Raw genomic sequence first — 136441 nt, 5'->3', positions numbered from 1 at the left:
TATATCTTGCAGGGAATGTTGTGTTTGAGAGTGGTCAGTGCAGTTCAATAATTAAGGCGTTGCCTTCAGTGATATCACTGCAAGATAATACAAATAGGAAGTGATTATTGTGAGGCTCAAGCACTTTTTAAATCCTGTGGTCTGCGTTGTATCTGCCCTGAGAAACACCCGTCATATCAGATGGCCTGGTCTGAATATGATGCTGTGCAGAAGGTTTTTGTGTCCCAGAACCCAAATTATCCCTTAACTGGTTTCAAAGTGGGATAGAACTGCTGTGTGAACATAAACATACCTGATTTGTAAATGTATTTAATTGTCCATACAGTTCTAAACCAGTATGCTCTTTATCAGCCCATAACGATGCCTCCTTTTTTAAATCAATGCTGACAATAATTTTGCAGTGAAGGACACACCGCCTCCAGAATCACTGCTGAAAATGGATTGAATCCCAGCAGAATTAATAACAGCAAACACACATGGTGAAATCACTAGGTGGCATAAAAAGCGAACGAGCAAAATACAAAAACAAACAAACAGAAAAACAAGATGTTAGACCCAAAAAACCCCAGCAACAAATATCCACCAAATTAGTTTAAGCCTCTAAAGACTACTTTGTTGACTGAGTTTAAATGTTTATAACAATTACAGAACAGATTTTCCTGTGCTGCCACACAAACTGTTGTTTTTAGGATGGAACAACAAAAACCTGGTCTGAAGTATTTCAATATTACCTTATTGGTCCATTGTCAACATGGTGATATAATATAATAAAGTGCTTTACAGTAAATAACTAAAAACATACAAAGTGTAGTAAAATACACACAAGAATACAATAACAATAAAATAACACACACAACATTACAGACGCACTAAAATAATATGCGCTCACACACAGGGAGGTGTACAGCATGTAATGTGAACTCTGTTTGTTTTACACGCCTTTTCTTATAGCAGTGCACCAGGTGCAAGAAGACCCGTTCTGCCCTGTTGACCCATGAGCCAGGTAGCAGTGACCCGGTCTCCTGCTGCTACACTTACAAAAGGTGATTTGGACACGTGGTAAGTGCACTTGTGCCACATGTTTGAGACCCAGAAATATACAGTACATATGTAAAGTACACTGTAGTGAGCTGCTGATTATTGTGGATGCAGGACCCCATTGAGAAGTGTGTACCCTATTAATTAACTGTACTGTATGCATTTGCTTCTTGGCTGATTTAAGGCTGTTCATTACGAGACTAAATGGAACTGTAGGTGTGTGTCACTGTGTGTGGGGTCTGTTTGACTAAAGGACAAAACAAACAAAGAGGAATACAGTCAGTGTATAGGAAGGCAGGAAGAAGGAGAAAAGGAAGTATATCACCTACGCTGCACCTCTTAAGCAAAGTGGAAAAAATGAATTTTGGAGCTCAAGTGTTCGGTATAACAATAATACTGAGTGATATCGTTAGTGTGACCTCACTCATGTTCAGGGCTTTTGCACATTTGCATATTGTTAAACACACAGGCTCCTGCTCAATAAACAATCACTGAGAAGTAAAAATATTGTTTAATCATCTGCATCTGTTCAGTGGGTTTGCAATTTATATGTGACACTTCATAAAGGTTGGTGTAAAGAGAAAAAAAACAACAACAAACTTCTGTTTGTAAAGAGCCACCAAGAATCAATCACAGGAATATTTGCATGACTGAGTGCTGACTAGAAATGACTAAATTCAACACACTGTGTGTGTGCGTGTGTGTGTGTGTGTGTGTGTGCGCGTGCGTTCGTGCACGTGTGTTTGCATATGTGAATCATGCACAAATGTGTGTATTCACTTGCACACTAATTGGGATTCACCAAGTGCTCCTTCCCCTGACAAATACCCCAGGTTGTCACTTTTATAACACACACAGACACACACACAGACACACAGACACACACACACACACACATACACACACACACACACACACACACACAGCTTGGCTAAAGTTGACTCACTGATCTTCCCTGCTCCTTTGTTCTTGATACACCTGCTCAATTTAACACCTCCCACACATACATTGCATTTGTGCTTGCGTACACACACAAACACACGCACACACACACACACACACACGCACACGCACACACACACCGAACATCTCAAACAAGTCAGAACTTACTTCTCATGAGAGCAGCAGAGGGCTGGGGGGGGGGGGGGGGGAATAGAAAGAGTGATTGAATGAAAACGAGGATAAAACTTTTTTGTGATCTGCTTCGCTTTGCTTCCATTTTGTCATCTTTAGTCTTGAACATCCTATTTTCAGCTCTTCTCAATATCTGTTGTCCTCGGCCTGTTCTCTTCTCATCCTCCATCCATTGCTACTTATCCTCAGGTAATATTAGCGCATTCTTCCATGACAGAGATTTCCTCCACTTCTGGATCTAGTGAATTCATGCTGAATGTGTCCATTCCTCCCCCTGTTTCTTACAATATTAGGGCACACATGAATACAAAGAGAGACCCTTGCTCTGGCCAGATGTCATCCATTTTACATCTGCCACTGTGGCCTGCTACTTGATAAAATGCATGTGTGTGTGTGTGTGTGTGCGCGTGTGCGAGCGTGTGTGTATCCGCGCACATGCTGCCCGCTTGCTTCGCTGGCTGCCAAACAGTTAGATTTGCTCTCTGAGCACAGACATTTTCCCCTGCCAGAACAGTTTGTCCCAGTTTCCCACTGAGAAACTCTTGGAGTTTGCTCTGAAATGGGTTTGTGTGTGGGCATGCAAAGGGCATTTGAATGAATGCATGGATGTGCACTGTGGTGTCATTGTGTTTCTCCCTGTGCAAATGGTGTCAGGTCCTGTGTTCCCAGAGGATCAGGCAGAGCAGGCACAAGGCAAGCACGTGTCTATTAAAACTCTCAGGACCAGCACAGAAAAACTGCTGCATGTTTGCGGTTTTCGTGGGTTGCCTGCAGTGGCTTCAGTCCGTACAAATCCCATCCATTGACATCCAAGAATAGATGGTTGGCTGACATCTGAGTCTCGCCGCCCTCGATTCAACTCATTGATAACCATGAGCAGGAGGAGATAGAATCTTCACAGGAGTACTCTGACACTCTATCGCTCAATCCCCCCCCTCTGTGCACATGTGCTTTCACAGTCACACTTTTCAACATATACCAGCCGGAGTTTACACTAACTGAAGTCACTATTGATGACACCTGTCACGAATGTTTCACATTGACAACAATACACTATTGTATCTGTTCGCGGTTTTATTTCCAGTAACAGTAGTGTGTGTTTTTTTTTTCCATTAAATTAAAACCAGTTTTATCTATCAAAACATAACATTAACATAACATAACATTTGCTGAATACAAGAGTTGAAGATGATGATCAAGCAACTTCCGTTGTTCAGAATCCATGTCCCTCTCCTCAAATGTTGTTACCTCTTGACTGTCACTCGCTGTCACAACAAAGACTGGTCCCCTTATCGATAACAGTGTGAAATCCTCCACCCTTGGCAAACAGGCTGACATCAGTTTTTGACAAGTCGAGCAGCAGTAACTCAAAGAGAGATTGTTCTTCTATCAGGTTTTCAGTGGAGGAAATTCTGCCCCGTGTCAAATTCTGCACAGACGGCACAGAGAAGGTATGAAACACAGAACATTGTAAATCAATTATTTATTATAATCTATCAATTATTTACTGTTGTTCCTCAACTGCTAACTCAATTTTTTTTATTGCAGTTTTAAGAGTCATAACTTTGCTTCATAATCTTACCTTCAGGAACCCTTCATCAAACACTGAAAGTGTCCTGGAATATCCAGCAGCTCGAACCCCTCTACTCCCCTCTATCTCTAAGTGACTGGTTATCGGCAGCCCACCCACAGAATGGCAGCAATGTGCTGACTGTCTCTGGTTTGCAGGATGTGCTCGGTGCAGTTTTCTTTTCATCTATTTTGATCGGGGGGAGAAATGAAGGAGATGAGAGCAACAGAGACAGAGCATGTGGAAGGATGTTTAATGTATCATTGATTTTACTTTTACACCTCATAATACTGAATATGGTGTTTCCCTGTCTGTTGTGTTTGAACGATTTCCACATTGGGAATTCATTTGGATGGATCTTCAGTGAGTGTGATTCTCAGTGGTCTGGTGTCTGTTGCACATCTGCACACAGATCTGGACACAGACCAGAGCATCTGGAGAAAACCTGTGCAAACACGAGGAGGACGTTTAATCTCCGCGTTGAAATGAACCAGATTCAAACCTACAGGAGAGCGGCAGTGGTGACCACTGTGCCAAGTGTTTGAAATCACTTGTATAACGTTTTGAAATTTAAACACAAGACAAAGTAGAATTGAAATATATCATGATAAAACCATTGTTGCTGTTTCAATCAGATCAGTTTGTGTGGAGAGTAATGGAGAATGTGGGGAGTTAATCAGTGCTGTCTGTTGCTAAATGCGTCATTAAGTACGATTCTCAGAAAAGGACCAAAGTGGTTTCATCGAACTAAAGTTCAAGGATTTTATTTTTCTGAACATTGTGATGTTTTGCTGCATGTGGAAGACGAGCCTTAAAAAAACAAGCAACACAGTGCAGTACAAATATTTGATCCGAGTTGGGTTGGTTTTTTGGAAATGCAATTATTGCTGTAATGTTCTCTTTGTGCTGCCAATTGACTGGTTTTACTTGTAAATAGCTCTTTTGACAGTCAGCAATATTCTTAACACAATAACATTTCTCATTCAGAATGGTTTCTACCAATTGGTCATGAAGCAGCAGAAATATATATTACAGCTGCAAATGTCACGACAGGATATGCTTCATTTGAACAATCCGAAACAGGATTGTTGTAAAATGGACTCTCTCAGAAAAGATGTACAACTGTTGCATAGATTATAACCCACTTAGTATGTGTATTTACTCGCTATTTAAAACTAGGGTTGAAAAAACTGGAAGACAGAGAATAAAAATGTTCCTAGAGACACATTCAGAGAGACATTATAAAGAGGGGGGTAAAAGATCCTTAAGGCTGACTGTGTGCCTCAGCAATATTGTTTTTCTATATCAAACCCACATTAACACAACAGAACCATCTTGTGGGTGTCTGATTGTAACCATGGCGATGAACTTGAAGCACCCTATCACAGGGATCCTTAACCTTAGTCAGCCAAGCCCAGCTGGCCAAGAATAACAATATCAGAGGCGCAATTGCCCTTCTCCAAAACACACCCAAACTCACGAGCCCCATACACACAAACAATCGTGCCCTCAGGAACACGCACTGAAAAATTGCATATGCAGGAAGGGAGAAAGGGAACATGCTATGTGTGTTTACTCATCCCTCACACTGGTGGAGCATATGGAGAATCACTCCCCAACATCTTCACCTGACCTTCAGTGTTATTAAGGAGGCTTCTTTATTCCTGGCACTCTCGCAGCTCTTCCCCAAAGAAAGCAATTCATCCATTTTCCAATAACTTACCACCGCAGGCAATTATGTCTGTTTTTCTGCCACCTCTCTGCCTCTCAATAAAGTGCTCATAAATGGGGAGGGCAAAGATGTGAATCAAGGAAGTGATTTTGAAAAGATTGGTGTGTGAGGAAATGAGGCAGTGAGAGAAAGAGAGAGAGAGAGATGGTGGCGCTACGAGACGCACAAAGAAAGCAAAGGTGAAAGTCATTAAAAAACAGGAGTTTCAAAAAAAAAAAAAAATAGTCAGAGAGTGAGTGGCGTTTAGGCGGCAGAAGTTGTGAAAATGCCTGTCTGGAGTCCAATGACACAACTAGATGACCACGCCTGAAGCGGGATGACCATGCCCCAGTACCAACCTGTCCTCCAACTGCTTAACTTAGTCACTGAGACAATGATTGTGATCATAAATAATGACAAGTTAGCTGTCTTTAGCATGAGGGCAATAGATACAAAATTCAAGCGTATTGAGATGGTCGCCTACACTCACCATTGTTAAAGGCACGCAGCATCTTCTCAGAATAAAAATACAAAGTGTAAAGAGGGACACAATTTTCATCTCATTACGATTCATCTTCATATAACCATGCTGTTTGTCACGCAGCAGTTGGTCACATTGTTGGATCTCAGTGATGGTGCAAAAATGAACACAAGTGGTCCTGTTCTACAGAAGACTGTGGGTTAGTTATATGCTGCATTAGTTAGTAAAATATGTAATGAACACACACAGGCAGGCTGTATGCTTGTTAGGTCTGTGCATTAACAACCCTTTTACCCTCCCACATTTTACATCTTACCTCTAACCTTAACCTGAGGAGGCTTTGAAAATGAGGTTCTGCCGCCGCATGATGACTATTGGACAGTGTTTTTACCACACAGACAACACCACCCCAAACAGCCAAGTTCAATTCCATTAAGAACAACTCAATATATCGTTTATGTCCCTTGGGGGCAATTTGTGTTGAGGCTTAAATGTGCCACTGAAATAATTATAGAGTTTGTCGGTGCTTAGTTGTAATTGATTAATTCATTGATACAATGAAACAAGTTAGTGTGTGATTAATTAAATTTGCATTTAGATTGTACAATTAAGAATCAATTTGTAAAATTTAGTAAAGTTTTAAACTATCATCATTAGGTATGCCAATAAATAATTCCACCTCATTATTATGTCTTAAATCTTTGATTGATGTTAAGAAGGTTCATGAGCATTGATATATACATATGTATGTATATATATGTATACATACATTCCATTCCAACGCTTACATAGATAATGAATATATGTGCATAAAGTGAATATCTGTGCATTTTTTGAGAGGAGTTTTAATTGTTTTACATGAATAAGGTCGTAACACAAAGGTATAGTATACTCAAGAATTACCATAAGAAATTCATCTTTGGAGTAAAGATGGAAAGAGGATTATTGTTATATCTTATAGACCACTACACTCACACAAATGATGATATAGACTTATGAATCATCTGAAGTTCCAGAAGATAATGTTTAAACTTAAAGATTCAGTGTTTGACATGAAGGTTTTGTCAAACATTTTGACATGAAATGATGTCATTTCCTCTGTGTATGTGTTTTAAACTATGATGAAACATTTCCATCCCCACCTTTTTCTCTGTGCGATGATAACGAAATGACACTGACGTCACTTCATCATCAACAACTGAACAACTTTACATTTCTGTGTACATGTCCAGGGGTTAAAGTGCTCTGGTAGAAAGAAAAAAAAAAATCGGTGCGTTAACATGCATGTTGAAAGTCCAATTTTAGTCGGACTAAGACAATAATACAGTAAATAAAAATCGAGCTAGTCTTAGTCGAACTAACATACCTGGATAATGCGATTCATAGTCTGATTACTCCTGCATACACAGTACAGTATGCGCATACTCGGACTGGAAGGTAGAAGGAGAGTTAAACATTAGTACTGTTGCCAGAAATCATACAGTGGTGGTCTCTTTCTGCAGAAAACACAGCAAACACAAGAGCCATGCTCCATCTAATTTGTATCACAATTAACATGAACAGCAGGTACTAAAGATACACAATCACGGCACGATCCATCTCGCCGTTCACTGTTTGTTTTTCTGTGACATAAAGGTCAACAGGAAACTGATTCAATATGCACTAGCTTATAGAGAGATACAGCACCACCTACAGAGGCACAGTCAAACGTACACAGCCAGTAAATTGATTTTCTCCCCTGCATTTATACTCGGACTCTGCAAGTTGTCTGGTTGCCTGTCTTAGTCGGACTACGGCCTTAGCTCGATTAAACTGTGCATGTGAACGTACTGACTTTCAGCAGTTGTAATCAACGTGAATAATGCCACTTCCTAAATTATTTTTAACTCGGAGATAAAGTGTCATTTTACAATTGAGGTGGTTTTTTTTCTTTCATACAATAACAAAGTGTGAATAACATCGGGCCTTGAAGAGTGTTTGGAAACCGCTGTAAATGCACGTCTGAAGATGAATTTGCCTGTCATTCAATCTCGAGGCACATGCATTGATTACAACCTTTGGCTATGCAGTCAGAGATACATATTTGATTGTCCAAAATAAATAAATAAATGAATAAATAATGAGCACAGCGTGGGTTAAACTTAAAAGTGCAATGTGCGCATTAAAAATGCATTGTACTGCTGTACGCCTGCTAAGAGCACCGTTAAACTGCCTGTGGATATTGTATTTGTAAAATGAGTGTGCAAGAAAATCCTGTTTTCATCTGTAACCGATTAAAGTGAAATTTCCTAAATGAGAGGCATTATTCAACATTGAACACATAGAGAGAGTGGGAGCTGCCTCGCTTTAAAACTTCAGTTTGTACCTGCAGTTTTAGTATAAATCATCAGAGCTGTGTCCAGGTTGGTTCAGCCCCTAAAACAGGAAACCCTTTTTGAACAATTCATGGTGTAGTTTCATTTAAACGTAATGTTTTGTGATTGAAAAATGGCCAATGGCCCACTAATGGGAGCTTCTTGTCTTCTTGGCAGAGAGTTGCACACTTGGTGATCCTGCATAATAGAAGGAAAAAACATGAACACAGTGGATGTGTGCGCGGTGTGTGACAGCTGCTATGTTTTATATGGGATTTGCATTAGACACATATTCACCATTAACTAGGTGCTTACTAACATGCATATAAGTAGCGTACCAGACCTTTATTAGTAATTATTAAGCACATATTAACACCTTAATCAGGAATAATATAATAATTCATATCGTAATAGAGGTAGAATAAGGTTATGTAGAATAAGTTAATAGTGAATATGTGTTTCCTAATCTAAAGTGTAAAGTAAAATTATTATAAAACTATACTTTTAAACACTCTTTACTCTTCACTTGCTCTTCAAGCAGTGCCATGTGCAACACAGACACATTACTCACGCATCCACTGTGGGTATCCAGCTGTAAGAGATCTTGAAGAGAATACAGTGAAGAGAAAAAGGTTGACATTTGCACCTACTTCAAATAATTGATACCTAAAAAAAAATGTGAGTGTGTCATTTTGTGGAGGAAAATGACAAAAATTACAAACCTATCATTACATTAAAATAACATCCCTTTACCTTTAAACTACAAGCAAACTTTTCAAAGGCAGTGGCAATACAATCAACAATACTTTTTTTTGTTGATGTTTGTCTGCTGTTGTGTATTATGTTGTTATTTCACAGCTAAAAGTTTGTTTCCGTCAATCAAAGTTGGAGTAGCCTACAATGTTTGTTTTCCTGTGAGTTTCGGCTTTTAGTTTGACTTTCTTATTATAGGGGTAATCAATTAAAAAAAAATCCTGGAAAATGGTTTCCCCTAAATATGTATCTTGTGTCTCCTCTGTTCTATTTTCTCATTAGTGTGCTGTTCCCACTGCATCCCCTGCTGTGCATGTCTCACAGTTGGCTTCACCTTCTCCTCTGACAGTGGTGTGACTTGTTTACAGGTGGAGCTCTCCAGAGAGACTAGTAATACCCACAACTGAGATATCAGTGCTGCCAACCCCACACATCCAGACTCAGCCATGAAGAGTGAGATGGTGAACCATACCTCTATTCTGCTGCAATAAACATCCAGTATATGAAATCTAGCTCGGTGGTGGTAGTAACCAAGTACATGAAGAAACACATGATATTTTTCAGCTTTCTTGTCTGTCTGTGTCATGAGTACGTGTCTGTGTGTTAATCCCCCTTTTTACACTGTGTGTCTGTTGGATGTTGGTGGACGTGCATGAACACATGCAAACAGCTGCGAATAAGTGTTATTGTGGTCTTCTGAAATATGTACAGCTGCATATACTCAGTACAAGACTCAATAAAGAGAATTGAAGCTGAGCGTGGGAGGAGGGAGGAATGCCGGACACAGGCAATAACAGGCTGGGACTGCGAATGAAAATGAGCTTTAATGGCTTAATCTGGTGCCTTTACATGCCTTATGAAATGAGCTTAATGTTAATTAATGTACGCTATTCCTTTTAAAGAAATGAAATCTCCTCATACTGACCATTAAGTCTCACCCAAAATGGAAGAACACTTGATCCCCCACATTCGCCCTCTCAGGCCAGACCACTAACTTTCAATGGTTGTGTTCATTAAGCAACAGCATGCTCAAGGCTCCTATTACCATTCTCTTGGTGATCTAAATATTTTGGGTGTTAGTCATCACTCTGCCCATGTTGCAATTAATATCATAACTGCATATTAATAATAATGTCTTTATGCTGTAGCCGTTGGGATATTTTAAGCAATGCTTGTGGCATGGCTCGAGTGGTAGGTTTGGTTAGTGAGTCACTGCAATGTAAACTGAAATATCTACTTTGATGGATGTCGTGAGACTTTATTCAGACAGTGGTCTGCAGATGATGAGGCCTAATGACTTTAGTGATTAGCAAATGTAAGCAGCATGTCATCACGTAAAAAGATGGAGGATGGAAGACATGATGCACCTTAACATTGCCCCTATTATTAAACTCATTTCTGACAGCAATAATTAGAGACAGACATCAGAATCAGGTCCAAGGGCAGGGGTACCCAACCCCCATTGCTCCCCAGGCTGCTCAGTGGCTGCCCACAGCTCCTAATTCTAAGAGGGTTCCTAGTAGAGGATCGGTTCAATGCAGAGAAAGAGATTTAATTTAAAGAAAAGTGGGCAAAAACACAACACGTCTTCAAATAAAAGCCATTTTAGATATGTTTATAGGGGGTTATGTCAAATGTTGTGTTTGCAAACAGCAAAATCAATCAATCAATCAATGCAACTTTAAAGCTAATCAATACTACACTATTGTATTTTTCAGTTCATCTGGTATACTGAGGTTAAATGCTCCTCAGGAAAGAATTTCATTTTTCAAGTGTGCTGCATTTAGCAGATTATGTTATGGCTTAATCAACTGTAATTTGAAAAAAAAAAGAAAAAAAAAAGGTAATCTGTTCATATAAAAACAATGATCCACCACAACGAGCACTTGGCCATTAAATTGTCCATTGTGCGCCATGTAACAGCCTAGCAAGCTACCCTGTTTGCTTCATTAGTGGAGGGAAAGCAAGTGGAGCATTGTATCACTGTGTATCCTTCATTACTCAGTTAGCTTTCCATTTTTGTCTGGGAAACACTTATGAAAAGGGAAGAGGATTATGAGAGAGGCTGGGAAAGTAATGTGTGCCAGCTGATATCAGGGGAATTCCTGAATAAATTAAGCACAGGAACACACACAAATATGCTTGTGTAACACACACACACACACACACACACACACACACACACGGCCTTTGCAGTTCCCATGACATCTGCTGCCACAGGGTCCAGTCGAGTTGGAAAGCCATAATGATTCTTCCTGGAACATAAGAATAAGAATACATGACAGCGCATCAGTCCAGAACGGATACAGTTGAGTGGCTTCACAGAAACTAAGATTTCAGTCGTTATATTAACGAGTGATTAGCGATTATCCTTATTTAATGATATGTCATGTCATGTATCAACTACCTTATTCTCTTGAGTCATTCAAAGCAGTATGGACTCCCTCTCTCTCTCTCTCTCTCTCTCTCTCTCTGTATTTATATATGATGCAAATGTATAGCATAGCATCATTAAAATTTAGCAGCTCAGTAATTTTATAAAACAGCTCAGCACTGTAGGCAAGATGTTTTCTTTTAAACATCGTTTTAAACCATTTGTGCCGCATCAGTCTCTTTAATGATGTAACAACATGACTGTAAATGCATTTTCTTCCCTTGTTAAACCTAAACATTGCCTCTGATAGTGATGTGGCACTGTGGTGGGAGTTTTGCTGCTCTACTAATGACAATCTTTTTTGCCGTTTGTAAGAATTCAAAACAAGGTCATTATAGGTTCTGTCCGTGAGTGAAAATGGCCACGGAAACGGTTATATAAACTGTTCTTCTTTGTACGTGAGAATATATATGCAACCTCCTGCCATTAGGAGCCACATCACTCTGCCCCCTGCAGAGTTTGACTTTAAACGTTGTACATTTGCACCATTGTGTCAGGAATAAAGCATTAAATGGACTTTAGTTGTTTTTTGGTCAAGCTTAAGCTTATAAGAAGAACAGCAGGTGCTCCTAAATCTGACGTATGTAGTTTGCTCTGCTGTGCAACAAACATTCAATTATTCTGACTAAATTCTGACTTAGTGAAAACTTTATTTGTGTTGACTAAACTGTTGAACTTGAACTGTAAGTCTGGACACCATACTGGTGTTAGCAACAAACAAAAAAAACTGTCACAACTGTCCAACCAAAAACAAAAAATATAAAAAAAAACAAAAAAAACAAAGCAATTAAAAAAGGACCAGTAAAGAAATACATCCAACATTTTTGTTTGCAGTTGTTGATTGTTTTATGCTTGTTTTATGTCTTGGACTCTCCCAGCAGGCTAAATGTGCTATGTGCCATTAAAATGCCCCCATGAAAAGCAAACATTATCACATTAAGCGCTGTTTGATAAACAGCATGTCTTCAATCTCTATTTGGTTGTATGGTGATCACAATTTTCCATGCAAGCACTGTGGTTTACTTGTGTTCACGTCCATTTTAGGTAAATGGATAAGGAATACATTGGGACTGAAAACATGAACTGTGATTTATATCATCTAATTAGCTAAAAAAAGAAAGTGCCTTCATACACATGTGAAGTAATTACTTTATAGGAGAACAACATCTGCCACAAACCGTAACCCTAACCCTATTAGAAGTGAGCCTTCCGTCTGTGTAATGGAGTGACACAACAGTGGGTTGACTTTCTTATTTTTAACTGAAAGTGAGTTGTTTATGAACATCCATCAAAAATAAACTCTAACCCATGCACCGAGAAGAAGCCATTTTAAAAGTTTGTGGTAAGTAGATGTTGTTGTATTGACGACTTTGTGAACTGCACTGTATGGTAATCATTAAAGATACGACAAGAAAATAGGGAATGGGGAGTTATGCACAAGTCACAGTAACACGCACATAGACTGTGAACACAGACATTTGGGCATGATGCTTTCTTGCTTTTATTCTTTCTTTTTTTTGAAGGGCTTAACGGTGGAGATTATCACACAGAAACACCAACACACACTCGAACACACTCATAAACATGTAGGCCCACATTATGGGCCCGCTTCTCAGGAGTTGGCCCTTTAGTGACATTTGGAAAGGGCAAGGGGTGTATCATTCATGCACACACACACACACAAATATGCCCAGCATTCGTTGTGAGGACACTCATAGACATAATGGATTCCCTAGCCCCCTTACCCATAACTAAGTGCCTAACCCTGATCTAAACCCAATTCTAACCTTAACCATAACCATAATAACTAAATTTCTAACCATAACCCTTAACCTAACCTTAAACCTAACTCTATAACCAAGTCTTAATCTTCAAAAAGCCCTATCAAGGTCAAAAATGTCCTCATATACGCACACACACATATGTACACATTCATTTCTATTTCATCAATAAATGGCAAATAACTCATATCCTGTCCACGTGAGTGCAAATGCATGTGTGTGTACTAGCACCAGAACACATATGTGTGCTCTGTGGTTGTGTGGGTGGCACCGGGACGCCATAGTGCAGCCAGGTGAAACGTGTGTGTGCTGTCCAAACCCTGCAGGAGTAAACTAATCCTGGTTTTCAAATGTTAATCTGAGTATTGAGCTTCTGTATAGGGGGGATGACGACACCTGATGGTGTGGAGGTCAGTGATGTGTGTGTGTGTGTGTGTGTGTGTGTGTGTGTGTGTGTGTGTATGCTTGTATGCGTGTACTCGTCAACCAGTAGAGCAGGGGACTTCGGGTAAATGTGTATGTGTGTGTGGGTGCGTGTGTGTGTGTTTCAGAGGAAACATTGGAAAAGGATAAGAGAGCCTTTAACCCTTGTTGCTCATCCATGAAAATCCCCCCTTTTCTAGTTACATAAAGTGTTGTTCGTCATCTCATATTCACAAGCCAGTAAGACTCAATTCTGGGACACGATTTCTGCTGCAAAGCACAGAATACTTTAAAAACTGCCTCTGCAACAAAACTCTGTCTCATCCTTGAGTATCTTTGCTGTCTTACATAACGATGCCTCACCAGCCACCTCTCAGCAAGTGAGCTTGTTCAAAATCCTTAAGAGGTATCTCTTCTTTCTCTTAAATTGCCAGCTTTAGCAAGGGATTGTCTGCTTTTGACCGATGCACTTCCCACCAGTCAGTCAAAATCAGAACATTTGTTTCTTTAATGCAACGTTTCATGAGAGGGTGTGCAAAAAAAAAAGGAGTCTGAACAAAGCTACAGCCTGCTGGCCTGCTTTAGAGCCAAAGAACATGTCAGACCTGTACAACTCCTCTATTAGAGACGCTCGGTCCCATGATCGCATCTATTTCATTTTTAACAAGAATGTCTGGATGCTTCTGCCGCTGGGATGTGCTTTTTATTCGGTAAGGTTAGCAGTATAAGCTGCAGCAAAGAGACTGGGGTCAATATGGCAGGTTTGGCTGTTTTTATCTCCTCCTGTCTGTTGGAGAGGCTGCAGCTCCTCTGGCTCGATGAGTCACTCACCAGACTGCAGCAGAATATGATGCTGTTCTCCTGCCATCTTGTGGTTACTGTCAGATTTCAAAATAGCTGCCTCTCACCGAATCTCCGGATTCAGTAGTGCAGCACTTGGCTCACACACCTTAAACAAAGGTAAAATGGTTGATAATGCAAGGTGCCACTGTGAAATTAATCAAATAAATGATTTACATCTTGATTTTACTTTCATGCCAGGACCAAACTATCTATGACTGCGTCTCCCTCTGTCTGTCGGTGTTCTTGAAAACCGCTCATTCAATTAATGTCACACTTTCCAAGGGTGTCCCTGAGGACCCAGAAAACTACAGGGTCAATTGTGTTAAGTTTTCTGGATGAGCAGTTCTTCAGAAATACAGACACGGACACATTCCTCCTTTTAATTGAATACAACTGAGAGACACATTAGAGCTCCAGCTTGACAAGCTGTTAGCTATAAATACCTCTAAATGACAGTTTTCTTGGCATTTTAATTAACTTGCAGGATGGTGACCTGAAAATTGGAATAAACAAATACTATAGCTTGGGTGTAGGGCTGCTTTTATGCTTTGAGCTTCAAGTACAATTGAGCATACAGTGATCAGTGTGCCTCCAGTGCTGAATATGAGCTACAAGTTGCAATCAGATAATCAGTTTGTATTAAATATGTCTCATGCAGTTTTTATTTAAAATTCCTTTTAAAGTCATGTTTGTCTGTGTTGTCCCTGTAAGTCCTCGGTTGCTTGTGGCTATTGTTGCCTAACAATCCCAACAAGCTATATCTATGATATTGTCTCACAACACATACTGTATGTGCATACATTCTCTCTCTCTATGTATATGTTATGTTATGGTGTTATGTATATATATATATATATATATATATATATATATATATGTTGCTGTTTGGAGTCCAGCAGCAGTTTGACCCTGATACATGTGAATACACCGAAGACAAAGAAAAAGGAAGAGACAGAGAGACTCTGTCTGCCTGTGTGTTTGTTTGTGTGTATGTGTATTTGTGTGTTCATGAGGTACTGTCAGTTCAGAAGCTCTGACATTCGATTGTCAGTGAAGCCCAGGAATTCTGACAGCTAGAACACACATGCAGGCACGCATGCATGTGAGGAGAGATTTTCTCCTCAGGGATTTGCATTGGTTGTCTGTAGCTCTAGTGCAGTACTCGCATAGATGATAGATAGATAGATAGATGGATAGATGGATGGATGGATGGATGGATGGATGGATGATAGCTAGATAGATAGATAGATAGATAGATAGATAGATAGATAGATAGATAGATAGATAGATAGAAAGATAGAGAGATAGAGAGATAGATAGATAGATAGATAGATATTGCTCAACAAATCTAATCTAATCCTGACTCAAGCCCAGTGGTTATTCCGCGATTTACAAGATATTGTGGCTTGAAAAAAATTCAACCGAAATTGGAAATTCAAGCCTTTCAAGGCAGAATATGACCGGTTTGTCACTCCATACTCCCATGTCCACATCTTTCCCCTCTCTCTTCTATTCTCTCGGTGCTATGACTAAACAGTGTATTCATTCATTATGGATTAGGTCCAAAATTAGGCTAGCCCATATTGAATCATTCATGTGGGCTCACTTCTTTGACTGGCCTGCTGAATCATTAAGCAGCAGTTTTGGAGATGCTAATTTGTTCTATGATCCACATGAACATCTGAAAGTTGGATGAGCTAATGCCTGTTTTCATGTTCTGTGCTGCTCTGTACCTGCACACAGAGTTTCCTGCACTAGTGCTTGTCAAGGACTGAGGATAACATGTGCTCAACCATGGACCTGTGTGCCCAAACACACTCGCACTAGAGATCCCACTGAGACATTGTTTAATCTCAGCATCTCTAGTTTTTCTTTTATAAAGTATACTGTGTTTGAAAAAATAAGGGATAAGACAGAACAAAGAACATGAAAACTAATAAGGGACAATGAAAACTGAATGTAGCTTTATATTTTAGATATTTTCTTATTAGTATTAAAAACAGTTCAGCATTATTCATGTGCTGTGTCTGTATTATCCATAGGTTTTCATTTTAAATTTTTAAATTTTTAAATTTTAAGTTTAAACTGTTCTTTTTATTGTTTGGGCTGACCGGGTTCTGGAGAGACTGGAATTTCGTTTGAACCTCATGTTCTAATATGTGTTGGAATGACAATAAAGAATCTTGAATCTTGAATTAACTGTGGAACCATTAGCTTTACAAATGTGGTCACAGACTTCAGGTGTTTTATGTCAGTCCCATGATGCTTTACACTGCCAACATTTTTTATTTATCTATTGTATATTTTCTGTCTACCTTGTGTTTGTTATTTTCTAAATGTTGTCCTGCTCTATTGAAATCTTTCATATTGAACTGGGAGATATATAATACTTTAGAGGAGGCAGTACCTTTAAGAGACAGTGAGTGGCGCCATTATGCCATTTAATGTGTCGCTATAAACAGCTCGTTCAGGAAATTGAACAAACACATTGTTACAGTGATTTAATACTAATCATACGGACATAATACTATTTCCAGTCAAACCACGTGCTCGTATATTGTGACTTTAGTACATTTTCTTTTCTTGTATTTCTTGTGTAAATTATCGTGACGTAAGTGACGACGTTTTCCAAGGCTGAGCTGTCGATATCCGACAAATCGAACAAGGAAACGGAAGCGCAGCGTGAGAGATGTTTTGCGTTAGAAGTTAGTTAGCAAGCGGTGACTGAATACATCTCTAGATAAAGCAGTGGTTTTCAGAAGGAATACGTTTTCCTTCTGGCCTATGTCCTCCAAGATTAGATAGTCCTGCTGCTGGACGAACCTGTCACTTTCTCTTGGAACAGGAACAAAGTGAAAGGTAAAGGCAACGGGTGAACAAATCGCTAAGCTAATGCTAGCGTGAACTAACAAGTGTCTGACTGTGTCACTACGTTTAATTAACTTCTTATCGTATCTAAATACATGGAGAAGTAAGCGCCATTTAATGAAGTGGGGTTACGTTAGTCGTAGTTATTTTGGTTGGTTTTATTAACATGACAAAGCAACAAGGCAAGGCTCCATTAAAACCACGACCCTTTCAACTCCGTCGGCTGGTAAACGAAAACACCTCACTATAATGTAAACCCCACGTTAGCTTTTATGTTTATGGGACTCGTTTCGTCTTTGTTCAGTTGTTCTTCAGTTGAGTGAACAGTGTTTACGCTAAGGACTGTTTTCGAGTGTTACAGTAGAGAGAAAATCTCAAATACCAAATGGAATTGTGTAACTATATTTCATACCCCTTTAAAAGGCCTGTGGGTTAATTGATTGTTAGTGGACCCTGTCCTATAATTATTGTTCTTCTACGACTACCTGTCTTTCAAAAGGAGTGCCTTTTAAATTGGAATGATGAATGAGTGGAGGTGGACACCACCATTGTCTGCCTTTTTTTTATTTATATGTTGATTTCGGTCATGACATTTAGATCACTCATCACACATCAGTGTAGTTCACACAATACACATAACCAAAAGGGAAAGCGGGAGAAGCAAAAGCTTATCTAGTCCCGCCCCCATTATCATCATACATTGCATAATTATTCTTTTCTTTGACAAAGAAAAACATGTTTCAGCATGATGTTTCAGCATCAGGTAGCACTCAGAGATTAAAGTTAAATATCAGGAACTACCTTCTTGCTGTGTCTTTTCCTTTGTAGAGCTCAAAAAAACAAACAAACTCACATGTGACTTGACCAATCTGATGTGGAAGCAAAGTATGACACACTTCAATTCTCTCTCTCTCTGCAGTCCACATGTAACTGGGAAAGTACTGTCTGAGATAAATATTTACGGCCAGGGAATTGGCAACAAGTCTCAATTCCTTTTATCAGCCTCTTAAATCTGTTATTTTTGGCCATGCTTAATTGCACCATGTCTTCAGCAATAAGTAGACAATAATGTAATATGTTATCTTTCATTGTGTCTTCTCCAAGAGATGGCACTGCTGCAGGTGTTTTCGTCTTGGTCTTTCTTTGGTAACACCGTCACTTGAGGTGTCGTTAGGACTTTCTATCATCATTTTATCTTTTGATTCGCTCTCACTTCTGGCTTGTTGATGACCTTAGATGCAGTTTTGTACAGCGACCTTGGGTTTTGTGAAAGGCGCTTTATAAATCTAAATTATTATTGTTATTATTATTATTATAATTACTATGTTGTGTGCGTAAACCTCGCTGTAGCTATTCCAGCCACATGATTGGTTCGAAGCACTGTTTCTCTTATTGTCATTTGCTGTTTGGGTTCTCTCATTCATGAATAACATTAGTTCTATCAAAGTTATATCAAGTGTATTTTGATTTTATATCGAGAAAAAGTTCTGTCACAATATATATCGTTATTGTTTTATAGCACAGCCCTAGTTGAAGGTGAAGGGGTCTAATGCCCCAGTCTTATTAACGAATAAAGGAAAGGAAAAAAATATGGTGTTAATAGGATACTTGGAATTCTGGTTCACTGTTTATCAAAGAGGACCACTATACTGCTTTAAATGCAAAAGGTATGGGCATGTGGCAATGTCCTGGCATGGAAATGGGTAATGTGCAAAGTATGGGGGACCATGATATCCTAACTTATGAAACATCAACTCTTATCTTAGTGCTGTAATTGTGGGTGTGGTTAGAGTGCTGCCATTTTGTCAAGGCAAAGCTAGATTAAGCTCATCGCCTTAAAGGTTGAGCGGCACAGAGTTTCAATAATGGTTTAGAATGTGGATGGTTCTCAGCTAATTTCATTTGACATGAATCAGGAAGATATTTTGATTAGTATGAAAATCCTCCTATGTTTTGTATGGGGCTTGTGCAAATAAATCTAAATCTGGTCCAGATAAGTTTGTGTTTGAAGCAGGTTTAATATATATAATATATAATTTATTTTATTTAAGGAGAAATAAATGTATTTGAGATTGTTATAAGAAACATGAAATCATATGATACATGCTTTATTTTCATGTGATCAATTCAGGGGAGAGCAGCAACAGTTGTTTGAGGAAACACTCCCCCACCTCTGACTCCGAAGAAGACAACAAAGGCTTAGTGGTTGTTGTCTTCATAGTCGTATTATGATGCAGAGTACTTAAACAACTGCTCATAAGTTTCATTCAGACCATCATCATGATGATGATTATTAATATTGCATAAAGACCAAAGCGCATCACATTAAAGGCAAATAATCCCAATACGCAGATCACTGAAAACAATTGAAAGGGAGGCAGATGATCTGCTGTGGCCACCTTATTAGGTAGAAGTGGAAAGGAGTCCATCTGGATTCAGCTAGCAATGTTGCCCCACAGCAAGAAGGTTGCTGGTTCACGTCCTGGTGGGTTCTCCAGTTTCGCCCACATGTCCCACCTCATTATTGAATTAATGGTTGTTTGTCTTTGGTGACCTGCCCAGGGTGTAACCTGTCTTTTGCAGTATGTCAGCTGGGATTGGCACCAGCAGCCCCAACCTTTCCATTTTTGGCACCCTTCCCTTGTGGTACCAGTAAAATGGTACAGTGCAAGGCACCGCAATTTTATAATAATTCATAATAACACATTTTTACATCCCCTCTTCTCCGTTAGTAGCTTGGTGCCCTCATACTCTTTTTATTTATTTATTTTTCTAGAAAAAACCCTGTGCATGATTATAGATGCCAACTGCTGTAAAACATGGTAATTTTAATGGATCTGCATGCATCTTGAAATTTTTCATGGACCCCCCAGCACCAAATCAATTAATACAGACATGTCAATAGACGTGTAGTGCAATATAAACTTAGCACAAACCACGTCAACAGTGGTTGCTTCTGTATTGATATGCAACAGTTAACTCTCCTGGTTTCCTGATAATTTTTTTGTGTGTTATACAGAAGGCAGCCATCTGTGACTGATTTATTTGAAAAGTTAATGAATTACACTAACATCTTGTCTTTTATGAAGTATTAATCAAAAATTGTATTTGTGCCCTGTCAGCCGGGATGGATCCAGCCTTACTGAGGGAGAGTGAGCTGTTCAAGAAAAAACTGTCCAGTTCTTTGGAGAAGAGACATGCACCAATAGATTCACACAAGAAGAAGAAGCCCAGAACTGAGAAGGAGGGCTCCTCAGCATCCAAACACAATGCTGGTAAGGGCTGCAAAGATTATTATTATTATTTCATCAGTTGATTATTAATACTAAATTATCTGCAACTCGTGTTGATTGTCCTCTCATTTATTTTAGCTAATATAATATATACTGTATAACACAAGTGTGTGCAGTGTCATCTTTGATATTCTTTAGATAAGAAATGCAAGGGAATGGGTACAGGCACCATTTTACCTATTTAAATGAACAGAATAGCTTTTGCTTTTTGTGAATGGAAAAATACAACTTTTTTTACTAGTAGCCTCTTGTTGCATGACATTTGGCATAGCAGACCCACCTGCTCATTTTAGAAGAAAGAAGAAACCAGGTACACAATTAAGTGATAATTTATTAGATATTTTGTGGTAAGGCAAAAAATAATACATTGTCCCTCAAATAGACACGATAAATTACAAGACTGTGCAGCAACCAAGCGCCATTTATCATCATAGTATTACAGTGTTTAACATGTTGACAGCATTGGCACACAATTTACTAAAGAACAGAGAAACAGGCTTTTTGTGGTGCTGACTGGCCCCCTGGGAAACAAACATTAAAATTTGTTGATATGGACAATAACATTTTACCATTTCTCATAGATGCTCACTTGTATCCAGTGTATGTATACATTGTACTCACAGGGCAAATGTTGAAGAAGAAGAGAACTCGGAGGGTGGGGGAGGAGACAAAGCAAAAATGTGCCACTTCAATGAAAACCTTTCTATAACCCTTTTTGCCACATTGTTTTTTTGTTTATTTGTTTCTTCTGTGGCACTCTCTATTTCTCCTCATTATTTCTGTTATAAAATATGGCGCTGAAGGTCTGCCCTCTACATTAAGTGGTAGTGAATGTAGCTATATGAACTCATAAATGAAATAGTAGGCTTACTCCCAGTCAGTGAAAAACTGCCCCCCTCTTTAACATTGTTCTGTTGACTTGTCTGTTCCTTATGCATATGTTAAACTGTGAGTAACTGGACTACTACATCATTTTGGAAGTTCATTTCTCAGGGCATCAGGGTTTGGTGCTGTTTGAATCCCCAGCTCAGTAATGACACCTGAATTCCTGCTTTGCTTTTACACCACCTCAGTATAAGATTCTGGTTCCTTGCAAATGCCCGTCATGAGCTTGCTGCAGCTTGCTGGCCCCTCCTCCTGTAGCTGGTGATGTGTCTTCCCTTTGGCACAGCACCCACAGTCAAGTAGCTCATAGAGCACGGCCAAGGCAGCCAGAGACAGAACAGTGAGGATAAAGAGCAGAAGAATGACGAAGCATGCCACATTCCAGCCATCATGGAAGGGGTAGACTTCCTGGACCTGCAAGGAGATGTGGGAAAGAGAGGCCGCCTCTTGGTGCCATGGGGGATTACTTGGATGTACAGTGGCATTGATGTTGGCCATAGTTTCTGCTTGGAAGCAACAAAACAGAGAGTTAGTTCATGTGTTTCTGCATTTAAATTCTAGGTGATAGTGGCAAATTGAAAAGTAAAGTTTATACTACTACTTTACATGATTGGGATGGACTGGGCTATGTAGTTGCTTCAAAATATATGTGGCTAATGATGATATGCGCCACTAATTGGCTGTATATAAAGGAACTGGCCTCAATGGAGACCACAAACATAACAAATTAATTTCCTTCCCTTAAAATCATAATGGCCTCTGTCAACTAGTTTGCTGCAATGTGATGATGGTAGTAGTATAATCACATAATGCATCCATTCAGTACCAGTAATAGTCTATCAAGTTGTCAAAAGATAAACTGGAGTGTCAATATGTTCACAAAATAAACCTGCGCCCACATCTGTCAGTACAGAAATGTTTTCTTAAAAGAAGAGACTTGTGTGTTATTAGACCAAAAGGTTATATTGCTAAAGAGCACAAACCCCACTGAGGCCATCTGCTCAGAGCATAAATAAATAGGATGGGTGCACAGTGAAATGTGGCATCTTGGCTGGGTTTGCAATGCTACGCTCATGGGTTAGAACAAAAAGAGTGTAATTCTTAAGACCTTAAGATTCTTAAAACCTGGGTGGGTGTCGAGAGTAGTACACTTGGTTGGTTTTATCTGTCTTTTAAATAGAACCTACTGTGTTACCATAGGTGATCACATGTCTCCTACAGCCTGGATCACCTGTTATGTACCACAAGGTTAAAATTTATGGTTCAGAGCTCGGCATCTTCACAACCAGGCTTCTTACTGGTTTTAATAGACATATAACATCACATCACCCTTGTCCTGGCTTCTTTCCACTGGCTGACTGTACATTTAGAATAGATTTTTAAGATTTTACTGATCACTTGTAACGCTTATATGGTTGTTGCCACAAGCTTCATTGAGCAAATGTTGACCCCATACGACCTTTTAGTCTTAGATCATCATGTGAGGGTCTGTTGTTGGTCCCAAGGCCCCCGAGGCCTCAGGGCCCCTCAATATTGATTGAGGAGAAAAGGCTTGCAGATTCTATTTAAATCACTTCTTTAAAACACAATTTTTACAGACTTACCTTTATGTGATGTTGTACTTTTGTAATTTTTTTTTTGGGCTTTAGTGTTTTCATTTGTTGGGAATACTTTGTCAGCATTTCCACAATATTTTATTATTATATCATGATCAGTGGTCGCTGTCTTCTACATTTTTCAGCCAATTTAAACATTTCATACATCAAAATGTATGGTTTGTTATCATTATTATTATTATTATTGATCAAGAAATTACAGTAAAGAAATGTCATGGAGTGTGCTTGTCAGACAATTTGTCTTTCTCTGTGCTACATTCACCCTTTTAACTTGCACCAACCATTTTAAATCATGAGGGAGCAGCATGCCAGTGTCAGTGCTCTCACACACGAGAACATGCTGTACATGTTTTAAAGATACACACACACACACACACGCCCACACTCAGAGACATTTTATATTATTTATGTACTGAGTCCAAGGCAGCTGACCCAGATTACCTGAGACAAATGCTTTTTTTTGTTTTTCATCGGCCCACTTTTGTGCATGTCTTACTGAGACGAATGCAAGTGGTTTTACTGTGTATAACGCATACTTTGAAGAGATGCTGTAGGTGAAGGTGGACCTTGTACAGTTTTGTTTTCCGTGAGACTTGAAACTGAAATGTGATAAGCCGGTGTTGTAGTTGACTCAAGTGATCAACAAAAGTTTCCAAATTAGAATCTTGCACTGGTGCCCATCATATCTTATGAAATGATATCCACATAATGTGGGGAATGCCATCACTGACATTTTTTGTGGTTATTTATTTATTCTTATTCCATCAGCCATGTTCAAATTAAAAATTGGTGAATTATTGAAATTATTATTATTTCACCTTTTCTGATAAAATCCCAGTACTGTGGCCGATATGAGCCCCACCCCATCCAAGCTATTAAAGGTGATGATTGGATTAGATATTGTCCTCTGGCTACACTACTACACACAAACACCACCTATTATCTTCTAATGCTTCTTCTCCTCAGTGCTGTCAGTGCCTTGGTGATTTGTCTTGAGTGTTTTAGTAAAATGCACAGGTCAATACTGACATGATGCACATAAGTACACACACAGACATAGAGGCGGCAACACAGTTCCTGATGCTTGCTATTTAAGTGAGTACAAATAGACAGAGCCTCATTCAGTTGAACCACTAGGTGTTAGCTCATTCTTTGCCTGAAATGTAACAACAGCCTTTGTAAAGATCTTACTGCAGTCATATTTTTCTTTAGATTTTTTGTTGTAGATCTGTTGCATTTCAGATGTATGCTTTACCCAGTAAATGTTGATTATTCACCAAAAACACCCACACAGTCAGACTAAAAACAGCCTGCAGCTTATATTCATGCTGTGGGTTGTTATGATCTGTTAAACAATTGCATACATTATTCTAAGGATGCTATCCTGAAAAAAAACGCAGACTCACCGATGTGTCTGGGTCAGTCTTTCAAAGACGCAAGGCTACAGATGCACTCTCCTCTTTCTGGAGCTCCACCTATGTCTCCGTCTTCCACTCTCTCCCTCCCCAGCGTTCGCTCCTTGACCCGTTTTCCTTCTCTCATGCACTTCCAGCCGTGCACTCCCTTGCTCCTCCACCACTCCTTGCGGCTTGTAATGTCTCAGCTGAACAGCACGGGCATCTCTCCATCATTGGCTCTTTTCTTGTAGCCCTGCCTCTGCACCGTTCGTTAACCAGCCTGTCACAGTTTCAGCGTCCTGCCCACAGTGCAGCTTACAGCAACAGAAGCTCCCGCCTACGCTATGAATCATTCATGATTCAGTGTCTGTTTTCAGCCGTGATTGGCGAGTGTTGACCAACTCCAGGCCTCAGACAGTATCCTGGGGGGAGCAGCATAATTAGACTCCTAACAAAGAAGGACCAGCTGACTGGATTTCAAAATCAATCTTATCAAAATTATGCTCATTAACCATGCCTGCAGTATTTTTATTAGTATTATGTTGTTCCTTTCCAGGATCAGGCAGGTGATATTCTGTATATTCTTTAGGAAATAAAGGCCAGAATTGACAATAAATAGCTTCAAGTAAGAGCGAGGTTTATCCTGTAAAAACTGAAACAGAAACGATTGTTGTCCTGTGTAACACACCAATTTATTGTTGTCATGCATATGAACACAATAGCTTTCTTCATATTTTTAAAAATTGGATTTGGCTCAAGAATGATGCAAGAACTATCATTGGCATTGTTGGCTTCAAATACCTTTTTGAAAAACATTTAAAAATTAGAATTGCAAATTCACATTTTTGACAGATTTTTTTTATAACCTAGTTGATGGTTTGATTACATGTACACAATCATGAAAGCCATGTCAGCTGGTTTTTTTTTGTTTGTTTTCAGATAAGGGAGCCTCCTGTATTTCCAAACTGTTGTATGCCTTTATGAAAAATGTTGCACTTTAGTAATTAACTTATTCTTTTTTTCTAGAGTCTAGTAATGGCAGCATAAACATCAAGTCAAGTTCTGGGTACAAATTTGGGTGCTTGGCCAAGATTGTCAATTATATGAAGGTAAGCCTCCGTACACCATTTGTCTGACACATTTAGAAATGAGTAATTTAGTTAATAGTCTCTGAATTTAAAACTTAAACTCTTGCAGTTGCTTCCCACACAAATGCTTACCATGTTGTCCTCTCCATCAAAAGCTCTTTAAAAACTTGCCTATTGTGTCAACCATGCAAGAGATTTGTGTCTGCCAAGCAACATTTGGTCCCTGGTCTTTCTTTTGGTATGAAAAACGGCTTGTCATCATGCTTTGGCTGTACAAAGAGGCAGCAAGGCTCTCTCACACTAACAGTCTGACTCATCCCTCACTGCAGGACTCGCTCTCGACTTGACAGATTTTCTTTTGAATGTGTGCCTTTTTGTGCCATCTGTTAAATTGTTTCCAACACTGTTAAATACAGTTGGATGAGAGGCACAAGATCACAAAATGTAAACAGAAAATGCTGTTCGAGGTGTTTCTTCTAAATTTAATTATCATAAGGATGATTTAATACTGTTAACTTTGTTGAAGTGTTTTCCTTCTGTTCCTTCTGTTCCTCTGTCCTCTTAGACAAGGCACCAGAATGGTGATACACACTTCTTGACCATAGATGAGATTCTGGATGAGACCAAGCTTCTTGACATCAGTTTGAAACAGAAGCAGTGGCTCATAAATGAGGTGTGTTTTTATGTTCTACAACTTCTTTATTTATTATTTACCCTGGCCTACTGTCACACAATGTCGAATGTATTGTTGAAAACACTTTATCACATAACCTGAAGGAAAAACATACTTGTATGTATTAATCTTGTAAAATGTAAGTTTATAACTCATTCTATTTATTTGAATTGTCATAATACTGTGTATATATCTCCCAGCTGGTTTGCAAATTAACTAGAGACTTATAAGTTGGAGCTCACTACTGTTTATATCCCTGCCAATACCAGGCCTTGGTCAGCAATCCGAAAATTGATGTACGGGATGCAACATATGGCTTCAAGCCCAAGTACAACCTGAAAGACAAGAAAGCTTTACTGAGGCTGCTGGACAAACATGACCAGCTGGGCCTGGGAGGAGTGCTGCTAGATGATGTAGAGGAGGGGCTACCCAACTCAGCCAAGGCTATTAAGGTAAAGCATAATATGTAAATCTATGTAAAGACATCACCTAATACTGTTAATTATATCAAATAATGTCAGGAAGTATGTGTGTGTACTTAAGTGTATTGTGTAAAATAGTTTATGTGCTAAGTTAAAGAATCGGGATCTGTTTGATAATCACTCATGTGATCATTTGCAGGCTTTGGGGGATCAGATCATCTTTGTGACGAGACCAGACAAGAAAAAGATCCTTTTCTACAATGACAAACACTGCCAGTTTGTAGTAGATGAAGGTGAGAATTAGTCCGCTTTGTCAGCCAGCTGTGATACAGCTCAATCTTTTGTATTTCTGTCTCAAAAACCGTTTCTATAAAACACAGAATTCCAGAAACTGTGGAGGAGTGTTCCAGTTGATTCCATGGATGAAGAGAAAATCGAGGAGTACTTGAAGAAGCAAGGAATCACCTCCATGCAAGAAATGGGACCAAAGAAAGTGGTCAGTGTCTGGTTGATATCCCTCTAACGTTACAAATTCAAATGAGCTCAGACAGATATGTGACTAGATACTTTGTACTTAATTCATGAAGCATTATAATTGGTGCTGATGTGTCTGTGCTCTTTACAGTTACCAGTTCAAAAGAGGAAGAAGAAGAGTGGGCAGAGGAAGAATCACTTCAAGACCCACAACAGTCATTTGGCAGGAGTCCTGGAGGATTATTCAGATGGTGTTCCTGTAAAGAATTGAAGTCCCAATTTCATTGGTGTCGGTTTTGTCAAAATAAGCCTTTCTTTTCTAGGCGCTCCTCTCAGTGGTCACTGACCTTGTATTACATTGAGCGTCAACCACCTGTGTTGTGGAATCTTTTTCAGTTTGTTTATTGGTTAGTGATGACTAAAGGACATGGGAAGAAAAGAGTATTGAGGATAGTGAGGGCTCTTGCCATCCTGGAGGAGGCACTGTAACCTTACTATTAAAATGTTAGTTATAGTGTGTAAATACTTTTTTCTTTCATTTCACATAATATATCAACAAGAGGTGTGTGAATGTGTAGAAGGTTGTACTTTAAAGTGCACCAGGTCTTGGCTGATGTCAACCGCCCATCCTTTTGTTAGGACCTACACAAGTTGTGTATCACACTCATCTCTTAACAAGCCTGAAACATCTTGGACATTTCAAATGTATTTAAAGAATTCTTTTAATTTACTGCAACCCTGGGATATTGGTTTAAAATACTACAGTTTTATTATTTTGTTTTAATAAATAACTGTTACAGGATACTGCCTGAGTGCTTGTTGTACATACAGTGTACCAGCAACAGTTCTGATAGCAGTTCATTTCTCAAACTGAAAAATCAGTGAAGATAAAATAAAGTGTATTCTTAAACATGAATCTGTATATTCTTTCAGCAGTATTAGAAATATTTTGATGAAATTTCTAACTACTGACCATAAATTAGTACATAAATAAGTCCACACTGTTTCAGCTGGTTAAATGTTATTTAATTAATCATACAAAACGGTTCATTAGCACAGGAGAAAGGGAAAAAAAATCACTCTTTGTTGCAGTTGGAATAAAAAAGATTCAACTATTAAGTGAGAAAAGTTCCTGATGAAGCTTGATTAAACGTTATGCCATTATATACATTCATGCTTCCTCTCAGCAAGCGCTAATGCTAATATTGTTTTAAAAGCCCTTTACTAGTTAACTTATAAACTATAAAGCTCAGGTTTAACTTGTAGTGTGACCTGCTTTAACAGTTTTCTTTAAATGGTGGTAGTTTGGCAAAATCCTCATCAGAAAGTCGAGCTGAAGAGTCTGGGGCTGTGGAGGCAATAAAACAAAGATGTTTAGTACACAAAGGTGTGTTCGATTATGCTTTCAATTTAAGATATTGGGGCAGATGCACACATCCGAAAATTAGAGATGGCTTAATGTCACTTTTCATTGCCTGACCCCAATCAATCATCAAAAGATACGACCATCGGTATCTACTTATGCTGACTGTATCATTCAATACCATTCTAAATTATTTTTGCAAAATCATACTTGCTACTGACAGGGTTTTTTGGATCTCACGGTTTTGATCAGTATCATAACATTACTGAATATTATGTAGGCTCATTCCTACTGAAAACACATTATGAATTATGTTATCTCAACCTGAAATAATTGAGCAGACTGGAAGAAAATGCCCAATGAAATCATATAACTGCTGTGCAGTACTGTTAATTATGGTTCAGTTTATTCAATTTATGCTAGTTTAGTTTGAACTTCTGATTGTTTTAATGGACTATGTGGGTCCCAAAATGTGGTAACTGCTGTTGTACTTTTCAGCCCTTAGGTTTCACAAATTGCTGAAAAACTTTGGACATACATTGTCTGGAATCAGTCTGACAAGTCAAAGGCTCCGTTTGCCATAAAGTTAAATAAACAACAACCTAATTTTGAGCTTGCGCTGCTAATCACAAGCCTAGAGTATTCATTATCATTTTAAAATGTCAGTCCATGTATTTAAAGTGTGTGTCCATACCTGTGGTCTCTCTGTCTGCACCCGTCTCATACATCCAGAGCCATAAATGACTGTGTTCTCAGGTATGACCTCACATGTGTTGACCTGACAAAAGGCTCCAATGATACAGCCACTGGTGAGGATTACGTTCCGACCAACATCAGCTGGAAGAAAATGTTGATGATATTTTTACAGTCAGTGAGTGCACAAGTATTACGCAATACCATCTTTACAAGAATGAACATGCACTGAAAACCACACAGTAACACAAAGATCCCACCTTTAGATTCTATCACATTGTTGTCCCCAATTTTCAGGGCTTGTGATACTGTAAGTAGTCCGTTAAGGCAGATATCGTGCTCTTGCTGGCTTGACACAATCGGGCAAATCTCATGACTCACCAGCCAGATTATTAAATCCATCGCCTCTTTATCACATAATTCAATAGAAGAGTATTTCAGATACTAACAATCTACTGGAACTTTCAAACATCCATCTCTTTTGTACATAAAGGTGGTGTGAAAAAGAGAAAATATCCAGTGAGCAGCTGTTCTATGGGCCAAAATGTCCTGATAAAAGGCAACAATATGTCAAATAACCACTCAATGCAACAAAGTTAAGTATCAAAACATCTCTGAATGTATGACACATAAGACTGAGGCAGATGGAAGGACCACAGCAGCAGAGGACCCCACTCCTGTGACTTCTTTCAGTGAACTGGGAATAAATATTGCAGGTCAAAAAAAGGATACCGCAGCCAACTTCAAAAACATTGTTGATGCCAATGGTCATCGTCTTTGGTTCCACCTCAGAATCAGGTGTGATGTTTTCTGGGTAACTGTAGGGTCAAACAGAAATGATAGTGGACTTAATGATGCAGACAATAACTCAAAACATCAGTGACACTATGTGGGTACAATTTACCTATTGATAATCAGAGCTTGCTCTTCGATCAGATTTCCTTCTCCAATCACTATAGGTCCTGCCTCTGCAATAATACGAGCTTTTGGGTGGACCACTGTTCTAGGGCCTGAGGAGACACAGGGCGTCGTTTAGGACACTCACAAACAGTAAAGATAACTTATTCATCCACTCAGATAAGCAACTTCTCTTAACTCAGCAATGTTTACTGGTCAGTGACAAACAAACCAAAACGTCTTACCGATGGTGACGTCTCCCCTGATTTCACTTTCAACACAAACAACGGCTCCAGCGGCTATTTTGACACTGCAAAAAAACAGAAAGAACGAAAACAGGGATGTTAGCTTACTTAGCTAGCCTTGTCCATAAACCATCTAAACGAGCTGCATTGCGATCTCGTAGTGTCTGTCTATTCGTATTTTAATATTGCAAGTAACGCAAAATCGTAAATTACATTTGAAAGTGTAAATTACCTCTTTTGGGCACCTTGTTTGTCTGCCATTGTGATAAACGTTATCCGATGACAGGCGGTGTCAGGGACTCGATCATTGATTAGTAAGCCTCGCAGTGAGCGTGTGCGCATGCGCTATTTCACAGTTAAAAGAATCGCAACGATTATTTAGTCAAAATGGATTGTATGAAATCTGTCTGTTATGTTACAGTGCATGTCGGTAATAATTTTTGAATTTGTTATAATAATGATTTATGATAAAGTGGCAACTGACTGTATATTTATCCACCATGTATGACTGCAACACTCCTTGTTGTAATGTTTCGGTGACATTAAAACGTTAGCTGTGATCCGATCTTTAAAATGTTGCCTAGTTTGTCTGGAAACTTATGAATCCTTATGAGCAATAATAGTAAAATGTAAGCGGTAAGGCACCACGGTGGTGAAGTTGCTCTTAGATTGGACATTAGCGCACACAGTTAGGGACCATCAATAAATTCCCGTTTGAACAAAAATGACCACATTGCTCTCAACTGCTGCTTCATTTCATGTCACCCATTTATTACAGACGCCAAAGTGTAACTGCATAGGTATATACAAATATTTTAATTATTTGTATATGTTTTCCTGGAGTCATCTTTTAATATATAATAAAGCATGTTTTTCTTCCCGAATTTTTCGAATATCCAACCTAAAACTAACTTCGCAGTCTTGAGTCACCATACCCGCTTTATTGTCCCTTCTCGCTTCCACTACAATGTCAAAACAAGGGAAGGTCGGAAGTAGATTAAATTATGGAAAAAAGGAAACCAAAAAAAAAGTCAAAATACCCATCCTCTGGTTTAGGGGTTCAACGGGGACAACTGAACGAAATGACACAATCCCAGAAATGTATGTTTTCATGTGCTGCCATTGCTCTGATTGTGGCCGTTTGCGTGGCACCACTGACAGCTGAAATAACTATATGTAAGTAAACAAGCAGCACCAGTGTTGAGTGAAAACCAACAGTAGGGGGCAATGCTACATTTGTTAGCAACAGATAACTACTTACAGAATGTCGAGATTACTATTATTTTTTTTAATTGCCTTCAATGTGTTTAAGTGTCACTACAGAAATGAAACGACCATTTTTCAGTCACTTCAAGACTGACCACGTTCGATATTTTGTGTAAATAGTTCACTAAGAAGCAATACCTGTTAGCCCAGAGCTAACTTAAAATAAGCATTGATTGGAAAAAGACAGTAGCCACTCAAAGACTGACTTGAACAAAGGCTGTTTGAACTTCCCACTTGGGGATATTTGACAGATTAAGTCAGCATGTGACCATGCGACTCTACAGCCATAACTTCAACCCTCTCACATGCTTCCCCATTCTAAGCAGCAGCAACAGCTAGTTAGCTGTTCTGTTTTCACTCTGGCTTTTTTTGTTTAGCTTTCACACACTGGTACACTTTGTCCTAGCTTTGAGGTAAGTCTGGTTGCACAGCTACAGCCCTTTTATGAATTACTCGTATATATCTGGCTTGTAAAATGTATGTGTGTGTGTGTGTGTGTGTCAACATTTACAGTTATAATAGCTGGTATTCATTTTGATCCTGACTGTATTAAACAGTTCAAATGAGTTGTAGGTCTCTAAATTACTGTAAGATTGTTCATCACATCAGTTCCTAACATTTCAGAGATGGGTGTGGTCAACTACAGGAAGCTGCAGCATATTTTGCATGTGTTCCCTTTTCTGTACAAAAAGTAAATAATAATCTAATTCTGATGTGCGTCTCCCTTGTTTGATAATTCTGTCTGTTTTTGTTCAAATGAACTTTGAATCTGACAATAAACTGAATGGAACTAGATGAAGTAGGTGCATAAACTGGATTATAAAAGCAAACACTAAAAATAAAATCCCATCCCATTTTAGGGATGTACAATATTGTTTTTTTGTCAATATATCTGATATACCTATATCTACTGTATATGTATATATAGTCTTCTTTGTAGTGAAATTAACATAATATATTGCAATATCTTGCAAGATCTTGGTATGTTTTTCAATACATAGCAAAGCCAATAACTGCCGATACCAATATTTCGCCAATAAAATCATGCATCCCTAATTTCTTTGCTACATGCACCACAATTTATTCCATGAAATCCATTTATGCTTCAAAGATGCCAATGATATACATTGACTAAAGTGAGAATCGTGTGGATCATGTGATTGGTAAAAAAAAAAAAAATATGTTAAATAAAATGTTCAGCTTACATTGATAAATCAATTAGCAAATACTCAGTGCTAGACCTTCATCAGGCAAATCTATTTTATTATTTTACAAAATATTTTAGCAGTGCAAGAGAGTTAGAGAGATTGTTTTTTTTGTGTTTGCTTTTAACCCTTGAATACCATTTCCTTACACTCCTTCTCTTCCAGCTGTATTTCATCACCAAAAACACAACATCTTAAAGATGGATGAGGCATTACTGACAGTCAGCAATGAGCTGGACACTGAGCTGGTGGTGTCCTGGAAATCAGAGCGCTGCTACCAGGTAGCATCACACACACACAAACATTTTACATTTTCCTCCAGCTTATTCTGGAGATGCATGACCTTTTTCAGATGATGAGGAGAAGGATGTTGCTCTGATCTGGACCCTTGTGTCTTTGTGTACTAGTGTTTGTACCAGCAGCTTGGGGTGGTACCAGGGGCTCCCAGTCCTGGTCAGCTTGGTTCAGTTGACTTTGTTGTGAGTACACAGCATGAAATCACCCTACAGCTCAACAGTACTACTGTCAACCCGCAGCTGTGCATGTAAGTTTAATAACACAGACATGTTACACAAAGTGAAATGTGTTTCTAATTGTGCAATACAGATCACCGAATATAGACTAAATACAGTTTATCTGCTGGGAGCGCTCACTGAAAGTTGATTTAAATATTTAAAAAAATGTAAGTGAACAATTCACAACAATCATTTTACTGGTATTAAAAAACAAATAACATTTATACTCCCACATGTACATGATAACACAGTTGGTTTGACTATAAATGAATATTAAACTGCTGTCATACATAAACTTAAAACTTACATATTTTACATTTGTACATTTTGCAGGACAGTTTAGTTATGCAGTATACATAAGGTAAACTGTATTTGATTTGCTGATATACTATGGGTTTTAATGCCTTTACTTACTAGGGTTCCATTCCACTTTGGGGAGCATGGAAACTACTCTCTGTGGGTGAAAAATCTGAACGACTCCTCAGTGGTCAACTGCTCTGTAGTGACTGATACAGAACCCACCAACAGCTACATACGTGAGTCTCAAACACATAAACCCCGTTCAAAAGCCTGTGCGACACGAACATACAGTATGTCATGTCATATAAGTGTTTTGATGCTATATTCATACCGAGTACACACTAAATTTAATTGATGTTGACCCTCTCTTCACAGCAATATTGGTAGCTTTCCTCATATTTGGTGGACTGTTTTTGGTGTCAGCCATCGGTAGAATAATATTAAGGTACCGGTAATCTAATTTTATTATTTCATTCCTTTCCTTCATTTAATGTCTTTATTTCATTAAGTTTCCAACTAGAGCTGTGAAATAATATGTTCAGTGTTAGGTAATCTCCTAAACTGGCTGATTATCTCTTGTCCAGGCTCGATGTAGTAAAGAGTATCCTCTTCCGATTGGGTGGCTCCATGGAAACAGAAAGGCTCATCAACTCTGTAAGTGTTGCATTTTTAAGGTCTGACTATTAATTATCCATTTTTAATCATATAAGTAAGTGATGTCCCGTCACCCTTTTATTTTATATTTAGAAGTGATGTAAAAGTTTATCAATCAAATATTTTGAATACATGTGTCATTTGTGCTATAGAAGTGTTAATCTTTAACTTTGCGTTTACCATCCAGGAACTGGGCTCCCCTGGCAGGACTGTACCACCACTTACTGACAACATCCTTCCTCCACCACCCAGACCCAGCAAGAGGCTGCGATCTTTGGACACATTCCGAGGGTAAATCCACACCCCCACCACTTTACCCCTGCAGCTCAGCTTGCTCAAAGATTAATGCCTCTTATTATAATAAACTTTTTATAGCCTGGGATTATACTGTATCATGAGATTTTAACTGCAGTGTGACATTATGGCAGCTGACACCAGAACTGTCGTTCAATAATGAATAACATTAACATGGATCCAGTGCGTTGAAGCTATACTTTTTGTTTCATGTGATTTTTCTGCTAAAATGAAATGTCTCTTCTCTTGCCTGCAGTGCTCAGCGCCTTTCACTAATATAACATTTTATCTGTCATGTCAGGATTTCCTTAATCATTATGGTGTTTGTGAACTATGGAGGGGGGCGATACTGGTTCTTTAGACATGAAAGCTGGAATGGTGAGCTCCAACCAACGTTTCTACTTTTTTTGGTCTATTTATTGAAGAATATCACTCACTAAGAGCAAATATTTGTAACCCGTACTGTAGCATTGTAACCCATTTTGAAGCATGTCTTTCCCATTTGTCTCCTCACAGGTCTTACTGTTGCAGATCTGGTCTTCCCTTGGTAAATCTTTAGAGAAATGTGTTTTCTATCCATGCATCTTGATCATCAGCTGTTTTTAAGCTTTGACAGCTGTTATTTCCCCATGTGTTTAATTTATTATTTTCTTGTGCAGTACTTTTAAGCAACTTCAGTATTTTTATTTTTGTTTAATCTTGTTTGGATTTAACTTGGCTTGGAAATCTTTCACCAAACTAAAACCTCACAAAAACAAAACAATACAGAAAAGCCAGAATGAATTAAACCAAAAAGTACTTTTATCTTGAATGGAGTTTCACATACATTTTTGTTTCCCATCTCTTCCAGGTTTGTGTTTATAATGGGGACGTCAGTTGCACTGTCAATCAACTCCCTGCTGTGTGTTGGCTCAAGCCGAGGCTCGCTGCTGAGGAAAGTTGTGTGGAGGAGCTTGCAGCTCTTCATCATCGGTGTCATCATTATCAACCCAAGCTACTGTCAGGGAGCATGTGAGGATAAACACCAACAATTATTTGATGTTGTCAACAATTTTCCGGACATGTATTTGAATGATTATCAGACCGTGTATTTGTGTAGTTTTCCATACTGTGGACTTATGAGGTCATGTGTTCCTTTCGTAACTTGTGTGTTTTTTCCTGTATGCCTGTTGGCTTCCGCTCCTCTCACATCCACCCCACAGTATCTTGGGACAACCTGCGGATCCCAGGTGTTTTGCAGCGCCTGGCCTGGTCTTATCTGGTTGTAGCCTGCCTGGATCTGATGGTGGCTAAAGGCCACCTCGACTTCCTCACAACGGTCAGCCATCATCTTCCATTTCCATTTGCAATGAAATCACACACCAACCTTTTGGCCGTTTGGCCTGTGGTTTCTTTCTGTGGTTTGCTTAATTAAGATCAATTTGCTTTAAATAGATATATTGAAGTTGAACAGGTGTGTTGGATTGATGGGGATGTGTTTTGCAGCTTCCAGCTACTTGGTGGTCTCCTTTCCTTGACATCTTGATGTACTGGCCTGTTTGGCTGGGCTTGGTCTTCTTAGAAATCATCTGGCTGTACCTCACTTTTCAACTCCATGTACCAGGTTGTCCAACGTGAGTCAAACCTGGCATGTTTTTTCATGTTGTCTTTTTGTAGCCATTAAATAAGGGATATCACTCAGCATTGTTATTTTATTCATGTTTTTTTGTAGACATTTTGAATATATTTTATTAGTAGTTAGCAGTCTTGCCTTTGCAGCAGGAATACCCAGGTCTGCATGGAGTTTACATGTTCTCTCAATGTGTGTGGGTTTTCTCCCGGTTCTCCAGTTTCCTCCCAAAGTCCAAAAACATGCAATATAGGGATTAGGGAAATTGGAATCTCTAAATTGACCATAGGCGTTAGTGTGAGAGTGAATGGTTGTTTGTCTCTATGTGGCTCTTTGATGAACTTGCGACCAGTCCAGGGTATACCCTGCTTTTCGCCCTATGTCACCTGCGACCATTATTATTTGTCACTGACTTGACCTCATTCTATTTAACAGAGGGTATCTGGGCCCAGGTGGGATCGGGGACATGGGCCTGTATGCCAACTGCACTGGAGGAGCGGCCGGTTACATTGACCGTTGGCTGTTGGGAGAAAACCACATCTACCAGAATCCCTCGTCACGGGTTAGTGAGCAGCAAAACAACATAAACATACCAGCAGTCTTTCCATGGTTTAATTATGAATGTTAAGCTTGAGCTCATTTATCGGTTTTCTGTCTTAGAGACAAACAGAGACTTCTAACCTGAACCATGGTGACACGGCAGGAGATGCATTGGTAAACTGCTCTCCAGCTAATATATAGTTTAAAAACTCTGCCTTGGTTTCTGTCTTAATTAAGGTGATCTATGCAACTCACATGCCATATGATCCTGAGGGTGTTCTTGGCAGCATCAACTCCATCCTCATGGCTTTCCTGGGATTACAGGTTTGTAGTGTGTACTTGTCTCTTGCTTTTCATATTCATGATGTGTAACATTGCCACGGGTAATAATTTTGTTGTTGTTTAATTTATTATATTTTTAATTTCTACAGGCAGGAAAAATAATCTTGCACTACAGAGACCTCCACAAAAGTATAATGTCGAGGTTTCTTATATGGGGTTTCTTTTTGGTAAGCATATTAATCAGTTTATTTTTCATTAGGTTGTCATGTTCTATAGACATTGCATTTTAATGTAGTAATATTTCAGTTCCCCTCTCATTTTTTTATACATTTTCAAAATAAAGTATCTTGTATCACACAGGGAGCCATTTCAGCACTTCTGACTAAGTGTTCTACAGACCAGGGCTTCATTCCTGTCAACAAGAACTTATGGTAAGTAGTGGTAAGGTTTTTACTCACTTTAATCTGGAGCAATTGTTGGTAACACTCTTATAGTGCAGCTAAATGTTTGGCAAAGTTGTATCCTTAATGTGTTGAAGTTATTGAACTTGAATGCACACACACACACAAGCTTGTATTTATATCTTATACAACTAAGTGTTAGGGTTACCTTACCATAACCCTAAACTAAACCCAAGTCTACCCCTAAATATAAGACCATGTCTTAATCCTGAAAAAGCCCTTTAAAGTTCTGAGGACCAGACAAAATGTCCCCACAAAGATAGGTTTTTACATTGTATGGACGTCACAAAGAAATAAATACAAGTACACACACACACACGTTTTTGCAAGTCCATGAGTAGGATCCTTTTGATCTCCATCTCCATGCTGCATACCCAGCTATGTCACTGGGCCATGTCAGTTGTTCATGTTTAGCATAAGCTGATGTGAATTTCTTGCTTTAAATTGCAGGTGTGAAGTCATTGTGTGTTGTATGAAAGTGTTTTGATTGATGAAGGGGAACTTATCTCCAGAGAAAGGAAGAACCCCCATACATACAGAATAAGAAATGTTCAATTATTCTGTCCATTTGATTTCTAGGTCTCTGTCCTATGTGACAACACTGGCCTGTTTAGCCTTTGTACTGCTGATGCTTCTCTACTACGTAATTGATGTGAAGAAATGGTGGTCAGGAGCTCCTTTCTATTACCCTGGTGAGTGACACAGTCAGACATAAGAAGCCAGCTCTGTGAATCCATGTGAATTTTTGAGCTTACCATCAAATGCTTAATAGAGTGGCAAGTTTGATTTCCCAAATTAATGCAGCTTTGAATCAAGTTTAATATAAATGTAGATGTTGTAGAGTTTTTTTAATTTGTCTTTTAGGGTTCTGTGAAATAAAAACCTACTTTTGTGTTTTTATAATCGTCACTCTTACTCACTCTCACCTGTATGTTTGACTCCAGGTACAAACTCCATCCTTGTGTATGTGGGCCATGAAGTGTTTGAGGAGTACTTCCCCTTTCGTTGGCGCATGGCAAACAGCCAGTCCCATGCTGAACACCTCACCCAGAACTTAGTGGCTACTTCCTGTTGGGTGATTATCTCCTATGTGCTGTACAGAAAGAAGATTTTTTGGAAAATTTAGAATTTCGAATTTCTGGTGGATTTTTCAGACAGCAGGGGACACTGTTTACATCAGAACTGCTGGAGTTCTAATATTGGAAAAATGACTATGATTGTTTGTGTCTATCTTTCTCTGAAGAAATATGAGGTCAATTTGTCAAACTTTTTTTTTTTAAATGTGTAATCACTACTTTATATGATTATAATATGTAATGGATTTTTTTTTTGAAAGATATGAAGCATCTGCCAAATGTCTTTACTGGCTCAGGAAAAACAATTTTAAGAATTTGAGAACTCTGATAATCTAGCGTGTGACTATGTGTTGTAGATGCAGGTTTCATTGCCCATTTTTGTGCCACAAACCAAGGTGTTGCACATGTGGGTTATTGACTTCTCTTTTCTTTTGCTGCCATCTTAAATACAGCTGTATTACTGTTTAAGAGCAGGACACAGTAAATTATTTATACTCTAAAGGAAAGGCTAAGAAGAGTGCTGACATTTTTTCCACTCGTTTAGTAAACAAGAGTGAAATTGTGTGTAAAGGTTTTGAAATAATCCTGCAATATGTAAGTGTTCAGTTGTCTATGTATAGATTTGCTGTAATGCTCATGTATCATTGCCGGTGAGAAGGTCTGCACAAATGCAAGTGTGTTTTTTTGTTTACTTTTTTTAATTTAGAATCCTCCTCACTTCCCTCCAACTCTGCATGTTTTCTTAACAAGGATTTTGTATTTGATGTGATATTGTGCAGAGGGGAAGTGAAAATGACTATTGAAACCACTGGGGTCTTTCTGGTTCATTAGGTTTTGCGAAAACACAAGTCACAGATTTGAATGTTTATTTTCAGTTGACAGAAATGATTTGTTTTTCTCTTTACCAAAGTTTGCCAAATAGCAACAATTTCTTTCACATTTTGTCAAAAATGTCATAAATTCTGAGGACACGAGTCTGCTATATGAGGTCCATTTACCATAGTATTATTTCACAATACATTATACAGTCACTTGTCAGATTTAATTTCAGTAGCAATACAAACTACAGACTCAAATAACCATTAAATGAAATCAACACTAACTGTTTCAAAGGGAGGATTAGTTTATTTAGGTAGGTGTACCTACCTTAAATTACCCTCAGGGTGTGTATTTGATGTCTTATCTTGCAAAACATTGTTCAGCCTCTGCCTTAGTATGTAATTAATCTGATTTGATGCTCTTACTCCCCTCCTGCTATCATTTATCAACAGACTTTGCAAAATCAAAATGCTGAGATTTCTTTTTTGTATTTTTCCTCAGTTCTCATGGACTAATGAAATTCATTATCAGACTTTTCTAATGTTTTTTTAATCACATATTTAAACACTACATTTATATTATAATAAATCATGTTCCAAATGATTGCTGCTCTTTGAAGTTGGTGGTCATTTGCACTGCATTGCTGTTGATGCGGTCACTTCTGTCTATAAAGCCTTGTGGTTGTGGAAAGTCGTGTTATTATTAGTCACGTAAAGGTCACGTGACGAATTTATATAATTTATATAACTTTGTATTCCCAGTTGTCTTGTTCTACTTAATTATCTTCGAGCTGTGCTACCTATCTGTTGAGCGCAGAGAGGTGTAGTTTGCTTTATTGCTCAATAAGGCGTGGGAATCGAATTACAGTGTGGCTGCCTGGCGGAAAAAAACTCACGTTGTGAGGGTGCCGCTTGATCTCGCGATGCAATCGCTTCACCTCCATTCATGTCAATTGTGAGAGTTTTTCTGTTCTCGCGTTACTTTGCAACTTTCCCACGCCTGTTGTTTTGGCGTCTGCCCTCTGCCCGTCGTCCCTCCCTCCCTCTCTCCCTCCTCGCTTCTCACCCCTAGTCACACTCCCCCTCTTTTCTCCCTTCTTTTCCTTCCAGTCTGCCTCTTCTCATGTGCCGTTGGCTTTGCACAGAGGACGTGGGAGGGATCTCGCGATTGTTGGACTTTTTTTTCCGGAGGGGGGTGAGTTATTCGGAAGATGGCGCCCGTTGTTACGGGGTAAGTGGTGAAAACCAAGGCTTAAATTTATTTGAAAAAAGTTGTTTTTAGTTGCGGTAACTCTTCGCCAGTTTGTGCTGTTGTGTGATGTGTCTGTGGTCAGACTTCTGCCGTAGCCTCGGTAAACTTACCCCACACTGAGCCTGATGTGGGGTCACACTTGTGCAAAACTATTCTTCGTAGTGTCGCCTGGTGTCTCTGCCGTTTGTTGAGCTGTTGTGCGATATTAGCATCATTTTCAATTCATCTCGGAAACTTTTGGACAGTGTACAGTTGTACTCACTTTGTGTCGGTGTAGTTTCTGCTTCCATAACGTAAGCAGTGAAACTTCTAAATCCACTTACCGTTCAACATGTCTATTTTACTGTCAACACTGTTGCCTTAAGTAGTTAGTATTGGTGAACGATTTTGGGGGAAAATACTGTATCTGTCAAGTGTTGTGATTAAATTTGCGATATCATTTTGCAAAGTTCAGTATTAACAACATAGTTGACACATACGTGACTCAATCCACATCATTCACTACTCGCATTAATTATAATGCAAGGTGGTGAAATATCATATGTGTGTGTATATATTTATTTATCATTGTTTTAAAAACTGCCATTTCAATCTATTTAAGATTTATTCAGCCCTAATAGTAATGGCACTATTGCCATATTTGCACACATTAAATGGTTTACATATTTTTTCTTCACAACATATCTCCCATGTTGATTTGATCGACTCTCAATGTTGTATCACTTTTGACAAATCACTCCTAAACAAGTCCTGTCACATTATTGTTGGTTGTAACAGAAACTCAATCCCAGGTGTGAAACGTTTCCGAGTGCACGTCTGTGGTTTTATGAATAGGCGTAACTCTTGAAGAACAGAATGGAATAATAAGAACACCGTTATTTCTCTTAACACTCTGACGTTTTTGTTTTGCAGGAAGTTTGGTGAGCTGCTGCAGCCTCAGCGTTTGACAAGGTAAAAGAGAGGCATTTTTTAAGTCAATGCTTCTGCAATTTGTGCAGTGCTGTGTTAAAATGTGTTTCCCCTTATTGCAGGGAGGCTATGAGGAATTACTTAAAGGAAAAAGATGATCAAACGGTGCTCATTCTACATGCGAAGGTTGCCCAAAAATCATATGGCAATGAGAAAAGGTTTGTAATTGTAGGGACCAGTAACTTTGATACAGCTTTGAGTTTCTGAGAATGTGTGATAGATAAATCAGTGAAACTCTGATGTGTCTCTTAGGTTTTTTTGCCCTCCGCCCTCTGTGTATCTGATGGGCAGTGGCTGGCAGAAGAAGTTGGAGAAAATGGAGAAGGAGGGTTGCACTGAGCCGGAGGCCCAGCCATGTGCTTTCATTGGGATTGGCAACAGTGAGCAGGAGATGCAGCAACTCAACCTGGAGGGGAAGGTATGTATGCATGTGGAATTACACAGCACTGCAGTACTATCAATGACTTATCCTTCCTATGATGTTACACTGGGTACACACTCTGCTCTTCATTCAGTCTCTAGCAATAAACACATTCGTTTTTTTAATGCAATAAGGAATTGTCTTGGTAAATGCTCGACCTCACTACTGATATACCATGCAAACTAACCGGAGCGTGAAAAGAACAGTGGCTTTGTAGTGTGCAGTTTTAGCACATCCTCTGTTTATCACTGCAGAACTTTGTTTATACTGTAACTGATATTGTTTTCTTGCTGCACTGATGTCACCCCTGAACCAGTCACACAAAAACCTCTGCCTTTTCCTTACATTAGAATTTCTGCACAGCTAAGACACTGTATATCAGCGACTCGGATAAAAGGAAACACTTCATGCTGTCTGTGAAGATGTTATATGGAAACAGTGCCAACATCGGAGTCTTCCTCAGCAAGAGGATCAAGGTCATCTCTAAGCCTTCCAAGAAGAAACAATCCTTGAAAAATGCAGATTGTGAGTTTAAGGCTGTGTGTACACACACACACGTATGCCACTTTTCCACTATGTGCTCACGGCTCGGCTCGACTCTACATGGTTTGGTTGGTTTTCAATTACAATATTGTATTTCCTCAACGTGGGCGGCGTCATCACTGCACGGCTGCATGAAACTGCCGTGACTTCTTTTACATGCGACACACAGACTAGTGATGGTCAAAGCAGTTGTTTTTCAGTGTACTGAATCATTAGAATCAGTTAATGAAAAATATTTGTTGACAGAATCGTTCAGTACTTCCTGTATGACTGGAGCACAGACTCCGCCTGACACAGTCACTGAACTGAAATACAGTGGCAGGGGTTGTGATGCGGCTCGTCGCTCGCAACCGCAAGCTTTCAGCAGTGCTGTCTCTAAATACATCAGACTCTTCTGTTAAATATTGGGATTTTAGACATTTCCATGCTAAATGTCGGAGATTGAGGCAAGATTTTTAAGTCTTTTTAGTTGATCTACAGTTCATCATTGTCCGATTTGATTCTTGAGTCTGACGACGTCACGCATAGTATCGGCCCAGCTCGATTGGAACCTTGTCAGAGCAGGTACTAAAAATGACCACATACCAGGTACTATCACAAATGGAACAGTAAAAAAAAACGTGCTGAGGCGAGCCGGGACCATGTGGTGGAAAAGCAGCAATACACTGTCTCTTCTTACCTTGTGTAAAGACTGTTGGATTGTTTCACTACTAAGGACATTTCATTTTATTGTGAAAAAGAACTTGGATTCCACTTGCCTGTAGAGACACTGTATTATCTCTCCTCCTTTATCTCTCTTCTTGTCATCCCAGTGTGTATAGCTTCAGGAACTAAGGTGGCTTTGTTTAACCGTTTACGGTCCCAGACGGTTAGTACCAGGTATCTTCATGTAGAGGGCGGAAACTTTCATGCCAGCTCCCAACAGTGGGGCGCCTTCTACATTCACCTCTGTGAGTTACCTTTTTTTTTTTTAGTTTCAGTTTTTATGGATGTGCAACAATTGACCTCTTATAGATAGATGTACCTATTTAACAAGTGTTGTTTTCTACTCTATTTACACACATCATGTATCTAAGTAGAGAAAATCGAGTTATCGACATTAATTTAAGCTATTATTGTGTTCTGTCGTTTGTTTAGTGGATGATGAGGAGTCTGAAGGGGAAGAGTTTTCTGTGAGAGATGGCTACATTCATTATGGCCAGACGGTCAAATTGGTGTGCTCTGTTACTGGCATGGCCCTGCCCAGACTGGTATGCACATGTTTTTGTTTGTGAGACAAAATGCTAATGCACGGATGTATGCACACACTACTGCTCAGAGGTTTTAGAGCACCACAACAGGGCTTTTGCAGCAAAAAAGAAATTAAAAGAAAGATCTTTTCTCCAGGAGTGTAAGTAAATGAAACCTGCAAAATACAAGCAAAGTGTCTCAACTATAGTTAAATATTTACATACCACCTGTACAGACATAATGCAGGAACAAACTATGCTACTTATACACTCCTTCATGACATTTAGGACATTACTAGTCATGTATACTGCTATCAGAGTGGTGAAGGATGAAAAGGAAACTGTTAATTTGTTCTGCAGGTTTTGATAAATGTTCCAAACTTTCATTTCAATTGTAGAAAGCACAATTTCTCATTATATTTGCTCAGTTGTCAAATGAGTGACAATCTTTATTTGTTTTAAGCTTTAATGCCAGAAGCACTGTAGCGTAACACATTTCGATTTCAGTCACTGGAAAATGGAAAAGTTCTAAAACCTTGGATTTGTGGTGTAGCTGTACATTGTTTCCCAGTGTTTTTTTTCCACACATATGCACTTTGAATGTGTGACGGGTGTGCTGTACATGTGCGTCTCCTCAGGTCATTCGCAAAGTAGACAAGCAGATGGCATTGATGGATGCAGACGACCCAGTGTCCCAGCTCCACAAGTGTGCCTTCTACCTGAAAGATACAGACAGGATGTATCTCTGCCTGTCACAGGAGAGGATCATCCAGTTCCAGGTGTGCAGTCGCTCATGCATGATTTTTTTAATTCCATTTCTGTGTGGCGCCAGTGTTGCCAAACACAACTGGTCATTTTGCTTAAGTGCACCATTGGAGTTAATGTCCCTCCTCATATTTTTATGTTAAAAGGCGGAGAACAACATGTTTACTAATAATGTTTCATCTTTCCTACATTTGGGTGTTTAGCATAGCAAGATATAGCATAAGCAAAGCACAATGTCTCACATTTTTCAATTTTAGATTATTTCTTTAGAATTCTACTAGAGAAATATGTTAATATTACTGGTGTAAAAAAATATGCGTAGTCTAGCCGTTTGTTTTCTGTCTTATTCCTCCTTTTCTCTGCCTAAAGCAGTTGTGTTATTATGATTATAACAACACAGAGACGAACCACCATTCACATGCAACCTCCACACTGAAAGCTCCTCAGTCAAACGGGGTCGCAGACCTGGGTCTTTACATTATTATGCAACAGCGCTAGCCACTACTCCGCCATGTGTCATGATGATGATAATCATAATAATAATAATGAGGATACATTTTATTCATAAAGTGCTTTTTACTCACAAGAGAACACATTCTACGATTTAAAAACAAGACAAACAAGAAGTTCCGGGGTGAGATTTGTAGTGCCAGCTGATATTCATTTACTTTTGCTTTTTGTTTTTCCAGGCGACACAGTGCTCCAAAGAGACTAACAAAGACACCATCAATGATGGGGCTTCCTGGACTATTATTAGCACTGACAAGGCAGAGTACACCTTTTATGAGGGCATGGGCCCTGTCCCCACACCGGTCACACCTGTGCCTGTCGTGGAGAGTCTGCAGGTACATGCACAGCCTGGTGAAAATATGCTTGTTATGCTTTATATCAGCAAATATCGTGCCATTTACTGAGCCCATGTAGACCTTATTAAACTCCCCAATTACTTGAAATTTGACATTTTAGTGCTTTAATCAGATAGCTGTTGCTTGAAATGTCACCTTCATGCCCTAATAAATTTAAAAAAAAGCAACTTCAAGATTTTTGCCAGCTCATCCTGTATCGTAGGGTGTAGTAAGTTTCATCTAATCAAGCACTGTATGATTGTTTTGATGCCCAGTCCCACCCCCAAAATAATGTACCATTCAGATGCATTGTGGGGATAAGCCTGTGTTTTTCTGGTCCCTCCCTCCTCAGCAGCTCCCCCACATCTCTTATCCAAACAGCCTACATAAATATGTGCCGTAAAATCTCTTTTTTGTGTGACTTTTTCCAAGTTAAACGGTGGTGGAGATGTTGCCATGTTGGAGCTGACGGGACAGAACTTCACCCCTAATCTGAGAGTATGGTTCGGCGATGTGGAGGCTGACACCATGTACAGGTCAGTGTTAGTATTGGTGAGTACACGTTAATGCGTAATGGCTCAATACTCTAACCTCGTCTCATGTGTCTGCCACACAAGATGCGGGGAGAGCATCCTGTGTGTGGTGCCGGACATTTCCGCCTTCAGGGAGGGCTGGCGCTGGGTGCGACAGCCGGTGCAGGTTCCTGTCACACTCGTCCGCAATGATGGGATCATCTACGCCACAGCCCTCACCTTCACCTACACCCCTGAACCAGGGCCCCGACCTCACTGCAGCGCTGCCGGGGCCATTCTGCGCACACATAGCATCTCTTCTTCATCACCGGCATCTTCATCCTTGCCATCATCCTCGCTGGGTCGGCTCGGGGACGGCCAGGGATCTTACAACAGTAGCAACTCAGGGATATCATCTGGGGCATCGACAATGTCAATGTCAGTGCTGTCATAGCAATACTGTGCTGTATGTGCTTGTTGTTCAGAGTGTTTGCTTTTAATGAGTGAGAAAATGTGTCGATACACTTTCCAAAGATGGCTCATGGACCTGTGAAGAATTGCACACAAAACTCTTGATGAGAAAGTAAGTGTGGAATCATGAGCAAGCCAGAGTTCGGAAGAGAAAAAGAAAAGTCAGGAGACATTACTTGGGATAACTGACTCCTCTCTTTAGCTCCATCTTGTGGTTTGGTGTGGATCTTCATCTCAGAGGAGACAAATCTGATTCTCACAACAGCCTGATTCAAAGAAGAACCATGTTGTTCTTTAGAGCCTGTGGGTTTTGAAAGCTATTTTTCTTTGCTTTCTCACTGCCATGGTCGAGTTTTCTACTGAAAGACTTTTTCTGTTGTGTGTAAGGGAAACATGTTGCAAGAGTAACATGGTTTTTACGGACCAAGAAATATTATTATTATATTATTTTATTCATATTATATTTTATAAGCTTTTGCTAAGGTACATTATGACATTTGTATGATACTGCATAGTGAGTTCACTTTTTTTCTACCAGACTTTTTCATGTTGTTGGCTCCTGTTTGCCTCTTGTCTCAATGGAGGGGTAGTTTTTTAAGTCTGACTGGAGTCTCAACTTTTCCCTCACCTCTTTTTTTGAAAAAAGATCATAGATAATCTCTGCTTGCCTAGTCATCATTGCTGACCTTTTATCTTTTAAGACTTTCCCATTTTGTATGAAATGAAGAACGGACAAATATAGTGGTTTTTTTTAATGTACTATATATAGGCACTTAAGACAATGAAGTCATGTGCTTCTCTGGCAGAAGTTCTTCACTCTTCCATGCCACAGAGCAGTTTCTTGCAACTCTTTATATCAAAGATGCCATTTTTGTGTGGTCTGTGAGACCAAGCTTGAGGTTTACTTATCAGCACCACATTGCTGATACTCAAAATTTGAACACGATAGTAATTTCCAAAGGAACTGATGGACCGGTGTCCAGGAAAGGTCAAGGAACAAGAAGATCGAAATCTTGAATGTGGCTTTGGGACTTTTTTTTTTAGGTTGTGCTTATATGTGGGAAGAACTTCAACACCATCTCTGCCTTGCAGTTTCATGTCCTGCCTTTTCACTTCTGTTACGTTTGGATTGAGCCACACTGATAAATCGGGTTATTTCAAACACAGCACCCGACAGCAAACCGTAATATTGGTTTTACTGCAATCAATTTATGTGGTGAGGTGATGCGTTGCACCTTCTACCATATCAAGTACATTTTGAAATGTCTTACCTTGCTCAACAGTAAGTATAGTGAAGGTTTTCTTGAAAAAAATGATAACTATAATTACCTGTCTGTCTTAAGATTACTGACAAAGTACCCATGATATACATGTCATACTGTATATCATGTTTAAAGATGGACATGATTGAAAATGAGTCATTTCTGTGATTCTTTTGGCAGGTTTATTGTCAGTCGAAAGTTGCCACAACAATGACATGAAGCACTTAAGCTCTTGCATATGTGTTTTCAGCCTGAAAGTAGATTTATTGTTGTGTATGTGAGTTTTAACGTCATATCAATCCAGCAAATCCTCCGTGTGGTGCAGTTGAAACTCACACCTGAGAAGCATTTGTTTTCATTCGCCATCATGTTACTCTGTTAGACCGCTGGAGTTGCATACTGTCAACTTAAAAATGATTTTACCCACAACATCTGATTCAGCATCGTTGTACAATTGTAGCCTGAGTCCTGTCTGGTTCTACAGAGGAGAATGTTGTTTTTTTTGTCACTTACACACCTAATAAAACATTTGTTTGTTTCAAATTAATGATTTTTTTTTTTAGTCACATGATCAGCAATCTTACTTCGAAGTTTATCCACTGTATTATTCAACTATTGGGCCTTCACTTCGCTATGTCATCCCATCACATCACAAGGTCAGCTGTGTGTTGGTGTGCTTAAACAACCGTGTATGACTGTTCACATTTTTACGTGGAGCTTGTGTTGAAGTAAATGTCATCTTTCTCACATAGGACTTTTTTTTTCTCTCATCATCATCATCATCATCCCTCCATCTTTCTGGTGGTCTGGTCGAACGCTGAAAACCAATGATTCGTCTGCTGTTGTTCTACAGAGAAAGGTCAGGAATTAAACTGAGCTAAATGTCATTTGTGTACATGTTTTGGTGTCTGTGCTAAGGTTTTAAATTTGATCTATTTATCTTATCTATCTATCCATGTATCTATCTAGTCATGTGTTTGGGTAAAAGATTGCACTTACACACAGAACGTGAATATAATAGTGACTTTATGTCACGGCCAAATTAAATGAGGGATGTGTGGATGAAGGTTGCTGTATATATGTATATGAGCTCCTTGCTGTGTGACTTCTTGGTGTAGAGTTGTTTAAAGGAGTACTTCACTGATTTGCATTTAACTTTGTATTGCTAGAATAGGGGTAGTATTTTTGTAAAATTGTGCTTCCCAACCTCAGTTTCCCCTGAGTCGAGAAATATCTTCATTCTTTTCTTTGTTACATGTTCACCAGTGACACTTGGTCCGAGGCTTGAAACTGCAACGCTAATTCAGCTCTTTTTTAGACCCACTCGTAGGGGGACGGGGCCTCATTCCCAGAATGTAAACAGTGTCTGCCATCTTTGCTAACAAGTACGCTAACAGAACAAAGAAAAGAATGAAGATATTTCTCGACTCAGGGGAAACTGAGGTTGGGAAGCACAACTTTTCAAAAATACTAGCCCTATTCTAGTAATACAAGTATTCCTTTATTACTACTACTTTATTTCCATGTCCCACTCTTATCTTCTGATCGACTAGAGCTAATCACAGATCTATCTATCTATCTATCTATCTATCTATCTATCTATTCTTCCTTCCTTCCTTCCTTCACAGGACCTACTGAGGCCTTATTGGACACTTGCCTCCTGGACATGCTCTGCAGGGTAGAGGTCAGAACTGTCTCACTATTTTTAAACTGGGAGCCAGATTGCTGGGCTGTAACCTGATACTTTGTTACTTTAAGTGTGTATATATATGTGTGGTTGTTTGGTCTGCTTCTGTCCCTCACGCTCTTGTAAGTTTATGGCAAAAATGCTATACTTTGATGAGCCAGACCATGTGTCTCTTTGTTGGTGCCAAACTATGTACCCACATAGCTTGTGTGATCCGTTAACAAGGGTACAACAGACACACACACACAGACAGAGAGACAGACACAACATACAGGACGAGACGTATAACATGTTAATCCTGGCATGACAGTTTCGATCTCCAGCAAGTATGAGTCGTAATGAGGTCTAATTGATCCGGCACCCAAGCCGGAATCAGTAAGGCCATAAAAGTAGAGGATATTAAAAGGCCTGGCTGGTAGTTTGACCTCTGTGTTAATGTGCACAGAATATATTCTGTTCTGTAACAAATGATAAAGTGAAATTATGTGGCTGAGGTCAGTGGAATGACACTGAAGAAGTAGACACACATTTGACCTCAATGTACATATTTAGCTCGGGTAGTGAGTTAGAAAAGCTAATGAATTGCTGTTGGCCCAATGGAGAGAGAGAGAGAGACAGAGAGACAGAGTGTGCGCGTGTGTTCCGGTCAAGCTCGCCATACCTCGACGTCGGTGTTGGGAAAGGGACTTCAAAACTGAGAACCGAGAACTAAACAAGAAGGCCTACGATTATCTGGCTCACAGGAGACCAACAGCTGACAAAGGACATGCTCTAACTGGACTCTAGGAATAGAGAATGGTTTTTTCTACCCAAAGCGGATTATAAACCCTTGTTCTCCTCCTGATCTGACCTAAAGGAGGGTGTTGTCCTTTCTTCTTTAAAAGTCCTTTAAAAGTTTGACAACTTGCTGCTCATTGAAGACGTCTCATCCTCGGGAACTTTTATCCTGATATTTTGCACTATTTTGGATTAATTACTACAGAATCTGTTTTGTTTTTCTGGATTACGCACATATGGAGAGCTTTTACGCACATTCTTTGTATGTTTGAATGGCTGCAAATCATTAATGCAAACATTATTATGTTTTTTATTGTTTTTATTTAGATTTGTTTTTACATTTTGGGCGTTGTTTTGCATTTCACAATGCACACTAGTGTCGAGCTTGTTTGATTTCCCAACTGAATCAACAGTATCATATCTCGCGTCTTGGCTGCACCCGTAATAGCAACTCATATCGCTTGACACTGTACGCAGACTGTCACTGGTGCGTCCCAAACGGGCTTTTGGTACCGTGTATATATTTTTTTCCCCGTTTGCTTCGAGGGAATCTCAACTCTGGACGACGTTATTGTTTGACATCAGAAAATGCTGCCGTTGTCGCCTCTATTGCTCCTCGTTTTCCCCGCCGCGATCTTTGTGGCAGCGCAAAGCGCCGGGGACCTGCACGGTTTCACTCTGTCCAGTGGGAGCACAGGTTTCGACCCAGCAGGTAAGTAGTGAGTGCTGGTGCCGAACGAAACATGGAAACATGGAGCGGCCGAAATATAGACATGCTCAAATACAAAAAACGGGCTATTTGCTCTCACTTTTGGAACAGGAGTCCAGAGCCGGCCCAAGCCTTTATGGGGCCCTAAGCAGAGCCCCAACATCCCACTACTTCATTAGTGCTAGACTATTATTGATACAAATGTAATACTATAAATTGCATTAATTATAGGTGTGTTATTTACACCAAACCAGTTTCACTCTTGTTTTTTTTAACCTTAGAGGACAGTAAAATCACAAAAGTGGCCGTGCATTCATTTGCTATTTCACATTAAGTGTGAAGCACCAAGTGTGGTGATACTGAACTTGAATTAACCAAGTCAACCAGTTTAATGACTTTGGTGTGCACTAAATGCGCAAATCTTCAACTCCAAAATAATACTGAAACAATTTAACTTTATTTAGATATCTAAATATATCTGAAGATATCTAGATTCATTTAATATGTAAAAAAAACACGATTGGGGGCCCCAAGCACCCACTCAGTTCACTTATTCCTTGCATGAGTCTTTGGCATGCTAGGACAAAATGATAGTCATTTGTTCCATATTTACCCAAATTGTATCATGATTTGAGTGTGATTTTATATCTTCTACACAATATTTGATAAGAAATTGATTTGAAAATTTAGCTGCATATGTTTTGATGTTCAGCTAATGTCACTACTCTGATGACACTGAATGACACCTTTTTAAAAAAAGTCCTTTTTTAGAAAGCTGAAAAAGGACACTGAAAACACACTGAAAGGACACTTTCTTATTGATCTCTCAATAAGAAAGCATATTGAGAGATCGAGTTAAATTTTCAGAACACTGAAGCATATGTGAACCTTCTGGGAAACAAAAACTTTTTATGTCTTTGCATCAAATAAATGGCTGAATGATGCTCCTAAATCCAGCAGCAAGGATGTTTAAACATCTCCCCAGGACAGGTTTTATGCTGTGCATCTTGTGCTTGTGAGGATGAGCAGATGAACATGGATTACTGCAGATATTTACTATCAAACTTCAGTTTTATGTTTTTAGTATAGAACAAGGTCAAGTAAAACAAATTAAAAAAAATTGAATTTACTACGTTATTGGTATACCAAATAATTAGGGATGAGAATCAGTATTCGGAATCACTGGATTGGATATCAAACAAATAAAAATGGAAAATCTGATACAATCCAAAAATCCTATATATCCTATGTAAAAAGGTAAATAAAAATCAGCAAAAGCATTTTAGCTGAGTCATGTTTGGGCTGTTTATTTCTTCCTTTTTGGAGAACAATATTTGTCACACGGTTGGAAAATGATGTCTTTGAAATGACTCAGCACAAGTCGTTCATTTTTGTTTGTCATGTCACCTTCCTATTTTCAGTATGTCTTGTTTTTGTTTTTTTCCTAAGCCACTCTTCACCATTGTATTTGTCCTTGGACTGTGAGTGAAGAGCAGCTATGTATTTGGGGGACTGGTTATCCGTGGGTTTACCGGGCTCACCGTTGACCCCCTGGTCTCTTTAGTGCCCCCGGAGCACCAGAACTCTGTACAGTCACACAGACAAAATGGGCTCTGACTCACTGGACTGACTAATGACAAAAAGCTGTGTGTGTCATCCCTTGCATTAGTTCCCATATACTGACATAGCCTGGAACACAGTGTTCAGTGTAAATCCTAAGCAGGTTTCCATTGTGTCCCTGGCTTTATAAAACACATGATCAATGGTCACATAACTGAAAAACAAACAGTGAACTGGTTGACTGGCATTTACCACCTATATTTACTCATATGAATAAATGACTGCGCGAGATTAAGTGCAGGCTGCAGACTGATTGGACACTAAATCTGCTAGGAAGCTTATTAAAAAAGTTCTTGATGGGGGAAATTTGTTTTGAGTGACTGAAGAACAGACGTCAGTCCTAACAGATCATTTAGTTGGTGCATTTAGCTGAATGATCTACTTTATGTGGATAGAAAGATCTGTGTTTTACAGATACTTAAGCAACACGTCTCTGTTGACAGCAAAGCCTGTACGTTTCCTTGTGATTATCATAAAATAAACATTTTCTTGCCTAACCTGTTTAAGGGATAAAAACGATGGCCCATGGCCATTTGATTTTTTTGTTGACACAGTAAACGTCAGCCAGATAAATACTCTATTTGTGTCGCACCTGACGTTTAATTTGTACGTTAATTGAATGAGCCACAAGAAACATTCACTCAGCACAAAGCAAATTAGATGATCCTTCCCCGTGTGTGCTTTTAAATGAGCAGTGATTCATGCTCACATCACTACCATAAGTCTTGGACTGGAATGAAATAATGCATTTCTATATGTTGAGTGAAATGATGATTTGTCAAATGTCATTGGCTTCCTGTCCCATGTAGATCCCTGCATGGGAGTGTATCCACCATGTATGAGTGAGGCAGATCGCTTCAGCCTGGAAGCCCTGCGGAGCATTCATCATATGATGGATGATGACAAGGATGGAGGAATTGAAGTGGAGGAGAGTATGGAGGTACAAGGCGCTTTTCATAATACTGTTTATTCACGTTTCCCCTTCTGTTCTTAGAAGCTGCAAAGGCCCAGTGTTTGTATCTTCTTGTGCCCGAGAGGCAGTCAGAGTGAAGCAGTACAACAACAGGTGTCCTGGCTGATGGGAGAGTCAAATGCTACTTTAAGGATAGCAATGGTATAACTTTTGCTTTTGGCTCAGTGACAAAATGTTGTTTGGACTAAAGAATATGGAAACACTGGTGACCTTCAAAGCCAAGTCTTAATGTTGTCTGACTCCAGTGTCTTCTATTCTTCAATGAGTTTGTTTGAGTCAGGAAAAAAGAGAAAGAAAATTAAAGAATTATTATTATTATTATTGTTATTGTTGATGTTTTTATATCCCGCGCATATGTTATTACTATCGTAAACCAATAGCAAAAAATACTAACACTATCAGAACCTTTGTATTTATATATAATTTTGTAGTCATATAAACATGTTATTGATCTAAACATGCATTCATCCCTGCATGTGGCTGTATGCATGTGTAATGACATGTTTAATAATTTAATTGTAGTATTCAGAGCAGGGAGGTATTTTGTCCAGAGAGGTTTGTGAGTCGTATGTGACATTGGTTGTAAATCCAGAATTCCAGAAGGCCTTCGGCCTCCAGAATGCAGTGCACCGATACAGTATCCAGGGGCTCAGGTTGCGGTTGCCATAGAAATATCAAGGGTAGGGGCCTGTATAATCAGAACACCGCCTCAGGATTCCTTCAGCCATCATATGAAGCCTCGGTTTACAGCCAAGACGCATTCCAGGACTGCACTATCACAGACAACCATGTCCATGCAGTCTCTGAAGTTTGCACTACACGCTTATGGTTCTGTATCCATTCTAATTTAATACACTTAAAAAAAATATCTCCTTACCTTAAATCTCAAAACCATTCCAAGCCTTCATTTCTGTGCACCTACTGTATATTTTTGCAGTTTATCATTGAAGACATGAAGCAGCAGCAGACCAACAAACACAGCAACCTGCACAGAGAAGACCAACACATCACAATTGAGGAGCTCTGGAGGGGCTGGAAGTCATCTGAAGGTGTGTGAGGATGACAGAGAGACGTCATTGCCTGTGTCATTCCAAATTCAACGCTGAATTTTATTTCTTTTGTCTCCCCTTGTTTAAATTTCCAGTACATAACTGGACTCAAGATGATGTGCTTCGCTGGCTGAAGGATTTTGTTGAGTTGCCGCAGTATGAGAGAAACTTCAAAGATTTTAAAGCCAACGGAAACACACTACCAAGGCAAGGACAGCCAATGAGATCGCTATAATCAACCAAGATTAAGTGATGTGCGACCCGGGTTAAAGGAAAACCAACACGCTGTGCTGTCTGTAACAGTCTGTGACATGTGTGTGCAGGATTGCAGCTAATGAGCCGTCATTCCTGAGTGGTCATCTGAGGGTTCAGGACCAGAGAGACAAACAGAAACTCAATATCAAGGCTCTGGATGTAGTGTTGTTTGGGCCACCTACACGTAAGAACAAGGCCTCAAATGCTCTCTGCTCTTATGTCTCTTGAATGCATCTGTTTTTGTTGCCTCATAAGCTCTCTCTCTCTCATATCATACGGAAGAGAGTGTTTGTTTCTTCTTGGGCTTTCCCTCAAATGCTATAACATGGGTTAGATGGGTTAAATGAGTTTCCTGTGATTCTTGCAGACCAATGCCTTTTAAAAAAAATCTCGTGATCTTATCTTTTTAATTTTAATGCCCTGTAATTCATTTCAAGCCAGAGATGTTGATGACAATACATCCTCTATTAATAATCATCTTTCCACTACACCATAGGTCCTCCTCATAATTACATGAAGGACCTGCTGCTCATTGTGTCAGTGGTGATGGGAGTTGGAGGCTGCTGGTTTGCCCAGGTCCAAAACAAAGCCAGTAAAGTCCACATAACCAAGATGATAAAAGATTTGGAAAGTCTTCAGAGGGCTGAACAGAGTCTCATGGATTTACAAGAACAGTGAGTTTTTTGTCTGTAACCTAACTTGATTATTTAAATGACTTTGTCTTATTGAATTGCACAAATAATGTTTCCACTTTCTCAGACTGGAGCTGGCCCAGGAAGAGAAGCGTAATGTTGCAGAGCAGAAACAGAACCTGGAGGAGAAGATGAGAGATGAGATCATGGGAGCACAAGAGGAGGCTTACCGCCTGCATGAGCTGAGACAGGGAGCTGTCACTGAGCTCAGCCGCCTGCGATATGCAGAGGAAGAGCTGGAACAGGTACTCATACCATTCATACAACCATAAGCAAGAAGCTTGCTTCATAAAATTGGCTTAATTGTGGTTGACAATGAGAAGATCCCAATTAGTGACAACCAAGTCTCCAAGTAAACATCTCAATTTAAACAATTGTATGTGTTTAGGTTCGTGGGGCATTGAAGCAGGCTGAGAAGGACATACAGGCTAGTTGGACGGCCTCAGAGGCTCTCCAGCTGTGGCTTCAGCTGACACATGAGGTAGAAGTCCAGTACTACAATGTCAAGAAGCACAGTGCAGAACTGCAACTTGGTACAGCCAAGGAAGAGGTAATTGATGACGTGAAAAGAAATACTACTATTTACAAAACGTTGAAAACTTTTTACTCTGTCAACATTTACCAGTGACAAGAATTCAGCCCTCAGACTTTGTACTTGCTGTTGACTGTTTTAAAGTCTATACTTTCTTGCAGGCAGAAAGAATTAAAAAGAAAAGAAGTTCTGTCTTCGGGACACTGCATGTTGCCCACAGCTCCTCTCTAGACCAGGTCGATCACAAGATCCTGGGAGCAAAGTGAGTGACAAAATGAAATGTGCAGGTTGGTTTTGTGCAGATGTGTGGCTTCTCCAGTAAATATGTAAGAAGTAATACACAGTGGCAAGCATCTTTGTATTTGTTCAAGGAATGCCTTGTCTGAAGTAACAGCCTGCCTACGGGAGCGCCTCCATCGTTGGCAGAAGATTGAGCGCCTCTGCGGCTTCCCCGTCATCAAAAATCCAGGTCTAGCAAACCTCACTGCTCAGCTCTATTCAGACTCAATTACCCTGGGGTTGCCCAGAGTATCCCAGACATCTTGTTCATGCCATAGCTCCGTACATGGATCTATAGAAGATCTGTTGGAAGAGTCTGCTTCTCCAATCTTACCACATATGCAAGGTAAAGTGGCAGGAATTCTCAAATTTTTGTCCATGACGTGTCATAATTCAACATAATGACATAATGTCAATTGTGACAACTCGGATCATAATGGATCACCATGCGAATCGTTCAGAAATCCTTTATGTCCAGGAACAGCCGTACATTTTACAGTTCACCTGTCTTTTAATGTATTATGCATCAATATGATGCAAATATTCAATCAGTACACAAACAGTCACAAAAAACTGAAAAAAAGTGTAAAGGTATTGTGAATAACTTGATGTTATTTTGACATGTTTATGGCTGACTAAAATATTGATGTTAGTTCAAGTCATCAAGCCTCTAGAATCATATTTTACTGCAATTGAGTAACAAGGGATGTAATCATTGCTACACTCCACCACTGTTTCAATATATGGATAATGTTTGCTGATTGGTTCATCTTTGGGTTTCTTCTAGTGACAGTTCCACCACTGAAGCACTCTCCTCGAACACAGGGATCACTATGTCGGCCACGTCGTGTCATTGCTCAGCCGCCGTCGACTATGATCTCCTCAGACCCTGATCTTCTCATCCCCATACGAGCTCCTTACCCTTGCTTTGATGAAGAAGAGAACCTCCTCCTGAAAACTCTCAAGAAGCAGTATGTTTTCTAGTCCACAACTTGAGATAGCCATTTCATTTTTCATTCAAGTGTTCACTTGGTCATTACCTAACTCCTTCTTTATTTCTTTCTTACACATTTACAGACACTCCCAAGAGAAGTTCTCAGACGCAGACTATATGACTTCACCTCCTCTCAGCAAAATGTTTCATAGTCCAATGGATGCTTCCTCTCAAAAGCTCTATCACAATGATACTGAGCTACTTGGAGACCCCCCCATTGCAAAAGTAGAGGCTGTTCCAGTTCATAAAATTGCCACAGAAGAGCTTGAAGGCTCTGTGGATGTTGCTAGTAGGAGGATGGCAAAGGACAAATTGTTGGAGAGCCCTTTGGAACCCCATTCTTTAAAGATGTCCAGAGAAGACGCTCTGGTAGATGCTACATCAAGGAAGATGTCCCGAGACAGGATGGACGTTCCCATTGATGTTACTGTTAGAAAAGGGATTCCCAGTGAGATGGATGCTGAATTTTCAACCCGGAAAGGAGAGAGAGAAACATTTGGGGACTTGACAGACACTGCTTTAAGGAATATATACAGAGAAAGAGGTGATATACCATTGGATATGAGAAAGATGATCTGGAATGAATTGGAAACAACAGAGAAACAGGCTCCAAGGAAAATATCTAGAGATATGATGGGGTCTTCATTCGACAGCATCTCAAGAAAGATAATACGAGATGATGCCGAGCATCTGTTGGATTCAGGATCTAGAAGAATTACAAGAGATTCACAGGGAATGTCCTTTGATTCAGTTAGTAGAAAGCTTCAACGAAGTAAAGGGGAAAGCCAGCTTGATTCTTCAGTGAGGGCAGTAGCAGTAGACAAAATGGTTGAACCCACTGTAACACCACGAAAAATATCTGGAGAAGAGTTGGAGTATAGCACAGATACTGCTTCCCTTAAGATGCTACCCAGAGAGACACGTGATGCATTTATGGATACCTCATTTTCCACAGAGCAAGAGTTTGGTTTAGAACAACCAACAAACAGGTGGATGCTAAGAGATGACCTTGAGCTGTCTGCTGGTTCTCTCAGACGGAGAACTTCAAGAATGCCAAGAGATGCCCCTGAATGTGCCATCGACAATCCCACTGGAAACATCTGCAATAAAGTTGACTGCCCACTTGAAATACCCAGGCACTCAACACTGACAGAGGAGCTGGAAACATCTGAATCAAGTTATTTTCCTGTTCAATTTGATGAGCCAGACCTTATGGTAACCTCCAAGGTGCCACTGACACCAATAGACCCTTTCACTGTTGGCCCACTGAGCCAGCTTGTGTATGATGGAATCCTTGAGAAGTCCCGCAACTCCATGGCAACTAACCCAACCAGCCTCTCAACACCTAACCTATATCAGAAGAAGCTGCTAGCAGAGGTGGAGCCTCCTGTGCCGCCACCAAGGGCTGCCGTTTCATCTCTTGCGTCTCCTCCTGAGACCAAAGAAGACAAGACTAAGGAGAAGGAAAAGAGTAGGAAATCCCTCAAGCTCAAAAGTATTTTCAAAAAGAGACCCGAGTCAACTTCAGAGAAAACTCAAAGTGGACTTCATAAACTCTGACAATCAACTGAGAGTATTTATACATTTTTATTTAAAAAAGTATTTTAATATACCAGAAAATCAGAAACTCACTGAAAATATCAGGTAGCACTTTTTAAAAAGCACAATCTTACTTAAAGCTGGGTCTTACTGAAAATCATTTTAAAACCCAGCGGTGCAAGACTTTTAATGTTGAAAGACACAACTAGCATATTGTTTGATGAAAGTTTGGTACACATATGATTTAAATACTACAAAACAATGTCAAGAATATTGTCAATATGGCACTCAGCTAATGTTTTTACACAGTCTTACTTCATATTATATTTATTTTATTAAGTCTTACATGTATGTATGGCTGACATCAAATTATTTTTAATTAACCTATTTATTTAGATGTGGATTTTTTGATACTTTGCCTTCAGCTGAATGACGGACTGTTGAAACACATGATGTTTCTCTGTATAACAGAGGCTGGAACTGCTTCAGCTTAATTTTTTTGCATCAATCTGTTCCAGGTACATTTAATGAGGTCTCAATATAGGTTTCCCGATCTTAATTGAAGTTGTCGGATATGAAGGGAAAACAGAGTTTATATCCTGACTACTATAAGTAATACTGCAATACTGTGACAACGAGAATTGGACAAAAAAGGAAGTGGCCCCTTTTTCTTGTGTTCAATAGACCGCACTCATGTTGCATTCTGCTCATGTATTCATGTTTCAGAAATGACTCAGAGTTGTGAATCCAAATACCTCAAGTTGAAAAAAAGTTTAATTGAGCAGCGTGTTCCCGTTATCCAGTATAAAGTGAATTTAGAGGTGGGCTCTTGCTTGGAAGGAAGTCTACTTGGTGGTTTCCAAACATTTCTAAAACACATCAGTGCCATCGATTTTCATGCACTCTTCATGTTTTAGCAACACTTTGAAGAGTACACTTATCTCGTTCTGCAAAAGCAGATCATTATTATACATAATCATTTTTTAGATTTAGCTGTTTAAATGATTTTATTTCTTGAATTATATTTGATTGTTGTTTGATTTGTGACAGATTTGAAACCAAGTTTACATTTATTTGGTCAGTCAGTCAACAACAGATATTTGTCTTTGAGGTTCGTTGGCTGGCCCTGCTTTTGTAGTCCAACCAATAAGAAAAAATAAATAAAGGATAGGATTATAAATTATGATAAAAATTAAGCTATAAGTTCTGGCATATGTAATTTTGGGAGCTGAAATAGCCACCTTTAACCTGCAGAAGGACAGATGAGATTTTGCTGCTGTCTACAATCTGGCGAGATGTTGATGATGAGATGAGATGAGAAATCTCCCTATTCTAAATTAAAGGAAAACATCTAATTACAATTTGATTGCTTTGTTTCCTGAAGCACATTTTCATAACTGAAACTGCTTGCTGCTTTGTGTGTGTGTTGTTTATTTTTGTTGTTGTTTTTTTAAATAAGTGTGCGTGCCATTGGTGTGTGATAGTAGAGTTTCCATCGTGTGCAGACGGGCATTTTCTATTTGCTTAACAAATAAGCAGCCCAAATAAACAGGCTTAATTGAATTAACATTGAGCCATTAAAAACTGATTAGTCCTGATCCTGTGGATCACATTGAGAAGTTTTGTTGAAAACATTTTTGAGAAAAAAAAAAAAATCTTAAGAGCAGTTTACTTGATTTCTTTGTAGTGTGTGCACTGAATTGCACATTTGAATGCTTGAATTGTTTATATTAAATAATTATTTTTGTTTAGATTGTTGTTTACAGACATAAATTCAGTGGTCTGCCACGGCTATTTTGCTTTAAATTTGATTTATTGGAATATATATTTCTCATGTCTTACACTGTATCAGGAATAAAAAATTATCTTGTTTTAGATAAGGGCAGTTGCTGTATGCTGCTGTATTTTGGTATGACAATGATTTAATTGACTTGTTTGCTGATTTAATAACAAAAATAAACTTTAAATAAATTTTTTTTCGCTTTATTGTGCAATTAAATCTACAAATTAGAATGATTAATTGTTCTTCAAACAGTAATAACCACCATCATACATTCATTTTGATTTGTTGTTAATTGTAAAAAAAATATACAGTATAAAGTATATTTCATTAGACCCTTCGAATAGAACTATTGTGTTCATTTTCATTTCAACAACACAGTAAATTTAGATTTCATTAAATACTTACTCAAATTAGAATTACAAAAGGACAGCATAATTCAGGTTGGACTGCTGACCTGTAAATTTCAACTCCTGTGTAAGACACATTGTCTTTCCATGAGTGGTCAGGCGACTTTTGCCACAGGGTAATCTGATTTACTCACCATTCCACTTTCATTTACCAACAAACATGATACCACACACTCGCACACACTTGTAGATATAATGCATTCACTAGCCCCTTACCCTAACCTTAGCCATCATAACTAAATGCCTAAAACTAATTTACCTAACCAACCATAAAATCAAGTCTTAACCAGCCCTTTTAAAGTTTGATAGAATGTGTGGACCAGTCAATTGTCCTCACTTCCTGTGGTTTACACGTTCTTTGGTCCTCACAAACATGTATGTAAAGTACACACACACACACACACATTGGCACTTCAATCATCGTGAGGACCCTCATACACATAATACATTCCCTAGCCTAGCCCCTTACCTTAACCTTAACCATCACAATTAAATGCCTAATCCTAACTTAAACCCAATTGTAACATTCACCCTAAAACCAGGAGTTAACCCCAAAAATAGGCCTTTAAAGAAATAAGGACCAGCCAAAATATCCTCACTTTGCCACAGTGTCCTCACACACACACGGTCACGGACTGCAGGGGCATTAGTACTTACACATTTTAGATTCCCGATGTCTTAATTGCAGCAGCACAGAAAAAGAGGACAACAAGCAAGTTATTCTATGTAGAAAACAAGAATTTATCTATGGAAATCGTGTGAAACTATAAGTGTAAAATTACAAGTGCTGTTAAATCAATAACACTGAAACTTTACGAGGCTATGAATGACAAAACAGAGATATACTATAACATATAAAATCACACAGAGTGTGTAGTAAAGTTAAATGATGTTATTTAAAAATAACTTCAAACAAACCCAGTGAAAACACCATCTGTGACATGTGAATGACTCATGGAATGACTCATGGAATATTCATAGCCTAATAGAAATTCACTATTTTTGCAGTAGTAAATAAGACAACACTTTGGGTGAAATGGATATTTTATAAACTACGGTATGAAAGGCTGCTGATCAGTGTTTGTTCACTTCAGTATGGCTCGTTGAAAAAATTGCCTGCCAGTGGGATTCTTTGGTACAAATATTTTCTTTGAATATGTTGCTATTCACATTATTTGTCTTCAAGCTTGGAAACACAGTTTCACTGTAAAGACATGCCTGTCACATAAAAGGGATATGACATTCTGTTGTCTTGTTGTATGAATTTAAGACAGCTCATAGACACCCTTTTCATTTGTGGCACAAGTCTGGTTGGCTGGACAGTGGTACCAAAGCTAAAGCTGTAAAAAGATGACCGTGTCATTTATTTAGTTCAGTGTAGTCACACATATTCTTAATCATGAACAACAGCAGAAACAGACAATACCAAGTAAATTTAAATATGTATGAGGCTTCAAATGAACCTTTGTGACATTGTTGTGTGGAAGAACTGGAAACCCCAGTAACGTGATTCAGAGCTGAGGGAGCCACTGTTCCAACTAGTGTCTTACTTCAGTTATTTTGGAATGGTTGCATCATTGGCACAAGGTTGTGTTTCTTTTCGTGGCCATGCTCCAGAACCCTAAGTGTGCCATGAACTGGAGTCTGCCTGCAGTGGTCACCGAGTCTGTTTGTCATTGTGGGATTCACTGATCTCATGGACAGAACTGTGTGGTTGATTGTTCACTCGGCTGACCTCTGACCTCTGACTTCTTTGGAAACTTGGAAACATCTGTTCTCCATTCCATATCTAACAGAACAACAGACAGAAACATTTTAGTTTAAACGAGACAATTCATTAAAATAAAATGGCTTGCACATAAATACTGAGACCATGATATTTTTCTATGTATCTTAATATGCAATAAACGGAGATCACAAATGTTCTAGGTATCTTCTTAATCCAAGAGATATTGTTATTATGTAAGATAAATTGATATACTGTATGTTACATTGGAGCACTGTAGTTTATATTATTTTATAATACATCGCTGAGGGACCGTGGGGATGCTGTGCCAATCTTAGCTGACAAAGGGCGACAGGCGGGGTACACCCTGGACAGATCACCAGTCCATCACAGGATCACATAGACATAGACAAACAACCATCCACTCACACTCTCACGCCTGAGTGTCCAATTTACCTAATCCCCAAATCTGTGGGAGGAAACCGGAGAACTCGGAAAAAACCATTTTATACTACACACCAGAGTGAATGAATATAAGGATGCACTGCTTGTGTTACAGAGAGATGGAGAGATGTATGAACTTTACTCCCAGCAACTCTTCCTGGAATGCAAACATGCATTGCAACATTACAGTGTAATGAGTATTATATCAAGATTTAACAGAAAATAATAATGACCTAAAAGATGAATTACTAAAGGCAAACTGAAGGAAAACTAGGAATCGAAAGACGGTCAAAAACCCCTTTTCCATTAAAGTAAATGTATGTTGTGATTGGCTCGTTGAATGCAAGCTTATCTTCTGTGGCTGTTTGCTATTGGGTGATGCTGCATGATGTTCTGGCCACTGATGAACCACTGTGCCTCCTCCAGCTTGGATGTCCTCAGGCAGCAGTCTGTGGGCTGTTTCTGAAGCTTTCTGTTTATCCTGATGCTGATATTTGCAGTCTGTCCATCTGATCAGGGAGTGTCTGCAGTGCTGTAAACAGAGTCTATGAGGGGATGTTGTTCAGGGTTTCTTTATATAGTGAGAACACTTTTACTGTAGGTTTTTTCCTGAACTTTAAATGTACATGTTTTATTATTATTATAATATAAATACACTGTTCAACTTCATTCTCAAGAGTTGACTGGATAGGAACTTCATTTCGATGCCTGGTGTAAAGCTAATTTGGGTAATTTAAGCACTGTATGCAAAACAAGACACAGTCTGGTCTGTTTCCTGTGGGCCTGAACACATGTGCTGCAGTTAAGATAATCTTCAAAGTCAACCTTTAGTGTATTCATTTCTGAGAGGAAGAGGAACCTGACCAGCAGGAGGGAACTGAAGATTTGAACCCAGGATTAAGGAACGGGGAAAGAATAATGATGAGAATGAAGGGCAACTTTGATTTGTGTTAAAGAGCTTCCAACTGTGGAGGACGACATTGCATCTCTTAGTATATAGCCTGCCAGAACTTATTAGAAGAAGAAGAACCTCAAACAGCTACTAAGTCACAGTCTAATATCGCTGAAAAAGTAACAAAACCCGTCTTTCTGATCACTTTATGTGTGCAGTATTAATTCACAAAACATGTCAACACTAAATGGCTCATTCAAATTCTGATAAACAGCATGCTAAACGTGACCTGGTTCATAAAAGAGCATCTTTTATTTTTCTGTTCATGAATACAGGAAATACTTCTGCTTGTCTGTGGAAATATGGACGACTTTGAGAAGAACTGAGGGTTTAAAGAACCAACAGTGAACTGGAGCTGCTTGTTGTCTGCGTGTTATCTGAGCTGCCAGCAGTGCTGTTCACAGTCTGTGGTGCAGAAAGTAAAAGGGAGGCTTTTGAAGTTCTAATTCGCAGCCTATTTATCTGTTTAAAATGCATGCACATCTGGAGTCTGCACTCCGAGGCTGGCATAACCCGAATGAATGATAATGAGGCCACTGATACCTCAATATGCCTAGAATAAACTAAATAAAATACACCAAATTAGAAAAGTTCCAGTTGCATATTTATGATTAGTCTTGTATTGAGTCATATTAGGATACGATTCAGTACTTTTCCAGGCTGGTAGCTGCTAGATTGGTATTCTCTAAATTAAAATGCAAAAATATATATCGGACTTTGCAGCACTATAGTTCATGTTATTTCATATTACACATGAGAACACAGGGCACACTCACAGTGTTACAGCAACTGCAATTTGAGAATTTTTTTGGTATTTAATATCAATAAAGTATATGCAACTACATGGTTGGGTGCACAAGAGAGAAGAATTATTTCTTGCTCCCTATCCAGGGAAATAATAGGGAACCCCCAAAAGTGCAAGCTCACCTAACTTTATACGAATCAGTGAAAACACTGATTTAAGAAAGCCAAAATGAAGAGATGCCTTTTAAATTGACCAATTGTTAAAATGTCTGCATGCACAGCTGATTCATTATATATTTAAAACATGCATTCATTGAACCTGCTTCCTCAAGTTCAGTTAACTTATTATATAATGCTGTTAAATTTGCACATGTACACAAACATAAAGCCTGTCCTATTTTAGAAAATCTATCTATACTTTCCAGGAACGTCTGTGTGTGTGTGTGTGTGTGTGTGTGTGTGTGTTTGTCTGTTATTCACATAATCTCAAACCGATGGTCCGATTGATTTCAAACTTGACAGGTGTAGCTACGGGCATGAGTAAATGCAGTGCCAAGCTACCATACACAAATAAAAATGTCCCAGAACTTTTGCTGTGTAATATTAACAATGAGCAACACACCAAAACAACAATTACTAAAAACTTTAGTATGTCTAAGTAAAGACATATAAGACATATAAGTTTAGTCTTCATCCAAAATGTGACAAAAAGTCATAGTATAGTATGTCGTCCAAAATCACCAAAAAAGGTCATAGTATAGTATGTCGTCCAAAATCACCAAAAAAAGTCATAGTATAGTGTGTCGTCCAAAATCACTCAAAAAAGTCATAGTATAGTATGTCGTCCAAAATCACTCAAAAAAGTCATAGTATAGTATGTCGTCCAAAATCACTCAAAAAAGTCATAGTATAGTAGGTCGTCCAAAATCACTCAAAAAAGTCATAGTATAGTATGTCGTCCAAAATCACCAAAAAAGGTCATAATATAGTAGGTCGTCCAAAATCACTCAAAAAAGTCATAGTATAGTATGTCGTCCAAAATCACTCAAAAAAGTCATAGTATAGTATGTCGTCCAAAGTCACAAAAAAAAGTCATAGTATAGTATGTCGTCCAAAGTCACAAAAAAAAGTCATAGTATAGAATGTAGTCCAAAATCACTCAAGAAAGACATAGTATAGTATGTCGTCCAAAGTCACAAAAAAAAGTCATAGTATAGTATGTCGTCCAAAATCACCTAAAATAGTCATAGTATAGAATGTCGTCAAAAATCACTCAAAAAAGTCATAGTATAGTATGTCGTCCAAAATCACAAAAAAAAGTCATAGTGTAGTATGTCGTCCAAAATCACCTAAAAAAGTCATAGTATAGAATGTCGTCAAAAATCATCAAAAAAAGTCATAGTATAGTATGTCGTCCAAAATCACAAAAAAAAGTCATAGTATAGTATGTCGTCCAAAATTAGACAAAAATTTCATAGTTTAGTATGTCGTCCAAAATCACTCAAAAAAGTCATAGTATAGTATGTCGTCCAAAATCACCAAAAAAAGTCATAGTATAGTGTGTCGTCCAAAATCACTCAAAAAAGTCATAGTATAGTATGTCGTCCAAAATCATCAAAAAAAGTCATAGTATAGTATGTCGTCCAAAATCACCTAAAATAGTCATAGTATAGAATGTCGTCAAAAATCACTCAAAAAAGTCATAGTATAGTATGTCGTCCAAAATCACAAAAAAAAGTCATAGTGTAGTATGTCGTCCAAAATCACCTAAAAAAGTCATAGTATAGAATGTCGTCAAAAATCATCAAAAAAAGTCATAGTATAGTATGTCGTCCAAAATTACAAAAAAAAGTCATAGTATAGTATGTCGTCCAAAATTAGACAAAAATGTCATAGTTTAGTATGTCGTCCAAAATCACTCAAAAAAGTCATAGTATAGTATGTCGTCCAAAATCACTCAAAAAAGTCATAGTATAGTATGTCGTCCAAAATCATCAAAAAAGTCATAGTATAGTATGTCGTCCAAAATTAGACAAAAATGTCATAGTTTAGTATGTCGTCCAAAATCACTCAAAAAAGTCATAGTATAGTATGTCGTCCAAAATCACTCAAAAAAGTCATAGTATAGTATATCGTCCAAAATCATCAAAAAAGTCATAGTATAGTATGTCGTCCAAAATCACAAAAAAAAGTCATAGTATAGTATGTCGTCCAAAATGAGACAAAAATGTCATAGTTTAGCATGTCGTCCAAAATCACTCAAAAAAGTCATAGTATAGTATGTCGTCCAAAATCACCAAAAAAAGTCATAGTATAGTGTGTCGTCCAAAATCACCAAAAAAAGTAATAGTATAGTGTGTCGTCCAAAATCACTCAAAAATGTCATAGTATAGTATGTCGTCCAAAATCATCAAAAAAAGTCATAGTATAGTATGTCGTCCAAAATCACAAAAAAAGTCATAGTATAGTATGTCGTCCAAAGTCACAAAAAAAAGTCATAGTATAGTATGTCGTCCAAAGTCACAAAAAAAAGTCATAGTATAGAATGTTGTCCAAAATCACTCAAAAAAGTCATAGTATAGTATGTCGTCCAAAGTCACAAAAAAAAGTCATAGTATAGTATGTCGTCCAAAATCACCTAAAATAGTCATAGTATAGAATGTCGTCAAAAATCACTCAAAAAAGTCATAGTATAGTATGTCGTCCAAAATCACAAAAAAAGTCATAGTGTAGTATGTCGTCCAAAATCACCTAAAAAAGTCATAGTATAGAATGTCGTCAAAAATCATCAAAAAAAGTCATAGTATAGTATGTCGTCCAAAATCACAAAAAAAAGTCATAGTATAGTATGTCGTCCAAAATTAGACAAAAATGTCATAGTTTAGTATGTCGTCCAAAATCACTCAAAAAAGTCATAGTATAGTATGTCGTCCAAAATCACCAAAAAAAGTCATAGTATAGTGTGTCGTCCAAAATCACTCAAAAAAGTCATAGTATAGCATGTCGTCCAAAATCATCAAAAAAAGTCATAGTATAGTATGTCGTCCAAAATCACCTAAAATAGTCATAGTATAGAATGTCGTCAAAAATCACTCAAAAAAGTCATAGTATAGTATGTCGTCCAAAATCACAAAAAAAGTCATAGTGTAGTATGTCGTCCAAAATCACCTAAAAAAGTCATAGTATAGAATGTCGTCAAAAATCATCAAAAAAAGTCATAGTATAGTATGTCGTCCAAAATCACAAAAAAAAGTCATAGTATAGTATGTCGTCGAAAATTAGACAAAAATGTCATAGTTCAGTATGTCGTCCAAAATCACTCAAAAAAGTCATAGTATAGTATGTCGTCCAAAATCATCAAAAAAGTCATAGTATAGTATGTCGTCCAAAATCACAAAAAAAAGTCATAGTATAGTATGTCGTCCAAAATGAGACAAAAATGTCATAGTTTAGCATGTCGTCCAAAATCACTCAAAAAAGTCATAGTATAGTATGTCGTCCAAAATCACCAAAAAAAGTCATAGTATAGTGTGTCGTCCAAAATCACCAAAAAAAGTCATAGTATAGTGTGTCGTCCAAAATCACTCAAAAATGTCATAGTATAGTATGTCGTCCAAAATCATCAAAAAAAGTCATAGTATAGTATGTCGTCCAAAATCACAAAAAAAGTCATAGTATAGTATGTCGTCCAAAATCACCTAAAAAAGTCATAGTATAGTATGTCGTCCAAAATCACTCAAAAAAGTCATAGTATAGTATGCCGTCCAAAATCACCAAAAAAAGTCATAGTATAGTGTGTCGTCCAAAATCACTCAAAAAAGTCACAGTATAGTATGTCGTCCAAAATCACTCAAAAAAGTCATAGTATAGTATGTCGTCCAAAATCATCAAAAAAAGTCATAGTATAGTATGTCGTCCAAAATGAGACTAAAATGTCATAGTATAGTATGTCGTCCAAAATCACCAAAAAAGGTCATAGTATAGTATGTCGTCCAAAATCACTCAAAAACATCATAGTATAGTATGTCGTCCAAAATCACTCAAAAAAGTCATAGTATAGTATGTCGTCCAAAATCACAAAAAAAAGTCATAGTGTAGTATGTCGTCCAAAATCACCTAAAAAAGTCATAGTATAGTATGTCGTCCAAAATCACAAGAAAAAGTCATAGTATAGTATGTCGTCCAAAATGAGACAAAAAAGTCATAGTATAGTATGTCGTCCAAAATCACAAAAAAAAGTCATAGTATAGAATGTCGTCCAAAATCACCATAAATAAATGAATACATAAATATTTGCATAAATAAATGTATAAATAAATAAAAGAATGAATAAAAGCATTCCATTTATTCCTACATTAGTGTTCACTTGCAATTATTAATTTCTACGGACACACTCATGTATTTCCTTATTACTATGAAATATCATGGACTGTAATTTTCAGGAAATACTTAAAGTTAAGTGAACACTACTGGAGGATGCGGGCATCGATCCCGCTACCTCTTGTATGCTAAGCAAGCGCTCTACCATTTGAGCTAATCCCCCTGTTCCATTGTCCTCATGTCGTCCAATATGAGACAAAAAAAAGTCATAGTATAGTATGTTGTCCAAAATCACAAAAAAAGTCATAGTATAGTATGTCGTCCAAAATCACAAAAAAAGTCATAGTATAGTATGTCGTCCAAAATCACCAAAAAAGGTCATAGTATAGTATGTCGTCCAAAATCACTCAAAAAAGTCATAGTATAGTATGTCGTCCAAAATCACTCAAAAAAGTCATAGTATAGTATGCCGTCCAAAATCACCAAAAAAAGTCATAGTATAGTGTGTCGTCCAAAATCACTCAAAAAAGTCATAGTATAGTATGTCGTCCAAAATCACTCAAAAAAGGTCATAGTATAGTATGTCGTCCAAAATCACTCAAAAACATCATAGTATAGTATGTCGTCCAAAATCACTCAAAAAAGTCATAGTATAGTATGTCGTCCAAAATCACCTAAAAAAGTCATAGTATAGTATGTTGTCCAAAATCACCAAAAAAAGTCATAGTATAGTGTGTCGTCCAAAATCACTCAAAAAAGTCATAGTATAGTATGTCGTCCAAAATCACCAAAAAAAGTCATAGTATAGTATGTCGTCCAAAATCACACAAAAAAGTCATAGTATAGTATGTCGTCCAAAATCACTCAAAAAAGTCATAGTATAGTATGTCGTCCAAAATGAGACAAAACAGTCATAGTATAGTGTGTCGTCCAAAATCACTCAAAAAAGTCATAGTATAGTATGTTGTCCAAAATCACAAAAAAAGTCATAGTATAGTATGTCGTCCAAAATCACCAAAAAAAGTCATAGTATAGTGTGTCGTCCAAAATCACTCAAAAAAGTCATAGTATAGTATGTTGTCCAAAATCACAAAAAAAGTCATAGTATAGTATGTCGTCCAAAATGAGACAAAAAAAGTCATAGTATAGTGTGTCGTCCAAAATCACTCAAAAAAGTCATAGTATAGTATGTCGTCCAAAATCACAAAAAAAAGTCATAGTATAGTATGTCGTCCAAAATGAGACAAAAAAGTCATAGTATAGTATGTCGTCCAAAATCACAAAAAAAAGTCATAGTATAGAATGTCGTCCAAAATCACCATAAATAAATGAATACATAAATATTTGCATAAATAAATGTATAAATAAATAAAAGAATGAATAAAAGCATTCCATTTATTCCTACATTAGTGTTCACTTGCAATTATTAATTTCTACGGACACAGTCATGTATTTCCTTATTACTATGAAATATCATGGACTGTAATTTTCAGGAAATACTTAAAGTTAAGTGAACACTACTGGAGGATGCGGGCATCGATCCCGCTACCTCTTGCATGCTAAGCAAGCGCTCTACCATTTGAGCTAATCCCCCTGTTCCATTGTCCTCATGTCGTCCAATATGAGACAAAAAAGTCATAGTATAGTATGTTGTCCAAAATCACAAAAAAAGTCATAGTATAGTATGTCGTCCAAAATCACAAAAAAAGTCATAGTATAGTATGTCGTCCAAAATCACCAAAAAAGGTCATAGTATAGTATGTCGTCCAAAATCACTCAAAAACATCATAGTATAGTGTGTCGTCCAAAATCACTCAAAAAAGTCATGGTATAGTATGTCGTCCAAAGTCACAAAAAAAAGTCATAGTATAGTATGTCGTCCAAAATCACCTAAAAAAGTCATAGTATAGAATGTCGTCAAAAATCACTCAAAAAAGTCATAGTATAGTATGTCGTCCAAAATCACCAAAAAAGGTCATAGTATAGTATGTCGTCCAAAGTCACAAAAAAAAGTCATAGTATAGTAAGTCGTCCAAAATCACCTAAAAAAGTCATAGTATAGAATGTCGTCAAAAATCACTCAAAAAAGTCATAGTATTGTATGTCGTCCAAAATCACAAAAAAAGTCATAGTGTAGTATGTCGTCCAAAATCACCTAAAAAAGTCATAGTATAGAATGTCGTCAAAAATCACTCAAAAAAGTCATAGTATAGTATGTCGTCCAAAATCACCATAAATAAATGAATACATAAATATTTGCATAAATAAATGAATGAATAAAAGCCTTCCATTTATTCCTACATTAGTGTTCACTTGCAATTATTAATTTCTAAGGACACAGTCATGTATTTCCCTATTACTATGAAATATCTTGGACTGTAATTTTCAGGAAATACTTAAGGTGAAGTGAACACTACTGGAGGATGCGGGCATCGATCCCGCTACCTCTCGCATGCTAAGCGAGCGCTCTACCATTTGAGCTAATCCCCCTGTTCCATTGTCCTCATGTCGTCCAATATGAGACAAAAAAGTCATAGTATAGTATGTTGTCCAAAATCACAAAAAAAGTCATAGTATAGTATGTCGTCCAAAATCACAAAAAAAGTCATAGTTTAGAATGTCGTCCAAAATCACCAAAAAAAGTCATAGTATAGTGTGTCGTCCAAAATCACTCAAAAAAGTCATAGTATAGTATGTCGTCCAAAATCACTCAAAAAAGTCATAGTATAGTATGTCGTCCAAAATCATCAAAAAAAGTCATAGTATAGTATGTCGTCCAAAATGAGACTAAAATGTCATAGTATAGTATGTCGTCCAAAATCACCAAAAAAGGTCATAGTATAGTATGTCGTCCAAAATCACTCAAAAAAGTCATAGTATAGTATGTCGTCCAAAATCACTCAAAAAAGTCATAGTATAGTATGCCGTCCAAAATCACCAAAAAAAGTCATAGTATAGTGTGTCGTCCAAAATCACTCAAAAAAGTCATAGTATAGTATGTCGTCCAAAATCACTCAAAAAAGGTCATAGTATAGTATGTCGTCCAAAATCACTCAAAAACATCATAGTATAATATGTCGTCCAAAATCACTCAAAAAAGTCATAGTATAGTATGTCGTCCAAAATCACCTAAAAAAGTCATAGTATAGTATGTTGTCCAAAATCACCAAAAAAAGTCATAGTATAGTGTGTCGTCCAAAATCACTCAAAAAAGTCATAGTATAGTATGTCGTCCAAAATCACACAAAAAAGTCATAGTATAGTATGTCGTCCAAAATCACTCAAAAAAGTCATAGTATAGTATGTCGTCCAAAATGAGACAAAACAGTCATAGTATAGTGTGTCGTCCAAAATCACTCAAAAAAGTCATAGTATAGTATGTTGTCCAAAATCACAAAAAAAGTCATAGTATAGTATGTCGTCCAAAATCACCAAAAAAAGTCATAGTATAGTGTGTCGTCCAAAATCACTCAAAAAAGTCATAGTATAGTATGTCGTCCAAAATCACAAAAAAAAGTCATAGTATAGTATGTCGTCCAAAATGAGACAAAAAAGTCATAGTATAGTATGTCGTCCAAAATCATCAAAAAAAGTCACAGTTTAGTATGTCGTCCAAAATCACCATAAATAAATGAATACATAAATATTTGCATAAATAAATGTATGAATAAATAAAAGAATGAATAAAAGCCTTCCATTTATTCCTACATTAGTGTTCACTTGCAATTATTAATTTCTAAGGACACAGTCATGTATTTCCCTATTACTATGAAATATCTTGGACTGTAATTTTCAGGAAATACTTAAGGTGAAGTGAACACTACTGGAGGATGCGGGCATCGATACCGCTACCTCTCGCATGCTAAGCGAGCGCTCTACCATTTGAGCTAATCCCCCTGTTCCATTGTCCTCATGTCGTCCAAAATCACCAAAAAAGGTCATAGTATAGTATGTCGTCCAAAATCACCAAAAAAGGTCATAGTATAGTATGTCGTCCAAAATCACCAAAAAAAGTCATAGTATAGTGTGTCGTCCAAAATCACTCAAAAAAGTCATAGTATAGTATGTCGTCCAAAATCACAAAAAAAAGTCATAGTATAGTATGTCGTCCAAAATCACCAAAAAAAGTCATAGTATAGTATGTCGTCCAAAATCACCAAAAAAAGTCATAGTATAGTATGTCGTCCAAAATCACAAAAAAAAGTCATAGTATAGTATGTCGTCCAAAATCACAAAAAAAAGTCATAGTATAGTATGTCGTCCAAAATGAGACAAAAAAGTCATAGTATAGTATGTCGTCCAAAATCACCAAAAAAAGTCATAGTATAGTATGTCGTCCAAAATGAGACAAAAAAGTCATAGTATAGTATGTCGTCCAAAATCACAAAAAAAAGTCATAGTATAGTATGTCGTCCAAAATGAGACAAAAAAGTCATAGTATAGTATGTCGTCCAAAATCACCAAAAAAAGTCATAGTATAGTGTGTCGTCCAAAATCACTCAAAAAAGTCATAGTATAGTATGTCGTCCAAAATCACCAAAAAAAGTCATAGTATAGTATGTTGTCCAAAATCACCAAAAAAAGTCATAGTATGAATATGTCGACCAAAATCACCAAAAAAAGTCATAGTATAGTATGTCGTCCAAAATCACTCAAAAAAGTCATAGTATAGTATGTCGTCCAAAATTACTCAAAAAAGTCATAGCATAGTATGTCGTCCAAAATGAGACAAAAATGTCATAGTTTAGTATGTCGTCCAAAATCACTCAAAAAAGTCATAGTATAGTATGTCGTCCAAAATCACCAAAAAAAGTCATAGTATAGTGTGTCGTCCAAAATCACTCAAAAAAGTCATAGTATAGTATGTCGTCCAAAATCACTCAAAAAAGTCATAGTATAGTATGTCGTCCAAAATCACTCAAAAAAGTCATAGTATAGTATGTCGTCCAAAATCATCAAAAAAAGTCATAGTATAGTATGTCGTCCAAAATCACAAAAAAAAGTCATAGTATAGAATGTCGTCCAAAATCACCATAAATAAATGAATACATAAATATTTGCATAAATAAATGTATAAATAAATAAAAGAATGAATAAAAGCCTTCCATTTATTCCTACATTAGTGTTCACTTGCAATTATTAATTTCTACGGACACAGTCATGTATTTCCCTATTACTATGAAATATCTATGAAATAGCACTCTACCATTTGAGCTAATCCCCCGTTCTGTTGCCTGTTGTCCAAAATCAGAAAAAAATACCAAAATGTGACCACAAAGTCATACTTTCGTATGTCATCTGAAATGTGACAAAAAAGTCATACTTTCGTGTGTCTTCCAAAATGTGACAAAAAAGTTATAAGTTAAAACAGTTCAACACTTTTTCTTTTATCACTGCCACTACTGTGGTATCTGAAGCATAAAGGTTATTCCTTTTCATATATTAATTGTATATTATAGTTTTCTGTTTGAGAAACATCCCCCTTCGCCAGTGATGAACTTTTACAGCAGCACTGTACAGCACCATCCTTTGTCACTGTGGGACTCTGTTATATGCAGGTGGCACAGTAAATAGTATGGTTGAAAGTACAGTGGATTAGAGAAATTGATCTTAACAATGCTGACCATTTTGTTTGCCACACAACTGCACAAGAAGGCTAGAGACTTAGACTAAACTTCATTGATCCCTTGGGATGACTCCCTCAGGGAAATTAGATAATCAGCATCAGTACTTAATCCACTAATGTCACCTTCACACATCCATTCCTCAATTGCTGCTGATGAACTTTTCATATCTCATGCAGTGCATCATAATAATATTCTGGATATTCTCAACCAAGTTGTCATTCTGACAATTGCCACACAAAACGTTCAGTGGCAATCGTTTGGCACAAATTTGATTTCATAGATGGGCTTGAGTCCTATTTGAGGCCTATTTTCCTCTATTGCTTAATATCTCCACTAGAGGTCAGAAGAGTTTCACCAGGGAAGGTGAAGTTAACTGGTCAGAAATGACACAATTTTTTAGCTCAACTGGAGCCTTCTTTTGTTTTTACAAAAGTCAAAAAACTATACACATAATTTACAACAGCAATCATCCACTATAAAATCTAACATGTGACAAAATGTTTATGTTCTAAGCTCTGACCTCACTTACAATGATACAATGAGACCACACATTTCTCTGCTGCACGCAAATTCTACACAAATCACAAAGTACACAGGCAAAGATCATTTGTTCTCATAAAGGTAGGTAGTGGACACTGACGTGAATTATTTGTAGAGAGCTAAGGCTTTCACTGATGATAAAAAGGGAAACCATTTTCATTATTTAGATTTAGATTTATCATCTATTCTGCCAGCACTTTGGTACAATATTGACCTTGCATCATTTATTTTGGACTGTTAAGGACTCCTTTAAAGCATTATAAAAAGAAAAAACACAGTATAATTTAAATTTTTTTCTAAATATTTGATTTCCAGCTACAGCATTCCATTCAGTACGTGTTAGGTTCCATCTTGATGCTGTTTTCACAAATGTCAAAAGAGAAATGATCAAAACACTCATTATACAAATTATGTCAAAATTAGATGCAAACAGCAATCAGTGTTGCTATCAATATTTATGTTACATTTCACCATATTCCCCTAAATTCCCAGCAGGTAGTTTTTTAAAAACACTGATAACATTGTGAAATACTAGCAATTAAAACACTCAAGTAGCAGGGGTCTATAACACAAATGACCTTCTGGGCCACCGAGCATCTTGGAGGGGGCCGGTCAAGTGAAAATAAGTCCAGCAGGAGTTGGAAATATGCAAAATAAACCTATAATTGAAAAAAAAATCCCATACAGATATAACTCCATTATAACATGACATTAAGTGGCAGGTCACAAGAAATTGACTGGACGGCCTTGTGTTTCCTGCGGGCCACGAGTTTGAGAGCTCTGCTCTATAAGCATGACAGAATGTTTGACTGCTTTATCAATGTTTATGTTTCTGCTGCTGCAGCGTCCTCCGAGCAGCCTCACTGCACTGATGCTGATAGAAAGCTGAAGGTAGCACTTGTTATGTTTAAATATGGAAACACTTATTCAAGACTTTTAAGAACTACTACTTTTCAGTAGCGACAGAAGTCAGTCCAACCCATTCTCCGCAGCTTAATAAACATTTCTTAAAAGAAAGGACAGCACACTGGTGTCAAAGGTCTGTTGCCAACTTAATTGCAAGAGATTAACAGCCCTTCACTACAGTGAAGTCCATTGGTTTAAAACAGGTGTTGGGAACCTTTAGGATGAAAAGAGCCATTTTCGTCCCCTCTCCACCCAGATAAAATTAATCTGGAGCCACAGAAAACCTACTAGACCCATTCAAATTAAGATATTAACATAATATAAAGTTTTTTATACAGCTATACCATAATTTACAAAACTACAACAAGAAAACTGTTGACAGTTCATTGTCGTTTATACCCAACCAAAACAATGAAACACAGATTTATGTAGACCTCATCCTTTCATTGTATGTGGGAAATTAATGATATTAAAAGTTACCCATGTGCTGCAATACTGCTGTAAAGCAATATTTGGATTTTATGTAGTTCAGATCAGTTGAGAAAACCTGCCTGGCATAAGGATTACTGCATTTAAGTATTGAGAACGGCTTCACATAATAAGTTTGTCGTCATTTGACGTTAGATGTTGGATGCGATGCACAAAATATTAAAACACTTAAATTTATTGCATTGATCTATAAATAAATGGTGCTCACTTTAAAAGAAAAAAAAAAATAATAGAGCCGAAGTTTGCAGACCTTGAGATTTGCCATTTGGCTGGTGCCATGTCACTTTTAGAAATTGAAAATTCATAGACGTCACCTGCAACCAGGTACAGTGCTAGTGTCCACTCATATACACTACCAGTCAAAGGTTTGGACACACTTGAATGAGGAAGTGTGTCCAAACTTTTGACTGGTAGTGTATGCAGTACTTTATTATCTATTTTGTTCTAAACAGGAACATAATTTACTAAACTGACATCACCTAAGACTAGCAATTAAGACCATTAACTCCTCAGGGAAATGTTTACAGATGTTATAAATCAAGTGAGTAGGCTAGAGTTCTTTTTGTTACTAGCAGTAGCATTCCTAGTGGCTAACTGCCACTTCCTTGTCTTCCCTTTCCAAAAGAAAATAAATCACTTTTAATCTATGGACATCCCAAGCTCCAAATTATAAAGATGTTGCAGTAAGATTATTGATATTTATTGATTGGTGTTGTGTGTACACTAATACAAGTGTGTTGTCATCACGTACCTCACATTCACCCATACGATTCAGGCTCAAACACATGAGAAGAAACTACTAAATAGGATCCTTGTGATGTTGCTTAAGCTGGAAATGTGGACTAGGATGGTGTTCTTCACATCCTCCATCTCCTGCCACTTCAGCGCCACTGTAGTACAAACACTCATCAGATGTTTATAATCAGCAGGTCATAGAACATGGACAATCTACGGTTGTGTGAAAGGGTTAGTGTCAGACAAAGAGTCCTGACAGATGACTCATTTGAGGGGGAAAAAAAGAAGTGGCTTGAAAACTGTTTTCATGCCTCCTTACAAACAAACAGCCATCATGACTATTATGAAATGCTACCGATCGATTTCAATCAAAAAACAAACAGTCTGAAGCAAACTGTTACCAGCGATAACAAACAAGCTTTCTTTCTATCTGGATGTTTTTTTTATTTATTCATTCATTTGGTGCGGTCTGTTTCTAATATGTTATTTAAGTGGTGTATTAAAAACTGAATACACAAAAAGCATCTATTTTTAAAGAGCCAAATTAATACTGGACCCAACTGTGAAATCATCGTGTTTAATGACATCACAATAGGGTGTTGTTAAATCTAATGTGAATGTATCATCATATCATCACCGGCACAAGTGTCTAGACAGAGCTGGTGCAGAAAGGCTGAAAAATAACTCTGCGCTGGATACATGCATTCATTCATTCATGCCGTTTTATCCTCCACATGAGGATGGCGTGGGCCGCTGGAGCCTAGGCAGAGTACGCCTCACACACTTATGATCAGTCTAGAGTGTTCAATTAACATCTGCATGTTTTTGGACCGTGGGAGGAAACCATAGAACAAACACTACACACAGAGGCCCTCGGTCAGAGCAACAGTGCAAGCCACTGCACCGCTGTGTCGCCCTCACTGGACACAGATATGAGAAATGTTGTCAGCACATCATTATTGGCTGATCGAGGTTGTGGGATAATCTGGACGGATTAACAAACACACCCACAGTCAAGCGATCAGAAAAAAAGAGGAGGAGAGGAAGAGTGCAAGCCAACGGAGAATAAATGAGTCATTAAAACACTGTGTCCTTGGTTCAAGTGCATTTAGCTTTATGTATTGTACTTTTATCTCATTTTGGTTTTCTTGCTTCAGATCAATTTGTTGCAACAGTTGCACAAACTGTGAAACCTCAGCCACTGGGCAAATATTGCTTTTCCTCTGTTTTATCCAAGCAACTATATTCAACCAGAATCCTCAGAGCTAATTAATTATTGATTTTAGCTCAACATCAAAAAAAAAAAAAATTTAATCCCTCTTTTGGCGGGACCAATCATTGTTTTCCATCTGAGACCCACAGTGACAAAGTTTATGACCACACAGTTATGAAAAGAATTAATCATTACCTTCCAGCCAAATGCCTCTACCAAGCAATCCACGTCTGTCCAGGCTCCTACATAATATGTGAAAATGACTTAAAAGAAATTAAATTCAAAAATGCATGAAACGTTAATCTGGAAAAGCTGGAAAATATGACTAAATTGGAATGTATGATTCCAATGAGTAACCTCCAGTGTAGGGGCATAAATATCTCACCGTCTTTCCTCGTGCAATAATCGACACGCCGGGGCAAATATCTATATTTTAATTAACAAATTAAGGAGCTCTATAGTAAACATTCCATGGCAGTTTCACTGGCCGGGCGTCATTACTTCATGTTTCCTCGCGGCCACGCTTTTTTTGAGTTTACAGCAGGATAATGGCGGAGAAAGCTACGTTAAGAGACTCTTCATCAGTGTTCAACACATAGACTTTGTTCTCTATGTTGTGAATAAACAGACAAATCATGTACTCTTAACTTTTCGTTTTGTTTTCAGATATCATGATGTATCACTATATGATTGTCTTGCAATATATCGCTGTATCATGGACCATGGTATCGTGAGGTACCCTGTGATTCCATTAAATTACGAACATTTTGCAGAACAACACCTTTGACCTTATAATATAAAATGTCATCACTTCTTCAATTCATTATTATTTTAAATTCTGCTCATACAGTCAATAATGTGTTAATAGATATACAGATAGATGTACTTTGTTGATAGATAACACAGCCTTTGACCTGTGACCACAAAATGTACAATCTAGAATAAATTGAAATGGAAGCTGACTTTTTGACAAATGGCCTCCTTGCAGTAATGGATGGTAAAATAAAGATGTCTCAGTATCTCTTCCTGAATGTCTGCACTGCCAACAACAAACTGAACCAAACATGTTTTACATTTTCAAGTTAAATGTAACTGTTCAGTTTAAATGCCATAAATAAACAGTGTTGGCATCAGCTGCACATGACTCTCTGTGTTTCTTGGTGTTTAGATCTCGTGTCACCCAGAGACATTCCCTCACTATGCACAGGAAGCGAGCGTATAGATGGAGGAAACAGCAACATTGCACTAGTTTGTCATCATTAAACCATGTATTGCAAGACATGAAAATACAGTTAGACTTGGGTCTGATGGCTCTGCTCTTCTGATGCTCCAATGCAAGAAATCCCCTATACAAAAGTAAGTCCAACCAAGACATAGAATAACATTTTGAGCTTCAAATGTTTTGAAATGTTAGACGTTAATCGAGGCTGGAGTAGTGGTGGCAAAGATTTGCTAGTGGCATCAGTGTGAGGCAGCATTGCCGAAGCAAGAAATGAGTGAGGAAAGACTCTTGCTGTGACTGGATCATGACTGATCATGATCAGAACTCGGACATAAGCTTCATTCAAACATGATGGTTGCAGATAGGGTCAAATATGATTGAAAACACAAAGAAGTGCCCACAAAAAAAGTGGGACGGGATAAACTCCTCTGGTCCCCACCTGCTATACACATAAATGCTCCAGTCAGTCAGGTCTGGTAGTAATGCTTGACAGAGCCTGTTTTCAGATGTGGGATGCAGCATACAAATACTGTTACATTGTTCTGTTAATAAAGACCAAACAGAGGCAGAGTAATCACAACAACAAATCGAGAGCCTTCACTTACCATTTTAAACAAGTACAGCATTTTTTTTTCCGAAACTACGCGACTTGAACTGCAGTCCAAGGAGAGTGGTTTAACAGAAATGGCGTGTGACAGTGGAGTCTGGAGACTAATTAGTTGAAACTAATTAGTATGAATGAAACTGAAACTGAGCTGAAAATGAACCAGCAGTAAGTCAGAATTAAAGCTTTGGCAATTCTGTAGCAAAGTGAGATGTTACTCAGAAGACTTTGCTGTTTTCAGCTCCTACCACATTAACTGAGAGGCAGAAGCCTATAGAAACCACATCAGTTCTCGTCCACTTGTCAAACGTCAACTGCTTGGTCAACCACTGCATCTCTCTCTCTCTCCCTGTGTATGTGTGAACAACCACACAGGAGACCGTTTACTCAGGCCTCCAGGGCAGTGTGAACATTTAGACAGGCAAATCATTGCAGACAGGATGACTGTCTTGTCAGTGTAATGATGCTGGCATTACTACTATTCTGCACTTTCTTTTTTTATGTGACATTTCTGAAATGGCTGTTAAAATGATGTTATACAGCAACACTATAGAATTGTGATAAATAAGGGGAAGTGGAAGGGAAGATCATTAAAACTGCATCATTTCTTTAATAGAGTTTCCGTTCCAGCAATGTCATTGTTTACTCCTAGTTTTATTGCAGTTCATGCTAAAATTAATCTTCTTTTGTTTGTTTTTGTTACCACACATAGCCTACTAGTTCAGACATACATTGTAATTGAACGTCAGAAAATATTTTTAAATGTTAAAAGTGACTGCTCAGAATTCTTAATCCTCCAAAGTGATAACAAAGTGATGTCTGTACTGCACAATCCAACAATGTGCATTATACTCGTGAATGTCTATCTGTCAGAGTAACAAGCAAAAAATCTTGACATTTTCACATTCTTTACTAGATATTTTAATAATGCATGTTTTAAAGGCATTATAGTCACTTGTTGGGTCTGATCACTCAGACAGACACTTAATTTCCCACATCTTATCTTATCTTATCTTATCTGACTCATGGGAGGTAACAACATAGTGAACCTCTTACATGTGCATATACTATAGAGGGTAATCAGTTGGTTGTAATAAGCAGTGTTACTGCAAGATGGCACTAAATCCTGCACACATTAAATGTGTATTTATGTGCAGACTGGCCTACGTGCCTTTATGTGCGGAGCATAAGTCATTGTGCTGTAGGACTCTGCAGGTTTTTTTCATGGATAAAAGCTGCATTGCTTTCTTTGTGTTCTCACTGTCTCTCATGGACCTGTGTTTGAGTGTGATATGTGCATTTGTTTGTACACCCTCTTTGTGTGTGGAATGCCTCGATAGATGTTTCTATTCCCAATGACATACACAAGGTCAGCACTATCCTGCACCAACTCATCTGCTAACGCATCTTCAACTGCCAGGCTTCAAGCGTTTATTGCCCAACAGTATCACTAGATGGCGATGTGGGTTTTTATAGAGGGGAGACAAAGTCCCTGTTTAGTACATCCATCACAATGAGACACTGTACTCATCTCCATTTAGCGCTGTGTTATTTGAGGCTCTGTAGACCACTGGTGCACATTAATTGTATTTCAGAGGTGAAAATTTGCTTTGAACAAAAAGAATACTTAAACTTGGCTGTAAACCAGAGGCAGTGTACAAAAATAACCCAGCAATTGTCACAACATCGTGGCATTAAAACGGGCTTAATTACAACCTTTACTTTGTATACATTATGTAGGGAGAAAGCGCTACACACTCACACACAATGTCTAACCTTAACCTAACCTACACCTTATCTAAACCCAATCCTAACCCTAGAACCAGGTCTTTAAAAAGCCCTTAACAGTTTGAAGGACTAGCCTAAATGTCTTCACAAGGTAAAAATGTCCTCACAAAGTAAACGTGTCCTCACAAAGATAGCTTTGAAACAAAAATGTGTCCTCAGCCAACTACAGACATGTACTCAAACACAAGTACTCAAAAGCTGATGAAAGGTACAGTCAGCAGTTATTGATCAATAATTTCATTATAATAACCTTTCAGCATAATGTAAATTAAGTGATCTGAAAGCTAATTACATTTGTGCACCTCATCTGTGCTGTGTTTACAGCCCCAAAACCTACTTAATCTGTAGCATTACCTGAGCCACAAGGCAATCACAAGGGAGTGAAGAGAAAAGGTCGGTGCGTTCCACTACACCTACTCTGTAAAAAACATTCCTATTTGCAAAGAAAAGTAAAAAGAGGAAGAGTTGAAATGAGAGTCAAACAATGAATGCACTAAACATGTGTCAACATCGGCAGAGATTCAGAGATGTGATGGTGTTCATTAGTGATGGGCAAAGCAGTTCTTTTAGTTGTAGTGAATCATTAGAATCAGTTGATTAAAAAGATTTGTTCACTGAATAGTACTTCCTGCATGACCTTGAGTGCAGGCTCCCTCTGACACAATCATTGAACTGCAATACGGCTGAACGGGTTGCGATTTGGCTCATATCGCCGGCTTTAAATACACTAAATACACTAAATACACTAAATGCACTAAATGCACCAGACTCCTCTGTTTAAGTCTGTCTTTTTTGGGGCTGATTCTGATGGTTTAAGCCACTGAATATAACTCGGGGTGCACGTTCAGTGCACTAGTAGGCTACGTTCACAGTACATTCAGTGAATGAATCACTCTCGTTCACTGCAGTCTGGTGCTCACCTTCTCTCCTTCACACGCTCATGGGCAGGGACACACAGGAATATGCTGATTCAGTGAGTGACTTGTGCGGGGAACGACTCGCGTTCGTTGACAGCGGTCTCTGCTCGCCCTGCCTGCTGGCCGCTGCTTCACTCGATGCACAACAGAGCTCAGCTCAGCTGAACTGTGAGATGAATTGTTTCACTAAGTGAGTCAGTTCAGTTTGTTCACCTGACTCGCGAACGACACAACACTAGTGTTCATGTTCATGCTCATCTGATGAGAAAAGCTCAGGACAGATGGTGGGGATCTTCTGTATTTGTAATAGCCTGTGGGCAATCCTGTAAAAAAGATTTATAATTCAAATATGCTGTTACCTGGTTCCTAAGCGTATGCCTGCATGAATGTTTTCTCTCGGCGTAATTCATCTGAACACTCTACTCATTTAATTTGCTTTACAGTTGCATTTTGTTATCAAGGTCTTAATATGTTAAAGATTAACACAATCTGGATTTTATTAGCTGAGCTTCAGAAAACAAGTCTTTGGCCTTGGAAGTGCCATACAGTAAACAGCTGAATTAAATGCTGTGATGTGGAGGTTGTGTGGATAAAGTCTTCACAAACCAAAGCATAATGCTGCTTGATAGTGATGCACCTGAGGTTACTCCATTGTGAATTATGCCTATGTAACTTTGTTTATAGGAGAAAACAAACATTAGCCTTTCACTTCTGTTGCAGTTCTTTATAGTCATCTGTTACTATCCATGCTTTTCACTGGCATAACAAGCTATTTGTGATGTTTGGTGGTCTGCATTAACCTCTCAAGGTGTAGCACAGCTGAAGAGAAGACCACGAAGAAATGTGCTCATACACCTGCAATATCCTGTGAAACACACATTCAGGAGCCAAGCAAACAGCAGCACAAAGAACTAATTCATGGGGACAGATAAAGAAAAGAGCCAAAAGCCACTCCTCCCAACAAGACATCCAATCAAGGTCAATTTGTAGTGCTTTCTCATCTTGCCTCAAGCGGACTGCACGCTTCACCTTGTGAATACACATTTAAACAACAGGGAATTCAGAGAAACACATTCCGTCCTCATGGCCCGCCTGTTCAGCAGTCTGGAGAAGAGGACAGAACAGCTCTGCAGCAGCTACGTCACTGTGGAGCTGCAGACGCGCAAGACAAATTACCCCAAATCATTCTGCGGGTGACTCCCACTTATATAGCTGCTTTCATACAGAGCCAAATTTAAACAACCACTCACACAATCGCACATAAAGAGCTATAGATAAAGGTATTTGCACACACACACACACACACACACACGTGTATACTGCAAAGACATGCAGGCATACTGTTCACTCTGGCAGCATGGTTTAACTGGGGTCACAGCCACTTGTGGTGAATGCGCGCCAGACTTGAACAAATTAAGATTCTCTCTCTCTTTCTGTGTGTGTGCTTTCCTCTGTGTATATGATTGTATGTGTGTTCCCGATCCGCCTCGTGTCTACAGAGCTTCAGCCTGAATTGATGCAGCTATTCACCCATTAGCCTTATTAATCCTTCATCCGGCAGTGTTCACACTCGTTAGCACCGGGGTTAGCCGCACGCCGACCCAGTGGGGATTAACATTCAAGCAGGTTAGTCACGATGTCAACAACAGCCTCTGAAGCTAAACGTGTCCCATTAGCAGCCAACAGGTGAGTTGCTCTCATTTACTGATCAATATGAGATAATAACACTTGGTGACACTTCAGGAAGGAGCTCAGGCATGGAAGTCACATTCAGACGCTCAAATGCTGGCGAGTCGCGAACACACATGAACACGCATGCACGCTCATAGTGGAGAAGTGCAGCAGATTCAATGAAGCGAGAGAAACAAGGGGGGAATTAGTTAAATGAAGGAGAGAAGAGAAGCTTTCCCATCCTCCTCATTCTAATCTGTTGTGATAGTCTCCATATTCAGGTCTGTCCAAGGCCAGATGGTCTTCACAGACACACACACACAAAATAGAAAAAATAATATATTGGTAAAGGCTTAAGATATTCAATTTGAGGTAGGAAAATGAAACATGAAAGAAAAGAAAAACAGAGAAAGGGCTGTCAAGACAGAGCACAGAAAAAAATAAGGGACAATGTAAGACTTCTTTTTTATCTCCTCGTGTGTTGTTGCAGCATGTGACTGTTTTGACCCGCCGGCGAAAGGGTTTGTGTTCAATCACACTTTCCTCTGAGACGGAAATTAGAGTGCTCTCTTTAGAGCCTCATGGCACACACACGCATTTACACACATGTGCAAAGCCTTGAACTTGCATTCACAGTCAAACACACACACACACAGGGACTCACATTGCTGCCCTTAGCACATGGACTTGCATGCATCCCCACACACACTGTGCTCGTCTTCCTCTGAACAACCAGAGAACGCATGCCTGCCTGCCTGCCTGCCTGCCTCGCTGGCTGGATGCTCAGGGGCAAGTCTGACATGAATCCCGTCTGATGCCTGTTTTTTTCACCCCAATAATTCAATTAGGAGGGAGGTGCACTGCTGCACAGGCCGGTCAGAAGTCATGCCAAATCCCCAGGCCACAGGGTTATGGTGGGAGGGAGGATACATTACATGTTGTTACCTGCATGTGCTGACAAGAAGAGACAAGGCGTGACCTATGGGGCATCTTGGCCGTCTCAGTGGCAATATGACCAGAGCGACTCAGCAGAAAGGCTCCACTTTACCATGGATGCACACATGGAACACATTTTGTGTCCAGAAAACATCAGTGGATGGATGAGAATAGCATGCATTTTCGGTGGACACTCGACATTCAAATGCAAATTGCACAGAAGAAAACAATACATGAGTGAGGAAACAACACATGCAGATGCTTTCATGGCACAAAGGGTCACTTAATGGAAAACTAAGTACGAAAATTATATTAATCGAGTCACTGGAGTCAATTCAAATGCATCATCTGTGGAGGATTTCAGATAAACATATCCACCATCAAAATGTCATTTTGCCAACGAGAGAATATATATTTTGAAGAAGAGTATTTAACCCAAGATTCACAGGTTTTAATTTTCTGTCAAACCCAGAGCAGGTCTGCATTGCCTGTATTGGCACTATGTAGCCTCTGGTTTTGGGTGCATGCCACAAAAAGAACTGCAACTTTCTTTCTTACTATACATTCCTAATCACTGCACCTCCTATTCAAGGCAGCACATGTCAAGGGCTTGGTTTGACCCTGGCACTGTGGAGATGAGGACATGAGGCATGTAAATAAAGGTTTGATGATATACTTGACTGTTGGAGGGAGTGGATTTTTTCCCCCAAATGTAATATGTCTGTCTGTAATCAGTGACAAGTCCACTTCACAATAAAGGAAATCCTTTTTCTATACGTAGACAAAAACACAACATTGTATGTTACATTTCCATGAGCCAGTTCAAGTTCATTTTTGCTACAACTTTACAGGCAATCCAAAGTGATGTACCATGGATGACAATAAAGCACCGAAAAAAAACATGCTGCATTATATTTTAAAAGATTATTCTTTTTACCTTTACTTATGGAAGTAGAAGGGAAAGAAAGCGAACAGCAAAGATGGGTAAACTGGGATGATGTGCAACGTTCCCAGCTGAAGGATGTGATCAAAATCACCTAAATGACTCTTAAATAACAATTACACAGTATAAAAACCCAAGCACTAGAAGATGACAATTTTCACTGAAAGCCATGACACTTGGTGTTTCCTGCTCTCCTTCTACTCCACTGCTCTGCTCATGTCATTCTTGACATGACACCAATGTGTTCCCCCTTCATATTATGTTGAGGAGCAGTGAACATTGTGTCCTCCTAACTAGGGCAAGCAGATGATTTTGTTGTGACATTTTGGCCGGTCCTCACAACGTTAAAAGGCTTTTGAGGGCTAAGACTTGGTTTTTGGGTTGGGCTTAAGTTACAGTTAGGTTAAGGGTTAGGGTTAGGCATTTAGTTGTGATGGCTAGAGAGGGCCTAGAGAATGCATTATGCCTTTGAGTGTTCCCAGTAAGAATGCTGTACAAGAGTGTGCATGTGTGTAAGTGCTAGTGTGTTGTTCTTGGTATCTTTAAAAGGGAGCACTATTGTTGGAGGGGAGATTGGGCCTCTGAAAGCAAAATTCACTCAGGAAGCATTTGTTCCAGAAGGAGATGACTAAGGAAATGAGTTGTTTTTCCTACATAGTCCCTCTCTCTCTCTCCCTCCCTCTCTTACACACATACACTTACTTACATACACTCCTCCCGAGGCAGGGAGAGAGGAGATGAGTTAATGGAGGGTTGCAGGTAGTGGGTGATATTAACGGTGTCTTATTTTTAGGGGGACAAGGGAAACAGAGAGCTTAGCCTGCTCCCCATTTACAGAAGAACACGAGAGACATGAAAAATAGATGAGTGGTAGGCCTCCCCTCCCGAATCATAGAGAGATCTATGTAGAGAAAGACAACAAAGAGGTGATGACTGAAGATGGAGGTTATTTACTCTTCCTCTGAGTGGTTTCACTGTGACCCCTCAGGGCACTTTGCCTTCATGCACAACTAAAGCCACGCACACACGCACAAAGACATATACAGTTCACAAGTTCAACAGGGCCCTTTTAACATCTGAACTGAGCACATGTGGCACGAGGTCAAGCACGCACAGTGTTAAATCCATAGCCTTTTTCAGCAGGTTATTCCCAGAGAGGAGAGAGGGAAGCCTTACAACATTGCAAGCCTCACAGATGATGTGTGAAAGCAAACAATTCATCTGTAAAGACAACAGAACCGACAGAGTGACAGGGTGAGAGAAAGAGAGAGCAAAAACGGAGGGTGGGACTACTATCTAAGGCCTTATCCACACGGAAACAGAATTTTCCCTTTTTTTCCTCCCATTTTTCAAAAGCATTGTTTCAAGAAATGTCTTCATCCACACGAAACCACCAGGCCTCTATGTGGTGCTGTAACACTGACCGCAATGGACCAAAAAGTGGAGAAGAAGATTTGGACAATGCACTTAAAGCAAGCGTCCTGTGTACAAACTTAAAATAAATAAAGCTTTATTCAAACAAGTGTATATATTACAGGGCATATGATCAAAGAAACAGAAAGCCAGCGGCATCTACGGAAAGTCGACCATACAAGACGATGACCACAAAGCTCTGGGGCTATGACATCATCGTTTTCCCAAAGCAGCTGGATTGTGAAACACAATTGTGGCATATTGAGTTTTTTTTCTTCCAAAAATAGCATCATAGCGTTCCCAAAATGCTGGTTTCATGTGAATAAAAAGCCTAAACAATAAAAAAGTTTTGTATTTATTTTTGTGTACGGGCCCTAAATGTCATACAGATATAAACTAATTCAAAGCCTTAACAACTCCCAACTGATTCATTTTCATTGTCACTCCAACTGCTTTGAAATGAATGAAGGGCTCTTTCTTTAAATCTGAACTCTTCCTGCAGGCTGTTGCTCACAGTGATGCTCTTTCTATTTCTATACGATACTTGTTGACAAAGCCTTTGGGACACCCAGCATAAAGGAATCAAGGGAACGCTTGCTGTTGCCGCTTTTATGGCTTTTCTGCAATTTAAATACATAAATAAGAGGAGTACAAAAAAGAATAGATTCATGAATAAATATAAGATACCACAGTGACTGAGCATACTTATGAAAAAAAATGCAAGTTCATTTCTTAGAGTGTTTTTTTTTTGTAGTTCCTTACAAATTGCAGAGCGCCATGATAAATAGTATCTAATATGCAGAGACACTGAACAAATATTCAAACCCAAAAGAACCACACGATATAATCACTGAGCTCACGCTCATCTTCCAACGAAAACATTTTTCACCATAATAAACTGTCAACCTTTAGCCTCAACTTTAGGAGATGATGATAATATGAATATATGGTTTGGTAGAGGAATACAAGTAGTAGTACCATATATGGCGACTACTTTTATCCCCCAATTAAATAGATTTGACACGATCCTTCTCCAACTTCTGAATTATTTTTAACCAGCAAAAGCCATCTGAAAAGTTGAGCTTGCAATTTAATATGAATATAAAAAAACATGTTTTTGAGAGCTAATTGGGTGTGGATGCAAAGCAGTGGATGGGGAGCATGTTTATTTCAAACATTATTAGAAATTACAGTAATTTATTAAAAATACATAAGCAGCATGGTATAAATAAATGCTCCCTCCTAAAAAAAAATCACAGAGAAACAAAAGTACATGTAAAGATAAAGGGGAAGTATTTGCTTCAAAATAAAATACTGCATTATCAGCATAAAATGTTAGCTCTGCTTGTGAGTTTAATACAATGCTTATTAAAACCAACACAACAAATATTAAAAAACAGCATTTTACATTTTAGTTGGGTTCATATGTGGTCTAAATTCTTCTTTTAAAAAAACCCCACAGTATTTCAAGAGGGTTTCATAATGTTTTAACTGAAGTTTTGAACAAGTCCGACAGATTAAAAAGATAATAGATAAAAGATAGATTATTATTTATGCCCTCTGAAACAACACTTAAACACATCTTCAATTTGGATGACCTGATTAAGGATCCTGTTTATGAGCTTCACAGGATGAGGTTTAGGTTCAGTGAAAGATCATGGGAAAGACCATACTGCAGGAACACATACTGTAAGTAATTGCTTGCCTGTGTACTTCACTGTACTCCAAAATGTGTGCACAACAGGGGAATTACAGTGTGTGTGTATGCGTGTATGTGTCATCTGGCCTGTGATAGCACTTTGATGTGATCTTATCGCTTGTGATGTGTGCTTTTGGGGCTTCAGCAGCCCGTGGGATAAAAAAGAAAACACCACAGTGTCATGATGTTTTAAATCTCTCTCTTCTGCTTTGCTAATTGGAAAGAGCCACAGGCCCTACTACAAGACAACAGCAGCGACATTGGCCCTGCAGGGACTCGGGTATATGAGCGCGTGTGCGTGTGTGTGTGTTTGATTGTAGGTATTCAAGAGTATAGAGGCAAATGTGTTCAAGAAAGGTGATTATTTTTTCCAAAATTAATTGCAGACTGATTTGTATGTATGTGTGAGCCCTGTCGTGTCTGTCGTTGTGGGTTATTATCTGTCACATCCTTTTCACTGGGTATAATTTATGACTTTTCTTACTATGTGTCCACAATTGAGCATGTTACGACAACAGAATCTAGGGTTTGTGCTGTTGTTACGGACCAATATCTTTCGTATTTGTGAATTCACTATTCAAATCTGTATCAGTTCTTACATTTGATATCAGCATTTGATAAAGCACCACCGCTTTAAGCAGGGCATCTTTCTATGTTTCTTCTAATTGCGAGTCCAGTGTTATATTTTATTTTTTAAAAACAGGTGGTGTGTTTTGCTTAGTGTGTTCACTGAGTGTGAATTTTATGAGTTGTGGATTAAGGATTAAGATTATGATGCTCCCTCTGCTCAGGAAAATTTAACACATTTCACAGATCGGCTTGTTGTGGTAGCTTTTGTCTTGAGCGTTATTCTTGTTTGTGGTCAGTAAGTTTATAATTGACAGTGCTTGTGCTTCTCTAATGCAGACGTAGCTTAATTTACTTTTTATTCTGTATGATAAATCATTCATTGATTCATTTTACAATGTGTTTGTAATAGAGCACATGCTGTTAAAATGATTCTAAACATGTTTTAAGAAACATGTTTTAAACCAAAATGCCCCGCCATTACATTTGCTCTGGCTACGGGTCTGTTTTGTTACTAGTGTAGACTTGCTTTTTCTGCCCCCTGCTCAACCTTTTCTAGTGCACAACTCTTGACAGCATGCTCTAGGTGGACAAGGTCAAACCTCTCCAGTGTGTCCAAACAACAATTCATACTATAAATGGTCCCCCCTGTGAGTACTGCATTGCTGCAGGCAGCCATCTTGTGCCCTTAGCCGCCAGTTTCTCTCTGACAGGTTCAATGGCTGCTCGGCTGTGGGTCATGTCTGAACACGTGGGGCTGTGTCTTGTCAGGAACCTGATGGCTATGCACTGGGGCTGCTTATCTCAAAGAGAGGCTCACTGGTGGCACTGCAGCAGGTGAAAGGGAGGGAGCAAACAGAGGGAAGAATAGGAAGTAAGGGAGAGTCAAGACGAGGGAATGAAGGCAGGCAGTGAAAAGTGAGGAGGAAGGACGTAAGGGACTGGAGATAAACATGGGAGGAAGGGGGTTGTGAAAAAAAGAGAGGAAAAAGAGGGCAAAGTTATGAATGAAAGTAAAGCTGAGGGAGGGATAAAGCAGAGGGAGAAAACTGGGGGATTTGAGTGGGACTGAATGAGTGATGAGGGGGAAGATTTAAGAAGGAAATAGGGGATTTGCTGCGATGAGCTGAAGTGGAGAGGAGCAAAGAAAGATGTGAAAATATATTGAATGTGAAGTAACATGAAAGGGAAGTAATATAGCCTATGAAGGAGGTAAAAGGTAGATGAATGAGGAGAGTGATGCCAATTCAGATTGATGGAGAAATGTTGATGAGTCTGAATAAAAAGCAAAAAAAAGGTACTCTAACGTGGGAGATCTTGACAGGATACGGGGAGCGGGGGCTGATAAATGTCCTCTGGGTCCTGTGAGTGAAAGGAGGGGTGAAAGAGGAGAGGAGAGGCAGCTGAATAAGCAACAGAGGTGAAGACAGGTTAGCCACTTATTCATGCAGGCATCAGAGATACAAGGCCGATAGAGTAAAGACACAGAGAGGTTAGAGACAACAGTAACCATGAAGATTGATGCTCAGTTGTTTTTTTATTTTTCCCATTTAAGGAGAAAACTTACAAGACAATAATCACAGGCCAACAGTTGGGAAACTGCGGATGTATCTGTGTAAAAATATAACACAAAGCAAATACACTCAGCACAGATGACAAAGCCATTGAAGTCTGCAGAAAATGTCCCTATAGCACCAAGGGTGGTGTAGCCTACATTACGGGTACATGTGATTGTGATTGTGTGTGTGTGTGTGTGTGAGTGTACATTCAGTACAAACAAGGAAGTTACAAAGACATCACAGGTAACCTTTCAAAGCCGGAAGTGTGACTGTGATATGCCGCCTCCCCTTCATCTCCTTTCACTCTCCCCTCCTCATCTTTTCTCCCCTTTTTTTTTCCTGTAATAGAGGCAATTACCTCTCATCTTCTCATCTTATCTAGAGCCTCCTCCCACCATTCTCTCTTTCTCGTGCTCCTTTTCTTTATCACTTTTCTTCAAGCCGACCCCTTAAGTGTCAAAAGCCCTCTTTTCTGTAAAGAATGAAATGAGGTCTATTTCCTTAAAAGCTGACAGGGAGGTTCTGATGGTGATTTGGTAGCGTGTCATTGTAGGTAATGGCGTTTGGTATTCCCAGCTTCATTGAACTATATTATGAAGTGTTTGATCTATATGCACCCGTCTTAGCTTGCTTCTCCCCTTTTCACCATGGAGATCTCTGACGAGTGTAGAAATGAGACAGAGGACTATAAGAGACTTTTCAATCTCATCTGGAAGGAAATTGGAACACAGGGACAGGTAGGCTGGTGGGAATGCACAGAATCTCATATTCCAGGAGATGTCATACGTTATTTTTCCCACAACAGAAAAGCAGTTTTAATATTTAAACCCCCAATTGAAGTGGTTCTGGACTGCATTATAGCTTACACAGCTTGCTTTGTGGAAGTAATATCCTTCTACAAAGCAGTAAATAGATTCAGAATGGAAAACTATGTCTGTGAAGTGGGGTTTGAGTGTCTTTTATGGAATGTGAACTATACCAGCATATCTGATTATGGTACTTCCACAAAGTAGAAGACAAAATTATACAATGCCAGTACAGCAGTTGTCAGTTTTGTGTCTTAACTGAATGCTTTGATTGTCGAGATTTTCTGTCAGTGAGCGACGGAGCACATGGTGAGAAGAGAAAAGCTGAAGAAAGTTTAATTTAGAGGGACAGACTGGAGCTTTTCAGATGTGTTACCCTATCATATTGTAATGAATGCATGCCGTCTGTCTCTGCACTTCCTTTTAAAAACTCTTTCAGAGAAGCCACAATTCCCATTACATACATGCACACTCGCACACTCGCACACTCTCCTAGCACCTCTAATTGCCGCGTGGGTGGCAAACCTTGACATCCTCAATCAAAGGACCTTCACACTTACACATGCACAAGCCCATGTGTGCACTGCGTACTGTACGGCTCACAGAGACACACCTGGGCGAACATAACGCCGCATAACGGCTAAATTAAATGTCACACACCCAGGATTTCATGTCACCTCGTGGCAATCGAATCAATTTTGTCAATTTGAAAATTGGTCATCTCGGGTGTGCAAAAGTGTGCGGGCATGTGAAAGGGCATCGTTCAGTCAGCAGCATTTGTGGAGCTGTGAGTGCTGAATCGAGCTAATGAAGTGAAGACAGAGATTTTGAGCAAGTGTGGGTGGATGTCTTGCTGGCAGGCTTAATAAACATCACACACACTTTTAATTAACTACATTCTCCTGCGACGACAAGGTACTAACAAGACCAACGACACTCAATCATACAGAGGAAGAGTGTTTGCACATGTGCATGTCTGTATCAGTGTTCACGTTGGTGTTGATACTCGGCACCTCCCCCATTCATCCTCAGCGCCTGTGTGTCAGGAATTAGCAGAGACTCATAATTGCGTGAAAACTAATTTCATCTTTGAAAACCCCATTTAATGGCACTGATTTTATTGCCGCACTCTCTGTGGCTATAAATTATATGAATTAGTGTTGCTTTTGCTTGTAAGTACATGCAAAAATGAAGCTTCTCAGTGGATAATAGATACCGTTTGAATAATAGTATCTTGTATGGCATTATAGGCTATCGCCTGTGCAGCAGTTGACCAAGCAAAGCATCTTGAAGCAGGGGCTGGTGTATATCTGTGGGGCGTCGATCCTTTCATTGTACATTTAAATGATCTGATGCATCACACATTCCATTCAGCTTTATTTTATATGGTAATAATATACACCAGCCTATCAAGTAAACAAACGGTGAGTGCTCTTCTCAAAGGTCTGTGGTCTGTTTTTTTTGGTTTTTTTATAGCTCTGTTAAGTTTTTCTCAAAGGTCAGTGTTTGGTGGAGAATATTCCTCTGAGTAGCCCTTGAATATTTTATCTTGATTTAAGTTTCAATCTATCAATTTCCTAATGCTCCAGTAAAATTGGGAAGCACATTACCAATAACATGCAATATCGGCATAACCATCATTCTTTTGGAATCTGGCCATGAGGTTGTGTTAGTTTTATTGTCCCTGAAGGGTTGAGACTTTTGCCTCGACTTCAATACAGTCGACAGTGCTTTGAATTTTGCTTGTGATGCTGACAGCATTGACAAATAACATTCACCAAAATTCAGCAGCTACATCCGTCCATGATCTCATCCCAAACACCAGTTCTTCCCCCTTTTTGGATGCATCTGCCCAGACTGGCGTAGACGAGGCTTAACTGCCTCCATACTGGCGTCGGGCCCTTCCGCTCATCAGTGCACAGCTGGGGCCTGGCTCCTTGTGCGATTTGCAAGTCTGGTGCAGAAGACCAAACCGCAGACGTGCCACACGGTTGGTGTAGTGGTTAGCACTCTTGCCTTTGCAGCGAAAAGACCTGGGTTTGTGACCTGATCAGAACAAGGGCTTTTCTGCATGGAGTTTGCATGTTATCCCCGTGTGTGCGTGGGTTTTCTCCGGGGCTCCCCAGTTTTCTCCCACAGTACAAAAACATGCAGATTTGGGGATTAGGTAAATTGGGCACTCTAAATTGAGCGTAGGTGTGAGTGAGAGAGTGAAAGGTTGTCTATGGCCCTACATGTGATGGCCTGGTGATCTGTCGAGGGTGTACCCTGCCTTTCGCCCTATGTCAGCTGAGATTGGCACAGCTCCCCCCACGACCCTCGTTTGGAGGATAAATCGGTAGAAGATGGATGGATTTATCGGGCACCAAATTGGATGCATGGCCTGACAGTTATGGACAATGACACAGTGACATGGCTGCTGGAGGTGTGCCCTGAGGAGTGGAGAGCTTTTTGAACATCATACCCAAACGAAAGAAGAAGAAGAAGCATCTATGCCTCTTCTCTTTTATTCTGGATAATTATCAGGGGTGTTCCAATAAATGTATTTTACTACTGCTGACTAACCTTCAAAATGTCAACTATGAGTGGGATTATCAAACATGTAAACACCTGGAATTAAAATGTTACCTTAGAAACTGGTGGTGAAGTTTAGCTTCCCACACACATAAAATACAATCCATATTCAGTAACAATGAGTAACAATGAACTGAGTGATGCAGTGAAGGACATTTCTGTTCTTTTTCTGTGCATGGACATATTTTCACCTGTGAGAAAGATCTGTAATAAACTGTCACTTAAAGATAAGTCATCAGTGTATTTGGACTGAATGTAATTTCTGTGTTATTATTCATTTAGTTTTTAAAAGGTTTGTTGTTAAATTTCAATTACAACTGAGGGTCGAGATCTGATACCTCTGCTGCAGCCCTTCTCTTTGTTTGATTTCTGAACACACACACCCAATTATTCCAGTTGACATCAGTTGATTACAACTACAGTATGTGTTGTTAACAAGATACAAGCCCTAAGTGTCTCTGCCTTTCTATCTCTCTCTCTCTCTTTTGATGATTTGAGGCATCTGTGTGAGGTGGGACCCTCCAGCTTCAGAGATGCTTTAAAAAAAAAAAAAAAATCCAGGCACGCATATAAATTATTATATTTATATAATAAATAAATAAATGAAGCACCCCCCCAATGAGTGCTTCATTTTCTGTATGTGTGTGTATGTCTGAGTTAAAGAAGTACATTTTTAGAAGTTAGTCAGCCAAGTCATTCTAAATGCATATTCTTCTTCTTTTGGCAAATGTGTATGAAATTTCTTTAACAGAAATAGCATATATATATATATATATATATATATATATTTACTGCACATTCTCGTCCAATCAAATGTTATGCATCTCGACAGGATGATGAGGACCATCAGTACATGGGTGTCAGCTTAATGGCAGTGAGTGAGGCCAAGAGGTGCAGCAGCCTACGCCATAAAACAGGAACTCAGCAGTTTGAATGTCACCCATATGAATAATAGAGCTGCACTCTTTCTGAGTCCTGACAGTGTCTCTCTAATTCATAGCTGCATTAAAGGTGTGTATTATCTACAATGTTTACATACATACACATACGGTCAAACATCTCTTTCTTTACAACATACTATAGACAAACCACAACAAAACCCACGACAACCAAAGGTACGAGCAAATGCAAAACATTCCTTCATGCCCGATTAGCAGATTCGCAGAGATAAACAATCAAGTGGTGTATCTATATTTTAATGTACTCCCTATATATCTATATTGCTTTATGACATTTCAAATATGAACTAAAGTTAATAACACATGTAACACAAGAAAAACAGAGAAAATCAGGGTGTGTGTGGAGAGCTGGGGAGCCAGACTAAACAGATAAACTCTTGATACATTTGCATTCAACCATGATTTCCAACAGGGAGTGAAGCAGTGAAACTTTATCACCACATTATTAATTCTGCATGTGAAGGTTGATGGCTGATCTGGGTTCTAAAAGTCTCTAACAATGTTGGACTAACAAGGAGACCATTTATAGTGGTGGTGGTAGTGCATGTACGAACATTAGGAGAGGTAATGAGAGTGGTTGATGTATACGTTACTGTAGCAACAGCACTCTTCTTTTCTAGCCATTTAATTTTTACATATTATAAATGGACATCTTTGAGAAAAATGTTGCTATAAATTTTTAATTCTCCCCCTTACTTTGAGCTATAATGTGCACACAAAACAAAGTGCACATGCACATTCTCACACAACCACAGTATCTGAATTTATCACATGCTCAGCAAGCATAATGCTATGAGACAGAGCTTTATCAGAGTAAAAGGGGAAGAAAAAAAGGCAATAATAATAATTAAAAAAAAAAACAGTTGATGAAAAATGAACCTCTTAATGTTTCAAAAGCTGTGACGTGCCTACGGCCACATCTGTCCGATTAGGTCTTCATTTGAAAGTGGCATTTTCAGATAAAAATGATCTGCATCCAAGTGGGCATTTTATATCTTGAGTCAGCAGTAATCTACATCCTCACTAACACATCTGAAAACATGCATCGCGTGACCATTCAGGTACACCAGGCATTAGGGCTGAACATTTAATCGAATTTTTTTTAATTTTTGTTAAAGCCAAAATGTGTCCAAATATAATTCTTTCATCTTTGTTTCTCATAGTTTTATAAATCATTTGAATCATGTTTTTTTGTTATAATTAAAATGAGAATAATGATGAAAAAATTACCATTCCTGATTCTCTGATATCGCAATTCATCACAATCGCAGTTCCTGTAAACAAATAATCGCAAATAGATATTGATTAGCCCTACCAGGCATACACATGTCAGTAAACAGATTCCCTACTCCGCAGTTGATGCTGAGTTTTCGAAAAGCTAACGAGAGGCAACAAAGACATCATTGCAGGTATTTCTTTTATCAGACCGATGATGAGGTGAAACTAATTGAGAGTAAGTGGGAGCTTTTCATTCACAGCTCATAGTCAAGTTGTGGCAGATAATAACCAATCAGGAAGTGAATGCAGGCAACTGTGTCATCATCTCCAAAGATCCATTTCTACCCATCTGCACTAGACAGAAGCAGAATGTGTGTGTGTGTGTGTGGGGGGGGGGGGGTGGTGTTTGTCCACTAGTTCAAATAACTCAGACTGGCTGCTACACAGTTGTTATTGTTCATTATAAAATTTATTGTCTACCCACAATAACCTTTAACTATAAACTTAACTCCCTTACCTTTTTATTACTATTGACATTATGTTTTATAATATCACTGAACCACTATATTCCTCACCCAAGTCAATAATAAAACTGCGGTGCATTTTATTAACCTCTGTGTACAATGATGGGTCTTTGACAGAGTATAATTTCTCACACTGTGTCACTTTGCATTCAAAATGCTTTCAATCTTTGATACCTTTGCCTCAGACGGCAGGGCGACCATTAAACCTGCGGATGAAAGGCCCACAGAAAGATGAAAGAGGTTGTGTGTTGTGGAAAGAAAAATAAAAGTTATTTTTTAAAAGTAATTGCCCATGTGGAAACTGTAAAGTGTCTCATGGAATCAGAAGCAAAAAAAAATAAATACTACCAAATAATATGGGATGGTCTAACAACATTACTACAGCAGGTGTTTTAACATTAGAAGTCTAAACATGTATGTAAAACAGCCTGGGGGGGGGAATTGAACCGTTTAATATACTAAAATATTTCCGATCATTAAGTGTATTAAAGAGAGCCAGTTATGCTGATGAGGCCATTAATCGAGGAATTGAAAGCATCAATTAACTCATATTAACATGTTAATGCACTTGTCTTGATATGTGACCTTAATGTGGAGCATGTGGGGACAGGCGTTTTAAGAAATCAATTAACCTGAGTAACATGGTAATTTATGTCACTAGGTGCTTCAGCCACGGATTTAATAAGGTCAGTGGATTCTCCCACTAGTGGAGCTTCCATTATTTACTAGGCCTGAGTTGATGTGGTCATATATTTAAACACAGACCATTGTCACAGTACTGAGGCGATGTCCTGTTTTTAGTGCATATGGGTTTTGGGTAATCACTTTTTGTCCAGTGCTGATGAGCAAAGGTGAGGATGCTAACCAACAGGGACGGGCGTGCCATGCAAAAAACACTATTCAAAAAATGTATCTAATTTGTCGAATAATCGTCGAAAAATCAGTTCAGTTCATTTAGAAAAAGGTTGAGGTAACACTGCTGTGTGCCGGGCACTGTTAAGCACTGAGCGCCTGCATAAGGGAAGCTGTTAATCTCCGTCAACATCGCTGCCACAGTATAAATATGTCATATCTTGATACATAAACCACATTTTTTAATTCTAAATGACTCATTTCTCACCTCATATGATCTTAAAACTGTGTTCCGTGACACAGAAAAAGTTTTATTTCTACTTTTTTCTCCATAGATTATACATAACGTAGAAGCCGCTACAGTTGATCACAGTTATACACTCTCGAAGATCCACCTCCATCTTATACCTTGCAGACGGGGCCTTCTCATCTGATCTGATGCTGAATACACTACAGTGGTTGCTATGAAAAGCAGGTGAAGCAGCCTTTTACATCAGCACTAACCGACTTTTAAAAACGACAATGACTAATCTATTATTCGATAATCATGCGCCATCCAACATTTGCATTGACTACTCAAAGCAGATTCTCATCATGCATTCACAAAATCATTGGTAAGATTTTTTTATTCACCTGAAAATTCACATGAATGCCACCTCAACTTGAAATGTTAGTGGACATTTTGGTACTCAAGCTGTCCTGCTTTGACGTTTAAATATGTAGAATAATAGCACAAGAGGAATCAGAGCAACTTGGAGACACTTTTAAGCTGCATGACCTTCTCTCATAAGCAGCTAACGCAACACTGAAATTAGTTTTGATTGATGAGTACAAGTTGTGAATTATCATTATGCCTGCAGGGTGATTTTTTCTTTGCTCTTTGCGATGCTGCAAATCTTGGAAAGTGGTGGTTCTTTAAAAAAACAAAAAAAGATTTGAACATAAATAGATAGGATGGCACAAAGACGAAAAAGATGCAAAGGAACAAGAAGAAAACAGAAATAATGCATTTTTGCATAAGTACAGATGCCAACTGCCTCAAAACATCAAAAACAGTTACAACACTACATCACATTTTGTTTCAGTGTTTCAGTGTTTTATTCATCAACATAGTGTTTTGATGTGGACACACCAAAGGTGAAACTACAATTTCCTAATTTAAGAGCGAATTCACATGTAATATTGTTTTTCTTTTGATCCCTCTCAGCACAGAATGACTTGAGTCCTTTCACATATACCAGGGGTGTCAAACATATGGCCCGAGGGGCCAGAACCGGCCCACCAGAGGGTCTAATCCGGTGGATCTTCAGGATGAATTTGTGAAAATTCAATGTTAGATACCATATCTTTCACTTCCAGATACCTGTGACTCAATATTTAGGGTCTTTGTAGATTCTCTATGATGATCTGTAAGTTGCACTTGTTTTTTTTTACAAGAATTTACAGGTTGTTCATAATAGGTTTTGTAAAAAAAAGATACTCCATTCAGTGTAAAACAAAGGGTATAAGTTCTTGCTGTTCATAGGTTATTATGTGATTATTTTACTGGTCTGGCCCACTTGAGTTGAAAGTGTGGAAGAAGCAAAATCTTCAGGGTTTTCACACCAGCGTACAGGTTGGAAAGCCTACAGGGAATAAGGACCACATTGACGACTCAGGTCAGTACCAATGACTTTGCAGAATCTGTGATTATGGTAAAGTTATGATTATGAAATACCTAAAGTCCTGGTGGCTGTGATGTAGCAACAGCCAGATTTTTCTTTCTGCAGAGTAAAGCTGCGGGCACATTTCCCTCACCTACAAACAGGTGATCAATGGCCTCTGCCTTTGAGCTGCCTTTGAAATGGATGCTCTCTGCCTTCTCAGCACACAGTCAAATCAACCAAGTCATCTGAAGCCTCTTCTCACAAAACTGTTTGCTTGAGCAGAAAAGAGGAGTATAAATCCCTGAGGTGCTCCAAAAGTAACAGACCAAATGTGAGCAAAAAAGCCTATAAACACTATGAAAATGACCTGAGCACAGCTTTTAGTGGCATTGAATAAAAATGTTTATCCTGCAGCAAAACCAATTGTCTGGGGTTTGAACAAGCCAGCTGTGTTTTATTTAACTTTATTGTGTGTGTGTGTGTGTGTGTCTGGTTTTGTTTGCTGCATGATGGCCTGCAGTGAGGAAATGACATTTTGTACCAATTCAGAGAATTTCCCTTTGGGCAATAGTGACAACACACATACACAGTCAAAAAGTCCCATATGCAGAGACACACGTATACGCACACAAAGAGACACTTGCACACACAAACGCTAACATGAAGCTTGACTTTGGACTTTGAGGGGAAATGAAATACTATTTCTGCTCACTCAGACAAAAGCGTTCCTTTTAACTACGAGACTATCTCAGCAATCACCTTGAGATGGAGCCTGCAGATAGGGCCAGATTAGATGGGCATGGAGATGTGGGGAGATAGAAGTCTTTAACTGACAGCTAAGGATCTAATTAGCGCTATGAAGATTTCTACTGTCTGGCTGAGTCAGCCGCAGTGTCAACAACCTTTACTGTTGGTGGAGAGAAAGTATTGTGAAGGATTAAAATTTGGTACTTTGGAAGGTTGCAGTGGGAGGAAGAAAATCTGTTTACACTAGCGTTCACCCACACACTGTGTAGGTTTTGTCCGTGTGTGTGTGTTTGCTTGGGTTTCCATGCATTTCTTACGGAGGATGTCTGTGAATTGTGTACACCTCAAATACTTGAGTTGAGTGACTGACAAGTGTATCCAAAGCTGGAAATGAAAAAAATATACAGAGAAATACTGTGTGTAGTCATTTTCTTTTAATTTAACCCTTAGTGCTCAGACGGCACGGATGTGGGGCAGGTGCACCCATGGTAATTTGCCCTGGGAATAATACACAACTCCTTATATGGACATCCTGGGTGTGTGTGTTTATAGGTTACATCTTGAGGCATTAAAAAATGTGTTATTCTTATGTGTTGTTGAATCAAAGTTAATTGCATTTTTAGTAGTGATATGAAGTAGCAGTAATGATGCATAAGTCACAAAATAGAGCGTTTGTATTCTCTTTTTGTTCAGAAAAATTAGCCAAGTAAACTTTGAACTGTGATTTCAAAAATTTAATGCAATTTTAAACAATTTGAGTACTTTTTGCACAGGTGTGTTTATATAGTTGCTTAGGTTGGGCTGAAAAAAAGGATATAAGACACTCTATATTGCACATTTGTATACCCTCTGTATATACTGTATGTTTAAATATAGTAATGGAAAAAAGCAGCCAAAATGCCTTGTATTCTAAGGGCTAATTAGAAATTATTAAGGAAAAAAAAAAAACATCTCTGAGGCAAGAAGGTCCCACATAACACAGATGCCTCAAATCATCAGCGTGAGAGAGCGAGCGAGCGAGTAATTATTATCCAAAGAGAAAGGTTTGACACAAAATGTAAAGGTGTTGACATTTAACAGAGATTTCTGACACGTGGATACACTCATTTCCACACAGCATATACGTGTGACATATATAAAACTAATAGCGATAAATATAACACAGTAATAATTACAAAAACAAACTACAAAGTGCTCTGAGAACACGTACACACAGATGGCACAGAAAACATAACCTTCTTGGTGAAGGTAATTAAGGTTTCTTTTTTCAAGCACACGCAATTATTAAGTATGTAAAACTTATTTTTCAACCGGCACAAGGATAAATGCAATTAAGCTTTTTCTCTCTCCGTCCTATTAAAACAGAACATATCATAATATTTTATCGATACTCTCTGCATCCACATCACAAGAATAAGCAAATGAGCTGACAAGATAATTGCTTTAAATTTACCAAAGCACACCTTGAATCTTAGGTTGGGATTATAGTCAACAAGGGTCCACACAAGTCCAGTATAAGCTCTGCTATAACACTTAAGGAAGAAAACAACAACAACGCAGACCCAAAACATATGCTACAATTACACCTTTGATTGTTCCCAGAAACTCTGCTAAATGCATGTTTTAGCACCAAGAGGAGAACTGAGAAATTCCCCTCTTGAGTCCTACTGAACAAAGAACAGGCGATGGAGAAGTGCAGATGTTAAGTCACACACTTCACCTTGATGTATAGCATTATACAGCAAATCTACATATTACATTCAAGCTTGATGAATTGCCAAGCTGCCTCAAGCATCATCCAAATAATGAACTGACTGAGAATGAAGTTTGCAACAGTTTGATGAATGCGTTAGAGTGCTCTGGATATATAACAGTACCAGATCAAACACCCAAAAGACATTTAAAAATAAGGAGGCAAAGCAAAGACATTATGAATTAACTATAGCTTTATTTATAAGGATATTGCAACATTGGTGTCCCCATTATTTCCAAACTTAAAGGACTCATTTTGAAGAACCAATTTTGAGAGGAATAAATGATCTCAACAACAGTTTGGATGCTGAAGAAAATACAGCGGATACAAAGCTCGAAAAATGATTGTTGTTGTTTTTTTTTTATATATATATAACAAATTTGTAACAGCTGGAGATCTAAAAACATCACAAAGAAAGGAGCACCAAGTAGAGCAGGCACAGAAACGAGAGCAAACACAACAGAGGGTGTGAAATAAAAAGACATTTGTTCAATAAGTGTCTTGTCTTGGTGCTGGCTCATTTAAGATCATATAATATCACAAGCTGAGCCTCCATCCATCTAATGTTCTCCCTCCTTCTCCCTCATCAGTCAGGGATTCTCTGAACCATGTTCTAAGTAATATGGATGGATTGCACGGAGAAACAAATTATTTCAAAGCATCCAAAACATATTTTTATTTTTTAGACTTGAGAGTAGGAACTTCTTTTTCTTTCCTTCATGAGCATGTCAGAACAAAACAAACATGCAACATCCAGAGGGAGACAAGCTTTCTTTGGAAGTAAAACTGGTTAGTTGCCTTCATTTAAATCCAATGAAGTACTTTCCATTGGCTTGCTACTCTGCCCACTTGTAATTGCGACATGGGATGTCATAAATAAGACATCCTGTGAACATGGTAAACAACCATATTTATTTACAGATACTCAATGAATAGGCAGATGAGCTAACAACCAAGTCTCTCTTTGCCACAGACATTAGTTCTCCACTTTATGTTTACACAGTTAGCATTTGTTTGGAGAAAGAAACTCTGGCCACACTCTTAATCACAGCAACTTCAAAGACAAGCTGAGGTGAAAGTATGCTGATTCTGATTCTGAAAAGGCCCGATTATAACATTTCGGGTTGATTCAGCCTGTTGTTAGATTCAGCACTTGTCTGCAAACTGTCTCGTTGACATTTTAACAGAATGTGATCAGATGTGGAGTGATAAGAGGCACTCACATTAGCACACACAGACAACACGTCGTCAAGCACCTTACTGAAATCATTCAAAACTTTTTCTTTTGTTGCCTCATAAACTGGATGCTAAAGACCTATAGGCCCGCTCCCCCCAAACTAAATAAATAAATAAACAGCGATGCAGATGAGAGAGTGACTGCATGGTGTGATCAGAAGAACATGGCATATTTCTGAAGTGCAGCATTTCACAGTTCATCGAGCACAGGGCTGCAATTTCATTACAGCATATTTATTACCAAATAATAAGGATAGTAATCAACCTTTTACACCCTCGTCCCTTATTATTGTTTAATTTCACTTTCATGTCTAGAGAACTTACTGAGGCTGCAGGATGCAGTTCACCCACTCCAATATATGGCACATCTGTGCTCGTACATGCATGTGTACCTGCGTGCGTCGCTTTAAGCCCATGACAGAGAAAATGTGCAGGTTTTAATGACAGAGTAGGAGTTGCTTGGCAACATCCTGTCATTACTGTCACTGTGGACTGAAGTGGTACACCAAGATCTTATATCCCAGTTCTCCATATCCCATCACTATAGTACACTGCTAATTTTAACATCAGACTCAAACACTTTGCATACTACACACTGTCAGTTCTTACTGTTTCACTCTTCATCTCGCTCGCTTCTTTTCCTAACGGCCTGCACGTGTTTATTATGAAGTATCTCCCTGTAATGTCTTTGTTCTTTTCAGCTGTTGTTGCTATGTGTCACTGTCCATGTACTCAGCTGTCTGTCGTCCCTCTGTAACTGTCTCAATGCATAAACGATGCAGACAAACCGTGTCTTCTGTTCCTGAAATCAGAGGGCTATTCCATGGTTAAAGATAGCCGATTAAAACAGCCACCCTGCGCTATTCTCTTGCAAACAAGTGAAGTACACAGGATACCTGTTGATGTGTAGTAAAGTCTTCTTCCTTAAAGGTATGTTGGGAGATCATTTTCTGGAGCATTTTTTACTGTAATGCTTAAAATCCTCTTCACAACCCGATTGAAACCAATTAATTAATGCATTGTCACTAAAATGAATAATGTCAGTCAGCTGTGGAACGGACAGGCCTGTAAAAACACCATCCAATGACACTGAATGGCCCGAACAAATTATTTGGATCGCGATGCATCAATCACATTGTCATCTTTCCCTCCTCCCCCCAATGTGTGTACCCCTCTATGTGCACTATGGTGCATGCTCAGAAGACAATGCTAGAGCTTATGCTAGTGTGGCGACACGAGGGTTATTACTATTAAATACTATTATTACTCCAAATACCGACAACGCCACCTTGGGTTATGGCCCAAGGACCAGTAGTAAAGGTCAACTAGTACCTTCAGACAAAAGACACTCAGGTTCGTTTACTCAGGGAGGGAATGAGACGGAGTTCAATGATCATGTCTAACAATTTATTATTAAAACAATCATGAGGTTGACACTGTAACACAAAAAAAGAAAAGAGCCCAACTAAAAGGGGGATGTAGTCTGAGGCTTACCGGCTGGAGGAGGGGTTTGGTAGGGGAAGTGACATCCAAAAGGAAAAGGAAGACACCCCACACACACACAGCAAAAGGTGACGTGTAAACAAAGAAAATCTTAAAAAGGGATCACACAGCACACAGAGGACCACCACCACCCAGGAGAACCACCACCACCACCGTCGGCCTTCAGCACTAAGGGGAGAGGAAAACACAATTAAACAGGCTCAAATTTAAGGAACCAAATATAAATGATCAATGGATAAACTGAGAAATGTTAAATTATATTAATAAATCAACCAAACACAAGAAACAAAAGAGTCTCTGGCCAGAGATATCAACTCAACAATTAACCAGTTTAACAGTTTGAAATCAGATTGATCATATTAACAACATAAATTCAACCATTAAACAAAGAGTAAATCAGTAAACAATTAAACCAAACCTTGCCAGATTGTACTTAAAACACTCTCTCTCACACACACACACACACAGTTCACAATCTTAGCGAGTGGCTGAGAGTTCGGGCAGACTCGTCGCATCCAGTACGAGTTACAGCCACACACACACACACACGCACAATGCAATCATACGTAGCAGCGGTAAACAGGCTGACCACAGGCGGCCGACCGGATCGGAACCAGGCCGTCGGAGCAACAGTCACCAAGCAACAGGACAGTGGCAGAACAGCGGCGAAACAGCGGCGAAGCAGCGGCGAAGCAGCGGCGAAACAGCGGCGAAACAGCGGCCAAATAGCCGTGGTTAATCAGCTGTTTGTACACTTGGCGTTGACGTTAGCGCTAGCGTTAGCTTTAGCGCTAGCGTTAGCTTTAAAGTTCCAGTTATAAGTCCGGGTGCATTGGCATCCCGTCCAAAGAGGGAGAGGGGTGAAGAATTCAGGCGTGGCAGGGAAAACAGCCACCATGCAGCACACAACCAGCAGACTGTTAGAGGGAGAGGAGCGAAAGAGGAGCTTAGCCCCTGGCTTTAGCAGCAAACAACAGAAGCATGTCATCACTCACCAATGCTCTGGTTGCGGCAATAAACACCGCCCCGACTGATCGGCTCGACCGCGGTGAAGACGCCGGATCTATTAGGGAACGACGGTTTTAATTGAATGAGCTACGGACGAATATACACAACACAGCACGGCCATATGTGCTTACCTGTGCTCGGATGCTAGCGGCACATACAACGACCCGGAAGCGAGAGATCAGGAGGAGGGACACAGCCTACTTTTCTCCACTCGGTAAGTGCAGTGATTGGCTAATAAGTCAGAGGGACCGGGGTGCAGTCAACCAAACTAAATCAGTGGTGCCTCATACCACTACAATCCACCCCCCCCATTTTCATCGTCGACCCGACGATGCACAAGATCTCAACTCTAAGACCATGGTCTAAAGAAAGCAGACACAGCACTTGATTGAACGGCTGAAGGCCCCGCCTGAGCAACTTCATTGGCAGGCCTGGGTAAGTGATGAAGGTTTGAGTGGTGTCCAGCGGTAGGTCGGGTGGTCCGTCGCCGGACAACTTCATCATTCCCTGAATGAGGTACAGCCAAGGGAGCGACTGAAGAAGTCAAAAGAACGGGGTGCAATGGGACTGCCGAAGCTACGAGTGTCGCTGGTGCAGGAGCCGGTTGGGCTCCTCCAGCAGAGTGTTCAGCTGGTGGGAGAAGGGGATCCCTTACCACAGCCATCAAGTCTTCATCGTCAGATGAGCTCTCAGACACTGCCGGACAGCCAAGTGGGATAGGAAGAGGAGCGGGGTTGTCGCCTGAAGCAGCCCTCCCAACTATGGCTTTAAGCAGTGTTCGATGTACCCGTTTGATTTTGGCAGGGTCGTCCTCTGGTGCAACTGTATACACCGCACCATTGCCGGGGGGAGCTCTAATCACTCGATGCACCACCGGATTCCACCTGTCCTGGATCTTATGACGACCCTTCCAACCAAACTCCTTTAGAATCACTGACTGGCCCACCACCAGTGGTTCTGACTGGACAGATTGGTCATGATTTTCCTTCCGCCGCTGGGCGGCCTCCCTCAGCCGGTCTCGGACGCCATCAAAAGCAACATGTAACCGGGTCTGATGCTCTCGGACCCAGTCATTCACCGTCCCATCAACAGGATCCTGCACTCTTCCCAGCAAGAAGTCAACAGGGAGCCTTGCCTCACGACCAAACATGAGGAAAAACGGAGATTCCCCAGTAGATTGATGCGGTGTGGTGTTATAGGCGTATAGTATCTGAGGTAGACAGGAGTGCCAGTCACGCTTTCTAGAGGGAGGCAAAGTACGCAGCAAGTCATGAAGAGTGCGATTAAAACGCTCACACTGACCGTTACCTGCCGGATGGTACGGTGTGGTGCGAGATTTTTCGATGTTGTAAAGACCGCACAGCTGTCGAATGAGTGCGCTTTCGAAATTGCGACCCTGATCGGAATGAATGCGTGCTGGAACACCAAACTTCGAAAACCACTCCGTGACGAGAACTTGTGCCACAGTAGAGGCACGCTGGTCACGAGTGGGAATGGCAAGTGTATATTTGCTGAAAACATCGGTCAGCACAAGGACGTTCTCCAGCCCGTTATGGGTTGGTTCAAGCATGGTGAAATCCATTGCCAGGATTTCATTAGGCTCTGAAGCAAGCAGATGTCCCATGAAGCTACGAACAGGTGGCCCAGAGTCTTTAGCCACTTGACACCGCTCGCAGGTTTGACACCAGCGCTTCACATCAGAAGACATCCCCGGCCAATAGCACCGCTGCCGGAGCAATTCCAAAGTCCTGCCCACCCCCTGGTGTCCGTGATTTTGGTGGACCTCCGTGAGGACTTTGTCCCTCAGAGCAGCTGGCAAAAGCACCTGGAGAACCAGTTCTCCCCCGTCAGAGCGAGAGACTTGCCGGTACACCACTCCGGCCCGTACAACCAATCGCTCCCACTGCTTAAGAAGCACCAAAGCTGGTGGAGATAACTGCTTCCGATCGCCATAATTCGGGTATCGTTTCTGCCGCCAAAACACAAGAACTTCCTGGGTCACAGGATCAGCTTGTTGAAGTTCTCCAATGTCTGCAGGCAGATGCTGAGGCAAAGCCTGAACAGCAGCCTGACAGGCTGTAGGCCCACTGGCCTGGAGAACCTGTTGCAAGGGCTGAGGAAGTGATGTGCCGGAGACAAGGATCTCAAGGTCCGTGGTTCTGGGAGGATGCAAGCGAGACAGAGCATCTGCATTTGTGTTACTCTTGCCAGAACGGTAACGGATCTCGAAGTTAAATGACGCGAGTTGGGCTGCCCAACGCTGCTCCAGGGCTCCAAGCTTCGCTGATTTAAGATGGCTAAGCGGGTTATTGTCTGTAAAAACAAGACATTTGTGGCCAAGCAAGTATTCACGAAATTTATCCGTCATAGCCCATTTTAGTGCCAGAAACTCCAGTTTCATGGAGCTATAATTGACAGGATTGCGTTCAGTCGGCCTTAAGCCACGACTGGCAAAGGCTATGGGTCGCACTTTTCCTTCTCGCTCTTGGGAGAGCACTGCACCCAGGCCCCCATGGCTTGCGTCGACCTCCAAGATAAAAGGAAGGGAGAAGTCAGCGTATGCCAGCACAGGCGCGGTTGTGAGCTTAGATTTTAGGGCCTCAAAACTCCGCTGATGTTCCCCTGTCCATTTTTCCACAACTGGTGCAGACCGTCTGGACTTGGACCCCACAAGTTCAGCTACAAGGCGATGAAGAGGGGCAGCCAACTTGGCAAAGCCTTCCACAAAGCGACGATAGTAACTTGCGAACCCGAGAAAGGACCGCAGCGCCAAGATGGTGGTGGGAGGCTGCCAGTTGGCTACCACCTCAAGCTTGCTCGGGTCGGTGGAAACACCTTCGGCTGAGATAATGTGGCCCAAGTAGCGCACCTCCTGTTGGAAAAAGGAGCACTTTGACAACTTGGCCTTCAGGCCCTCGTGATGTAAGCGCTGCAGTACCACTTCCAGTCTCTCAAGATGTTGTTGAAAGGAGGATGAGAAAACAACAATGTCATCCAGGTACAAGAGCAGCGACTGACACTGCTGATCTCCAAAAACACGCTGCATAAGTCGCTGGAAAGTGCTGGGCGCATTACACAACCCGAAGGGCATGCGATTCCACTCAAAGAGTCCGAAAGGAGTGCAAAACGCTGTCTTTGGTCGATCAGCCTCTGCCACCGGGACCTGATTGTAGCCACTGGCTAAATCCAGAGTGGAAAACCATTGGGCTCCTGTGAGTGCATCCAACGACTCCTCGATCCGAGGGAGAGGAAATGCATCTTTTCGGGTCCGGTGGTTAAGCTGCCGATAGTCTACGCATAAGCGCAGACTACCATCCTTCTTTTTAACCAGCACGATTGGTGAAGCAAACGGACTACAACTTTCCCTGATAACTTGCGCACCAAGCAACTGATTAATGTGCTCCTTGACCACTTCGTATTCTGATGGCGGAATACGTCGATAGCGTTGACGGATGGGAGTGTCGTCAAGAAGCGGGATTTCATGTGCTATCAGGTTGGTGCACCCCAGGTCGCCATCGTGAGTGGAAAAGACAGAAGCATATTTCCAAAGAAGATGTCTGGCTTCCTTCTGTTCTTCCGCTGACAAAGCAGATAGATCAACCACATCTATTTGGTCTTGCAGTGAAGATACCACAGCCTGGGATGCAATGGTGGCCAGATAAGATGGAACCTCCTTAATACCAGAAGGTAAGCTCACCACACAAACGTCACGCAATGCACCGACCTCTGTACGAGGGTAAAGCAGCACATCACATGTTCCCACATTCACAACAGGTATATACACAGTACCTCCCTCAACTCGAACCAGTGCTGGAGATGCAAGCAGTCCAGCGGGGAGACCCCGATCTGAGGGCTCAAAGAGCACAGTTGTCCCAGAATGCTGTGCAGAACAGGTGGCTGGAACGAGCTGCATGGTGCCACCAAAGATACGGAAAGCTTTCTTGCCTCGCAGCTTAACTTTGCCAAAAGCATCAAAAGAGGAAGTCAGAGAGGCTTGATGGCATCTCTGCAATGCCTGCACCACTGACTTTGGTGCTTCAGTGACGGTGGCTAGCTTAAACAGGGCAGAGCCATGTTGCCCAAACAAGGTGCTGTAGCACCTTCGTAAAACGTTCATCCCCAAGACACCCGGGGCAGGAAGAGATGCATCAGCTGGAGGGTCCTTGACCACCAATAACCCGCACCCTGGCAAAATCCTACCACAGAGCTCGACTTCGAGTTCCAAGTAACCGAGGTATGGGATGGGCAATCCATTGGCGGCTTGAAGCTGAAGCCAATGGCAAGATTTAAGTTTCTCTTGGTCCCAAGTTTCAAAGTGTTGCCGGAAAAAGCTTTCTCTGACCGTGGACACCATGGACCCAGTGTCCACTAAACAAGGAACTATTACTCCCCCCATAACCACATCCAGGTGTGGACAAGTGCTGATTAGCTTAGCTTCTCTACGATCCCCCCACAAGACAGGTGAGCCAGTGGCAACTCCCCTCGAACTTTGACTCCGCAGTTCGACGGGCGCTAGTTTCCCGAATGCTGAGCTGGATTCCGCCGAGAGCCTGGTCGGCTGGAAGCAGACACTGAAGGTTGAGGAGGGACACGCTCTCCTCTGCACTCCCTGGCAAAGTGGCCAGGCTGTTGACATCGCCGGCAGATGACCGGGTCACGGTAAGAATAGTTACGCTGCTGACTGATCTGCAGCTGAGCAAGAGTTTCTGTAAGATGTTTAAGCTGTTCCTGTTGGAGCTTCAACATTTGTTTCACCTCCTGCAGCTCTGAAGCCTGGGGTGAACTAGCCACTAAAGGAGCGGTCTGTACACCACACTGCAAGCCCATCAACAAAGGAACTGAGTGACTCCGGCCGCGCACACCCCCTGGTACTCCCTCTCGCTCCCACCTAATTGCCTCTGCCCTAGCATCCAGCAGAGAGACAGTAGGCTGCCGGCGTACTAATTGTTTTAATTCTCGACGAAGGGAACCATCAATGACGTTTTCGATAAACTGATCGCGCAGCAGAACATCTGCATTTAACATCTCGCTTGGAGCACTTTGCTTCACCACAGACATCAAACTCATTAACGCGAGGGAGAACTCTTGCAGAGTCTCCCCATCTTGTTGTCGCCTCGAGAAAAACGCCTCCTGTAAGGCAACGTACGAATCCGTACAACCATACAGCTCTCGCAATACTACGATAATTTTGGCTGGGTCACTTCTATCAGCAGTCGAGCGATATTTTATTTCTTCACGCGCCTCTCCCTCTAAATGGTCAAAAAGAAAGAACGCCTGATCAAGTGTGGACAGGTGGCGAGCCCTCATACAAGCCTGAGCTTCCTCAATCCACTCATCTAGCCCTATACCTGATCTACCCCTAAACGCTGGGCACTGTCTATCTCTGGGTACAAGGACCAGTCGCTCGGTTACAGGAGCGGTGGAAGTGGACGATCTGAGGAGAGGTTCAGCAGGAATAGCAGGTGCAGCACTAGGACCAGGCACGGGAGCAGCCTGCTCCTGCTGCAATCTGTCATTCTCTGCCCTCAACTGTGCCACCAAATCCCTCAACTCTTGTAGCTCTCCTTCCATTTTGGTACAGTTACAGCTAAACTGGACGCTAGAGCCACAACTTCAAAGAGAAAAAAACAATAAGCTCACCGCTGGTTCGTCAAGCTGCCATTCATACACACACGGCAATCTGAAAATCAATAAGCAAAAACAAAGAAAACATGGAACACACGTCTCTACCTCCACTGAGTGTATCCTGCCGACAACGCCAGGTTTGTGGCGACACGAGGGTTATTACTATTAAATACTATTATTACTCCAAATACCGACAACGCCACCTTGGGTTATGGCCCAAGGACCAGTAGTAAAGGTCAACTAGTACCTTCAGACAAAAGACACTCAGGTTCGTTTACTCAGGGAGGGAATGAGACGGAGTTCAATGATCATGTCTAACAATTTATTATTAAAACAATCATGAGGTTGACACTGTAACACAAAAAAAGAAAAGAGCCCAACTAAAAGGGGGATGTAGTCTGAGGCTTACCGGCTGGAGGAGGGGTTTGGTAGGGGAAGTGACATCCAAAAGGAAAAGGAAGACACCCCACACACACACAGCAAAAGGTGACGTGTAAACAAAGAAAATCTTAAAAAGGGATCACACAGCACACAGAGGACCACCACCACCCAGGAGAACCACCACCACCACCGTCGGCCTTCAGCACTAAGGGGAGAGGAAAACACAATTAAACAGGCTCAAATTTAAGGAACCAAATATAAATGATCAATGGATAAACTGAGAAATGTTAAATTATATTAATAAATCAACCAAACACAAGAAACAAAAGAGTCTCTGGCCAGAGATATCAACTCAACAATTAACCAGTTTAACAGTTTGAAATCAGATTGATCATATTAACAACATAAATTCAACCATTAAACAAAGAGTAAATCAGTAAACAATTAAACCAAACCTTGCCAGATTGTACTTAAAACACTCTCTCTCACACACACACACACACAGTTCACAATCTTAGCGAGTGGCTGAGAGTTCGGGCAGACTCGTCGCATCCAGTACGAGTTACAGCCACACACACACACACACGCACAATGCAATCATACGTAGCAGCGGTAAACAGGCTGACCACAGGCGGCCGACCGGATCGGAACCAGGCCGTCGGAGCAACAGTCACCAAGCAACAGGACAGTGGCAGAACAGCGGCGAAACAGCGGCGAAGCAGCGGCGAAACAGCGGCGAAACAGCGGCCAAATAGCCGTGGTTAATCAGCTGTTTGTACACTTGGCGTTGACGTTAGCGCTAGCGTTAGCTTTAGCGCTAGCGTTAGCTTTAAAGTTCCAGTTATAAGTCCGGGTGCATTGGCATCCCGTCCAAAGAGGGAGAGGGGTGAAGAATTCAGGCGTGGCAGGGAAAACAGCCACCATGCAGCACACAACCAGCAGACTGTTAGAGGGAGAGGAGCGAAAGAGGAGCTTAGCCCCTGGCTTTAGCAGCAAACAACAGAAGCATGTCATCACTCACCAATGCTCTGGTTGCGGCAATAAACACCGCCCCGACTGATCGGCTCGACCGCGGTGAAGACGCCGGATCTATTAGGGAACGACGGTTTTAATTGAATGAGCTACGGACGAATATACACAACACAGCACGGCCATATGTGCTTACCTGTGCTCGGATGCTAGCGGCACATACAACGACCCGGAAGCGAGAGATCAGGAGGAGGGACACAGCCTACTTTTCTCCACTCGGTAAGTGCAGTGATTGGCTAATAAGTCAGAGGGACCGGGGTGCAGTCAACCAAACTAAATCAGTGGTGCCTCATACCACTACAATCGCTTGCTAAATACAACAAGACAGTTGCAGTAACGTTATAACAGAAAACAACATGTGTTGTAGAAAAAAGCGGATGCAGAGCGATCCAAGACCAGAGGGAGAACATCCGTGCTGCGTTTGAACGGTGGCGACAACTGAAAGGGCTGCAAAGTGATGGAAAAAGTGATACTGGACTTTTTAGAATCTTTGTTGTTTCTCATCTCTTCTCCTAAAAGTACCGAAAGTTACCGACGCTGGGCAGTACTCGCGAATCCGTGTTCGTTGATCGCTCCCGTGCTCCGGAGGCGTAGCTTCAGAGGGAAGTCTGAAGAAAGGGGCTTGGACTTTTGAATTCAAAATGTAGCCTACACCAACAGTTTTTCCAAGATCTCCAACACTACCTTCAATGTTTTTGCTGGCACATTGCTTATCGTTTGATTTATTATTGCCATCTACTTTTGATTTGCTCACTGGAATTACTGTCTGTTGGTGTACAGAGTGTACATTTTAGAACATGAACAACAAAAAAAAACATTGTCATTCCTTTCCAGAACAACACATACAGTATAAGACAAATTCATCTGTCAGTGCACTCCAAGCAGTTTCAGGAACTCAACCATTTTCTATTCGCTTGGTTCAATATTGCAAAAAGGGCTTAGAAAGGATTTGAGGAAGTTTGCAATATAAGAAAAAAAAGAATCTGTACTTGATTCAAAGTTACGGTTAAAAGAACAATATAGATTGTTGGTATAAAATGGAACATGAACAGAAGTGTATCAAATATTGAATCTCTCTTTTGTTGATGCCTCAAACCAAACCAGCCTCTGCCCTCTGTGGACATGGACTCTGTGGCTCTATACTAACATAATGATATTTCTTACATGATCCCAGTGGATGGCACTCATGATTCCTGCAAGCTAGAGATTTCATCACATGGATGTAAATAAGTCCGTTGGGAGCAATTGCAAAGATGCTGTTGTTTTTGTGGAGGGAAAAGTTTCTGCTAAATATATTTATTTATTATTATCTGTCAGGATTTGTTGTAGTGGTTGAACTCTTGAGTGCATAACACAAGAGCAGAGGCAGCGCTACGTTTTAAGGACTTATTGCAGATCAACTTAAGATGAGTGAATCAAACTGCACACCGTCATCCCATGTTCTGATAGAGAAGAAGTTCAAATTGAATCGGAGAAAGTTTTGACAGAGTGGCAGACAGAACTCCTCACATCTGACTGAGTGTTATGGTAAAAAGGCAGGTAGGTGATCCTGAGCATAAGCAAACAGAAAGAGAGTAGTTCCAGGTGCACAGGCAGAGTAAAGAGATTCATCCACAAACAAAGCCAGAGAGTTCGGTAGAATTTCTAATGCAAATGGGGTCGATGCTCTTGCATAGTCTTGGTGGTCGAGGTGGAGGATAAGGAGTGACATGAGTGAAGGGGATGATTTAACAATCCAGGGGCTCACAGTCCAGCACAATCAGTAGTGAAAACCAAAAGCAGCAAAAAACAACAAAGAGTATCTGTTATTATAACGTACCATGCTTTATCATCTTTTTTTTTTTTTTTTTTTAAATGGAAACATAATTACAAAATTGTTGTGCTATTCATGTGCTATTGAAGAAGAGCTGAAACTAGCGAATGAGATCATTAATTCCTTGAAAATGTGGAAAATGTTTACTGATGCTGCATTAGGCTCATTTAGAATTCCGATAGACTTAAACTGACTTGTGTTTGCACCCAGTGGAGCTGCACTGAGGTGTCTTTGTCAGTAAATTCTGCCTGTACATGTTTATGATGAAGCGCCTCCCTGTCATATCTGTTCTTTTCAGGTGCTGCTGCTATGTGTCACTGTCCATGTACTTAGCTGTCTGCTGTCCCTCAATGCATAAATGATGCAGACATACTGTTTCTTCTGTTCCTGGAATTAGATGCTAATTTAATGGTTAAAGATTGCCAATTAAAACAGCTTCGCTTCCCTTGAAAGACACCATGAGGAATTTTCTTGAAAACAAGCGTAGTACACAGAATATGCATATGCAGATACGTACGTTCCATCTCTACACCGAGTACAGTACAGTCTTCTTCCTTAATTTTTTCTGGCAGATTGCTCGTCTCTTGATGTATTGTCACCAATTTTTGATTTGCTCACTGGAATTATTGCAAACGTCTGTTAAATGTATGCCTGTATTTTAGAGCGTTATATAACATGGTTCAGTTTGTGAAACTGGTTGAATAAAAAGTATAAAAGTATTCAAATCAGTAGGCAAATTACCTATTTGGTGCTTTGCATCTAAAATGTCAGTACTAATTAAGTTTTTGCCTTAAAGGCGACATAGACCGGAAGCTCCAATTAATGCTGCATTTGTGTGTGTATCTGCGTCATTACCTCGTTTATGAAACCCTAAAGTTTCAGAACAAACAGTTCAGCCACTGCTGAGAAAATAGTGTTGTATTGTTTTCCTGGGCTCTGCGAAGCGGATCGGCACTTCCCTATGCTGATGATGTCGGTGGTGCGGGCACTAGTCCGGGCACATCCGGTTGCTTACATTCAACCGCAGAAGAAGAAGAAGAACCACTCTCTTTGTAGCTGCTGAGATGCAGAGCATCCACCGTGCCAGAGGGGGAGCTGTGTATCTGAGAGCTGGCCTACCAATTACGTCACTTCCAGGTACCTAGCCAATCACAGGACAGTAGGAAAGCTCTCGTTGGCTGGCCAATCACAACACAGTCCACGTTCTGGGGGTGTGATTTTGGTCTGAAACAGTGCGACTGACGAGAGCGTCAGTGGGGAGATATTTTGATCGGCTCGTTTGCAGCGACTAGGAGGTTTTTAACCATGAAAACAAGTTAATATATGTAAGTAGACCTCCATAACTAACATATATGTGTGATACAAGCATTCTATGTCACCTTTAAGAAATACATCTTGAGTAGGGAATAAAATGTGTTAGATTTGAAAGCAAATACTACAACAAATCCATCCCATCAACAAATTAAAGGTCCTTACATTCTACCCCAACAATTTCGGCCTGACTGTTACACCTTACACCTCCTTTTAGTTTTCGCTCCTTGACATAAATTCCCCCATCATGGGATTTTATTCAGTCATTTAGGAGATCACACTCATCCGTCTCAGTATTAGTTCCCAGGCAGTTGTGCTGTATGATACCTTTTGTCTCATGATTTGTCTTTTTGCCTAATGCATACATTTTACACACTGACCCTTTTTATGTTTCACGAGACAGTACTTTGTGATAAGGTTTTTCTTTTTTTTTTTGTTCTTTTTCCTTTTTAATTCCGCCCTGTCCTGATCTGTCTTTTCATTTCTTCCTCCATCAAACTCCTTCTCCCTGGTCCCTTAACAGCTCAGGCTAATTATAACACATTTTTAATCTTTCTCTGACTTTTTACTCCTACCTTCTTTCCCTTCACCTCCCCACTAGTGCCTTTCCATTTCCTTCCGTGCCTCCTTCCTTGCCAACCAGAATTACAGACCTGGATACGGTCATGTTTTTTGTCACTGTGACGGTAAAGCCTGGTACAGACTAATTATGTTGGAAGCCATCCTTGTCTCCACACTGGGGGCGAAGGTACCAGAAATCATGGGGTTATGAACAAATTGGTTCCGGTGGGAGATAGAGAACAGGAAGCAAACTTTGATGAATGAACCAATGAGATTCAGCTGCTCAAGAAATGGATTGGGGCGTTTGTTTGAATCAAACTGCTATATATATATATAATATTGGTGCTTCTTGTTTAAGAAGAATGTATTCAAAATAGACAGAACAACTGCAGTCATATTTCACAGTATCAAAGGCCCTTGGCTCCGGAGAAAAGTCATGTATTTAGATAATGATGATGAACACCATGAACACATAATTCAGTCCTTTGTAAATGCACAACCCTGTCAAGTCCATCACAAAGCTAATGCTGATTGAGTAACACGGAACACAAATCTTTTATTTCCAGGTTGCAAAAAATACTGCAGCCAGTCACTGGAGCAGGGAAAGTAAATAACAATTCCTAGGTGTCTAGATAGAGAAAATCCTGTTAAGTCTAACAAGTGTAGTGAGTTAAATGGTTAAGTCCAATATTTTGTATTTTTAAATGTGTGCATCAGCACCTGTGTGTAGTATACAACCGACTTTCGAAACACAGTATAATAAAATCACATTTTTGTTAATTTTAACACTGAATACAAAACATTTCCTAAAATGTCATTTTCTTGTAATTAAGTTGACCTTTTTTCTTTCTGTTTACTAAACACTCTTTACTCCGCTTTGGATTCAAACTTGTTTTGTTGAGGTTTCTCCTCTAAGATGAAACCATGTTTACCAGAGGTTACTTGTCAAGTAACCAGAGGTTACTTGTCTCTGATTATCAGTCTAATCCTTTTCCCTCCTCATCTCTCTCTGGAGTGTTTGTCTCACCCACTGTTGTTCACAGGGGGTTGTGTGGAGCTGCTGCTATGTTTTTACACAGGGTTTGCCTTTGATAATGCCATAATTGCTTTTAAATATTGCTTTGACATCAACTAAATGTAAAGATTCCTCAAGTACAAAGCAGTCCTGCAAATATTTCACAATAACAACCTTGTTGATAAAATGGATTCAGGGAAATGAAACAACAGAGTGCTTTTATTCTGAAACTTTTTGGAACAGGACGTATTGTGCTTGGAGCATATGTGACAGACAGATTTGGTGAAAGATCATTTTCTCTGTCTACTCTGGCTGTTAAATGTGTGCAGCTCGTGTTAACAAAAAGATGAGAACTCTAATCTTAAAGAAGAAAAGCAGCGTGACTCACTCGCTCACCTGAAAAGCATGTATCACGTGGGCAGTGTGGCTGTCCTGACATGAAAAGCAAGACATTCAGCAATGGTGATGCTCTGCTCATGCACCCACTGTGTCCTAAGTTGACTGATATGATTGGGTGAGTGTCATGAAGTGGTCATTTACAGCACAGGGAATTGGTCTGCATTTCCTAGACCACTTGTGCCATAAAGGCTGGTAAAGGCTACGCCACTTAACATACAAATGCACTGTCAAAATGTGGGAATTATCAGTAATTTAGGATGACAGGTGCGGGTCAGACTAGGATGGTTTCTGGCTCTGGATACGGGACTGAGGTCCGCCTATTAGTAACCTGGGCACAAGATAATCAAGATTTGTATGTGTCACTATTTTAAGGATGTGTCATGGTGTCCATTTTTATTTTCAATTGCTGATTTTGGAACTGGTCAGAATTCTTAATACTCAGCCAATAACAAAATTAAAGAGGCATCAAGCTGGATAAATGCCTGCAGCGGACCATTTACAAATACTGCCAAAATAGTGTAAGAGACAGATATATTTTGTAGTCTCAAAAATTAACCATCTTCATAAGCTGTTAATTGCTATTGCTCCAAATACCCTTCAGGCTTTTATCTTTTATGAAAAGGCTTAAGAGAATTAATGCAAGGTGTTTTTTTCTGTTTTTTTCCAGCATCATTTTCAGTAACTACACTTCTTGCTCCTAGCAGTGACCTGTTCACAGGAACCTGCTGAGGCTTATGGGTAAGCAAATTCAGCAGATCTTAACACCTCCGCATTGCACCTGATCGAGGGGGGGGGGGGGGAGAAAAAAAATCTCACACACACACACTTTTGCAAACCTCCTGCACCCCCTCTAATCCTCCCATCCCTCTCTGCTTTCATCTATCCCTTTACCTCTCCTTCCGTCCTCTCTCTCTCCCTCTTTTTCCCCAGCAGACTAAAGTAAGATTCATTCAGAGCACAATCAGCACGAGACACGAATACAGAGTAGAGCGGCGTCATGCACGCGCGTGCATACACACACACACACACACACACGCAGAGTGTGAGACACACACAAACATACTCACAAAGTGATAACGAGCTAGCTGAGTGCAAGCGCTGCACACACACACACACACACACACACACAAACTGACGCACGCTATCTTTAACCTCTGGAAGTGATGATGAGAAGACAGAGTGCAGCAAGCTCTATAAAACTCTCTGCCACTTCTGCAAACTATTTTTAAAGTGCTACTTTATTTTTTATTTTTTTCAAACTTAGGCATCCCATTGTGTACACACCTGCACCTGTGTATGTGCACACATTAGTGTGCGTTGTGAACAGTTGGAAGCTACTCACATACCCTTCAACGTCTTACAGCAGGAGCTAATGCCGTAGCTCTTAAGATAAATAGACACTGATAGATTTGTAGTCTCTTTTACTTTGTTTGCCCTGCCCAATAATTCATTTAGAATGCTTTTTTTTTATTGATATTTAATAGGTCGTGGTAAGGCTGCTGGCAACACTTGGAAGGAGTTACAGCATTAAAGGTCAAGGTAGAACAATTCATTCCTGAACCCATGTTGGGCTATGTTCTAGAATCAAAGTCTTTGTCTTTGGGGAACTGTGTCTGTGTTAACAACAGCAGCAAAGTCAATTCTGATGGTGATCTGTCAGTTGACCTACCAAAGACAAGGGCACGTATGATTTTTTAATCAGTATTGTCCCGCAACCCCAATGAAAAATAAATGGACACCTGATCTTGTTAGAACTTGCAAATGTGCATCTGCCTTCCTGTCAAAAAAAAGAGTCTAATGAGACTCTTTCTCTGCAGGTGCAACAATGACCAAGACATGGAACCTTTGGCATCCTGTCACATTTGTTTATCACTGCTAACATTTATAACTTGTGAACTTTATTTATCCCGATGTCTGTGCTGAAGAAGAGCCGTCGACTTGCTACTTCATGTCTTATCAGAGATCAATATTTCATTTGCTCTCCTTCGCTGTGTAGATGCTGACTGGCATTCCTTCCTAAGGGGGGGGACAGCTCAGGGACGGACACACTCTCTCACGTCCCAAATACACACAGTAAACCTGCTCAGGGCCGTTGTTTGCTTTGACTGACATGCTGGCCGTGCTGCTGTGACACTTCACTGACACTCTATCCCTTTCAGATGCACATTACTGTTTACCAGCTAGTCTGGGGAAAACATCACATTTTAATGTGTATACATTTGTGTATGCACTGTGTACATCATCAGTAACTCCAGTCTGTAATTATTACACACTTCTCTTGTTTCAGTTTTACATCTCTGAGCCAAACTCTGCTCAACAACCCCTTTTGCTTGCAAGTGCGTGTACGCATGCTCTGTGTTTCCTCTTTTTTTCTTTCTTCCTTTTTTGGACAGTTGTTTGCTGTTGTGCTCAGACTAGATCAGGGGAGCGACAATGTTATTGTAACTCGGCGAACAGGTGCAGCGTTTCAATGCAAATTCAGAGCACCGTGGTGACAGGGAACAGAGGATTGGCAGAGCAGGGAAGGGCAGAGACACACTTAGATGACAGAGGGGGGATGCGGGATTTGGAGAGGAGGGAGTCAAATGATGGGAAAGGGGGGGATGAGCTGATGATGAGGGGGAGACGGAAAGTGGGGAGGAGATAAGAGGTCACAAAATAAAGAAGAAAGGACAGAGTGAATTGGAATTTATGGCTGGTGAAAAGAGAGTCATTTAAAGCTATATAGCTGGCTGAGGAACCACGAGTGCATGACTATGATGTGACTGAACATAGTGACTGTCATTGAGTGAGAGCCTGTTTGTGCTCCCGTATGTCTTTTTGCATTTGTTTTATATTAGGCCAGGTCGTACTCACTACATCTACGTGTCTGCAGATAGGATCTACTGTATGTGGCTTGAATTCTGTTATACGCCCATTTACCTGGTGATCCACATGGACCCTACATGGACGAATACGAGAGCCGTTACAGTTTGAGTCCATGCGGACCATACATGCCAACTGCACATGCTTCTTGTAGCACAACACTTGCCAGTTCAGTTGGTAGCAAACTCTTGTTCTGGTCAGAAACAACGAAGAAGACTGTAACCATGGGAACTCACTTGAGTTTAATGCAAGGAGGTCCGCTGTAACCCACACATGTACAACCCATCACTCAAAGAATCCAGGCACAAACAACCAAGGGTGAATACTATCACCGCTACAGGACTGGAATGTATAATTGAGTAAACATGTACAGAACATACTCAGTTCAGTATGAATGGAACCATAGCCATGTATTCATCTTAGCCTCAGCTAATGTCTATTGAAATTGCAAACTATTCCCGTGTCCTGTCCACTCCAGCTGAAGGACGTCCGGTATTTTAAATGCCTCATTTTCAATTCATGGAGTACTAACCTTTGGATGTACAAATGCACCCACTACAGTAACAATTTGAAAATGTATCTACTTTGACATTGAAGGGTTCAATAAATATTTGCAAATCCTAACATCTCTCAACAGTGGACTCAACAGAGGCATGGTGACAGTCTGGGATGCCAATGTTGAGCTGCGTTCTGGAGCCGCTCCATTAACAACAGATGGAAAGCCAACTTTTTCATAAATGTGTAGAGCTTTTTTTGTAACACAGCTGAGCCTTGTTTCATAATCCCACTCCCAGCTCAGAATCGGAAAATATGCCCAGAATAAATAAGGATGGATGCCATCTCATCAAGTAGCGCATCAATAATGGGCTCCAGTCATTCATGATATGAAAATAAGGACTTTCCACCCAGCATCCAATCAAATGTGTGACTTTGTCCCTTTGTCTTCATATTTATGCGCATGTTTGATGTGTCACTGGCCTGCTCTCTTCTAAAGGTCATGCACTGCATGTGTGAGATTTTGCCGCACCTACTGTATGGCTGTGCCATTATCTAACAGCTTTGACAAATGGCACTGTGTTACCCCTCCACAATACACAGACACACACACAGAGTGATGTTATTGTCATCCATCCCTCGAGTGAAGCTGTTACTTCTATCAAGCTTCTACTTGTCAACTTTCTTTAGGAGGAAAGAAGCTATATCTCTCTACTGATGTATGGCCCACCCATACAGGCTATAGCCATCCATACCAAGGAACCAATCTCTCTCTATTTCTGCTGGGCTCAGCTCTTGGGTTAGGAGGCTTTGGCGTGGAGGGTGTCTGTGGGGCCTGATTGAAGGCAGTTAAGTAACCTTTTTAGCACGACTGTGCTTCAAATGCCACATTGACACATTTGAATGCATTACCACAACATCGATAACTGTACAGCTCTTACTGTGTTCCCTGATTTTTATTATTAAAAGCATGAGTGGTGTTTATTCTCTTGATATCTGTGGCTTTTCTGAAAAATCATTAAATTGGTATCATGTATATTTAATGCCAGGACTCAGTTCTGGCAGTAAACACTTATACTGTATATGCCCAGCTGTTGCTGAAGGCTTTTTCAGGAGAAGATAGTATAAAACAAGGTCATCAGCATAAAACAGATGGAGACTTCACCTCTATATCTGAGAAGGAGTGGCCAGAAGCAACACACTGATCCAGCTAAACAGCTAAGCCATTTATATACACAGCGAATAATGTCAGAGGTCACGTTTGAATATTGCAAACCTGATGAACACATAATGAATTCAGCTTTGTCTCCTCACCTATTTTTCAGGGGCACTGATACTGAACATATCTAAATCTTTTGGTCCCTATTTCACAACTACAGTCCTTTTATATATCGTATATATAATGTTATATATCTTACTATTTTTTGCTTGGTGATTGACAATAAAGTGTGAGAGGTCATGTGTACTTTAACATATTTTGTCCCTTCTTATAAATGGGATTGCTGCAAACACGCACGCATTTTCTACTACTTACTGGTTGTTCCACATACTCCAATGTGGAAACTTCATTCAAACCTTAAAAAAGTAGAACTTTCATCCCTCAATTCTCATGGAATGCTCAGCCTCTTCCACATTGGTGTGTATTGTGTTGAAGTCTCATTGCTAGAATGGGGACATTTCTCCTCAACTTGCTCTCTCGTTCACAATTTTCACTCTTCATACATCATTTTCAACCAGATGTAGACACATTTGTATAATACATTTGTGTATTGTACCTTTAGAATATTATAGTGTTTTACCCAGTCAACTGCTGACACTGATGTCACAGTTGTCACGCTGTCCTGGTTTGTCCCTGCTCTTATAAAGTGGGGAAATGAGCCCTTTGCACCTGATGTCAGAAAAACATCCTGACTGTGATACATTATTAAACAACTCCAACACTGCACCCTACATCTCTGGGGTGCTGCATTTGAACCTTTCACTTTTAATGGTGTCTAGACCGGGGTTTTTTGTGGTAGCAGAGATATGTTTAGTGAAATAATTGGAAAAATGTGGGTGGTTTTGGTTGTTTTTAATTGTTGTTGAATTTATTTTAGAAACATTTGTTCACCGTAGGAGATTGGGGAGCTTTTTTTTTGACACTGAGGAAAACTAGCTGGCCTTGGCTGAGTTTTGTGCTTTCTGAGTGTCTTCTCCAGTTTTCTTTCATGATATATTATTTTTTTTTTTTTCGTGAGAATTTGTACAGATTTTCATATTTCAAAATTTGCTGTGCAGATGTCAACATCATGGATGGGTAACTTGTCTGACTGAGTGAGATGAGACAGTGCTCCCCATGTATTGCAGATGTACTATGTTCATGGCCCATTTATGCATTGAATCCATATAAATATTAGCCCATTTCTGGTTGAGGTTGTGCCTCTTTGAGTGCTGAAGCACTCAAACTATACCAGTTGATGAGTGGCTTGTCTTATTTTATGCCCTTGTTTTTTTTCTCTTGCATGGGCCCGAATGCAGTGTTGTATGTTGCCTAAGTGAGCTGTCACTGTATATGGATAGTGATGAACTACTCAGCTAATTTTTGTATGTCAGGGAACTGGGTGTTGAGAAGAGGTATTGCTCGCAACTTTCTGCACATACAACAAAATTGTGCTGCAAGGGTGATTTGTTTTCCTATCCCTAGAAAGCCAGGGTGGCCCAGTCACATGCTGCTTTCAAAATTAAAATTGAGGGGAACAGCATCCAGATACTTTGCCTGTTACCTTTTCTTTTGCTTGTTCCCTGAAGGAGTCAGGTATTTGGTGGCTTTTGTCTCATGCTATTACTGTGACCATGACAACAAGGCATCACTGAAATTGTCATTTTAGCCATGAATGTAGCCGGGATCTAGAGTTACAGTATTTTGCATAAAGCAAACCAAACTTTTACCCTGGCTATGTAAGTGAAAGTATGATGCAGCAGTTTTTGGAAGAAGGAAAAAAAAAAAAAAAAGGTTAATTATGTCATCCCACCAATAAAGATAATGGAGGTAATGTCATTCACATTGTTCATACCCATGGTTGTGCAATATGTTATATATTTAGACTTTTTAAAAATGATTGTATTAATGATGTGGAACTAATGTTCACTTCTTAATTACTTTTAGTTAAGAGAATGTGAATCTTTGAAAATGTAACAAATGGATTTGTGTATAAACACTGAAGTAACCACAGCTGTGAAATAAATGCAGCTGATTAAATGGGTGATTTTGGCATAAAAATTATACTGTTAATAAGACTGTTTTGGTGTTGGGTTTAATATCACTCAAATAGAGGTATATAAAAAGCACAATATAAATGGTTTTGCCTCCATTTCACTGCAAGCCATATTGTGAAAAAAAAATCCCTTCCCCTCAATGAAAAGCCCACTCAATGGCAACCATTAAGTGCAACTATCCGATCAATACAGAATGAGAATATTGATATCTTAAGCCACTAATGATTTGACTTACAGCTATGCATAACCTTTTAGTCCCAAATTAAGGCAGTGACACCGGGTTTGAAAAACTACTGACACGCAAAAGCTCTACAAAGGAGGGCTTATTACCAACAATAAAACTAGTGATTAACAGTAGCCTAAATTTCCATTTTTAATCTACGTTCATATGCATCATTAGTCACCATTATATTTTCTGTAAGGGTCCAAATTACCCACATACAGTATCTCTGAGCTTATAGACCTCCAGTATTTAAATAACCTATTACAAGTGCTTTGTAGTCTGCAGACTTTCATAATATCCCATTTCAAGTGAGGCCACTGCAGCAGTAAGTTGGAGCTCTAATTTAAGTGCAGTCAGATAGCTTCATGGCAGTGTGGCTATATTTAATAAAAGTCTCCCGAACACTGCGCCAATCTCTCTCCCTGGGGCTATCTGGGTTTGACTGGCCATGTCTGCTCCCATTTAATGTGAAGTGGCATACAGAAGACGTGCAATTCTCTTTCCTTCTCTCTTTTCTTGGGTCTTATCTACAAATGTGGGGAAACAAAGAGGAAGAGGCGAGGGTAATGGTAGGTGTGTGACAAACAGGGCAGGTTTTAATATCTTTGGCTCTGTTTTTCTGTTTTAAAATGTTTTTATCCATCAGGGCAAATCCTGTTTATCTTCATGAGTAAAAGTGTAAATAAACTAGCGATAGCACCCAGAGAGCACAAACATCTGTTCACTCACTTTCCAAATCCAGATCACAACCAACATCTAATTATTTCTTCATCACCAACAATCCCAAAAAGAATGATCAAAATACGTCCTTTACTTTGTGACTACTGCTTGTTTCTAGTACATTTCTTTTTGTTTTTTAAGCAGTTTCTGAAATCACCTTGGAGGGTGGAATGTTCAATTCACTACCAACCTCCACTTTTATTTATGTCTTGCCTACTGCTAGTCATGGCATGGTGGTACATACATATACTGTGGCAAATGACAGTATATACAGAACAGTGGATCCGCACAATGTGTCTGTGAATCCGACTGTATAGCAATGGACTGTCTACCAAACTACTGGGTCTTGTGGTCCACTGACTCTCCACAACATGAAATATCCATGAGTCAGAATGGGCATACAGATGCCACCGTACCTGCTGAGCCCCTGAACAGGGGGGATGTGTGTCTGTAGAATTTGTGGTAGGAAGTGTACAGCACCAAAATACAGAGTCGATATGTCTCATATTACGTGTCAAGGGAAGACGACAGAAAAGGGAGACGGAGGACAGCAGAAGGATGGATGAGGTGGAGGAGGGTGGTGCAAGAAAGATAGCTGGCATGGCAGAGAGGAAGACAGGAAGGGAAGAGAGTGGCAGGAGGCAGAGAGCTGGTTTTCAAGAAACACAGAGAGGAGGGGTGAGTAAGGGCTTTGCGGATGAGAAGGCAGGAGTGCAGAAGGAGGGGAGGTCAGAGGGGAGAGCTGCAGGTAGAGTGTACATCTGTCACCTTCTGCTCCTCCAGGCCAAGAATGCCCAGGAGGAAGAGAAGTAAGGGGAGTTTGTAAGAGGGGGCACAATGCCAGCAACAAGATGAGTATCAATAAACACAGTTTAAGAAGTGCTCGCTTCATAGCATGCCCTCTAACAGAAATCTATTTTATTTGGTATCTCAAAAAAGCAGTATAGCTATTTTCCCTTTTAAATGTGATTCTATTGTAAAAGAGGGAAAGGCCACAGAAATAGATGAGAGAGAAGGGCCTGAGGAGAGGAGGTGATGCTGAGATAAGGGAGGAACTGGCATCAGTGGGAATGGGTGCCGCACAGGCACCATGTTCATAACTCTACTGAGGTTGACATTGTCCCAGAAACTTATGAATAACATCCCTCTGTGTCAGCTGGTCTGTAACTCTGTCTGTCTGTGTGTGTGTATGTGAGATGAAGCAGAAGAAGTCATAGGCTTAGCCTCTGTCTATCGTGCAGTGCTTCATCTCTGTGAAGTCCACTGGGATTGCAAGTGAAGAAATGACCCAGAAAGGCAGGACACACAGCTGCAGAGACGTCAGAATATCAAGGAGGCGACTCAGTTCACATCAGTCTCTGCACAGCTTGACACTGTTTGCACAAGTCATTCAAAGTAAACTGAAGATGGCTGACAAGCAGTTACTTAACATTTGTCTTGTGAATAATTTGTACTTGCTTCATTTGTGCACACCATACATAAAAGTATTCTCACCAAATATAAATAGACAGCTTGGTTTTTTCAAAGATATTTTTGGGGCTTTTTTTTGCCTTGATTGGAGAGGACAGTGATGCGTGAAAGGGGAAGACACACAGCAAAGGGCAAAGGGTGGAATCAAACCCAGGTCACTGGAGATGGGCTCTTTGCCCTACAGGGCTATCACAGCTTGTTTATACACATTTCAAATAAGTAGTACTGGACTATATAACCCATATTTGAAGAAACATTTTAGTGTCAGTTTCTGTTGAAAAAGAGCTAAGTCAAATCGGGTCATTCAAGCACATTAGATGTGCAAATGGGCACAGAAACAGAACAAATGAGAGTGCCATGGTGTTAGAAAAATATTATCTAGTGTACGTTAGACCTGTCTACACATTGAGTATAAAAATAGCATTTTGGGAGCTGAAAGACCTGTAAAGTCCATATTTTCGACATTGAGCAAAGCACTTGTGTTTATTTGTTAGTTTAACGTTTTATAACAGGTTGTTATTCTACATAAAAACGATTAAATATCTATACTGCAACATTTGAAATGCTGGTAACACATTTGACGGCACTGCAAACATTTAATGTAGCATTTGATATATTGTGCCTACTTACAGTTTTTTTTTTCCCTCATAGTTTGTCTTTTCAAAGTCGTGGCTTCTACAGCGTGTCTCTTCAATTCAGTCAAGTGTGATAGACTTGAATGGTTGTGTGAGGTTGTTGGGGGATGGAGAAGCAATGCCATCTGTGATCAAATATGTTTGCTCATGTCTAGCATAAGGTGCAACCAGAGTGTTTAAGATGCCTGTTTATTAATGTGTGCATAATCTGTTACACGCCATTAATTGTGAGATGTGGGCGTGCTTAAGGCAGAAAACCTGAAGTGAAGTGGTGTCTGACGTTTATGACTCGAGATACTGACACATGAGGTCAGTGCCCCTGTAGCCTGAGACACTATGTAGATGCTGTCAGTTATATTTTGAGAAACAAAAGGTAAATAATAAATACGAATCAAATGTGTTAAATATTCTCTATTCGTACATTAAACTGCATTCATTTACCGACATCTTTATTAAGTTTTCACTACATTGGGGAAAAAAAAATGATGCAACAGAAAGTAATATAGTGGTCCGAGTCTCTGTGGAATATATCTGAGCAAATCAATATGTCAATTGGTTAATTGATGACAAAGGTAGAGATCCACATCACTAATCTTTCAATGCCCAATAATCAAGAGGCTGGAGCGACAATGGAAATCTGAAGAGGCTGTCATAAATCACTAATGTACTTTAATTAGATCAGATACATACATTTAGCACAGTCACATGGCACCACTATTTAACACTGACGTGCATTGATTTGGGGCTGGAATATGTAACTCAGCACTAATTCCCAACAGCGTTATATCTCAGTCTTAATGCCCCCCTGCGTTGCACTGCAATCCTGTGTGTCATAATGCTTACAAGAGCCAATAGCCACAGACACGTCTGGGAAAGACCTAGAATCAATAGGATGGTTAATTGGTAGTGTGAGTGTGCATGTGAGCGTACATGGAATTCTTCAGTGTAAATGTGATCCATTGATAGATTAAGCTTCCTAATAATCAATATTGTGTAATAAGGAACTTTGCCACAGTGGTAGTTAGGAGCTCTTCTGAATGCACAGTGGATGACTAAATGGACCAAGTATTGAGTGTGTGGTCTGTGCACATCTGTGCAGTTTGTCTGTTGTGTGCAAAGCACCTTCTGTGGGAGCATATGTGTGTATATGCATGCATTTGTGTGTGTGTGTGCGTGTGTACATATATCAAGGCCATTTGATAAATGACCCAAAGGTCTAACTGAAGATGTCTTTGACTTAATTGTGTGCATCCCAATCGGCACAAACTAATTCTTCCAATCTAATGGATGACATCACTTAGAACCCTTCATGTATTGCAGGAAGGAGCAGCATTTCAAAATAAAAAAGAAATTAAGATGTGTAACGTGTGTAGCTCATTAAATCATATCATAAAATCCTCATCATCGTAGAAAAGAGCAATCATAAAAAATCATGAACATCTTTACACATCTTTGAAATTCATTATTGGGAGTAAAGTATCTCTAACACTTAAGACAAAGGATCTCATCAATGAAGGACGGCAAACTCCAATGCACAATGCGCTGTTCAAAGACCTGACACTGCAGTGTGAAGCTATTGCAGTAGTTCTACCGACAGCAATCTCTCATATTCAGTCTTTCTTATACACTGTTAAGTAATGGACAAAACATTAGGAAACACCTCAGTGTAATCAACTCGTAGACCTTGGAAAATATACTATAGACTATAGAAATGTTCATCTGACAGTATTACAGTGAAAGCCTCAGAGATAGTTACGCTGTTTGTGAAATGCAACAGTTCAAAGGAAGCACATTGACATTTGGTCAAATTTTGAGTATCTGTCGCGACACTGGTGTGTTGTACTTACAGCATATGATGTACTACTAATATGGATTCTTTCTTTTTTTTTTTCTACAATGTCCAATGTTTGTGGGTTATGATCAAGCCTCTAGGAAAAACAAATGTACGTAATGCAGCCAAGCAGATGACCACTTCAAGTACAAATTTTTATTTGTGTCCATTTTGCATGTCAGAACTAGATTGTTGACCTATCTACTGATTCAATATCACTCATGGACTTTTCTCCATACATCTGCCTCTGGTCATACTTTCTGCATCCACCTGTGCACAGGTGCGCTAGGGTCCATTCGATGTAAATTTTGTTATTTGGCCAATTCTGCATTCTCAACCCGTGGCGACTCGAAGTAGACCAATCTGCGCAAACACCCAGTTTGATTCCAGGGAAGTATTGTGATCCCTGTAGCACAATACTTTCCTGTCCAGTTGGTGGCATGCTCTTGTTTTGGTCAAAAGAGGCAACAAAAACTCTGGTAACCATGGAAACTTGCTTGAGATTATATGGGGAAGTCTGCTGGTGCCCACACATGAACAACTCAGCGCTCAAAGAATACAACTGAATCTCCTGGTGAGAAATCTCTGCCACTTAAATGGATTATCAGATCAAGTATCGCGGCTTTCGGGCCACATCACTTACTTTCTTACCGCAGACAGCTGTAACTAAGTAAGTGATATGGTCCAAAACCTGCGAGAAGTTGGGAACCAAGAATAATAATAAAAAAAAAACTGTGGGGCACAATAGGTTCATTGCATAAACAATCCATAGGTTGTGTTTTTACAGAAGGCCAGTCTCGTAATCTTGCACCATACTGTATTAGCGAGTCAGTTTATGCTCACAGAGAAACACACTAATGTGAGTTTAAGGCATTCACTGAAATTAATAATTTGATATTTTATCACCTGTGTAATATGGTAGTCATTTGAAACTTGTAGTCTGTTTAAAACAGCACTTTCCCTATGTTGGTCATATTTATCTCGCCTGACCCACAATCCATTGCCTTGATTCCCTGGAGGTTCCCTGTGGTCCAGATCACCGTGACACTGTGTTCTGCTACAGAAACAAACTGCAGCATTGTTCATAGGAGCAGGACTGTCACTGAGTTTGCTTGTTAGGTGCACACTTGAAATTTGAGTCAGCAGTTCCAACAGTCTGGAGAGACACTTTTTAATGATTACAATCCATCTGCATCAAAGCTAAAAATCCTTTTATCCCAAGTAAGTTTTTTAACATATGCCCATATGAGATGACACAATAGCTCAATTGTGCAAAACCAAAACATCGTTACACAATTACGTTATTTTAACGAGCATATGGACATTTGGATATCCGTTCACACTCGTACCTAAAAACCTGTTCAGTGTTTACAGCCTAGAAGCACATCAGATTGTCTGAAGTCATTACATTCAGCAGAAGGTGTGAACATAGCAAGTCCTCCGGAGTGGACAGTTACAACACAAAAGCAGCATCTGAAAAGCTGCATGTGGAAGTATATCTGCTTCTACAGCATAAATGATTGTAACTAATCATCATCATCATCAGTCATCATCTACCGCTTTATCCTCTGCCAGAGGGTCGCGGGGGTGCTGTGCCAATCTCAGCTACATCGGGCGATAGGCGGGGTACACCCTGGACAGTTCGCCAGTCCATCGCAGGGCCACACACAGATAGAGACAAACAACCATTCACTCTCACACTCACTCCTATGGTCAATTTGGAGTGTCCAATTTACCTATCCCCACACTGCATGTTTTTGGACTGTGGGAGGAAGCCGGAGTACCCGGAGAGAACCCACGCACACACGGGGAGAACATGCAAACTCCATGCAGAAAGGCCCTTGTTCCAACCGGGGCTCGAACCCGGGTCTTCTCGCTGCAAGGCGAGAGTGCTAACCACTACACCACCGTGTGGCGATTGTAACTAATCTAGTAATATAAATAAATAATAATAATAATTGTTGTTGTGTGTGTGTGTGTGTGTGTGTGTGTGTGTCACCTCTTTAGGACCTCCTATCTTTGATCGTCAATCGTCTAATATTATTCTGCAAACTTCTGTTTTCTTCTTCCTATAAAGCAGAAATACATGTTATTCAGTTATATCAAGAGATGGATGCGTAAATATTGTCATTTTAAGATACCTCCTAGGGTGCAGGCAAGGTAATGTGTAGCTAACAAACTGCTGCCTGAAGCGATCACCTCTCTCCTGCTGGTGTGTGTCCTTGTCTGTGGCAACATAAATATATATGTGTGTGTGTGTGTGTGTGTGTGTGTGTATGCCTTAACTATCTACAGTGCATGAATTACCGACAGCACTTACCCTGTCACAAGGGAGGAAGAAGAGAGAGACAGAAGGGAAAGCAGAGCAGAAGCGGGGAGGGTAAGATAGAGAGAGCGCAGGGAGGGTAAACAGTGTTCAAGAGGGAAAGGAGAAAATTGGATGAAGACAGAATAATGCAGGAAGCTTGTTTTTTTTTATTTATTTACTTGCGTGTGTATTTTTATGAAGGCACAAGAAAAACATTGGAGGATGTTTCAACCATTTAAATCTAAAAAACAGGGTCAAAAAGTGAAACTACTTCTCAAAAGTTGGTTCCGGATCTACTTATAAGTTTAACCTTTAAGATCTCAGTTTGCGGCGGTCCACCGAAGCAGAGCACACAGCACTGTTTGTTTGTAAAAGTCTATTGTAATATTATACCCATAAACAACAACATCATTTTCAGACTACGACCACAATTCAACCACTGAAGTCATTTTAATCAGAATCAAACAATAAATAATGAAAATTAGACAGCAAACACGTTTTTATGACCACACACATCATCATTAGTTTTCATCGGTTCATCTATCACTGTCAATATCAACAGTATAAATACTAAAAAGTCCACCTAGGTTGAACCAATTTTATATCTTTAATTGTCCAAAAAAGTAATTTGCTGTTTCAAGAGGACACATTTTAACCCACGACTTTTTCCTGTTAATTATTTTTTCTTGAGTTCAGTAATTACTGGGGACTTTTCTCAGTTTGAAACCCAGGCAGGCCAGGTTCTGGATATTGAGAATTTAAACTGACCATAGGTGTGAAAGTGAGCATGAATGCTTTGTTGTCGCCCTGTGATAGCCTGGTGACCTATCCTGAGTGGGCACTGTCTCTTGCCCAATGTCAACTGGGACTGGCTCCATTTCTTTCCCAAACCTGAAAGGATAAATCCTGCTCAGTCGGACAAAAGTTGAGAGGGGTTCCTGAAGGTTTAAATCACATAACTCAATTTTCTTGCATCAAATAAGAATAAGAATGCATCAAATGTCAATGTGAAATGAATCACCATTAGAGACGAGCCACAGAAAATGATCACCAGAGTCTGCTGCTCCCCTCAGCTTAACCGAGCTTTATATTGACTCTCTAAATGTTTCAAGTTGACCCACAGATTAACTGGTTTGAGTCATTCACACCATTCTCAGAGTAATTTCCAGCCACAGCAGGCAGCTTAATTCAGCAAAAATGAATCAGGCAGGGGCTGGCTGATGGAATATTTAGTCCTTTAAAGAATCAGATCAGACCAAACAAATAAAGAAGCAAAAGCAACAACACAACATGTGTCAGTCAGGTGGTAAGAGGAAACTACAGTTTCATGATACTAGCTTTGTTTACATGTGCGGAATTTCTTCATTGCGATAAGTACTTTTTTGCATGGAATATGTTGCAGAAAGAATGGAAAAGTTGATTTCACATGTACCTGTTTTTCAAAATGTGCTTGTACATCTAATTTGGATTGTTTTTTTATGTAAAATGTGTAACTGATGAGTGTTTCACATTTGCTGCTGCCTATCTTGGCCAGGACTCCCTTGAGAGAGAAAAGAGGTTCTTAATCTCAATGGGATTTTCCAGGGTTAAATAAAGGTTAAATAAAAATAAATAAAAAGGAGATTTGTTCCAACTGACATTGACAATTCCATCATTTACATGGACGTGAAGTTAAATGATCTGATTGCGTTGTACGTACACATGCATCAAGCGTTCAGTCGGAACGGACACTCGTGACGCGTGCAGTATTTTCCCACTCTCCAGAAGTAGAAGCTTCACTTCTGCTTCCGTGGTAAACAAACGCTGCACGTGTCCGCTCGACCCCTCACTGTCAGCCAACCGTCTCGTTTTCCTCCTCTTCTGTTTTCGCGTTTTTTTTGGAACGAAAACGATCCAGTTAAACATCACTTTTACGTGGATCAGACACTTGATAGCACCAAACCAGGAAGTCATGATCGGATCGACTGTTTATATGAACCCTGATCTGAATGACGTTCAGTTTCTGAATGGGCTGTATTTTTTCGTATTGGCATGTTTACATGACATATTTATATTCAGATCAGGTTTTTATTCCGATTACTTGTGCCCATGTAAACAACGCTACTAATTGTATTATTTTATAAATTTTTTATTTATTGATTTATTCAGGCTAGGTGGTTAACATGTGTTGTTTGCATGGCTTCTTTCATTGGCCCTCACATGGCCATTAAAGGCATATTCTTTCCCCAAGGATCACTTAATGAAACACTTTGCATGAGTGAACACTATTTTTTTTTTTTTTTTTTTAACAGAGGACACAATGAAAATGCTGAATCTGCCAGAAACACAATCTTGTGACCTTTATGACACAACAACACAACAATGAACAGTTCATTCAATTTCAGCGCTGACCTTGTTTATCTGTGGCTTTTCGATCTGCCACTATACTGTGTTTGAAAGACACTTGTCCTTGATATACCGTGCAACGCTTCGATGATCACGAGACACACGTGATGGAAAAAAATAAAACACTCAAGAGGTTGCCAAAGACAGAAGGGATGAAGCACAAGGAGACAGACAGGTGGATATAGAGTGGTGGTTAGGGTATGTTGGTAACTGATGAGACTACAGGGGGAGTTAGACCACTGACGTGGTGCGATTCCTCTGATTTATATATAAGGGAGCGCTCTATCACTCTCAGAGGGGTGAAGGCAAGAGGAGAGGGAGCGGTGCGGTAAAAGTGAGGACATTAGATCGCCCAGGCAAACCTATCTGTCAATCAGATGGATTGCTTCACAGTAAACAGGAATCCATGTGTGTGTCCTGCAATGACAGTAAGTTAGAATCCTCTTTGTTGTCACGTAGGTTTACACATACAAACAATACGATTTGAAGTTGTAATTACTGTGCATCAAAATTCCAGTTTCAGTAGAACTGTATCGTTTTTATTCACCCACAGTGAATGAAGCAGTGTGTGTGTGCGTGCGTGTGCGTGCGTGTGCGTGTGTGTGTGTCTTTGTGCTTGGGCTTGTGTCACGTATGTGAGAGCGTGATGATGTGCTTCTTCATCTGGATGACAGCAAAAAATATATCACTTTAAATAATTACTTTTTTTATTTTCCCTGCTTATGTTTTTCTTCACTTCTCTGTTGGTGTGTGTATGTGCTCTCACGCACGCCTGTGTGTGCGTGCGCGTGTGTGTGGGTGGACAGGAGACAGGAGAAAAAACAACACCGAATTAAAAAAAAAATAAGAACTAATGCTGAGAACGACACGATCGACTTAATGATCATTATGTATTCACACCAATGCAAATCTTAAAAATAGATGATATTTCACATTTCGGTTGCAGCCTGAAGCCTTGAAAAACACTGACTCGGGCGCTGCTGGTGCTGATCCTTTCAAAAGAGCACATTTGCTCACACATTCACTCGCACACACACACACGCACGCACACACGTGTGCACAAACACACACACACACACACACACACACAGAGAGAGAGAGAGAGAGAGACCCTTGTGGCTAAAGTAAACATGTGTAAAGCCCTTCAAGCTATTAAAGCTCTTCAGCAATATCTCTGTATCCAATCACAAGGCTTAAGATAACAACCATGACCAATGAGAATAAAATGCTTTAACTCTGTAGATCTGTCATTTATTCA

The 136441-nt window shown here is 39.7% G+C and overlaps 5 protein-coding genes and 2 non-coding genes across 8 annotated transcripts; 4 read left to right on the top strand and 3 right to left on the bottom strand.

The window, feature by feature from the left end:
- The first annotated feature begins 17172 nt into the window (after positions 1-17172).
- gtf2e2 (general transcription factor IIE, polypeptide 2, beta) lies at positions 17173-28154 on the top strand. Its single transcript, XM_058639678.1, has 8 exons — positions 17173-17381; positions 20513-20665; positions 25608-25690; positions 26235-26342; positions 26612-26794; positions 26964-27057; positions 27145-27260; positions 27390-28154. Exons 2-8 carry the CDS (start codon positions 20518-20520, stop codon positions 27507-27509), a joined length of 852 nt encoding a protein of 283 aa, XP_058495661.1. The 5' UTR covers positions 17173-17381; positions 20513-20517; the 3' UTR covers positions 27510-28154.
- A 72-nt stretch (positions 28155-28226) lies between these two features.
- LOC131466453 (dynactin subunit 6-like) lies at positions 28227-30816 on the bottom strand. The gene is made up of 7 exons (XM_058639679.1): positions 30669-30816; positions 30437-30501; positions 30199-30304; positions 30027-30112; positions 29555-29602; positions 29296-29438; positions 28227-28586 (listed from the first exon to the last, which is right to left on the bottom strand). The coding sequence occupies exons 1-7, from the start codon at positions 30776-30778 to the stop codon at positions 28494-28496; spliced, it is 651 nt and encodes a 216-aa protein (XP_058495662.1). The 5' UTR covers positions 30779-30816; the 3' UTR covers positions 28227-28493.
- Positions 30817-31380: 564 nt separating this feature from the next.
- Positions 31381-40060, top strand: hgsnat (heparan-alpha-glucosaminide N-acetyltransferase). The gene is made up of 18 exons (XM_058639676.1): positions 31381-31612; positions 33073-33188; positions 33315-33451; positions 33840-33958; positions 34098-34167; positions 34307-34376; positions 34564-34667; positions 34972-35048; positions 35187-35217; positions 35521-35681; positions 35873-35988; positions 36156-36283; positions 36715-36841; positions 37057-37143; positions 37251-37328; positions 37462-37532; positions 38142-38254; positions 38507-40060. The coding sequence occupies exons 1-18, from the start codon at positions 31441-31443 to the stop codon at positions 38686-38688; spliced, it is 1959 nt and encodes a 652-aa protein (XP_058495659.1). The 5' UTR covers positions 31381-31440; the 3' UTR covers positions 38689-40060.
- A 375-nt stretch (positions 40061-40435) lies between these two features.
- rbpja (recombination signal binding protein for immunoglobulin kappa J region a) lies at positions 40436-48272 on the top strand. The gene is made up of 11 exons (XM_058639675.1): positions 40436-40687; positions 41621-41659; positions 41740-41835; positions 41930-42095; positions 42449-42623; positions 43454-43591; positions 43779-43891; positions 44509-44649; positions 45325-45480; positions 45913-46016; positions 46098-48272. Exons 1-11 carry the CDS (start codon positions 40668-40670, stop codon positions 46444-46446), a joined length of 1497 nt encoding a protein of 498 aa, XP_058495658.1. The 5' UTR covers positions 40436-40667; the 3' UTR covers positions 46447-48272.
- Positions 48273-50032: 1760 nt separating this feature from the next.
- Positions 50033-60807, top strand: stim2a (tromal interaction molecule 2a). 2 transcript variants are annotated; one of them, XM_058641205.1, is made up of 12 exons: positions 50033-50901; positions 53328-53458; positions 54429-54540; positions 54636-54747; positions 54864-54979; positions 55292-55469; positions 55555-55732; positions 55876-56037; positions 56181-56281; positions 56391-56488; positions 57086-57269; positions 57376-60807. In XM_058641205.1, the coding sequence occupies exons 1-12, from the start codon at positions 50778-50780 to the stop codon at positions 58850-58852; spliced, it is 2973 nt and encodes a 990-aa protein (XP_058497188.1). In that variant the 5' UTR covers positions 50033-50777; the 3' UTR covers positions 58853-60807. The 2 variants fall into 2 exon arrangements, with proteins under 2 accessions (XP_058497188.1, XP_058497187.1); XM_058641204.1 differs by having other exon boundaries at positions 56391-56644.
- Positions 60808-70728: 9921 nt separating this feature from the next.
- On the bottom strand, positions 70729-70801 carry trnaa-agc (transfer RNA alanine (anticodon AGC)). The gene has a single exon. It is a non-coding gene; the product is annotated as a tRNA-Ala (tRNA).
- An 823-nt stretch (positions 70802-71624) lies between these two features.
- On the bottom strand, positions 71625-71697 carry trnaa-agc (transfer RNA alanine (anticodon AGC)). The gene has a single exon. It is a non-coding gene; the product is annotated as a tRNA-Ala (tRNA).
- Positions 71698-136441: the final 64744 nt, after the last annotated feature.

The sequence above is a fragment of the Solea solea genome, chromosome 10, assembly GCF_958295425.1.
Source record: "Solea solea chromosome 10, fSolSol10.1, whole genome shotgun sequence".
Lineage (NCBI taxonomy): Eukaryota > Metazoa > Chordata > Actinopteri > Pleuronectiformes > Soleidae > Solea > Solea solea.
The sequence above is the reverse complement of the archived record's forward strand: the minus strand, read 5'-3'. Positions and strand labels throughout refer to the sequence as shown.

Bases quoted from the DNA above. Each gene is read 5' to 3' on its own strand.
- LOC131466453 (XM_058639679.1), bottom strand. From the start codon at position 30,778: ATGCGCACACGCTCACTGCGAGGCTTACTAATCAATGATCGAGTCCCT. The intron at 30,113-30,198 runs GTAAATTGTACC...TTGACCCTACAG, and splicing joins CAAGCTCTGATTATCAATAG to TTACCCAGAAAACATCACAC. The intron at 29,439-29,554 runs GTGGGATCTTTG...ATTTTCTTCCAG, and splicing joins CAATGTGATAGAATCTAAAG to CTGATGTTGGTCGGAACGTA.
- hgsnat (XM_058639676.1), top strand. From the start codon at position 31,441: ATGGAAAAAAGGAAACCAAAAAAAAAGTCAAAATACCCATCCTCTGGT. The intron at 31,613-33,072 runs GTAAGTAAACAA...CTTCTCTTCCAG, and splicing joins GACAGCTGAAATAACTATAT to CTGTATTTCATCACCAAAAA. The intron at 35,989-36,155 runs GTCAGCCATCAT...TGTGTTTTGCAG, and splicing joins ACCTCGACTTCCTCACAACG to CTTCCAGCTACTTGGTGGTC.
- rbpja (XM_058639675.1), top strand. From the start codon at position 40,668: ATGGCGCCCGTTGTTACGGG. The intron at 42,096-42,448 runs GTATGTATGCAT...TCCTTACATTAG, and splicing joins AACTCAACCTGGAGGGGAAG to AATTTCTGCACAGCTAAGAC. The intron at 42,624-43,453 runs GTGAGTTTAAGG...TTGTCATCCCAG, and splicing joins ATCCTTGAAAAATGCAGATT to TGTGTATAGCTTCAGGAACT.
- gtf2e2 (XM_058639678.1), top strand. From the start codon at position 20,518: ATGGATCCAGCCTTACTGAGGGAGAGTGAGCTGTTCAAGAAAAAACTG. The intron at 20,666-25,607 runs GTAAGGGCTGCA...CTTTTTTTCTAG, and splicing joins AGCATCCAAACACAATGCTG to AGTCTAGTAATGGCAGCATA. The intron at 27,058-27,144 runs GTGAGAATTAGT...TATAAAACACAG, and splicing joins CCAGTTTGTAGTAGATGAAG to AATTCCAGAAACTGTGGAGG.
- stim2a (XM_058641204.1), top strand. From the start codon at position 50,778: ATGCTGCCGTTGTCGCCTCTATTGCTCCTCGTTTTCCCCGCCGCGATC. The intron at 54,748-54,863 runs GCAAGGACAGCC...ATGTGTGTGCAG, and splicing joins AACGGAAACACACTACCAAG to GATTGCAGCTAATGAGCCGT. The intron at 57,270-57,375 runs GTATGTTTTCTA...ACACATTTACAG, and splicing joins CTGAAAACTCTCAAGAAGCA to ACACTCCCAAGAGAAGTTCT.